General features: G+C 46.5%; 1 protein-coding gene across 4 annotated transcripts; it reads left to right on the forward strand.

Annotated features, from left to right (window-relative positions):
• Positions 1-630: 630 nt before the first annotated feature.
• On the forward strand, positions 631-73440 carry mrpl42 (mitochondrial ribosomal protein L42). 4 transcript variants are annotated; one of them, XM_070897639.1, is made up of 5 exons: positions 631-740; positions 66370-66433; positions 66519-66603; positions 71634-71797; positions 73144-73440. In XM_070897639.1, exons 1-5 carry the CDS (start codon positions 686-688, stop codon positions 73187-73189), a joined length of 414 nt encoding a protein of 137 aa, XP_070753740.1. In that variant the 5' UTR covers positions 631-685; the 3' UTR covers positions 73190-73440. The 4 variants fall into 4 exon arrangements, with proteins under 4 accessions (XP_070753740.1, XP_070753738.1, XP_070753739.1 ...); XM_070897637.1 differs by lacking the exon at positions 631-740 and adding an exon at positions 4488-4569; XM_070897638.1 differs by lacking the exon at positions 631-740 and adding an exon at positions 36843-36935.
• The last annotated feature ends 40667 nt before the right edge of the window (positions 73441-114107 follow it).

The raw sequence follows: 114107 nt of genomic DNA on the forward strand, positions 1-114107 counted from the left end.
CTCCTCCCCTACTCTGCCCTAATCTCCCCCTCCCCTCCGCTACTTACTCCTCCCCTCCCCTATTCTCGCCTCCCCTCCCCCTACTCCCCCTACTCTCCCCCCCTCCCATCCTCTCCTCCCCCCTCCCATCCTCTCCTCCCCCCCACTCACCCTCTCCTCCCCCCTTCCTCCTGCTCCTGCTCCTGCTCCCCTCCCTTCCTCTCCCTTCCTCTTCCATACACAAACACACACAGAGGTCGCTTTCCAAGAACTTTCCAAGATTTCAGTCACGTGTAGCCCCTGGCAGCCTGCCAGCCCTTAAAGTAAGGCGGTCCGAGCTCTGTGTCGCATGTCTCCCTGAACACAGCCCATGCCCCCCAGGGTAGGACCGAGACCTCCCGCGGGACACAGTAACACACTGGTGTTGTCTCCGGATCGCCCCGGGGGCTGACAGTGCCCAGGCCAGCACTCCCATTCGCGGCGGTAGGCAGTCTCGCTTTAAGGTGCGAGCGGTTATATAAAGCCCGCATTGCGATGTGTTTCCAAGAATCTCTCGATGGTGAAGATTGCGAAACAAATCTGTACTTCGCTTTCAATAAGTGCACAAAAGCAAAATGGAGCGAGTTTTAATGACGGGAGGTGACGGCGGAGGAAGTGTCGAATACTCCGGGGTTTGGCGAGAGTTCGGAGCAGGGAGGGGAAGTTCATGTCCAGGCTCAGGTCCCAACCCGTCCAACATCATGTTCCTCATAGAATTCGGGGCAAGTTGGTAGCCTCTGACCGGCTTTTATATGTATTCTCTATATATATATATATATATATGTGTGTGTGTGTGTGTAGATTATATATGTGTATGTTACACACATGAACACACACACACATATATATATATATATTCCTACGCATACACATATATATATATGAATATATCCATACACACACACACACACATATATATATATAAAGGCGATGATCACAATTCCTTGTTTGTTAGTGTGGGATATTGAAAGTCAGTACAGGCTGGGACCACCGAGTGTTGAATATGGAAGTTTTCGAAGTTGTCAAGGTATCAATAACCAGTCCCAAATCAAACACCTCAATCGACTTTTATCCGTCACAGAAACAGTGCGGGTATTGCACTATGTGTAAGGGAGTGCTCTGGACTGTATAACTGCGAGAGGACAGGATTGTGTTTAGAGAATTAAGCGCTAAGTGTTTGAGTCAGTACAATGGTCTTGGTTTGAGGAGATAAGCCGAGGGTATCCACCTGAGTGTCTGTGAGAAACGAGAGAGCGGCTTTATTTGAGCTGTGTGAAAGTTAGTTTCACAATTCGGACAAACCAACTGCCTCGCCCTTCTCAGCTTGAACTCTGGTTGCTGCGGCTCGGCTGGAGGAGTTTGAGGGCTCCGACCCTTTTACACATTCCCAACAGCTGGGCTCCGGGAACACGGCGCGACCTCGGCCCAAACCGAGAGACCGCCGCCCCTGTGACAGCAGCACTCCAGCTTGGGCAGAGGGCTTGTTTTAGTTGTTGATTTTAGAGGGAGCGGCTTGTCCCTAAGCTGTGTGTTTAACACGGGCCTGTTAGAGCCTCACTTGTCCCAGTCCAGTACTGATTCTATCCCAAGTTAGCAAGGTGAATGTAGCCCCGCAGCCCAATTATATTCTCACCCTTTACCCGCCGGGATTCGGAGCGAATCATTTATTGTGGAAAATTGGAACACAAGTGGAGAGTTTGAATACGGTCTTGGGCGTTGAAATCACTGGGCGTTCATAGTCGGGGGTTTGCAGACATACAGTGGGAATAAAGTATTGCTTACCTGACCAGGGCGCTGGGCTCGGGATTTCAGATTTAAGCAGTTATTGCCCAGCGGGTGGGTTGAGCGATCAGACAAAGTAAAAACCAGTGAGTTCAAAATCGGCGAGACTGGCGTGTGTGTCGGTCTGGGGGATGGCAACACCTTCGCGGCGGAGCACAGCTGGGTGTGCACAATGATTTCGAAAGTACTTTTGGTGAAGACTTTTAGCCGAATAAATGGATTACAAATATTGTTTCTAATCAGGGCAATACAGCTTGTGTGGGACACGATGTGTGGGGGAGTTTGGTCTCAGGCTCAGCATCGTTGCAGTTTTAAAACACTGGATGGGAACAAACGCAATACTTAAATAATGAGAAATATAGATCGCTGAACAGGTACTGGGGAAAGACCGTTCATCACACGTGGGTTATCTGCTGTAAGAGTTCAGTGGTTATCAGTGATTATTTTCAGTAATTATTATCTGATTATTTTCAGTGATTATTTTCAGTAATTATTATCTGATTATTTTCAGTGATTATTTTCAGTAATTATTATCTGATTACTTTCAGTAATTATTATCAGTAATTATTATCAGTAATTATTATCTAATTATTTTCAGTGATTATTTTCAGTAATTATTTTCAGTAATTATTATCTAATTATTTTCAGTTATTATTTTCAGTAATTATTTTCAGTAATTATTATCTAATTATTTTCAGTAATTATTTTCAGTAAGTATTATCTAATTATTTTCAGTAATTATTTTCAGTAATTATTTTCAACAATTATTATCTGTGATTATTTTCAGTGATTATTTTCAGTGCCATTTCCCAGAGTAAGCTCGTTTCTTTAAAAAAAAAACTAAAAGTCATTTTTCCCCTTTGGTATTTATAAATCGGTCTGAGGAATGGTTCTAAATTCGGATACTTTCCCCACGTTGGGTTCTCTCAGCCTTCACTCTGTAAAAACAGTCAGAGCCGTTTTGAGGCGTTGTTTTGTACGAGTTGTGCCCAGTAATAGTTTCAAAAAGCTTAGTTTCCTTTGAATAAAGAGAGTGATTTCAAGAAACGGGACAGAGGAGGTTTGATGATAGGACAGTGCCCCTTCCTGTACATTCATGGAGCTCCACGAGTTCTACTGAAGGCGGCTGAATCCCGTGTATATAAAGTTGATGTAAAGTGGGAGAGGGAGTGACTGCCTGTACTAGATTACAAAGGATATACAGGGATGTGACTACATCTGATCCTCTTGCACATCCAGGTCAATCTGAAGCCCAGAGAGCATTTCATTAGATTGTTGCTGGAATACGATCTGTTGTTAAATATTATACCGCGGGTTGGTTATTACTGAATTTTTACAGTCACTTCTTGAGCAAAGTGTAATGGCAGTGATGCTGATTTAAATCAGTTAATGTTATACTGCTGTCTAGCATTATACGATAAGAGCTATTTGAATACTCAGAGGCCCCTAAAAGCAAATATGGAGATTGCAGATTGCAGCTAAATTAAGCCAATACGGTCGTAATAATTAAATGAAAAACGTTCAGAAGTTCAGAATTATAAAGGAGCACTGTTTAGTGTTGCACTTAAAAAATATAACCCAACCTGGAAACTTAATGGTTTTACATAAACCATTATATACACCTATACTGCGTCCCCTCTATCATGTAACACCTTCTATCGTGTTTCGGTAATTGGAGTTGTTTTCTGCAGTAGTCCCATGACCAATTGGAATGGGTTGAGACATTCCATATTTCTAGCGGTCGGATCTTTCCAGGCTGTAACAGGCAGAGGAAATCTTTAGCCCAACAGTCTGGGCGGTATCTGACCACAAGCTCTTGAGATAAGAAGCTGGCATCTAATACACAGCACCACCACAGTCTGTTTTCAAAGTGACTGAAGCCTCCCTACTTGAGATGGCCAGAATTTAGATAACTAAATCAGAAATGTCACACTCGAAGGCATTGAACTTTCGGCTCACAGCTGCCGCGCACACCAAGCAGGTGTCAAAATGTGGTATTTTTGTGTACTAGCTTTAATCAAGTCATCGTAAACTTTTCCCAATCTCCTAAAATTGACTCTGAGGGTAAACGAGTGTGATACGTTGAGAGGGCGGAGGGAGGATCTGGTGAAAATAACATAAGTCTGAAGATAAACGATGAATTAAACTGCCTGTACAGCAATGTACAGAACATTCAAAATAAAACGGGGAACTCCAGGCAATAATCCTCAGCGAGGAACCAGATGTAGTAGGAATAACTGAAACATGGATACATAAAGACAGGACTGGCAACTAAATATTGCAGGTTATAGAAACATAGAAAATAGGTGCAGGAGCAGGCCATTCGGCCCTTCGACCCTGCTCCACCATTCAATAAGATCATGGCTGATCATGCAACTTCAGTACCCCATTCCTGCTTTCTCTCCATATCCCTTAATCTCTTTAGCCGTAAGGGCCACATCTAACTTCCTTTTGAATATATCCAACGAACTGGCCCCAACAACTTTCTGTGGTAGAGAATTCCACAGGTTCACAATTCTCTGAGTGAAGAAGTTTCTCCTCATCTCGTTTCTAAATGGCATACCCCTTATCCTTAGACTGTGACCCCTGGTTCTGGACTTCCCCAACATCGGGAACATTCTTCCTGCATCTAACCTGTCCAATCAAAAACCACGTTCCATCTAGTTCGCCTTCGACCATCCTGGGAGTCACCTGGTACAACAATGGAGTTGTTGACCAATCACAGTGATCAATCTCCATCAATGAGTCTACAACAGATCCAGACACGAGGTGAGGAAAACCCCCAGTGGGGGAAAGTTTTGGGAACCACAGGTTCACAGTCACCCGTTCCTCCCAAGCTCGCTACACTCACCACACGTCATGTCTCAAACTGCTCATATACTGTATCCCCAAAATATTATTTTTTTAAAGAAATCTATCTAATTTGCATTTGAATGAGTCAGTGCAAACAGTTTCCACCGTCTCCCTAGGGAATCTGTTCCCAGGCCGAATGGCCCTCCCGCTCCCAAACTTCAACTGGCAATGAGAACGGGGGGTGGGGTGCAGTCCTTTCGGCCTGGGATTGCAGCGGGTCCAGCAGGTGGGGAGCAGTCCTTTTGGCCCGGAAATCATCTTCCTTTGCTCCAAAAATAGTTCCCTGTGGGAAAAAAAGCAATAAGAATTTGTCGATGCAGACAGCAACGGCTGACTGCAGCGCAGGCAGGTACAGCAGGAGCAGCGAGGTCGGGGTGAAGGAGCGGCAAGAGTTCGTAGAGGGAGGTGATCGGGGCCCAGAAGAGGCGAGGGCCCAGGGGCAGCACGGGCCAGCCCACACTGCAATATGTGTGCACACTAGGTCCATGCAGCAGAGCTGGTCTCCGGTCATCTTGGTTAATCCTCGCCACTGGACTAAGACCTAGCTCTGTCAAGCTCGTGTGGCGGTTGGTGTGCAACGGTCACCACACGTTAAAAAAATCCACGCACAGGCATCTTCCACCCTTCAGGATGTAGTTCGGGACCTGGAATATTATTGAAACACCTGTGAACTCATCCCTTTTTGGCGTGGAAGCAAGTTATCCTCATTTCGAGGGATTGCCTATGATGATGATGATGAGGGAATTTGTTCCATAAGTTGACCACCCGCTCACTGAATATTGTTTCCGCAGATAGGTTTAGATGTCTTGCAGCACTTGTCAGTGTGTAAAAACTTTCTTCGTGTGTGCCAGGTGTCGTGAAATCATAAACCCATTCTTTATAAATGCAGTTATGATTCTGTTAGCCCCAAGGGTAGATTTTACCAGCCAAGGTTCCCTGCAAGGACCCCTGCTCACCAGCAATGCAGATCTGGCAATTGGGCACAGAGATCTCCCTGCCTGATTCACGGTGCACCCGATGAATCAAAAAATCTATTCTCATTTCAAAAACATAATTTACTCATTTATAACTTTTTAAAACAGGTGGCTTGATTGGTGTATTGATGAACGAATAAAATTCAGGTAAAAGGAATGTTTTTCTTTGTGTACAGTAGAAAATGTAAAAGCTCTTTTCACTTTCGGGCTTACAGTGGGGTCAATCCTCACTTGCTTGGCCTGGCGTTAATGGGATGGTAATGGCCTCAAAATGGGGTCGGTGGCCTGACTGGCCCGTTAACACTGGCTCTGCGGCCGGCTCCATTTTGAAAGGGGCCGCCTGTTTCAGGCGATAGACCCCCTTTTTAATAGAGAAATAGTGGGTGCTATAACACAAGCAGAACCCCGACCCCTGTTGTAGGTCAGAACTGGTCAGAGTTTGCGCCATGCCCACTCCGACCTGCTCCGCAGGCAATGGAACCGAAGAGGCCCGGCCAAAGGTAAGTGTCGAATTATATTTGTGTGCCCCAAGGGAAGCAGGATGCTCTGGGGCTCACAAAAATAATCAGGCTCGCTGCCACCCCTCCCGCCCTGCACGACCGCGACACTCTCCCCACCACCCCTGGCACCTGTCCTTGCTGTCAGTAGCCCCTGCCCATGAGGCCCCTAACCGGCTGCTGTAACAGGACGCCTGCCTCATTTAAATGAGGCTGGGGCCTCAAAATCGTGAGGGGCACCTTCGCACTGGAACAAGCGGCCGCCCAAAAATCAAAATGGACCCCTGAGAGTCAACCAGCTGCATACTTTTATGTTCGCTCCATGATCTACTGCTAACGGTGCCAGCATTTGAACTCCAGATGGTTGGTGGATTCCAATAGTTAAAACACCATTGCAACAATGACACTTTCATGAATATTTTTCATGTTCCAGGAAAATTATATTGCATCACATTCTAATTACAGGAACTATTTTTCTTTGAAAATGTATTTGGAGGCAGTGTTCAAAGTACGAATATTTTAAACCCACATCACACAACACCAGACTGGTTAATACTCATGCGGCATCCAGCTGGAAGGACTGAGGCACAAAGGAATATAGCGAGCATATTAAAGAGAAATGACTATCAAAATGATACATTGCTGTACTGAACAGTGTATGCATCCTTATCAGAGTGTCACTGATTTGAATAGGCAAATCCAGCTCATTGTAGCTGCTTGTAAATTCCTGGCTCTAGGTCAGAAAAACCCATTGTAAAAGTAGTACTGTCCAATTATATACATGTTTTCAAATCATTAGTTAAAGTGTGCCTTTGAGCAAACCTCCGTGTATAATAAATGTCTTAAGTCTTGTATCTACCATGCCTCCAAATCCAAATTTCACACTTCAAAGTGTCACATTTTGTCACAGATGCTAAATAAAAAACTTTTAAAAAAAAAGAACAATGGAAAACTTCTCATTTTACAATGGGTTTTTCTGACCTGGAGCCAGGAATTTACAAGCAACTACAATGAGCTGGATTTGCCTATTCAAATCAGTCTACAGCGAGTAGTTGAGAGAAGCCTTTTAGGGATAGGTCAGAATATAAGTGTCATATATGAATGCTTGGGTTTACTAGCCACCAGGTGGCGCCACTGTCGGAGATCATTGGGCTGTGCGCACATGTGTGCGGCCCAGGTATAAAAGGCCAGCCATCTTGTAATGTAATCACTTTTGGTCCTAATAAAGTAGAGCCAGGTTTGTACCTGTTCGGAGTTTACAGTATTCAGTCTATTAAGTTATTACATACACAACAATAAGAATATAATAAATAGGAGCTGGAGTAGGCCATTTGACCCCTCGAGCCTGCTCCACCATTCAATAAGATCATGGCTGATCTGATCTTGGCAACTCCACTTCTCCGCCCGCTCCCCATAACCCTTGACTCCCTTATCCTTCAAACATGAGGGTCAGCTAAACTTAACAATTGTCCTCAAGGCCTGAGATCACCCATGTGCAATGCTGTTATTTTCTATGCAGAATTCCAGCACTGGGCCTCAAGACTGGGGACAACTGCCCCAGTGGTTCACTAGAATGGAACTTTATGTCATAGATCAGAGATATCAAGCATGTAAGTGAAAGACAGCACAATACTATGTGAAGTAAACGTTTGGCTGGGAAGATACTCGTGTATGAACATAGAGGAGGGCCACAAGATTAATTCCCATTCTGAATTATCTTAGTTAATAGATTGTAGAAATAGAATCATAGAAAAATTATGACACAGGAGGCCATTCAGCCCATTGTATCCGTGTCGGTCGAAAAAGAGCTATCCAGCCTAATCTCACCTTGCAGCTCTTGATCCGTAGCCCTGTAGATTACAGCTCTTTAAGTACACATCCAAGTAGTTTTTAAATGTGATGAGAGTTTCTGCCTCTACCACCCTTTCAGGCAGTGAGTTCCAGACCCCCACCACCCTCTGGGTGAAGAAATGTTCCCTCATCTCCCCTCTAATCCTTCTGCCAATTACTTTAAATTTATGCCCCCTGGTTATTGACCCCTCTGCTAAGGGAAACAGGTCCTTCCTATCCATTCTATCTAGGCCCCTCATAATTTTATACACCTCAATTAAATCTCCCCTCAGCCTCCTCTGTTCCGAGGAAAACAATCCCAGTCAATCCAATCTTTCCTCATTGCTAAAGTTTTCCAGTCCTGGCAATATCCTCATAAATCTCCTCTGCACCCTTCTAGTGCAATCACATCCTTCCTGTAATGTGGTGACCAGAACTGCACAGGCTAGATAGGCTCGAAGGCTCTACACTTTGGAGAAGTATTGAATTGGAGCTGATTTGATCAAGGTTTATAAGATGATGCAGAGAATTGATTGTGTTTGGGTAGACAGTTTCTTTCCACTAACTAGGTTATGGAGGACTAGGGGACCACAATCTCAAGTTACGTAAGGCCAGAACTAGGTTAGATGTTAGGAGGTAGTTCTTTTCCCAGGGGATAGTGGGCCGGTGGTACAGGCTGTGGGCCTATGTCAAGAATGTTAATTTACTGAATTGTTGCAAGCGAGAGCCGGACTTGTTTAAGGCTGGGGCGGAGATCACCTTTACAAGAGGGAGGTATCTGGTAACATTAATCAGGGCCAGGGTGGTCTCCAGGAATAGTTTTGATCATCTAATGAGATCGACGAGGAATTTTCTAGATTTTTTTTCCCTAATTGGCCTGGGTTTTAATCACCTCTCCCAGGAAACCACATGTACGGATAGAGGAGTGTATGTATTGCGATGCATCGCAGTTGTGTGGGACAGGCTCAATGGACCAGTGGATCTTATCCTGTCCATCACCATTGGTGTGTTAGTAATGCTCAACAGGAGGTCATTTTCACCTTCACCGCTTGGCAGAGCGGATCACCCAGCCATTATTGAACCTGCTCAATGTTCATTCTTATAACAGTCAATGGTGTGTAAATAGGGTGGGTTCTACAACAGATGGCCAATACACTGCGCCAGGTTCATCATCATCATAGGCAGTCCCTCGAAATCGAGGAAGACTTGCTTCCACTCTAAAATGAGTCCTTAGGTGACTGTACAGTCCAATACGGGTCACAGGTGGGACAGACAGTCGTTGAGGGAAGGGGTGGGTGGGACTGGTTTGCTGCACGCTCTTTCCGCTGCCTGCGCTTGATTTCTGCATGCTCTCGGCGATGAGACTCGAGATGCTCACCGCCCTCCCAGATGCTCTTCCTCCACTTAGGGCGGTCTTTGGCCAGGGACTCCCAGGTGTCGGTGGGAATGTTGCACTTTATCAAGGGGGCTTTGAGGGTGTCTTTGAAATGTTTCCTCTGCCCACCTTGGGCTCGCTTGCTGTGTAGGAGTTCCGAGTGGAGCGCTTGCTTTGGGTGTCTTGTGTCAGGCATGCGAACAATGTGGCCTGCCCAACAAAGCTGGTCGAGTGTGGTCAGTGCTTCAATGCTGGGGATGTTGGCCTGGACGAGGAGGCTTACGTTGGCGCATCTATCCTCCCAGGGGATTTGCAGAATCTTGCATCAGGCAGCAATGCTGAAAATTACCCCCAATCTGTTCGTCAGACCCTCCTTCCTCCACTACTTAAGTTGGGCATTCAATTAAGAGAAATGGGTTAATGCCTCAGTAAACTATCACAGGAAGGAATTTCAGATGAATGGGTTAAGCCATGCTAGAATCCATGATGTAATTTCAGGGCCAAAGACTGATTCAAACTGATTGAAATTACTTGATACTGAGGGGACAAAATTGCCCCTTCCCTTAAGGCCTGTTACTGCCGGAAGTCGGCGGCCACGCTGCAGAGTGGAATGGCTGGCAATTTTTCGTGGAATGCCCACCATTTTTTAAAATTCCGCTCCTGCGGTATCCCGGCAGTGACCCACCCACCCCACCCACTGTCCCGTTGCTGCCGATCCGTTCTAATTGTGTCATCGGTGCGTGCACCACCGATGTTCCCCCCCGATCGCGAAAGTCCACCGAGAAAATCTTGCTCCCGGCATTCGGTGCCACCGGCAGCTTCTCCTGCCGGTGCACTGTGTTTGCAGTGCTTCTAAAATGGTGGTGCAGTTGTCATTAAAGGGGAGGGCGCACTGCCGCGGCCGCCATCTTATTTTTTTTGTCGGCCGACTGCCATGTCGGGCTGACAATTACGCCCCCCGGGATCGGCCAGGATCGGCACCCTCTCTTGGGTGCCAGGCCGCTGGCCCAGCCGAAACCCTCCCCGGTGGCCCAGTGGACCGAACTTAAAGCATCGCAGAGCTCACAGGGGCCCTCCCCTTTAAGTGAAGGGGAGAGATGTGGTGACGCGCCAGTGTGATGACATCATCAGCACTACGCTGATGAGTGACAACGGCGGACACTCCGCCCGCCCCCAACTTCCGCCCCTCTAGTGTGCGAACTTCCGCTTACCACCGCACTTCCGCCCCCGTTATGACCGACTTCCAGCCCGCTGGGAAAAAAAGGCCAAAGAGCGGAATTTCGCTCAAGAGGCCACTGCGGCGGTAAAAACAGCTCAAACAGGGCAGGTGCACCGTGTTTACTGCAGGGAACAATTTCGGCCCCTTAACCTCTGAAAATAGGTATTCATTAGCCAGTTAGGATCTAAGGGGAAGATAATATTTTGATGAATGATGCGAGAATAGTTGGTTTCCCTGAAATGAAATCGGTGAGCGGGCCTCTTTGTAATCTGATTTCTGAGAAAGCAATCTTGTTGGTGCTTTAGAAAATAGAAACATAGAAACATAGAAAATAGGTGCAGGAGTAGGCCATTCAGCCCTTCTAGCCTGCACCACCATTCAATGAGTTCATGGCTGAACATGCAACTTCAGTACCCCATTCCTGCTTTCTCGCCATACCCCTTGATCCCCCTAGTAGTAAGGACTTCATCTAACACCCTTTTGAATATATTTAGTGAATTGGCCTCAACAACTTTCTGTGGTAGAGAATTCCACAGGTTCACCACTCTCTGGGTGAAGAAGTTTCTCCTCATCTCAGTCCTAAATGGCTTACCCCTTATCCTTAGACTGTGACCCCTGGTTCTGGACTTCCCCAACATTGGGAACATTCTTCCTGCATCTAACCTGTCTAAACCCGTCAGAATTTTAAACGTTTCTATGAGGTCCCCTCTCATTCTTCTGAACTCCAGTGAATACAAGCCCAGTTGATCCAGTCTTTCTTGATAGGTCAGTCCCACCATCTTGGGAATCAGTCTGGTGAATCTTCGCTGCACTCCCTCAATAGCAAGAATGTCCTTCCTCAAGTTAGGAGACCAAAACTGTACACAATACTCCAGGTGTGGCCTCACCAAGGCCCTGTACAACTGTAGCAACACCTCCCTGCCCCTGTACTCAAATCCCCTCGCTATGAAGGCCAACATGCCATTTGCTTTCTTAACTGCCTGCTGTACCTGCATGCCAACCTTCAATGACTGATGTACTTTGTTAGGAAGAAAAACAGTAACGCTCCCTTTCCATTAAAGAAGACATTTCTCCAAAGGAATTTCATCAGTTTGATGAGGGCTGTAATCAGATAAAGTCAGAGGTGGGTTGGGGGGGATATAAAATTAGTCTTGAGCGCAAAATGGGTGACAGTGAATCAGCTTTTGCAGTCGACTCAGTTTCCTGTTCCCTCAACGGAGATGAAAATCGGGTGAAGTGTAAAGCGGGCTGTCGATTGGCGATCGACTGTTGTGTGCCACCGCCCAGGATGAGTTTATACCCCATGGGGTTTTACAATTCACCGCTCAACACTTCCTGCCCAGTAAGTACCATGACTGGAAAGAGAATCATGGGCTGGCAAGCACACATATAGGAAACCCCAACCATAGTTCTGCAGTTCACATTGGAGCTAAGGAGTGAAGGATGACTGCTGAATGTCTGGAAACTAGAGCAACCAAGCAGGAGGGAGAGACGTGGAATAATCAAGAGCAAAGGAAGTCATGTTATCGATCATATTGCTATAATTTAATTGACAGTTTATACCACAACCTGAGATATAAATCCTGATGCAGGCCGAGCCAATCCTGAGTACTAGCTGGAGATAATTAAGTAGTGTAAGGCGCATATTGTTAGCAGATGTAATGATGTGATATTGTACCTTTGACACAAGCTGATCAGAAGATCCACTGAATAATAAACATATAGCCTGATTAATCAAATAACAAAAAATTTTATCATATATGAAACCTAGTATCTTTCTGATTTCAGTTTGATTTCAAGAAAGAAGGAACTTGTATTTATATAGCACCTTTCACAACCCAAAGCCAGTTAAGTACTTTTGAAGTGTAGCCACTGTTGTAAGGTGGGAAAACACAGCAGCCAATTTGAGCAAAGCAAGGTCCCACAGGCAGCAATGAAATAAATGACCACAGCATCTGTTTTTAGGTGTTGGTTGAGGGATAAATATTAGCGAGGACACTAGGAAGAACTCCCCATCACTTTGAATAATGCTGTGGGATCTTTTACGACCATCTGAGAAAGCAGACAGGGCCTCGGATCAATGGCTCATCGTAAAGGTGGCACCTCCAACACTGAAGCACTCCCTCAGTAGTGTCAACTGTAGCTCAGTGGGTAGCACTCTCACCTCTGAGTCAGAGGTTGTAGGTTCAGGACCCACTCCAGGGACCTGGGCACAAAATCTAGGTTGATACTCCAGTGCAGTACTGAGGAAGTGCTGCATTGTCGGAGGTGCTGTCCTTCAGATGAAACATTAAACTAAGATCCTGTCTGCCTTCTCAGGTTGTCATGTATCTCACACTACTGTATATGACTGTATCTTACCATGCTATACATGATTGTAACTAGATATGACCTGTAACTTCAAGCATACTTTACCACCAGGGGTGCACTTGCAGGAGACACTGCATACCTGTCCCACACAGGTATATAAAGGAGGTCTCAGGCAAGTGCGGCATTCGAGAGCTGTGAAATAAAGATGCAGGTCCAGAGTGACCTTGACTTCAGCATGTGCCTTGTATAAGTCTGTACTGCAGGGTCAGGACTTTACAGTAGCGACGAGTTATGGGATCACAGAATCCACAGAATGGCTACCAACGGCTCAGATGAGAAATACAATGCTGGAGACAATTGGGAGGACTTTATAGAAAGGCTCCAGCAAAGCTTTGTAACCAAAGCTGGTTGGGTGACGATAAGGCAGACAAGAGAAGAGCCCATCTCTTGACCAGCTGTGGCTCGAAAACATACGCCTTAATGAAGGACCTGCTGGTACCCGAGAAACCAGCAAGCGAGTCGTTTGAGGAGTTGAGCACACTGGTGAGAGACCACCTGAAGCCAGCGAGCAGCCTACACATGGCCAGACACAGGTTCTACAACCACAGACGCTGTGTGGGGCAGAGCATACCCGACTTTGTGGTGGAACTTCGGAGGCTGGCTAGTTTATGTGAGTTCTCCGATTAACTAAGGAGAGAAGTACTGAGAGACTTTTTTATTGAAGGAATAGGCTACGCATATTCCGAAAGCTTATAGAGATCAAGAACTTGACCCTAGAGGCAGCAGCACTGGTCGCACAGACATTCTTGGCAGGAGAAGAAGAAACGAGGTTGATCGACACTGCGGGTACAACAACTAACGAAACATCGGAACAAGGGGTTCACAGCATGAAACAAGCCGCTACCCCTACACACAGACAAAGGCAGGATAGCAGGCTTTCAACAGCAGGCAGTGGCACCAGAAGCCATCAAGGGCCACATGAACGGCCGTTCACACCTCATCAACCCACAATGCGAGCAATCAACTACAAACTGAGAGAAGCTCAAGGGAGATCAGCCAGATGCAGCTCATCCCTTCGGAAACAATGGAAGCGGTCTGTGCTGGAGATGTGGGGGAAGGTACTCAACAAGGGGGTGTCGATTTCAGCATGCTGTTTGCAGAAACTGTAATTATACAGGGCATCTGGCTCGCATGTGCAGAAAAACAGCAGCTCGGCTGGTATACGAATCGGAAGGGTCAGAAAGCGGACCAGAAGACGGTGGGGTCAGTGCCCGGGACACCGAGGTACAGCGGGTCAACACGATCAATGTCCACTGTTCTTACAACAAGACGCCCCCAATAATGATGAAGGTCCTATTCAACGGGATACCCGTCAACATGGAACTGGACACGGGAGCTAGTCAATCTCTCATGAATGTCCAACAATTTGAACAGCTGTGGCTGCACAAAAGCAACAGACCAAAACTCACAAGGATCGACACCAAACTAAGGATCTATACCAAAGAAATCGTTACAGTCCTTGGCAGCGCCATGCTCTCAGTCACACACAAAGGGACAGTGAACCGACTTCCCCTGTGGATTGTCCCCGGAGATCTCCCAGCACTGTTGGGGAGAAGCTGGCTGGCAAAACTAAATTGGAAATGGGATGATGTTCACGCCATGTCGTCAGAGGAACGGACCTCCTGCTCAACAGTTCTAAGTCGTTTTGAACATCTCTTTCAGCCAGGTGTGGGCACCTTCAAAGGCGCTAAAGTTAAAATCTACACCACACAGGATGCCAGACTGGTCCATCACAAGGCTAGAGCTGTGCCTTATGTGATGAGGGAAAAGATTGAACACGAACTGGATCGGCTTCTGCGGGAAGGCATTATCTCACCCGTGGAATTTAGCGACTGGGCAAGTCCCATCGTCCCCGTCATGAAGCCTGATGGATCCGTACGAATCTGTGGGGATTACAAGTCTACCATAAACAGAGTCTCCCTACAGGACCAATACCCGCTTCCCAGAGTGGAGGACCTATTTGCCATGTTGGCTGGAGGAAAACTTTTCTCGAAACTAGATCTCACATCTGCGTATATGACGCAAGAACTGACCGAAGAGTCTCAGCTACTCACCACCATCAACACACATCGAGGCCTTTTTATGTACAATCGATGCCCATTCGGCATCAGGTCGGCAGCTGCTATATTCCAGCGCAACATGGAGAGTCTGCTCAAGTCCATCCCGGGGACGGTTGTGTTTCAAGATGACATACTCATCACGGGCAGGGACACCGACTCCCATCTCCGTAATTTGGAGTAAGTACTAAGTCAATTGGATCGGTTAGGCCTAAGAGTTTAGAAATCCAAGTTACTGTTTCTCGCGCTCGAGGTTGAATTTTTGGGCAGAAGGATTGCCACTGATGGAATCCACCCAACAGAATCCAAAACCGAAGCAATTTGTCTGGCACCCAGGCCCCGGAATGTCTCGGAACTGCGCGCCTTTCTCGGGCTACTCAATTACTTTGGGAACTTTATGCAGAACTTGAGCTTCTCCACGTGCTACTCAGAAAGGGGTGCGATTGGTTTTGGGGGGACGCCCAAGAACGCGCCTTCAATAAGGCACGCAACCTTCTATGTGCCAACAGTGTTTTAGCTTTTTTTGACCCAGGTAAAAAGCTAGTTCTTACATGTAATGCATCAGCGTACGGGGTCGGGTGCGTTTTACAGCATGTCAATGATGCGGGCAAATTGCAACTCATCGCTTATGCCTCCAGGTCACTTTCGCGGGCGGAGCGCGGGTACGGTATGGTAGAGAAGGAGGCGCTCGCGTGCTTGTATGGTGTCAAAAAGATGCACCAATACCTTTTCGGGGCCAAGTTCGCGTTAGAAACTGACCACAAGCCCCTCACGTCCCTGCTATTCGAGTGCAAGGCAATAAACGCCAACGCCTCACTGCGCATTCAGCGGTGGGCACTCATGCTGGCGTCTTACACAATAAGGCACAGACCAGGCACAGACAACTGTGCCGATGCGTTTAGCAGGCTGCCCCTGGCAACCACGGAAGGGTCCGACGAACAGGACTGTGAGATGGTCATGGCAATCAATGCCTTTGAATCCACAGGTTCGCCCATGATGGCTCGCCAAATCAGAGCCTGGATGACCAGCAACCCCACGTTATCCTTAGTCAAAAGATGTGTTTTAACTGGTGACTGGGCAGAGGCCTGCGATGCCTGCCCTGAGGAGATCAAACCTTTCCATAGGCGCATGCATGAACTATCACTACAGGCAGACTGCCTGATGTGGGGCAGCCGAGTAGTTATCCCCTTGCGAGGCAGAGAGGCGTTTGTCCGGGAGCTCCCGGGGATCATTCTCATGAAGGCCATAGCCAGATCCCACGTCTGGTGGCCTGGCATTGACGCGGACTTGGAGCTCTGCATCCGGCGGTGCACCATTTGTGCCCAAATCAGTAATGCCCCCAGGGAGGCCCCCCCTAAGCCCCTGGTCCTGGCCCACCAAACCGTGGTCGCGGGTGCATGTAGACTATGCGGGCCCATTCATGGGCAAAATGTTCCTCGTAGTCGTTGATGCATTTTCAAAGTGGATCGAGTGCACCATTTTAAACTCGAGCACCACCTCCACCACTGTGGAGAGCCTCAGAACCATGTTTGCACGGAATTTCTGACATATTGATCAGTGATAATGGTCCGTGCTTCACCAGCGCAGAATTTCAAGATTTCATAGTTGACCACGACATAAATCACGTTAAGACGGCACCGTTCAAGCCGGCCTCCAATGGCCAGGCGGAGTGAGCAGTGCAAATCGTTAAACAAGGCATGCTAAAAATCCAAGGTCCCACACTGCTAAGCCGCCTATCGTGACTGCTGCTGGCATCCAGATCTCGTCCGCATTCGTTGACTGGGGTTCCCCCCACGCAACTATTGATGAAATGGACCTTAAAGACTAGGCTCTCGTTAATCCTCCCAGACATGCATGAAATTGTAGAGGCAAAGCGCCGGAAGCTAACTGAGTACCATGACTGAAATTCGAGGGGGAGGTGGAATGAGATAGGGGACAAAGTGTTTGTGCTAAACTATGGCAGGGGTCCCAAATGGCTTGCAGGGACAGTAACAGGCAAGGAAGGAAACAGGCTACTGGTTGTACAAATGGACAATGGCCAAACCTGCCAGAGGCATGTAGACCAAGTAAAAAATAGATACACCAACAACACTGCAGAACTAGAGGCAGACTGCAATGTGGAACTCACACCACACCTGGTGGACAGACAGAGGGAACAACCTGAGGAAAGGGCAGTCTCAACAGACAGCCCAGGCGAGATACCAGCAATCATACCGAAAGAAAAACAGGCACCAAGGCAAACAACTGAACCACAACTAAGACGCTCCACGCGAGAGCATAGACCACCTGAGAGACTGATTCTATAAAGACAATGAGACCTTGGGGGAAGGTGATGTCATGTATCTCACACTACTGTATATAACTGTATCTTACCATGCTATACATGACTGTAACTAGATATGACCTGTAACTACAAGCATACTTTACCACCAGGGGTGCACTTGCAGGAGACACTGCATACCTGTCCCACACAGGCATATAAAGGTCTCAGGCAAGTGCGGCACTCGAGAGCTGTGAAATAAAGGTGCAGGTCCAGAGTGACCTTGACTTCAGCATGTGCCTCGTGTAAGTCTGTACTGCAAGGTCAGGACTTTACACAGATGGATGTAAAAGATCCCCTAGCTCTATTCGTAGAAGCGCAGCCCATATTTATCCCTCAATCAGTTTAATCGAAACAGATTATCTGGTCATTATCTCATTGCTGATTGTGGGACCTTGCTGTGCGTAAATTGGCTGCTGTGTTTCCTACATTACAGCAGTAACCACACTTCAAAAGTGCTTCATTTGTTGTAAAGCAATTTGGGGCGCCCTGAAGTCGAGAAAGGCGCTATATAAATGCAAGTTCTTTCTTTCTTTCAGTACCATACTGAGATGTCAGCCTGGATTATGAGTTCAGGTCTCTGGAGTGGGGCTTGAACCCATGACTTTCTGACTTAGAAGGACGTCTGCTACCACTGATCAATGGCTGACACTTTAAACATATCGATCTCTAAGGGGCCACTCGGATATGAACTGAGGACCTCTTGATGTGCAGTCAAATACTTTGCTTTGCTGTTGTTTGTAGAATGATGCATGATGCATTGTCTGTTAACTTGATCCTATGTCTAAACTGCTTTTATCTTATTCAACCATTCTCAGCATTCTATTCGCCATTAGAAATGAGGTGGGTCAGCCTGTCCTGAGAGGTTGATCCAATAGACAGTGAGACGGTTTTACATCACGTTTCTAAAAAAAGAAAGGGAATTCCATATTAAATTTTCCTTTTTATAAATCTTTTATCGTCATTTCCTCTTGTTAAACACATTCCCAATGTCTCAAGTTCCAGCTAAAAGCAAATAGATTGTCTCTATCAGAATGCTAGAGACATGGCTACAAATTGCATGGGCCTGCAGTCGATATTCTTTCAGGCTGAACGTAACCAGTTACTCCCATAAGCAAGCCTCGAGTGATCATTTACTCCTGAATATCTAGTTAAATAATCACATTTCTGTGAATTCATCAGTGTCCATGAGACCTATCTTCTGCTCCCTGGACTCCATTCCCACAAAACCACTGACAACTTCCCTTCCTGGCTCCAATGCTAGCTGATGTTGTAGATGGTTACCTCTCATCAGCTCTCGTGTTCAGAATTGCCTTCTTTATGGAAGCCAAACAAGAATATTTCCAGTGAGATACATCTACATCATACCACTCCTCAAACAATAAAAATGATAAAAAATACATTGCTACTATTCTAGGCAATCATCATCATCTTAGGCAATCCCTTGGAATCGAGGAAGACTTGCTTCCACTCTAAACGTGAGTCCTTAGGTGGCTGAACAGTTCAATACGAGAACCACAGTCCCTGTCACAGGTGGGACAGATATTCGTTGAGGGACTGGTTTGCCGCACGCTCTTTCCGCTGCCTGCGCTTGATTTCTGCATGCTCTCAGCGATGAGACTCGAGGTGCTCAGCGCCCTCCCAGATGCTCTTCCTCCACTTAGGGCGGTCTTTGGCCAGGGACTCCCACGTGTCAGTGGGGATGTTGCACTTTTTCAGGGAGGCATTGAGGGTGTCCTTGTAACGTTTCCTCTGCCCACCTTTGGCTCGTTTGCCGTGAAGGAATTCCGAGTAGAGCGTTTGCTTTGGGAGTCTCGTGTCTGGCATGCAGACAATGAGGCAATACTCACAAGCTGGCTATCCCTAAACTAACTGCTCCTTCTCCCTCTGTTACCAGCCCTATGCAATTATACCCAGTTGTGATTCTTCTCAGTCTCTCAGAGAGAGCGAGAGTGAAAACAAATGCAGTCCTCTTCCAACTCTGTGTATCGCGGATTGATGGGCTGAGCTGTTGTTCAAAGTTACCATCAAATTAAGTGCTGTGCCCCCTTGATGTGGGGGCCTTTAGCACCAATATCTCCTGTGCAGCTGAGGCATATTGAATGAAAACTATTCTATCATAATGGTAAGAAATACCTAGAATCAAACCTTAACAAAGAATGTTGTCTCAAAGCTATTGTAACATTCTAAAGTCAGCATAGAAATATAGAAAATAGGAGCAGTAGTAGGCCATTTGGCCCTTCGAGTCTGCACTGCCATTCAATATGATCATGGCTGATCCTCTATCTCAACACCATCTTCCCGCTTTTTCCCCATACCCCTTCATGCCTTTTGTTTCTAGAAATCTATCTATCTGCCTCTTAAATATATTCAGTGATTGGCCTCCAGAGCCTTCTGTGGTAGAGAATTCCACAGGTTCACCGTCCTCTGAGTGAAAACATTTCTCCTCATCTCGATCCTAAATTTCCTACCCCATATCCCCTGAGACTGTGACCCCCTTGTTCTGGATTTCCCAGCCAGGGGAAACGGTCTGCAATGGCTGACCTGTCTGGTGTACCACACTGGGAACCCGTCTAGCAGCAGGGGGTAAATCGCCTTGGAATGCACTCAATGGATTCCAATTGTTTCCCAAAGATTTACAAGAATTGTTCCAGGGATGAGGAACTTCAGTTACATGGATAGACTGGAGAAGCTGGGGTTCTCCTTAGAGCAGAGAAGGTTGAGAGGAGATTTGATAGAGGTGTTCAAGATCATGAGGGGTCTGGACAGAGTAGATAGAGGGAAACTGTTCCCATTGGCGGAAGGGTCGAGAACCAGAGGACACAGATTTAAGGTGATTGGCAGAAGAACCAAAGGCGACATGAGGAAAACCTTTTTATGCAGTGAGTGATTAGGATCTGGAATGCGCTGCCTGAAAGGGTGGAGGCAGACTCAATTGTGGCTTTCAAAAGGGAATTGGATAAGTACCTGAAGAAAAAAAAAATTGCAGGGCTACAGGGAAAGGGCGGGGGAGTGGGACTAGCTGAAGTGCTCTTGCAGCGAGCCAGCATGGGCTTGATGGGCCGAATGGCCTCCTTCTGTGCTGTAACCATTCTATGATTCTATGATTCTAATCAACACTCTAAACAGCTCTGAGTGGTAAGTTAAAGAATGTTGTACCTTTGGCAGTTAACCCTTTGTAATGGCTATTCCAATGCTCTCCTGATGAGCATTCCATCGTCCACTCACCATAAGTTTGAGCTCATTCAAAACTCTGCTACCCATATTTTAACTTGCACCATCACATTCATCCATCACTCTTGTGCTCACTGATCTACATTGGCTCCCACTGCACGAACACCTTGAATTTAAAATTCTCATCTTTGTGTCCAAAGCCCTCAATGGCCCCATCCCTCCCTATCTCTGTAACCTTCTCCAGCCCTACAGCCCTCCGAAAACTCAGCGTTCCTCCAACTCTGGGCTCTTGTGCATCCGCCATTTCCTTCACCTGATCATTGGCGGCCATGCTTTCAGCTGTCTAGGCTCTAATCTCTGGATTCCCTCCTTAAACTGCTCCATCTCTCTCTCCTCCTTTAAGACACACCTTAAAACCTACCTATTTGACCAAGTTTTAGGTCACCTGTCCTAACGTTTCCTTCTTTGGCTCAGTGTCAATGCTTGTCTGATAATGCTCCAGTGACGAGCCTTGGAATGTTTTCTACATTAAAGACACTACAGAAATGAATGTTGTTGTTGTTGTAAACTGAATCTAACTTTTATGTCATTGTCGTAAACTAAATGCAAACTAGATTCTGTCCAGGGTGTGTAGGGAAACGTCTCAAACTGTTATAATACACCTGGCAGCAGAAATTACACTTGGACCACTTCAAATCTGCCTTTGTAATCTTAATGAAGAGAAGGACTGTTAACTTTGTGGCCTTATGTGATCCTTGTTGTTGTAGCTTTAAGTGCTGCACAGCAGCTGTGAAATTCCAAGGGAATGGTTGAGAGCTGGTGGCTTGGTGTGGTGTCTGAGAGAACAGAGAAGTAAACTGGCACATCTGTATCCAACTTCTTCAAATCTTCCGCAGTGCAACAATGTTCCCAATGTCCCATGTAGCCGTTTTGCTTCTTAACTTGTTATTACATATGAATGTTCATCACAGATAATAATTGTTGAATTTCCTAACATCTTACAACAACAACAACTTGTATTTATATAGCACCTTTAACGTAGTAAAATGTCCTAAGGCGCTTCACAGGAGTGTTAGAAGACAAAAATTTGACATCGAGCCACATAAGAAGAAATTACAGCAGATGACCAAAAGCTTAGTCAAAGAGGTAGGTTTTAAGCAGTGTCTTAAAAGAGATAATCATAGAATCATAGAAAATTACGACACAGAAGGAGGCCATTCAGCCTATCGTGTCTGTGCCGATTGAAAAAGAGTTACTCAGCCTAATCCCACCTTCCAGCACTGTGTCCGTAGCCCTGTGGGTTACGGCTCTTTAAGTGCACATCCAAGTACCTTTTAAATGTGGTGAGGGTTTCTGCCTCTACCACCCTTTCAGGCAGTGAGTTCCAGACCCCCACCACTCTCTGGGTGAAGAAATGTTTCCTCATCGCCCCTCTAATCCTTCTACCAACTACTTTAAATCTATGCCCCCTGGTTATTTACCCCTCTACTAAGGGAAATAGGTCCTTCCTATCCATTCTATCTAGGTCCCTCATAATTTTATACACCTCAATTAAATCTTCCCTCAGCCTCCTCTGTTCCAAGGAAAACAACCTCAGCCAATCCAATCTTTCCTCATAGCTAAAGTTTTCCAGTCCTGGCAACATCCTCGTAAATCTCCTCTGCACCCTTTCTAGTGCAAGCACATCCTAAAATGTGGTGACCAGAACTGCACGCAGTACTCCAGCTGTGGCCTAACTAGTGTTCTATACAGTTCAAGCATAACCTCCCTGCTCTTGTATTCCATGCCTCGGCTAATAAAGGAAAGCATTCCGTATGCCTTTTTAACTATCTTATCGACCCATCCTGCTACCTTTTAAGGATCTGTGGACATACACTCCAAGGTCCCTCTCCTCCTCCACACCTCTCGGTATCCTCCCATTTATTGTTTATTCCTTTGCCATGTTGCTCCTCCCCAAATGCATTACCTCACACTTTTCTGGATTTAATTCTATTTTACACTTTTCTGCCCAACTGACCAGTTCATCGATATCTTCCTGCAGTCTAGAGCTGTCCTCCTCACTGTCAACCACACGGACAATTTTTGTATCATCTGCAAGTGTCTTTCTCATGCCCCCTACATTTAAGTCCAAATCATTAGTATATACTACAAAAAGGGACCGAGTACTGAGCCCTGTGGAACCCCACTGGAAACAGCCTTCCAGTCACAAAAACTCCCCTCAACCCTTACCCTTTGCTTCCTGCCACTGAGCCAATTTTGGATCCAATTTGCCACTCTCCCTTGGATCCTATGGGCTTTTACTTTTTTGATCAGCCTACCATGTGGGACCTTGTCAAAAGCCTTGCTAAAATCCATGTAAACTACATCAAACACACTGCCCTCATCGACCCTCCTTGTTCCCTCCTCAAAGAACTCAAATCCATGCTGACTGACCTTGATTAATCTGTGTCTTTCTAAATGAAGGTTTATACTGTCCCTCAGAATTGATTCCAGTAATTTGCCCACCACTGAGGTTAAACTAACTGACCTGAAATTGCTCAGTTTATCCCTTCCTTCCTTTTTAAATAATGGAACAATGTTAGCAGTCCTCCAATCCTCTGGCACCACTCCTGGAGCCAGGGAGGATTGAAAAATAATAGTCAGAGCCTCCGCAATTTCCTCCCTTGCTTCGTTTAGTAGCCTCGGATATATTTCATCCGGTCCTGGTAATTTATCTACTTTCAAGGATGCTAAACCCCTTAATTCTTCTCTTACTATGTTTATCCCATCCAATATTTCCCTTTCTTCATCTTGAACTTCAACGTTGGCATCGTTCCCCCTCTTTTGTGAAGACAGCCACAAAGTATTCATTTAGTATCTTACCCACATCCTCCACCTTCATACATAGATCACCAATTTGGTTCTTAATAGACCCTACTCTTTCATAGAAACATAGAAACATAGAAAATAGGTGCAGCAGTAGGCCATTCGGCCCTTCTAGCCTGCACCGCCATTCAATGAGTTCATGGCTGAACATGCAACTTCAGTACCCCCTTCCTGCTTTTTCACCATACCCCTTGATCCCCCTAGTAGTAAGGACTTCATCTAACTCCTTTTTGAATATATTTAGTGAATTGGCCTCAACAACTTTCTGTGGTAGAGAATTCCACAGGTTCACCACTCTCTGGGTGAAGAAATTCCTCCTCATCTCGGTCCTAAATGGCTTACCCCTTATCCTTCGTTATCCTCCTGCTCTTTATGTAATTGTAAAACATTTTGGGGTTTTGTTTGATTCGACTTGCCAGTATTTTTTCATGCCCTCTCTTTCCTTTCCTAATTTCCTTTTTAATTTCACCCTACACTTTCTATACACTTCTCGGCTTTCTGCAGTATTGAGCTCTCGATGTCTGATATAAGCTTCCCTTTTTTTCCTTATCTTACCCTGTATGCACCTTGTCATCCAGGGGGCTCTAAATGTGGCAGTTCTACCCGTTTTCTTGGTGGGAACATGTTTATCCTGAACTCCATGTACCTCCCTCTTGAATGCCTCCCACTGCTCTGGCACTGATTTACCTTCAAGTAACTGTTTCCAGTCCACTTTTGCTAAATCACTTCTCAGCCTAGTAAAATTGACATTCCTCCAATTTAGAACCCTTACTCCTGTTTTTTCTTTGTCCTTATCCATAATTATGCTAAAACTTATGCTGAAATGATCACTACCACAAAAATGCTCTCCCACTGCTTCTCCTTCCACCTGCCCAGCTTAATGCCCTAACACTAAATCCAGAACTGCCCCTACCCCCCCGCTCCCCTCTTGTTGGGCTTGCTACGTATTGGCTAAAAAAGTTCTCTAGAATGCGATTGAGGAATTCTATGCCCTCTGTACCTTTTACACTGATAGTATCCCAGTTAATATTAGGGTAATCACAATCCCCCACTTTTACTGCCCTATGATGCAGTATAATGTAGATAAATGTGAGGTTATCCATTTTGGTGGCAAAAACAGGAAGACAGATTATTATCTGAATGGTGACAGATTAGAAAAAGGGGAGGTGCAACGAGACCTGAGTGTCATGGTACATCAGTCATTGAAAGTAGGCATGCAGGTACAACAGGCGGTGAAGAAGGCAAATGGCATGTTGGCCTTCATAACGAGAGGATTTGAGTATAGGAGCAGGGAAGTCTTGCTGCAGTTGTACAGGGTCTTGGTGAGACCACACCTTGAGTATTGTGTACAGTTTTGGTCTCCTAATCTGAGGAAGGACATTCTTGCTATTGAGGGAGTGCAGCAACGGTTCACCAGACTGATACCCGGGATGGCAGGATTGACATATGAAGAAAGACTGGATCGACTAGGCTTATATTCACTGGAATTTAGAAAAATGAGAGGGGATCTCATTGAAGCATATAAAATTCTGACGGGATTGGACAGGTTCGATGCAGGAAGAATGTTCCCGATGTTGGGGAAGTCCAGAACAGGGGTCACAGTCTAAGGATAAGGGGTAAGCCATCTAGGACCGAGATGAGGAGAAACTTTTTCAACCAGAGAATTGTGAACCTGTGGAATTCTCTGCCACAGTTGTTGAGGCCAGTTCGTTAGATATATTCAAAAGGGAGTTAGATGTGGCCCTTATGGCTAAAGGGATCAAGGGGTATGGAGAGAAAGCAGAAATGGGGTACTGAAGTTGTATGATCAGCCATGATCTTATTGAATGGTAGTGCAGGCTCCTGCATCTATTTTCTATGTTTCTATTGTTTTTTGCACTTGTCAGCAATTTGCCTACAAATTTGCTCTTCTATCTCCCTTGGACTGTGTGAAGGTCTATAGTACACAGCAGTGTGATTGCCCCTTTTTTGTTCTTTATTTCCACCCATATAGCCTCATTTGATGATCTTTCGAACATATTATCCTTCCTCACAACTGTAATTGTTTCATTAATCAATACTGCAAACCTCCCTCCTTTTTTAAGGAGAGTTTTAGGCAGTGAGTTCCAGAGCTTGGGGTCTAGGCAGCTGAAGGCATGGCCACCAATGGTTGAGCAATTATAATCAGAGATGCTCAAGAAATCAGAATTTGAGCAACATAGATATCTCAGGGAGGTTGTGAGGTTGAAGGAGATTATAGAGATAGTGAGGGGTGAGGCCATGAGATTTCCTTGTAAACAAGGATGAGAATTTTGAAATTGAGGCATTGCTTAACCGGGAGAAAATGTAGGTCAGCGAGCACAGGGGTGAAGGGTGAATGGGACTTGGTGAGAGTTAGGACACGGGCAACCAAGTTTTGGATTACCTCAAGTTTATATAGGGTAGAATGTGGGAGGCCAGCCAGCAGTGCATTGGAATAGTCAAGTCTCGAGGTAACAAAGGCATGGATGAGGGTTTCATCAGCGGATGAGCTGAGGCAAGGGCGGAGACGGGCGATGTTACGGAGGTGGAAATAGGCGGTCTTAGTTATGCTGCGGAAATGTGGTCGAAAGCTCATTTTAGGGTCAAATATGACACCAAGGTTGTGAACAGTCTGGTTCAGCCTCAGTCAGAAGTTGGGGAGAGGGATAGAGTCAGTGGCTAGGGAATGCATTTTGTGGCAGGGACCAAAAACAATGGCTTCAGTTTTCCCAATATTCAATTGGAGAAAATTTCTGCTCATCCAGTACTGAATGTCGGACAATTTAGAGACCTTGAGGGGTCGAGAGAAATGATGGTGAGGTAAAGCTGTGTGTCTTCAGTGTGCATGTGGAAACTGACACTGTTTTCAGAAGATGTCACCAAGGGGCAACAGATAGATGAGAAATAGGAGGGGGCTAAGGACAGATCCTTGGGGGACCCAAGTGGGGAAGAGAAGCCGTTGCAGGTGATTCTCTGGCTACGATTAGATAGATGATAATGGAATCAGGTGAGTGAAGGAATTGAAGTGGCAGAGGTAGCTCATTGGATGGTCTCAATCTTAGAGACAAAGAAGTCCATGAGCTCCTCATACTTGTTGTTGGAGGTGAGTGTGGAGGAGACAGGGGACATAATCTTAAAATTAGAGCTAGATAATTCCTGAGTGAAATCAGGAAACATTATCTTCACACAATGGGTGGTGGAAATCTGGAACACTCTCCCCCAACAAGCTGTAGATACTGGGGGTCAGTTGGAGCTTTCAAGACTGAGATTGATAGACTTCTGTTGGGTAAGGGTATCAAGAGATATGGAACAAAGGAAGGTAAATGGAATGAAGGTACTCATCAGCCGTAAAATAATGGAATGGAGGGGCTGAATGGCCCACTCCTGTTCCTATGAGGCAGAAGCTGGGTCCCAGTTCCACCAGGGGTCAGGCCATTGAAAAGGCTGAGTATGCATTTCAGACAAAGAGCCAGAGGCAAGATGAGGAGAAATCTTTTTCTGTTGCGGGTTGTTATGATCTGGAACGCCCGGCCTGAAAGGGAGGTGGAAGCAGATTCAAATATAACTTTCAAATGGGAATTGGGTAAATACTTGAAGGGAGAAAATTTGCAGGTTATGGGGAAAGAGCAGGGGAGTGGAAATAGCTCTTTCAAAGAGCTGAGACAGGCTGAATGGGCCAAATGGCCTCATTCTGTGGTGTATCATTCTATAATTTTTAAAAAATTCATTCACGGGATGTATGCGTTGCTGGCAAGGCCAGCTTTTATTGCCCAGCCCTAATTTCCCTTGAGAAGCTGTGGTGAACCGCCTTCTTGAATTGCTGCAGTCCTTGTGATGAAGGCACTCCCACAGTGTTGTTAGGTGGGGTGCTCCAGGATTTTGACCCAAATTTTTGTGATTGGTCCAGTTAAGTTTCTGGTCAATGATGACCCCCAGAATGTTGATGGTGGGGGATTCAACGATGGTAATGCCATTAAATGCCATGGGGAGCTGGTTAGACTCTCTTTTGTTGGAGATGTTCATTGCTTGGCACTTGTATGGCTCCAGCCTGAATGTCGTCTGGGTCTTTCATGGGCATGGACTGCTCCATTATCTGAGGAGTTCCAAATGGAACTGAACACTGTGCAATCATCAGCGAACATCCCCACATCTGAACTTATGTTGGAGGGAAGGTCATTGATGGAGCAGCTGAAGATGGTTGGGCCTCAAACACTGCCCTTTGAACTCCTGCAGTGATGTCCTGAGGCTGAGATGATTGGCCTCCAACAACCACAACCACCTTCTTTTGTGTTAGGTATGATTCCACCTGATTCCCATTGACTTCAATTTTACAAGGGCTCTTTGATGCCACACTATGTTAAATGCTACCTTGATGTCAAGGGCAGTCACTCTCACCTCACCTCTGGAATTCAGCTCTTTTGACCATGGTTGGACCAAGGCTGTAATAAGGTCTGGAGATGAGAGGTCCTGGTGGAACCCAAGCTGAGCATCGATGAGCAGGTTATTGGTGAGTAAGTGCCATTTGATAGCATTGTCATCAGTTAAGGGAGGGTGGTAATCAGCAGGAGGTTTCATTGCCCAGGTTTGACCTGATGCCATGAGACTTCATGGGTTCCGGAGTCAATGTTGAGGACTCCCAGGGCCACTCCCTCCTGACTGTAAACTGCCGTGCCACAACCTCAGGTGGGTCTGTCCTGCCGTTGGGACAGGACATTCCCAGGAATGGTGATGGAGATGTCAGGGACATTGGCTGGAAGGTATGATTCTGTGAGTATGCCTATGTCAGGCTGTTGCTTGGCTGGTCTGTGGGCTAGCTCTCCCAATTTTTTCACAAGTCCCCAGTTGGTGAGGACTCTGCAGATTCGATTGGGCTGGGTGTGTCATGTCTGAATCCAGTGCCTAGGTTGATGCCAGGTGGTCCATCCAGTTTTATTCTTATTGTACTTTGTCGAAACGGTTTGATACAACTGAGAGGCTTGCTGGGCCATTTCAGAGGGCAGTTAAGAGTCAACCATGGTGCTGTGGGTCTAGAGTCACATACAGGCCAGACCGGGCAAGGGTGGCAGATTTCCTTCACTATTAAGAACATTAGTGAACCAGATGGGTTTTTATGATAATCCGGTAGTTACATGGTCACCATGACTGATTTTTAAAAATCCAGATTTATTACATCAACTGAATTTAAATTCCCCAGCTACCATGGTAGGATCTGTCTCCAGATCATAAATCCAGGCCTCTGGATTACTAGTCCAGTAACATTCTATGGGGTCGAAATTCATCAGCTCACCGCCGACTGCCACCGACATTGCTCTTCTTGATCCGCCCATTGCCAGTTTGGAGGCGGCCTGGAGCGGGCGGGAAGGGAGAGCCGCCGGGAATTGCCTGCTGACATCAGCAGACGGCCAAGTGGCCCTACTGATCTCCCGGCCGCCGAGCTCCCATATTACTGCGGGTGGGAGTCAACGGCAGAACGGGGGGTGGACCTCTGCGAGGAGGTTGGTCTGTCCCCTTCGGTGAGTATGAAGAACTGAAAAAAAGGTAAGTGAACATTTTTTTTAAAATTTCCACAGCGACTTACCTGGATGGGGTCCCCTGGAGGTCTTCCGATAGTTTTTTATTTTTATACTGCTGAATTTTTTATCAGCTCTTCGACCCTCCGTGGGCCCGACTCCATCCTCGGCGGCACTTGGGCGGCAAGCGCCTCTGCCGCCGAGAATGAGACCCCCCTGCCCGCTGCCACCCAGATTGGCGACGTACGTCTTCCATTTGCTGCCCGCCGATCTTCCAGGGACCTCGGCGATGAATATCCCGCCCAAAGTACCGTCCGGTAGCTCGGCGGCCATCGGCGGCACTTTGGGCGGCACTTGGGTGGGCGAGGAGCGAGATGAAAATCGGCCCCAAAGCGAATTCATTTTCTGTGTAATTAATTTGAAACATATTGTTGGACTAGGGTCGGAATGTAAAGAAGGCTGCCTGTTTTAGTGTGGTTAGTCTGCATCTCTCACATTTTAATTGAAGCCATAGTAGGGAGCTGCAAAGTGACACACTTCAATCATAAAAAACACTTGCAGCTCAGGAGATGACTAAAGTAAATGTTGGTCCCTTAGAAGATGAGAAGGGGGATTTAATAATGGGAAATGTGGAAATGTCTGAGACCTTAAACAATTATTTTGCTTCGGTCTTCACAGTGGAAGACACAAAAACCATGCCAAAAATTGCTGGTAACGGGAATGTGGGAAGGGAGGACCTTGAGACAATCACTATCACTAGGGAGGTTGTGCTGGACAGGCTAATGGGACTCAAGGTAGACAAGTCCCCTGGTCCTGATGAAATGCGTCCCAGGGTATTAAAAGAGATGGTGGAAGTTATAGCAGATGCATTCGTTCTAATCTACCAAAATTCTCTGGACTCTGGGGAGGTACCAGCAGATTGGAAAGCAGCTAATGTAACACCTCTGTTTAAAAAAGAGGGCAGACAAAAGGCAGGTAACTATAGGCCGGTTAGTTTAACATCTGTAGGGAAAATGCTTGAAGCTATCATTAAAGAAGAAATAGTGGGACATCTAGATAGGAATAGTGCAATCAAGCAGACGCAACATGGATTCATGAAGGGGAAATCATGTTTAACTAATTTACTGGAATTCTTTGAGGATATAACGAGCATGGTGGATAGAGGTGTACCGATGGACGTGGTGTATTTAGATTTCCAAAAGGCATTCGATAAGGTGCCACACAAAAGGTTACTGCAGAAGATAAAGGTACGCGGAGTCAGAGGAAATGTATTAGCATGGATCGAGAATTGGCTGGCTAACAGAAAGCAGAGAGTCGGGATAAATGGGTCCTTTTCGGGTTGGAAATCAGCGGTTAGTGGTGTGCCACAGGGATGGGTGCTGGGACCACAACTGTTTATAATATACATAGATGACCTGGAAGAGGGGACAGAGAGTGTAGTGTAACAAAATTTGCAGATGACACAAAGATTAGTGGGAAAGCGGGTTGTGTAGAAGACACAGAGAGGCTGCAAAGAGATTTGGATAGGTTAAGCGAATGAGCTAATGTTTGGCAGATGGAATACAATGTCGGAAAATGTAAGGTCATCCACCTTGGGAAAAAAAAACAGTAAAAGGGAATATTATTTGAATGGGGAAAAAATTACAACATGCTGCGGTGCAAAGAGTTCTGGGGGTCCTTGTGCATGAAACTCTTTTTGGAGTTTATCTGCAAAACAAAACACATTAAACCGTGCCACCCGACCTGGGTGACACACCAGACATTTACAAGGCCCTTTTTTTTTTTTTTTTGGGGCACTAAAATCACAATTTTCCCCAGTGCCCCCTATAAAAGGGAAGGGGACACTAAAAACACCGGCAATGAAAACAAATTAAACTTTAAAACGTATCCTTGTGCATGAATCCCAAAAAGTTAGTTTGCAGGTGCAGCAGGTAATCAGGAAGGCGAATGGAATGTTGGCCTTCATTGCGAGAGGGATGGAGTACAAAAGCAGGGAGGTCCTGCTGCAACTGTACAGGGTATTGGTGAGGCCGCACCTGGAGTACTGCGTGCAGTTTTGGTCACCTTACTTAAGGAAGGTTATACTAGCCTTGGAGGGGGTACAGAGACGATTCACTAGACTGATTCCGGAGATGAGGGGGTTACCTTATGATGATAGATTGAGTAGACTGGGTCTTTACTCGTTGGAGTTTCGAAGGATGAGGGGTGATCTTATAGAAACATTTAAAAATAATGAAAGGGATAGACAAGATAGAGGCAGAGAGGTTGTTTCCACTGGTCAGGGAGACTAGAACTAGGGGGCACAGCCTCAAAATACGGGGGAGCCAATTTAAAACCGAGTTGAGAAGGAATTTCTTCTCCCAGAGGATTGTGAATCTGTGGAATTCTCTGCCCAAGGAAGCAGTTGAGGCTAGCTCATTGAATGTATTCAAATCACCTATAGATCGATTTTTAACCAATAAGGGAATTAAGGGTTATGGGGAGCAGGCGGGTAAGTGGAGCTGAGTCCACGGCCAGATCAGCCATGATCTTTTAGAATGGCGGAGCAGGCTCGAGGGGCTAGATGGCCTACTCTTGTTCCTAATTCTTCTGTTCTTATTATGTTCTTATGTGCCTGCTCTATACCCTGGTACATTAATCTCCCATTCAATTTCCCGCTTTGACAAGGTCTCCATTATTAGAATATTGCCCCTTTGTTTCAACATAAATGGTTCCATTTCCACAGACTCAGATGCCCCTAGCATTGTGATGAAAGTCTCTCCCTGTTCTATTGAACAAGGAACAAAACCAACTGAACACAGAAACACTTCAGTTTAACGTGCAGTACTGTTATACGTGGGAAAAATACCTCCGCAATCGCAAAGACTATAACCTTTAGACATCCACACAGCATGAGCATGTGTCTCCCCCCACCCAGCAATTCCTCATTACAGTGCGCACTATTTAATTAATTTTATGCACCTGTAACAAAGCTGTGTCGGAAATTACTTTGACCCCATCTTGCATACTGTGTTCAGTTCTGAGCACCACACCGCAGGAAAGATATATTGTCCTTGGAGGGGGTGCAGCACAGTTTCATCAGAATGATGCCGGGGATTAGAGGGTTAAATTATGAGGGCATATTTCGTAAACTTGGTTTGTATTCCCTTGAGTTTAAAAGGTTGAGTGTTGATCTAACTGAGTGCTTAAAATGATAAAGGAATTCAATGGGGCAGATACGAAGAAGCTAGTTCCTCTGGTGGGGGAATTCAGAACCATTTTAAAATGAGAGCTCTGCTATCCAGGAATAAAATCAGGAAGCACTGTTTAATGCAAAGGGTTGTGGAAATCTGGAACTCTCTCCCCCAAAAAGCTGTAGATGCTGGAGGGCAATTGGAGCTTTCAGGACTGACAGCGATAGATTTTTGTTAATGAAAGGTATCGAGGTTAAAAAAAAAACATAGAAACATAGAAAATAGTTGCAGGAGCAGGCCATTCAGCCCTTCTAGCCTGCACCGCCATTCAATGAGTTCATGGCTGAACATGAAACTTCAGTACCCACTTCCTGCTTTCACGCCATACCCCTTGATCCCCCGAGTAGTAAGGACTTCATCTAACTCCCTTTTGAATATATTTAGTGAATTGGCCTCAACTACTTCCTGTGGTAGAGAATTCCACAGGTTCACCACTCTCTGGGTGAAGAAGTTTCTCCTTATCTCGGTCCTAAATGGCTTACCCCTTATCCTTAGACTGTGACCCCTGGTTCTGGACTTCCCCAACATTGGGAACATTCTTCCTGCATCCAACCTGTCCAAACCCGTCAGAATTTTAAACGTTTCTATGAGGTCCCCTCTCACTCTTCTGAACTCCAGTGAATACAAGCCCAGTTGATCCAGTCTTTCTTGATAGGTCAGTCCCACCATCCCGGGAATCAGCCTGGTGAATCTTCGCTGCACTCCCTCAATAGCAAGAATGTCCTTCCTCAAGTTAGGAGACCAAAACTGTACACAATACTCCAGGTGTGGCCTCACCAAGGCCCTGTACAACTGTAGCAACACCTCCCTGCCCCTGTACTCCAATCCCCTCGCTATGAAGGCCAACATGCCATTTGCTTTCTTAACCGCCTGCTGTACCTGCATGCCAACCTTCAATGACTGATGTACCATAACACCCAGGTCTCGTTGCACCTTCCCTTTTCCTAATCTGTCACCATTCAGATAATAGTCTGTCTCTCTGTTTTTACCACCAAAGTGGATAACCTCACATTTATCCACATTATACTTCATCTGCCACGCATTTGCCCACTCACCTAACCTATCCAAGTCACTCTGTAGCCTCATAGCATCCTCCTCGCAGCTCACACTGCCACCCAACTTAGTGTCATCCGCAAATTTGGAGATACTACATTTAATCCCCTCGTCTACATCATTAATGTACAATGTAAACAGCTGGGGCCCCAGCACAGAACCCTGCGGTACCCCACTAGTCACTGCCTGCCATTCCAAAAAGTCCCCATTTACTCCTACTCTTTGCTTCCTGTCTGACAACCAGTTCTCAATCCACGTCAGCACACTACCCCCAATCCCATGTGCTTTAACTTTGCACATTAATCTCCTGTGTGGGACCTTGTCGAAAGCCTTCTGAAAGTCCAAATATACCACATCAACTGGTACTCCTTTGTCCACTTTATTGGAAACATCCTCAAAAAATTCCAGAAGATTTGTCAAGCATGATCTCCCTTTCACAAATCCATGCTGACTTGGACCTATCATGTCACCATTTTCCAAATGCGCTGCTATGACATCCTTAATAATTGATTCCATCATTTTACCCACTACTGAGGTCAGGCTGACCGGTCTATAATTCCCTGCTTTCTCTCTCCCTCATGAGGTACACATACGAACAATGAGGGACACGGCAGTCTCTGTGATGCTCATTATTACTAAATGTCACAATTTAGTGGCTTCTAGGCCATTTCAGAGGGCATTAAGAGCCAACCATACAGTGTGGGACTGGAATTACATTTAGGCCAGACTAGTAGGGGTAAAAAGCACCCCTTCCTTGAAGGGCAATGGTGATTAGCAGATTTATTAATTTAAATTTCACAATTTGTGATTTGAACTCATTATCTGGGTTGCTAATTCAGTATTACAATCACATAAGAACATAAGAAATAGGAGCAGGAGTAGGCTATACGGCCCCTCGAGCCTGCTCCGCCATGTAATACTATCATGGCTGATCCGATCATGGACTCAGGTCCATCATCTTCACAGGCAGTCCCTCGGAATCGAGGAAGACTTGCTTCCACTCCTGAAGTGAGTTCTTAGGTGGCTGAACAGTCTAATACAAGAGCCATAGACTCTGTCACAGGTGGGACAGATAGTCGTTGAGGGAAGAGGTGAGTGGGACTGGTTTGCCGCACGCTCTTTCCGTTGCCTGCGCTTGATTTCTGCATGCTCTTGGCATTCCCGCCCACTCCTCATAACCCCTTAATTCATTATCGTTTAAGAAACTGTCTATCTCTATCTTAAATTTATTCAATGTCCCAGCTTCCACAGCTCTCGAATTCCACAGATTTACAACCCTCTGAGAGAAGAAATTTCTCCTCATCTCATTTATAAAGGGGCTGCTCCTTATTCTAAGATTATGCCTCCTAGGGTACTGTACCCAAATCTTGTAAAACTATTACCTTTTTAAAAAATTAATTCTTGGGATGTGAGAGCCATTGGCAAGGCCGGCATTTATTGCCCATCCCTACCAATGTTCCCCGCAATCTTTTTTGGGTGCGCGGCCCCATAAAGGAGCTGTGCAGCCCATTCACACTGTCGTACGTGAGCAAATTTTAACATCTCAAACTTGTTCCAGTTCTGATGAAAGGTCATTGACCTGAAACGTTAACTTTGTTTCTCGCTCCACAGATGCTGCCTGACCTGCTGAGTGTTTTCAGCATTTTCTGTTTTTATTTCAGATTTCCAGCCTCCACGGTGTTTTGCTTTTGTCTGTTAATCCAGTAGTGTGTCAAACCTATTTTTAAATTTTTAAACTTACTGATCTTAATTTAAATGTTCATAAGGCACAGAAACATCCTCCATAATCTCGATTGAAACAAGAAACAACAACAACTTGTATTTATATAGTGCCTTTAACATCTCAAGGCACTTCATAAGACAAAATATTTAACACTGAGCCACATAAGGAGAAATTGGGGCAGGTGACCAAAAGCTTGGTCACAGAGGTAGGTTTTAAGGAGCATCGAATGAGGAGAGAGCAGCAGAGAGACGGAGAGCTTTAGGGAGGGAGTTCCAGAGCTTGGGGCCCAGACAACAGAAGGCACGGCCACCAATGTTGAGCGATTATAATCAGGAAAGCTTAAGAGGGCAGAATTAGAGGATCGTAGACATCTCGGGGGGGTTGTGGTGCTGGAGGAAATTACAGAGATAAGGAGGGGTGAGGTCATGGAGGGATTCGAAAAAAAGGATGAGTATATTGAAATTGAGGTGTTGCTTAACCGGGAGCCAATGTAGGTCAGCGAGCACAGGGGGTGATGGGTGAGCGGGACTTAGTGCGAGTTAGGACACGGGGCAGCCGAGTTTTGGATCACCTCTAGTTTATGTAGGGTAGAATGTGGGAGGCCAGCCAGGGGTGCGTTGGAATGGTCAAGTCTAGAGATAACAAAGGCATGGATGAGGGCTTCAGCAGCAGATGAGCTGAGGCACGGACGGAAACAGGCGATGTTACGGAGGTGGAAATAAGCAATCTTAGTTATGCTGTGGATTTGTGGCCAGAAGCCCATTTCAGGGTGAAATGACACCAAGGTTGCGAACAGTCTGGTTCAACCTCAGACAGGAGACAGCTGAAGTCAGTTTCTCGGGGAAAATTTCTGCTCATCCAGAACGAGATGTCGGACAAGCAGACTAACAATTTAGAGAGCTTGGAGGGGTCGAGAGAAGTGGGAGTGAGATAGGGCTGGGTGTCATCAGCGTACTTGTGGAAACTGACGCTGTGTTTTCGAATGATGTCGCCAAGGGGCAACATGTAAATGAGAAATAGGAGAGAGTCAAGGATAGATCCCTGGGGGACACCAGAGGTAACGATGCGGGAGTGGGAAGAGAATCTGTTGTAGGAGATTTTCTGGCTATGATTAGATCGATAAGAATGGAACCAGGCGAGTGCAGTCCCACCCAGCTGGACAATGGTGGAGAGACGTTGGAGAACCGTGTCAAAGGCTGCAGAGAAGTCAAGCAGGACAAAGAGGGAGAGTGTGCCTTTGTGACATTCACATAGGATGTCATTTGTGACTTTGATGAGAGCCGTTTCGGTACTGTGGCAAGCGCGAAAACCTGATTGGAGGGATTCAAACATTGAATTGTAGGAAAGTTGGGCAAGGATTTGGGAAGCGACAACACATTCAAGGACTTTAGAGAGGAAAGGGAGGTTGGAGATGGGGCGGTAGTTTGCAAGAAATAAATAATTTGCCTTTAAATAGAACCATTCATATCCTCAAGGCATGTCCCATAGCGCTTTATGGCCAAATAATTAATTAGGAACTGTAGTCACTGTTTTTTCAGTAAATGCAGAACCCAACTTGCGCTTAGCAAAGTCCCACAAACATCAATTGAGGTAACTGACCAGATCATCTGTTCTTTTGTTATGTCAGGGACACCGGGGAGAATTCCTGCTTTCCTTGGAACAATACCATCGGATCGTTTACATGCACCCGAACAGACAGAAGAGGCCTCAGTTTAACGACTCAGTCAAAAATTGTAGCTCTGAGGTGCCGCATTCCATTAGTACTGCACTGGGGCGGGGGGAGTAACACTCCAGCCAGGCAGGAACCGAGCAATGGAGACATGGTTCTACCTAGCTACATTTTTTTTTTAACCAGGGCAAGTGGCCTTAGCAAATCCAGCATGCTCAGATCTGTAGTGCCCACACCTCCGAGGCCTATGGCATTAAAATGGCACAACTCCCATGTAAACGCAGCTCTTTAACACCACAGGAAAAGCATCTGGCAACCAACTAGTTAAAAGGTGCCAACATCTACAATAATGAGGAAGACACAGCTCAGAGGTGCTCACAAAGCCTCTTTTTGTTTTTACATCCAATTACATGGTGAGTAAGCAAGGGCCACGGAGAGAAAAAAGAAAGACTTACATTTATATAGCGCCTTTCACGACCACCGGACGTCTCAACGCGCTTTACAGCCAATGAAGTACTTTTGGAGTGTAGTCACTGTTGTAATGTGGGAATTATGATGTACAGGTTGCAACATATTGTACATTCCAAGCATTTCATGTCACATACACTTTGTGAAGAATCCTCACTTCCTCTTTTATCTACACTCAACTTGTTTTTCAGCATCTGTTGTTATTGAAGTGGTATTTCCTGTAGCAGGTTAACTGTTTGTTGCATATTTCATGTTTTCACATGGGTTGTTTTGTCAGTGCCCTAACCAAAATCACAAGCATGTCACCCAGTGAGAGAGGAGAGAGAAACAGGATCCGAAAACACAGAAAATCTTGAATCAATAAAAAGGTTTTCGCCTAAAAACATTTTCATCAGTGTTGATTTTCTGATGCATAGCTTAGTTTAACAGTAGGGCTAAAAATTCGGTTGCTTAGCACAACTGGTTAGCGCCCAAGACGGGAGCGACAGGCGCTAATGGGGCGCTAAGCGTTTACCGCCAGTGCGCCATGCTGTCAGCGCCTCCCGGGAACTCCAGCGGCGGTTTACTGGCAGCGCTAGCTGTGCACTCTCGCGCCACCCACGTGGCAACGCCCTGTTAGCGCCATGGTGGCGAACTTCAGTGAGCTCACCTGCCTCGGTGCCTGCCGTTAAGCATGACAGGGAAAACAGGTGTTCCCAAATCTCCCGAGGCAATAAGGAAACGGCTCAGCAAGTGGGTAGTTATAAGGTGAGATTTTTTTTCATTTACATTCAGTTATTTTGCATTTATTTAACTTTGTTTACTGTTTATGAGTGTTGAAATGGACACCCTTGCATTTATTATCACTCTTCAGTGGTTCAGCTGACCTCCCCTTTAGGCGCTGGGATACCGGTTTCCGAGCACCAGATCTTCAGTAGCGCTCCCGTGATAGCGCCCCAAGGATCAGGGTTAGTGCCCGACAAGGGGTGTAAATGCTTCCCTTAGTACTCCACTCCCCTCTTGGGGCGCTAAAAGTGAATATCCCGGTTGGAGGCTGTAAACATCGTCCGGCGCTAAAGTTAGCAACCAGGCGGTGTCACCGTCTGAAACTGGGGGCTACTGAATTTTTAACCCACAGACTCTTAACAGAATCAATTACTGTGCAACCTCTGAGCAATAAAGAATGGTGAATTATGATGTACAAACCATTTGGGAATTCCAGCCAGACAAATTCACAAGAACAATGAATTAAAGGGATATTCAGTCGAGATGTTATTCTGAGTTTTCTAAGACATACCGCTAATTTTCTTTTTGTTAGTTGTTAGAAATATAGAAACATAGAAAATAGGTGCAGGAGTAGGCCACTCGGCCCTTCTAGCCTGCACCGCCATTCAATGAGTTCATGGCTGAACATGCAACTTCAGTACCCCATTCCTGCTTTCTCGCCATACCCCTTGATCCCCCGAGTAGTAAGGACTACATCTGACTCCTTTTTGAATATATTTAGTGAATTGGCCTCAACAACTTTCTGTGGTAGAGAATTCCACAGGTTCACCACTCTCTGGGTGAAGAAGTTTCTCCTCATCTCGGTCCTAAATGGCTTACCTCTTATCCTTAGACTGTGACCCCTGGTTCTGGACTTCCCCAACATTGGGAACATTCTTCCTGCATCTAACCTGTCTAAACCCATCAGAATTTTAAACATTTCTATGAGATCCCCTCTCATTCTTCTGAACTCCAGTGAATACAAGCCCAGTTGATCCAATCTTTCTTGATATGTCAGTCCCGCCATCCCGGGAATCAGTCTGGTGAACCTTCGCTGCACTCCCTCAATAACAAGAATGTCCTTCTTCAACTTAGGAGACCAAAACTGTACCCAATACTCCAGGTGTGGCCTCACCAAGGCCCTGTACAACTGTAGCAACACCTCCCTGCCCCTCTACTCAAATCCCCTCGCTATGAAGGCCAACATGCGATTTGCTTTCTTAACCGCCTGCTGTACCTGCATGCCAACCTTCAATGACTGATGTACCATGACACCCAGGTCTCGTTGCACCTCCCCTTTTCCTAATCTGTCACCATTCAGATAATAGTCTGTCTCTCTGTTTTTACCACCAAAGTGGATAACCTCACATTTATCCACATTATACTTCATCTGCCATGCATTTGCCCACTCACCTAACCTATCCAAGTCACTCTGCAGCCTCATAGCATCCTCCTCGCAGCTCACACTGCCACCCAACTTAATGTCATCCACAAATTTGGAGATACTACATTTAATCCCCTCGTCTAAATCATTAATGTACAATGTAAACAGCTGGGGCCCCAGCACGGAACCCTGCGGCACCCCACTAGTCACTGCCTGCCATTCTGAAAAGTCCCCATTTACTCCTACTCTTTGCTTCCTGTCTGCCAACCAGTTCTCAATCCACGTCAGCACACTACCCCCAATCCCATGTGCTTTAACTTTGCACTTTAATCTCTTGTGTGGGACCTTGTCGAAAGCCTTCTGAAAGTCCAAATACACCACATCAACTGGTTCTCCCTTGTCCACGCTACTGGAAACATCCTCAAAAAATTCCAGAAGATTTGTCAAGCATTATTTCCCTTTCAGAAATTCATGCTGACTTGGACCTATCATGTCACCTCTTTCCAAATGCACTGCTATGACATCCTTAATAATTGATTCCATCATTTTACCCACTACCGATGTCAGGCTGACCGGTCTATAATTCCCTGTTTTCTCTCTCCCTCCTTTTTAAAAAGTGGGGTTACATTGGCTACCCTCCACTCGATAGGAACTGATCCAGAGTCTATGGAATGTTGGAAAATGACTGTCAATGCATCCGTTATTTCCAAGGCCACCTCCTTAAGAACTCTGGGACGCAGTCCATCAGGCCCTGGGAATTTATCGGCCTTCAATCCCATCAATTTCCCCAACACAATTTCCCGAATAATAAGGATTTCCCTCAGTTCCTCCTTCTTACTGGACCCTCTGACCCCTTTTATATCCGGAAGGTTGTTTGTGTCCTCCTTAGTGAATACCGAACCAAAGTACTTGTTCAATAGGTCTGCCATTTCTTTGTTCCCCGTAATGACTTCCCCTGATTCTGACTGCAGGGGACCTACGTTTGTCTTTACTAACCTTTTTCTCTTTACATATCTATAGAAACTTTTGCAGTCCATTTTAATGTTCCCTGCAAGCTTCCTCCCGTACTGTATTTTCCCTGCCCTAATCAAACCCTTTGTCCTCCTCTGCTGAGTTCTAAATTTCTCCCAGTCCCCGGGTTCGCTGCTATTTCTGGCCCAATTTGTATGCCACTTCCTTGGCTTTAATACTATCCCTGATTTCCCTTGATAGCCACGGTTGAGCCACCTTCCCTTTTTTATTTTTACGACAGACAGGAATGTACAATTGTTGTAGTTCATCCATGCGGTCTCTAAATGTCTGCCACTGCCCATCCACTGTCAACCCTTAAGTATCATTCGCCAATCTATCCTAGCCAATTCACGCCTCATACCTTCAAAGTTACCCTTCTTTAAGTTCTGGATCACGGTCTCTGAATTAACTGTTTCATTCTCCATCCTAATGTAGAATTCCACCATATTATGGTCACTCTTTCCCAAGGGGCCTCGCACAACGAGATTGCTAATTAATCCTCTCTCATTTCACAACACCCAGTCTAAGATGGCCTCCCCCGTAGTTGGTTCCTCGACATATTGGTCTAGAAAACCATCCCTTATGCACTCCAGGAAATCCTCCTCCACCGTATTGCTTCCAGTTTGGTTAGCCCAATCTATATGCATATTAAAGTCACCCATGATAACTGCTGCACCTTTATTGCATGCACCCCTAATTTCCTGTTTGATGCCCTCCCCAACATCACCACTACTGTTTGGAGGTCTGTACACAACTCCCACTAACGTTTTTTGCCCTTTGGTGTTCTGCAGCTCTACCCATATAGATTCCACATCATCCAAGCTAATATCCTTCTTAACTATTGCATTTATCTCCTCTTTAACCAGCAATGCAACCCCACCTCCTTTTCCTTTTATTCTATCCTTCCTTAATGTTGAATACCCTTGGATGTTGAGTTCCCAGCCCTGATCATCCTGGAGCCACATCTCTGTAATCCCAATCACATCATATCTGTTAACATCTATTTGCACAGTTAATTCATCCACCTTATTGCGGATACTCCTTGCATTAAGACACAAAGCCTTCAGGCTTGTTTTTTTAACACCCTTTGTCCTTTTAGAATTATGATGTAGTGTGGCCCTTTTTGTTTCTTGCCTTTGTTTACTCGGCCTACCACTATTGCTTTTTACCTTTCTACCATCTGTTTCTGACTCCATATTATTTTGCCCTGTGTCGCTGCATAGGTTCCCATCCCACTGCCATATTAGTTTAAACACTCCCGAACTGCATTAGCAATGTTACCCCCAGGACATCAGTTCCAGTCCTGCCCAAGTGCAGACTGTCCCTTTTGTACAGGTCCCACTTCCCCCAGAACTGGTTCCAATGTCCCAGGAATTTGAATCCCTCCCTCTTGCACCACTGCTCAAGCCACATATTTATTCTAACTATCCTGCTCCCTCTACTCTGATTAGCATGTAGCACTGGTAGCAATCCAGAGATTACTACCTTTGAGGTCCTACTTTTTAATTTAACTCCTAGCTCCCTAAATTCAGCTTGTAGGACCTCTTCCCACTTCTTACCTATATCGTTGGTCCCTACATGTATCACGACAACTGGCTGTTCACCCTCCCTCTCCAGAATGCTCTGCAGCTGCTCCGAGACATCCTTGACCCTTGCACCAGGGAGGCAACATACCATCCTGGAGTCTCGGTTGTGGCCACAGAAACTCCTTTCTGTTCCCCTTACAATAGAGTCCCCTATCACTATAGCTCTCCCAATCTTTTTCCCGCCCTTCTGTGCAGCAGAGCCACCCACGGTGCCATGAACCTGGCTGCTGGTGCCTTCCCCTGGTAAGTCATCTCCCCCAACAGTATCCAAAACGGTATATCTGTTTTGGAGGGAGATGACCTCAGGGGCCTCCTGCACTACCTTCCTGCTCTTGCCTTGTCTCTTGGTCACCCATTCTCTATCTGTCCTAACCCTTACCTGTGGTGTGACCAACTCACTAAATGTGCTATCCCCTACATTCTCAGCATCGCGCATGCTCCAGAGTGAGTCCATCCACAGCTCCAGTGCTGTCATGCGGTCTGTCAGGAGCTGCAGCTGGACACACTTCCCGCACACATAGTAGTCAGGGTCACAGGAGGAGCATGACATGGGTCCCAGCTCTCCTGCCATGACTTAACCCTTAAATTAATTTACTTACTAAAACTTACTTAAACACCAAACAGCTACTTAGTAGTTCGTTGCCAATTAAACCAATCTAAAAGTCAGTCTAAAAGAGAGTTATACTTACCAGTCGAACAGCCAACCTGTTCTCAGCATGTGGGAGACATTGAAGCTAGATAAACACATGAAGGAAAAAGGAAACAAAGGATATGTTGATATGGTTAAATGAAGTAAGGTGCAGAACCGACATGGACCAGTTGGGTCAAATGGCCTATTTCTGTGCTGTACATTTTATATAACTATGATATTAATTGGTTTTCGTAGAATGATGGAAATTAAGCATATTTAATCCGTGCTGATGCTTGCTTTTCAACTGGTGATAGAAATTCCAATCCAATTTTGTATTGAACAGGAGCTGAGCTTCCGACCCTATATCCTCTCCATCACAAAGACTACTTAATTCCACATCTGTAAAAGCCTTGCCTATTCCTATCTCTGTAACCACCTCCAGCCCTACAACTCTCCTAAAGGTGGATAAGTTCCGTGGACCTGATGGCCTGCATCCTAGGGTCTTCAAAGAAGTGGCTGCCGAGATAGTGGATGCATTGGTTGCAATCTACCAAAATTCCCTGGATTCTGGAGAGGTCCCAGCGGATTGGAAAACCGCAAATGTAACGCACCTATTTAAAAAAGATGGAAGACAGAAATGAGGAAACTCTAGACCAGTTACCAGTTAGCCTAACTTCAGTCATTGGGAGTCCATTATTAAGGAAGCAGTAGCAGGACATTTGGAAAAGCATAATTAAATCAAGCAGAGTCGGCATGGTTTTATGAAAGGGAAATCATCTTTGACAAATTTGCTTGAGCTCTTTGAGAATGTAATGAGCAGGGTGGATAAGGGGGAACCAGTGGATGTGATGTATTTGGATTTCTAGAAGGCATTCGATTAGGTGCAACATAAAAGGTTACTGCACAAGATAAAAGCTAACGGGGTTGGGAGTAATATATTAGCATGGATAGAGGATTGGCTAACTAACAGAAAACAGAGAGTTGGGATAAATGGGTCATTTTCCAGTTGGCAAACAGTGACTAGTGGGGTGCTGCAGGGATCGGTGCTGGGGTCTCAACTATTTACAATCTATATTAATGACTTGGATGAAGAGACCGAGTATAATGTAGCCAAGTTTGCTGATGATACAAAGATGGGTGGGAAAGCAAGTTGTGAGGAGGACACAAAGAATCTGCAAAGGGATATAGACAAGCTAAGTGAGTGGGAAAACATCTGGCAGATGGAGTATAATAGAAACATAGACATAGAAACATAGAAAATAGGTGCAGGAGTAGGCCATTCGGCCCTTCTAGCCTGCACCGCCATTCAATGAGTTCATGGCTGAACATTCAACTTCAGTACCCCATTCCTGCTTTCTCGCCATACCCCTTGATCCCCCTAGCATGTGGGAAAATGTGAGGTTATCCACTTTGGCAGGAAAAATAAAAAAGCAAATTATTATTTAAATGGAGAGAGATTACAAAATGCTGCAGTACAGAGGGAACTGGGGTCCTTGTGCATGAAACACAAAAAGTTAGTATGCAGGTACAGCAAGTAATCAGGAAGGCAAATGGAATGTTGGCCTTTATTGCAAGGAGGATGGAGTATAAAAGCAGAGAAGTCCTGTTACAACTGTACAGGGTATTGATGAGGCCACACCTGGAGTACTGCGTACAGTTTTGGTCTACTTATTTAAGGGGAGATATACTTGCATTGGAGGCTGTTCAGAGAAGGTTCACTCGGTTGATTCTGGAGATGAGGGGTTTGACTTATGAAGATAGGTTGAGTAGGTTGGACCTATACTTATTGGAGTTTAGAAGAATGAGAGGTGATCCTATTGAAACATAGAAGATAATGAGGGGGTTCGACAAGGTAGATGCAGAGAGGATGTTTCCACTTGTGTGGCATAGGGGGCATAGTTTAAGAATAAAGGATCACCCATTTAAAACTGAATGGAATTCTCTGCCACAGAAAGTTGTGGAGGCTGGGTCATTGAATATATTTAAGGCGGAGATAGACAGATTTTTGAACGATAAGGGAGTGAAAGGTTATAGGGAGCGGGCAGGGAAGTGGAGTTGAGCCCAAGATCAGATCAGCCATGATCTTACTAAATGGCAGAGCAGGTTCGAAGGCCCAAATGGCCGACTCCTGCTCCTATTTCTTATGTTCTTATGAGAACTCTCTGTTCCTCCAATTCTGGCCTCTTGCGCATCCCCCTCTTCCTTTGCTCCACCACGGCAGCCGTTCCTTCAGCTACCTGGGCCCCAAGCTCTGGAATTCCCTCCCTAAACCTCTCTGCCTGTCTCTGCTCCTTTAGGACACTGCTTAAAACCTACGCTTTTGTCCAAGTGTTTGTGGACACCTGTCTTAATATCTCCTTCTTTGGCTCGGTGTCAATATTTTTCCGATTACGCTCCTGTGAAGCACCTTGGAGCATTTTACTATGATTAAGGCACTATATATACATATATATACACAAGTTGTTGTTATTGACATATTTCATAGGTAGGAATCCATATCTTAATCTAAAGACACCTCCACTCAATGGCCTCGACATTCACGGTCCCAGGAAGGACCGCTACTGCCCGTTTGCGGTGGCCATTCCTCAAAATCGAATGGCCGCCGCTGTGGGCTCAACTGGGCGCCCCAACATAGATTCGGCCCGGGAGGTCTTGCAGCGGTATAGGCCACCGCCGACTCTCATGGCGGTGTGGGGCTTGCGGCAGTAGTGACGCGCTGAAAGTGCGCCCTGCTTCCGCTCCGCCCACGGACCCATTTTCAGCGTGAAACAGCCGGCCCTTTAGCTGACGGTGCCCCCGCCAGCTTCTAGGGTCGGTGCAGAGTGGCAGAGATCTCGGAGCCGTGAGAGCGGAGAGAGACAAGGTGGTAAGATCCAAACCTGGGGATGTTAAAACAGGATCCGCACTGAAGGGGAGAGGGTGGGAGGGAGAGGGTGGGAGAGAGAGAGAGAGGGAGAGGGAGAGAGAGAGAGAGAGAGAGAGGGAGAGAGGGTGGGAGAGAGAGAGGGTGGGAGAGAGTGTGAGAGAGAGGGAGGGAGAGAGAAGGTGGGAGAGGGTGAGCGAGAGAGGGAGAGGGTAAGAGAGAGAGGGAGAGAGAGAGAGAGAGGGTGGGAGAGGGAGAGGGTGAGTGAGAGAGGGAGAGGGTGAGAGAGAGGGTGGGAGAGAGAGAGGGTGGGAGAGGGAGAGGGTGAGCGATAGAGGGAGAGAGAGGGTGAGAGAGAGAGAGAATTAAGGGAGAAAGGGAGGGAGGGCGGGAGAGGGAAAGAGGGTGAGAAGGAGAGGGAGAGTGAGAGAGAGAGAGAGGGAGTGAGAGAGAGAGGGAGTGAGAGAGGGAGAGGGAAAGAGAAAGAGAGAGGGTGAGAGGGAGGGAGGATGAGAGAGAGAAGGAGCGAGAGTGAGAGAGAGGGAAGGGAGCAAAAGAGAAAGAAGAGATGGAAGTGAGGAAAGGGAATGAGAAACAGAATGAGAAAATTTGATTTGGAGAGAGAGAAATAGGAATAGAGAAAGAGAAAAGGGGGAAAAATAGAGAGAGAGAAATAGAGATCCCAAGATTCACAGAGAGAAAACTGAAATCTCAATCCAGGGGCTCAGACTGGAAACGTCACCCAGCTCAGCATTCCGAGCTGTAACAAATGGGAATCTGTTCCATCACTCCACCACTGGCAGCCGTGCCTTCAGCTGTCTGGACCCCAGGCAAGATCCAAGGTCATCCCATCCTCTGTCATCGAACTACAGTACGTGAACGACACTTACATCTGTGCACACTCGGAGGCCAAACTCCTAGCCATCACCAACAACTTCACTGAGGTGTACGAAAGCATGGACCTTCCACTAAATATCCGTAAGACAAAGGTCCTCCAGCAACCTGACCCCAACACACAGCACTGCTCCCCGGTTATCAAAAGTCACGGTGAGGCCTTGGACAACATGGACCACTTTCCATACCTCGGGAGCTTACTATCAGCAAGGGCAGACATCGAAGACAACATCCAATACCGCCTTCAGTGTGCCAGCATAGCCTTCGGTCACCTGAGGAAGAGAGTTTTTGAAGACCAGGACTCAAATCTGGCACAAAGCTTATGGTCTACAGGGCAGCAGTGATACCCGCCCTCCTATATGGCTCAGAGATTTGGACTATTTCCAGCAGACACCTCAAAGCACTGGAGAAGTACCACCAATGCTGCCTCCACAAGATCCTGCAAACCCCCTGGGAGGACAGATGCACCAACGTCAGTGTTCTCGCTCAGGCCAACATCTCCAGCATCGAAGCACTGGCCATGCTCGATTAGCTCCGCTGGGTGGGCCACATCGTCTGCATGCCTGACACAAGACTCCCAAAGCAAGCGCTCTTCTCAGAGCCTCGATATGGCAAGCAAGCCCCAGGTGGGCAGAGGAAACATTTCAAGGACATCCTCAAAGCCTCCCTGATAAAGTGCAGCATCCTCACTGACACCTGGGAGTCCCTGGCCCAAGACCGCCCTAAGTGGAGGAAGTGCATCCGGGAGGGCACTGAGCACCTCGAGTCTCATCACCGAGAGCATGCAGAAACCAAGCGCAGGCAGCGGAAAGAGCGTGCGGCAAACCAGGCTCCCCACCCGCCCTTTCCTTCAATGACTGCCTGTCCCACCTGTGACAGAGACTGTAATTCCCGTATTGGACTATTCAGTCACCTGAGAACTCACTTTTAGAGTGGAAGCAAGTCTTCCTCGATTTCAAGGGACTACCTACCATGATCTTACGCGTGCCTAACCTGCGATTTCGCCTCAGTGTTCTCCCCCCTGTGGCTGCCTCATGGGTCTGGGAAGGTTGCTGGGTTCCCTGTGTGGAAGCTGCAGATGTCCTTCTAGGATGCCCTCGAGCAGCTTTGGGCCTGGAAGGGCCGGCTGGAGACTGGTCACCACCCTCCTGGGGGGTTCAGTCTGGCTTGGCTCGGGCGAGGCCATGCGTGGAGGCACTGGCGGAGTGACAGGTCTGGGGCCGGGAATGCTGCGAGCCGGAGGAAGCGCATCATCCGTATCCTGGCCTGAGGAGCCTGAGTCACTCACCGGGGGCGGCACAATACCACCACCACCAAGCTGAGGGAGCTCGGGTCGATGCTGTGGTGTCACACCGGAAGGTCCCCCGTGGCCCGTGGTAGACCCAGCCGTGAAAGCAACACTGAGATCTCGTGGGGCATCCAGCTGAGACTGCATGCGAGCAGCCACAGTCTGAAAGCCACCAGATATGACAGCACTTAGACGCTCCGTCAACTCTTGCAGAGCCACGGCCATCCTCTCCAAAGCAGCATCGATACACTCGTTCCCTCGTGCCTGTGCTGCAATGGCAGCTGCCACATCGCCCTAAGGGTGAATTTCCCGTGGGAATAACGCCCCAATTAAGACTGCAAGCTTTCAGGTTTTAAGGACTAATAAGACTGGAACACTTTTTTGTGGTCAAAAAGCTGAATCTGGATCCAATGGCCGCCGCAAACATTGTGGCGCTAATCGGGGAAAAAGACCTTAACACCACCAGCTTTCTGGCTGCATTGAATTTCAGCCGCAATGAGTGAAAACTGAATCATCATATCATCATATCATGGGCAGTCCCTCGGGGTCGAGGATGACTTGCTTCCACACTACTCAGGTGACTGATTAACTCATTTTAAATGGTGGAAGTTGCCTGTGGGTGAATTCTTTTAATGTGGGATGGCCGTTGCACACCAGCCACCACACGGGCTTGATGGAGCGAGGTCTTGGTCCAGTGGCAAAGGGATTCAAGATGACTGGAGACCAACCTCCGCCGCATGTGCCAATACCACACAAACTCAAACATACTCCTACTGTCCTCCTTCCCTCAGGACCTCTCTCTACGTGGAGTTCATAGTAGGCAATGTGAGCCTCATGACCTCCACAGCCTCGCTATTGGCCCATGCTACGCCTTCCCTTGGTCTTGTCCATGCTGCTCTACCTCTGGGCTCCGACCTCTCCGCTCCTCCGGGGCTTGTCCGTCCTCTCCTCTTCTGATCTCCGAACCTCGCCCGTCCCGACCTCCGTTCCTCGCCCGTCCCGACCTCCGTTCCTCGCAGCTTCCGACCTCCGCTCCTCGCCGCTTCCGTCCTCTGCTTCTCCCACTCCTGCTCTTGGGTCCCGACCCCTCCACGAGGCTCCTCCATGCTCCAAAAGATGCCACCAATCATCTACCTGCATTCTGATGATGTCTAATTTTGTCACCCACTTTGGTTTTGTCGCCCTCTCGAGACCGTTGTTGATGCTGCTGCTGTGGTGGCTAGCTTTTCTTGATTTGCCCACAGCTCCAGCCTCACGCTACACTACCTTATTAGTTTGTGGTAACGACAATTTAGAGGACAAGTTAAATTATGACTAGCCATAGATGGACTCCATGAGAAGAGTTTCTTATTCCCTCTTGCATACTGGATTCCCAGGTGCAGAAATGGTGGCTTCATCGCCATCAGTTGTCAGGGAGTTAATATTTTAAAATCTATAAAAGAATTAATAAAATAGTGGGAAAATATAGAGAATTAAGAAAAAAGAAATACTCTTGGATGAGACCAACATACTATCACTGGTGAATCAAAATGAAGTGCTTTGTACAAACTATATATATATATAATTAAACATCTTCTGTGAAGTGACTGTTATACTTAAAAAGTGTTTGGCACAAAAATGGCCTTTATTTCAGATTACCAACATCCGCAGTATTTTGCTTTTGTACATGATCCACGCCAATAGACTGAAATAAGCAACTACTTAATTCAAAGTAGTGAAATTATGTTAAACTTGTACAGGATCCTGGTCAGGCTGCACGAGAGCACTGTATAAAAAGAAGCATTGGAGAAATTGCAAGAAAGATTTACAAGGATCGTACCAAAACGGAGAGATTACTGCTATCGGGAAAGATTGAACAAGTTGTGGCTTTTTCTTTAGTCAAGAGAAGACTTAGAGGTGACCCGATAGAAGTATTTAAAATTATGAATGGGTTGGACAGGGTAGGTGTGGAGAGAATGTTTCCACTTGTGGGAGAACCCAAAACCAGGGGCTATAAATATAAGATAGTGACTAATTAATCCAGTAGGGAAATAAGGAGACATTTCTAATATGTCCTTACTATACAGTACAAATGCACACGAGGCCCATGCTAGAGAGAAGGTCACTCTGTGACCAGTCTTTTATTAGCCAGCACTGAAGTGGAGAAGATGGGTGGAGCTTCCCCTTTTTTACCTGAAAGTCCAGGTTAGGAGTGTCTCCCACAAGTTCACCACCTAGTGGTCAGTGTTTTCACGGTGTACAACTTAGGTCAGTTTATACATGGATTACAATGACAGTTGAATACATGACATCACCTCCCCCCCAAAGTCTTATTGGGATCACAGGTTAAGTCTCTCTGGTGGTTTACGCTCCCTTGTAGAGCGCCTGAGTTGGGGCTCCGGTTGTTGGGCGCTGGCCCGAGTGTCTGCTGTTTGCGGTGCCTCAGGCCTGTCCGGACTGCCCACAGTGACTGGGCTCTCCTCCACTTGGTTCCGGTGTTCGGTCACCTGGGGTGGATGGAACGCTACATCGTGTTCTTCCTCTGTTTCTTCTATGGGGTTGCTGAACCTCCTATTTGTTTGATCCACGTGTTTGCGGCAGATTTGTCCATTGGTAAGTTTAACTACCAGAATCCTATTCCCCTCTTTGGCAATCATGGTGCCTGCGAGCCATTTGGGCCCTGCAGCATAGTTGAGGACAAAGACAGGGTCATTGATACCAATACATCGCGCCCTCGCATTCCCGTCATGGTAGTCACATTGTGACCGGCGCCTGCTCTCAACAATTTCTTTCATGGTGGAGTGTATAAGGGATAACCTGGTTTTGATCGTCCTTTTCATTAGCGGCTCTGCGGGTGGAACCCCTGTGAGCGAGTGTGGTCGGGATCTGTAGGCCAACAGGAGGCGTGATAAGCAGCTTTGTAGGGAACGCCCTTGGATTCTGAGCATCCCCTGTTTGATTATCTGCACTGCTTGTTCCGCCTGGCCGTTTGAGGCCGGCTTGAACAGTGCCGTTCTGACATGGTTGATACCATTTCCTGTCATGAAGTCCTGGAATTCAATGCTTGTAAAGCACGAGCCATTGTCGCTGACCAAGATATCTGGTAGATAATGGGCGGCGAACATTGCCCATAGACTTTCTACCGTGGCAGAGGACGTGCTTGAATTGAGAATGTCACACTCGATCCATTTGGAGTAGGCGTCTACTACAACCAAAAACATTTTTCCCATGAAAGGACCTGCATAGTCCACATGGATGCGTGACCATGGCTTGGCGGGCCAGGACCAGGGGCTAAGGGGAGCTTCTCTGGGCGCATTGCCCAGCTGGGCACACGTGTTGCACCTGCGAACAGAAAGTTCCAGGTCTGCATCTATCCCTGGCCACCAAACGTGTGACCTGGCAATTGCTTTCATCATGACAATGCCTGGGAGCTCATTGTAGAGTTCTCGAATGAACGCCTCTCTGCCCATCTGGGGCATGACTACTCAGTTTCACCATATTAGACAATCGGCCTGAATCAAGAGTTCATCCTTGTGCCTGTGAAATGGCCTAAATTCCTCAGGGCATGCCCCGTACGTGACTGCCCAGTCCCCATTCAGGACACATTTCTTGACTAAAAACAGTAGCGGGTCTCTATTTGTCTAGACTTTGATTTGACGGGCTGTCACGGGTGAGCCTTCGCATTCGAAAGCTTCAACAGCTCTGACCATCTCAGCAGCATGCTCGGTTGCCCCCTCGGTGGTGGCTAGTGGGAGCCTGCTGAGTGCATCGGCGCAGTTTTCAGTGCCCGGTCTGTGCCAAATTGTATAGGCGGCTAACGTGAGTGCCCACCTCTGTATGCGGGCCGACGCATTTGCATTTATGACCTTGTTGTCAGCCAAAAGGGATATTAGGGGTTTGTGATCTGTCTCCAGCTCAAATTTCCTGCCAAACAGGTACTGGTGCATTTTTTTTAACTGCATATACACATGCAAGCGCTTCCTTTTCTACCATCCCGTAGCCCCTTTCTGCCTGGGACAGACTTCTGGAGGCATAAGCTACCGGCTGTAACTGACTCTTAGCATTAACATGCTGCAACACACACCTGACCCCATAGGACGATGCATCGCACGCTAAAACAAGTTTCTTACATGGGTCATATAGCATTAACAGATTGTTGGAGCATAACAAATTGCGTGCTCTTTCAAAAGTCTTGTCCGCCGGCTTCTCTGGCGCTAGAAGGTCCTTCATCAGGGAGTATGTCCTGGATCCGCAAACCATCAGGAGATGAGCCCTGCGTTTGTCGGCCGAATCCTGTCCCAGCCATTCCTTAGTGACGAAACTCACCCCAATCATCATCAACACAGTACCTCTCGTCTGTGCTGCTAGTGGCCATGCTCGCGTGGTTTAAATCCCAGTTTCTCGTCGCCAATAATTATGTCCTTACTATACAGTACAAATGTCCTTACCATACAGTCCATGCTGGAGAGAAAGTCACTCTGTGACCAGTAACCTTTATTAGCCAGCATTGAAGTGGAGAAGATGCGTGGAGCTTCCCCTTTTATACCTGAAAGTCCAGGTTAGGAGTGTCTCCCACAAGTTCACCACCTAGTGGTCACTGTTCTCACGGTGTACAACTTAGGTCAGTTTATACATGGATTCCAATGACAGTTGAATACATGACAATTTCTTTACTCCGAGAGTGGTTAGAATGTGGCACTTGCTGCCACAGGGAGTCGTTGAGGCAAATAGCTTTGATGCTTTCAAAGGGGAACTAGATGAGTACATGAGAGAAAGGGGAACAGAGAAATATGGTGAAAGGCTGAGATGGGGGAGATGGAGTGGGAGGAAACTGGTGTGGAGTATAAACACCGGCACAAACTGGTTGGGCCGAATGGCCTGTTTCTGTGCTGTATATTCTATGTAATTCTATGTTATTCACTCCAATTGATTAAAATAAACACGTGGCTTCTTCCAATTGTCACAGGTAGGAAAAGCTGCCCTGCTAATAGTGCTTCCTCGCCTACCTTACCCTATGACTCAGTGGATAGCACTCTCGCCTCTGAGTTAGAAGGTTGTGGGTTCGAGTCCCACTTCAGAGACTTGGGGACGTAATCTAGGCTGACGCCCCCAGTGTAGTGCTGTGGGAGTGCTGCACTGTCGGAAGTGCCGTCTTTCAGATGAGACATTAAATCGAGGCCCTGTCTGCTCTCTCAGGTGGATGTAAGAGATCCCATGGCACTATTTTGAAGAAGAGCAAGGGAGTTATCCCCAGTATCCTGGCCAATATTTATCCCTGAATCAACATAACAAAAACAGATTATCTGGTCGTTATCACATTGATGGGCAAACAAAAAATAGGCACCTCTATGGAGAACAAGACAGGTCACTGTTTCAGACTATGAGCAATCTACTCTACAAGCATTGATTGGGTCAGCTCGGCTCAGTGGTAGAAATCTCGCCTCCGAGTCAGAAGTTGTGAGTTCAAGCCCCAGTCCCGAAACTTGGGCACGTAATCCAGGTTGACACTCCAGTGTAGTACTGAGGGAGCGCTGCACTGTCAGAGGTCCCATGTTTCAGATGAGAGGTTAAACCAAGGCCCTGCCTGCCCCCTCAGGCAGATGTAGAAAATCCTACGGCACTGCTTTGAAGAAGAGCAGGGAGTCCTCTGGGTGTCCTGGTCAATATTTGTTAAACCAAGCATCACTAAAATAGATTATCTGGTTATTATCACATTGCTGTTTGAGGGACCTTGCTGTGTGCAAATTGGCTGCTGTGTTTCCTACATTACAACAGTGACTGCACTTCAAAAAAGTACTTCATTGGCTGTAAAGTGCTTTAGGTTGTTCTGAGGTCGTGAAAGGCTCTATGTAAATACAAATCTTTCTTATTAGGGGACCGCTTTGCTGAACATATCCATTCCATCTGCCAGTGTGACCCGGAGCTCCTTTTGGCTCACTATTTAATTGCCACTCTGACCTTCCTGGCTTTCGCCTCTTACGCTATTCCAACCAAGCTCATTGCAAGCTTTAAGAAAAACATCTCATCTTTCTCCTGTGTCTGCAACCCTCTGGTCTGAGCGCTAATTTTAGTAATGTTAACCTATAGCTACATCTGCCAGCATTTCAAGTTTAATTCCAGACCAGTGTTTTCTGGCTCGCTGTGTTTTGTTCAATTTTCCAACCTTTTTTCACCTTTTGCCTTGAATGTGTCTCTTGCCATCTTAAGTTATTTCCACATTATATTGATTCTTTAACATATTTCTCCAACCTGTCTGAGATTATCTTTTATATCATCCAACAATCGCTTACTTTCTTTCAAGCAGGCTCCCCTATTAACTCTCTGTGTGTTCAAACAAGTGGAGTGACATTGGGTTCATCATCATCATCGGCAGTCCCTCGGAGTCCAGGATGACTTTATGACATTGGGTTCTCCAATGTCATAACAACACATTCCCAACATGACCCACCCCAGGAGAGGACCACTTAAATAACTAAGAATATAAAAATTAGGAGCAGGAATAGGCCATACGGCCCTTCGAGCCTGCTCCACCATTCAATAAGATCATGGCTGATCTTCTACCTCCACTCCACTTTCCCACCTGATCTCCCCTGGAGTCCAAAAAACTGGTGCAAACAAACTAAAACAAGTTAAAATATCACATTATTCTCATTATCCTGCAGTGTCCCAGCTGTGAACCCATCCCCTTCCCTCTCATCCATCTCCCTTTGTTAGTAAAGACAAACGTAGGTCCCCTGCAGTCAGAATCAGGGGAAGTCATAACGGGGAACAAAGAAATGGCAGACCAATTGAACAAGTACTTTGGTTCAGTATTCACTAAGGAGGACACAAACAACCTTCCGGATATAAAAGTGGTCAGAGGGTCTATTAAGGAGGAGGAACTGAGGGAAATCTTTATTAGTCGGGAAATTGTGTTGGGGAAATTGATGGGATTGAAGGCCGATAAATCCCCAGGGCCTGATGGACTGCATCCCAGAGTACTTAAGGAGGTGGCCTTGGAAATAGCGGATGCATTGACAGTCATTTTCCAACATTCCATTGACTCTGGATCAGTTCCTATCGAGTGGAGGGTAGCCAATGTAACCCCACTTTTTAAAAAAAGAGGGAGAGAGAAAGCAGGGAATTATAGACCGGTCAGCCTGACCTCAGTAGTGGGTAAAATGATGGAATCAATTATTAAGGATGTCATAGCAGCGCATTTGGAAAATGGTGACATGATAGGTCCAAGTCAGCATGGATTTGTAAAAGGGAGATCATGCTTGACAAATCTTCTGGAATTTTTTGAGGATGTTTCCAATAAAGTGGACAAAGGAGTACCAGTTGATGTGGTATATTTGGACTTTCAGAAGGCTTTCGACAAGGTCCCACACAGGAGATTAATGTGCAAAGTTAAAGCACATGGGATTGGGGGTAGTGTGCTGACGTGGATTGAGAACTGGTTGTCAGACAGGAAGCAAAGAGTAGGAGTAAATGGGTACTTTTCAGAATGGCAGGCAGTGACTAGTGGGGTACCGCAGGGTTCTGTGCTGGGGCCCCAGCTGTTTACATTGTACATTAATGATTTAGACGAGGGGATTAAATGTAGTATCTCCAAATTTGCGGATGACACTAAGTTGGGTGGCAGTGTGAGCTGCGAGGAAGATGCTATGAGGCTACAGAGTGACTTGGATAGGTTAGGTGAGTGGGCAAATGCGTGGCAGATGAAGTATAATGTGGATAAATGTGAGGTTATCCACTTTGGTGGTAAAAACAGAGAGACAGACTATTATCTGAATGGTGACAGATTAGGAAAAGGGAAGGTGCAACGAGACCTGGGTGTCATGGTACATCAGTCATTGAAGGTTGGCATGCAGGTACAGCAGGCGGTTAAGAAAGCAAATGGCATGTTGGCCTTCATAGCGAGGGGATTTGAGTACAGGGGCAGGGAGGTGTTGCTACAGTTGTACAGGGCCTTGGTGAGGCCACACCTGGAGTATTGTGTACAGTTTTGGTCTCCTAACTTGAGGAAGGACATACTTGCTGTTGAGGGAGTGCAGCGAAGATTCACCAGACTGATTCCCGGGATGGTGGGACTGACCTATCAAGAAAGACTGAATCAACTGGGCTTGTATTCACTGGAGTTCAGAAGAGTGAGAGGGGACCTCATAGAAACGTTTAAAATTCTGACGGGTTTGGACAGGTTGGATGCAGGAAGAATGTTCCCAATGTTGGGGAAGTCCAGAACCAGGGGTCACAGTCTAAGGATAAGGGGTAAGCCATTTAGGACCGAGATAAGGAGAAACTTCTTCACCCAGAGAGTGGTGAACCTGTGGAATTCTCTACCACAGGAAGTAGTTGAGGCCAATTCACTAAATATATTCAAAAGGGAGTTAGATGAAGTCCTTACTACTCGGGGGATCAAGGGGTATGGCGTGAAAGCAGGAAGTGGGTACTGAAGTTTCATGTTCAGCCATGAACTCGTTGAATGGCGGTGCAGGCTAGAAGGGCTGAATGGCCTGCTCCTGCACCTATTTTCTATGTTTCTATGTTTCTATGTTTCCCCTTCTCCCTATCCCCTTTTTAATAATTCTACTTAAAAACAAATTTATCTGCCAGTCTTCATTTCTAAAACGGTATGTTTAAAACATTAACCTGCGATTTCCCTTGATTGATATACTTTCTGCATTTTCTGTTCTTTTCCTTAAAAGGGAAAATGGTTTGTTTGATAAAATGACAGCAACTTCTTACCAAAGTTCTGAACTTGACGGGCGGGGTGAGGATATGTCATAAGGGACTTTGATGATCAAGAGTGAGACTGATTCTAGGTTTATTTTTAAGTGAGATTTGTCAATATTGATAAGCTAAAATGAATGATCTGGAAATGTGGCGTCTGATGCTTAAATTACAACCTTCAGCCACCCCCAGTCCAATTACACCCACTTCTTCCCTTAGACTAATAGAAGCACCAGTTTGGCAAGAAGCTATTGTATTGCTCACCCTCCAGCACCATGAACAGAGGACCCTGAGCTGCACTGAGCATTGTGACAGGGATGGACAGAGGACCCTGGGCTGCACTGGGCATTGTAACAGGGATGGACAGAGGACCCTGAGCTGCACTGGGCATTGTGACAGGGATGGACAGAGGACCCTGAGCTGCACTGGGCATTGTGACAGGGATGGACAGAGGACCCTGAGCTGCACTGGGCATTGTGACAGGGATGGACAGAGGACCCTGAGCTGCACTGAGCATTGTGACAGGGATGGACAGAGGACCCTGAGCTGCACTGAGCATTGTGACAGGGATGGACAGAGGACCCTGAGCTGCACTGGGCATTGTGACAGGGATGGACAGAGGACCCTGAGCTGCACTGGGCATTGTGACAGGGATGGACAGAGGACCCTGAGCTGCACTGGGCATTGTGACAGGGATGGACAGAGGACCCTGAGCTGCACTGGGCATTGTGACAGGGATGGACAGAGGACCCTGAGCTGCACTGAGCATTGTGACAGGGATGGACAGAGGACCCTGAGCTGCACTGAGCATTGTGACAGGGATGGACAGAGGACCCTGAGCTGCACTGGGCATTGTGACAGGGATGGACAGAGGACCCTGAGCTGCACTGAGCATTGTGACAGGGATGGACAGAGGACCCTGAGCTGCACTGAGCATTGTGACAGGGATGATTGTCACTGAGGCTGGAGCTGGGACCCGGAACTCGAGCTGCGGGTGGAGGTTGCAAACCCGAGCCGTTTGTGGAGGGACCGGCTGCACTTCCGGCAACATGGCGCTGGCAGTGGGCCGGGTGTTTGTGGATGGCGTCCTGGGCCGGGGGGCGGCGGCGGCGGCGGCCCTGAGAGGTACCGGGGGCGGCGCGGTCTGGGCGGCCGCTCACTGAGTGACAGGGCAGGAGCGCCTCGAGAGTCCGAGCAAAGGGTCCCTTGACCCCCCCCCCCCCCCCGGGCCAGACACTAGGCCCTGACGCCCCCCCCCCGGAGCCAGACACTGGGCCCTGACCCCCCCCCCGGGGCCAGACACTGGGCCCTGACCCCCCCCCCCCCGGGGGCCAGACACTGGGCCCTGACCCCCCCCCCCCCGGGGGCCAGACACTGGGCCCTGACCCCCCCCCCCCGGGGGCCAGACACTGGGCCCTGACGCCCCCCCCCCCCCGGAGCCAGACACTGGGCCCTGACCCCCCCCCCGGGGGCCAGACACTGGGCCCTGACGCCCCCCCCCCCGGAGCCAGACACTGGGCCCTGACCCCTCCCCCGGGGCCAGACACTGGGCCCTGACCCCCCCCCCCCCCCCCCCCCGGGCCAGACACTGGCCCCCCCAGGGCCAGAGACTGGGGCCGGACAACAACAGACCACGGGGGTAAATACTGGCCTGTACAGGAGTGAGGGGGATCCCAGGTGTCTTTGATCTTTGTGTGTCACTTTTTGCAGCCTTGATATTTCACCTATACTCATGGCTGTCAATAAAATGCAGCATTTGCATTAGGGAAGAGAGTACAAGAGTAAATTAGCTATAAATTGATACAAAACACCAGTTTAGGCTACAGTTGGATACTGTGTGCAGTTTTGGACACCCCATTATAGAAAGAAGTTTAAAGCCACAGAAAGTGGACAGCGTAGATTCACCAAGATTAAGTCAAGGATGAGAAAGTACAGCTTTGAGGCGAGACTTCAGAATCTGGGACTATTTTCACTAGGCAGAGGAGGTTGAGAGTGACTTAATAAAAGTTTTTACAATTATGCAAGGTTTTGGTAGCATTTCCTCTGGTTGGGGAATCAGTGACAATAGATCATCAATTTAAGTATATCACTAAGACAGGAGAAATTCCTTTACACACAGGGTTGTTAATCTTTGATTTGTTGGGTACCCCTAGCGGTTTTGAATCAACACTTTTGCAGCAGGTTGGGGTTCTCTGATCCTCTTCATTGTTAAAAGAACATTGCCATTCCTTAATTATCCTCAGCAGCAGGTTTGCATTAGGTTAGTCTGAATCGAGTGGTTTGTTAACTTAATAGATTTTGAAATAGAATATTCCTTCTAAGATAACTTTTTGAAATGTTTCTCTCAGTTTTAAATCAAGTTTATCCCTGTGGATGTGCTACATCCCACTACAGGGGGAAGCTCCTTCTGTGGCTAAGTCATAAACCCATTCTTTATCAATTATAGCTAGCATAGGGAGTGAATCTTCTCCGATGTTTGATTTGACATTCGAAAACATTTGGGTAGAGAATCAGATTTCTGACAGTAAGCAAACACTTGTGTAACTTCCCCAATAACAGTTAAATTCTGAGTAAAACCATCTGCCCCTTAAACTAAACATGATTCATTTCAGTTCAAACCTCACCGTGGCAAAATGTGAAATTCCGTTCCAATAAGTCTGGTAATTTGTGGGCTAGCAACAGAAAGAATGACCAGGAAAGCTGCCGGATTGTTGTAAAAACACAACTGGTTCCACTAATGTCCTTCAGGGAAGGGAACTTGCCATCCTTACCTGGTCTGGCCTGGGTGCCATCCTAGTCCCATGCTACATGGCTGACTCTTAATGCCCTGAGGGCAACTGAGGATGGACAATAAATGCCTTGCCAATGTTGTCTATATCCTGAGAACTGTTTTTCAAAAATTGGGTTAGAGGTGCTTGGAGAGTCCTTTGAGTATACCACAAAGGATCAATTCGGTTTCAGTCTCTCATCGCAAGTTGTCGCCTATCATGGAATCATACAGCGCTGGAGGTCTGTGCCTCTCCTAAATGGTCATTGGTAAAAAGCTGATTGCAGGTTTGAGCCCTCACTGGTGACACACGTGAGTGTCTCCATCCTCCTGCCCACAGCATGGGCACACACCGTAACCCGACCAATGCTGGTGCGGCACTCCAGTTACTCATTCAGGGTAGGCGCCAAGCTGTGGAAATAAGAGACAAAAAAGTTAGAAGCAGATCAGTCAACATCTATGGAAAGAACATTTAATCAGAAATGTTAATCAGAACACCAAGGCAGGTTGGGCCATAAAAGGAGCGGCATGGAGGCCTCGGGGAGCAGCGTGGAGACGCACTACTCCAGGGAGCAACGCGAGCTGGTGCAGGAGGGCAATGGCAGCGAAGAGTGACATCATCAAGATCCGGGTCAGTGATTGGAGCGTGGGCAGGTACAACAGGAGTGGTGAGGTCGGGTCGAAGGAGCGGTGAGAGACTGTGGAGGGACGTGATCGGGGCCCAGGGGCAGCACGGGCCAGCCCACACAGATATGTGTGCGCACTAGGTCCGTGCAGCAGAGCAGGTCTCCAGTCATCTCTGTCAAGCCCGCGTAGTGGCTGGTGTGCAACGGTCACCCCACGTTAAAAAAAAATCCACGCACAGGCATCTTCCACCCTTGAGGATGTAGTTCGGGTCCTTCATTGAAACACCTGTGAACTCATCCTTTTTTGGCGCGGAAGCAAGTCATCCTCGCTTCGAGGGACCGCCTATGATGATGATGATGATGATAATCAGATTGTGAAATGTAATGCTTCATCAGAATGCGGAAAAAAAAAATTTGCACAGTATTTAAAAAGTAAGAGGTAGGAGGATTCTCTCTCTCTCTCTCTCACACGCACGTGGCAGGTCTGAAGTAGAAACCGGAAGGACCAGGGAGCAGATCTGAGTCCAGCAGCCTGAGAAGGCGAAAAGAAAAAGGGGGTTGGCCTACTTTTTTTCTTCTCCTCAGACTGCTTTAACAGCTCGTTTTCGCTTTACAGCTACCTGGAGGGTGCTGCTTAGTAAATGAGGGCTAGCGGGCTCTGGCTTCTATTTATTTATGGCTTCAGCTGCAGAAGTGAGGAAATTATTAGTCACACCAACTGCCATCAAGCCCATCCAATCAGCGGTCACACCGACTAGGTTACACAGGCTTCATGATCAGTAATATCCTTTTCATGGTTACCGGAATGTGCACGTCGCATCAATCAGCCCAACTTAGCCGTCCTTAGCCAGCTTTCTGTCCAGGGTTGGGTCGGGGGGGGTACCGTTGTTCTGGGGAGGGGGCGGAGTTTTCACCGTTGTTCCAAGACTGGCCAACGGAGAAACAATTGACTGGGAAGAAATCATTCTGCAAGGCAATAAAGAGACGTACTTAGCATCGTGGGAGTCCTCTGGGGCTCAGCATCCTGTAATTTCTGAGGAATGTACATGGAACCCACAAGTCAAGCTCTACAATTTCAAAGAACATTTGTGCCCAGACAAGGTTGGATGAGCATGCTCCAACTTGCACTGCAGATAGATGCTGGTCGCAAAGCTCATTCTGTATCTTGTTCCATGGTGCTTCAACAAGTTGGGTGATGGATCATTGGCACATTTCCTGAAAGGCACGGAGAAAGGAAAGGTCCAATATCAGACTTCCTACTGGCCAAGGAGTTGGTATTCTCAGCGTAGTGCATCATAAGCATCGAATGTACTGTAATTAGATTGGGGGATGTACGTGTGGGGTTCTGGATGGTGTGGGGGGGGAAGGTGAATATGCAGGTATTGTGGTTGCTATGATTACCTGAATACGTGTCAGTGATAAGGCAGCCAGCAGTGATAGGAGAGAAAACATGGATTTGGGGAGGGAACAACCACTTTGGGAAGCAGAGGAAGAGACTTTTGGTGGTCAGACCACATTATAAGGGGTGGAAGATGATCTGACAGGAGCTAGTGGGATAGAAGGTGAGGACAAGAGAGACCCTATTATAAGAGGAAGAGCAGCAGTCAAGGAAAGTAAAGAGTTTGAGATGGACTGTGCAAACGTATGGGGCTGTTGGGAAAGATCGACAGTGAAATTCTCCAGTGGAGGAGAGCAGGAAGCGGCACTAGAACAATTTGGGAGAAGAGATGAAGGAGCAGGCTGAGTAGGATTGGAAGCAGAAGAGGTTGGTGATGGGTGGAAATTGGCTGGGCCGCTGCTCAGGGAAGCAGAGGGTCTGCAGATCATCCCACTGAGCGATCGAGGTGCAGTAGGATGGGTCATGCTTGGTGAAGAATTGACAATTGGGGCCAGACAGTCATAGTTGATAGTGTCTCTTCAGTGCCCTGGCACTGGGATGGAGTGACTAAGTTCTCGGAACAAAGATTGAAACCAAGTCACTCCCAAGTCTAAATGGGCCACCTGTGATTTATATTTGGCATGATTTATTGCAAGTTGTAGAGAGTTACTAGGTAATCATAGCTGTACAGGATAGTATAAATAGATGATTCATCAGCTGTTCAGTCACAGGCATGTATTACATAGAATTACATGGAATGTACAGCACAGAAACAGGCCATTCGGCCCAACCAGTCCATGCCGGCGTTTATGCTCCACTCGAGCCTCCTTTTGTCCTTCCTCATCTAACTCTATCAGCATAACCCCCTATTCTCTCCTCCCTCATGTGCTTAGAATTAATGTTCTGCTTTACTGCCCAGTCTGATTTCCCACTCCTCCTCTCCTTGGTCCCTGCTACTCATAGTCCCCTTCCTGCTCCATGTCCGGACCAATTACCTACCCCATCCTTCACTCCGCCCTGTTGGACTTCTGTTCTGCTGCCATTCCAGACTCCTGTCTTCTCTTAGGTTCACATCTTCTCTGTGCTCCAGCCTGGACATCTTCGACATGTCTAGTGCAGTGCATGGCACTAGCTGTCTCTGAGCAGTTAAATATGTGAGCAAGGGGAACACATCACAGACCCCATCTCTTTGAGCACCTTCAGATGAATGCATTAGGGCCAGCAGCCTGACCTATTTTAAGATCCTTTGTGCAAGCCAGGACTACAACTGCATCTACTCTGACAATTTCTATTACAGCATCAGCCCAAGTGAAGACCAGTGCAAAGTAGCCCATTTAAATCTGGTATTAGCATTGATTGGTGGGGTGGGTACTTGAACCAACTGCAGCCTTTGTGATAGTGGTGCTAGCTAGTGAATCTGATAATTATCATTAATGTGCTTCGTTGCAATTTTTTATAACAACTAACTACTTTAGCGGGCAGTAAGAGTTAGCCACGTAGTGTGAGACTGGAGTCATGTGTAAGTAAGACCGAGTGAGGCTTTCAAAATCCCTTCCCTGAAGGACACTGGTGAACCAGTTGGTCATTTTCCCCCTAGTACTAGCCCACAAATGACCAGGTTTATTGAGTTCAAGTTCACAATTGGTTGTAGTGGGATTTGAACATTACCTCTGGACTGCTATTTGCAGTTCCATAATCAGTACACTGCTGACCCCTTTCATTACCTTGTATGTATGATCAGTTTAGTATATGAACGACATGAATTTCAAAATACAGTTTTAGTTCTTTAAAAAAATTGTAGGAAAATGAATGTTTTGTTGGACTGCAAAGTACAGTGGGATAGAAATGTTGGAGTTATATTACCCCGACACTTTGTGTGTTCACATCCAAATCTTATTCAATAACTGGAATAGAAACATAGAAAATAGGTGCAGGAGTAGGCCATTCGGCCCTTCGAGCCTGCACCGCCATTCAATGAGTTCATGGCTGAACATGCAACCTCAGTACCCCATTCCTGCTTTCTCGCCATACCCCTTGATCCCCCGAGTAGTAAGGACGAAATCTAACTCCTTTTTGAATATATTTAGTGAATTGGCCTCAACAACTTTCTGTGGTAGAGAATTCCACAGGTTCACAACTCTCAGGGTGAAGAAGTTTCTCCTCATCTCAGTCCTAAATGGCTTACCCCTTATCCTTAGACTGTGACCCCTGGTTCTGGACTTCCCCAACATTGGGAACATTCTTCCTGCATCTAACGTGTCTAAACCCGTCAGAATTTTAAACGTTTCTATGAGATCCCCTCTCATTCTTCTGAACTCCAGTGAATACAAGCCCAGTTGATCCAGTCTTTCTTGATATGTCAGTCCCGCCATCCCAGGAATCAGTCTGGTGAACCTTCGCTGCACTCCCTCAATAGCAAGAATGTCCTTCCTCAAGTTAGGAGACCAAAACTGTACACAATACTCCAGGTGTGGCCTCACCAAGGCCCTGTACAACTGTAGCAACACCTCCCTGCCCCTCTACTCAAATCCCCTCGCTATGAAGGCCAACATGCCATTTGCTTTCTTAACCGCCTGCTGTACCTGCATGCCAACCTTCAATGACTGATGTACCATGACACCCAGGTCTCGTTGCACCTTCCCTTTTCCTAAACTGTCACCATTCAGATAATAGTCTGTCTCTCTGTTTTTACCACCAAAGTGGATAACCTCACATTTATCCACATTATACTTCATCTGCCATGCATTTGCCCACTCACCTAACCTATCCAAGTCACTCTGCAGCCTCATAGCATCCTCCTCGCAGCTCACACTGCCACCCAACTTAGTGTCATCCGCAAATTTGGAGATACTACATTTAATCCCCTCGTCCAAATCATTAATACACAGTGTAAACAGCTGGGGCCCCAGCACAGAACCTTGCGGTACCTCACTAGTCACTGCCTGCCATTCTGAGAAGTACCCATTGACTCCTACTCTTTGCTTCCTGTCTGCCAACCAGTTCTCAATCCATGTCAGCACACTACCCCCAATCCCATGTGCTTTAACTTTGCACATTAATCTCTTGTGTGGGACCTTGTCGAAAGCCTTCTGAAAGTCCAAATATACCACATCAACTGGTTCTCCCTTGTCCACTCTATTGGAAACATCCTCAAAAAAATTACAGAAGATTTGTCAAGCATGATTTCCCTTTCACAAATCCATGCTGACTTGGACCTATCATGTCACCTCTTTCCAAATGCGCTGCTATGACATCCTTAATAATTGATTCCATCATTTTACCCACTACTGATGTCAGGCTGACCGGTCTATAATTCCCTGTTTTCTCTCTCCCTTTTTTAAAAAGTGGGGTTACATTGGCTACCCTCCACTCGATAGGAATTGATCCAGAGTCTATGGAATGTTGGAAAATGACTGTCAATGCATCCGCTATTTCCAAGGCCACCTCCTTAAGTACTCTGGGATGCAGTCTATCAGGCCCTGGGGATTTATCGGCCTTCAATCCCATCAATTTCCCCAACACAATTTCCCGACTAATAAGGATTTCCCTCAGTTCCTCCTTCTTACTAGACCCTCTGACCCCTTTTATATCCGGAAGGTTGTTTGTGTCCTCCTTAGTGAATACCGAACCAAAGTACTTGTTCAATAGGACTGCCATTTCTTTGTTCCCCATTATGACTTCCCCTGATTCTGCCTGCAGGGGACCTACGTTTGTCTTTACTAACCTTTTTCTCTTTACATATCTATAGAAACTTTTGCAGTCCGTCTTAATGTTCCCTGCAAGCTTCCTCTCGTACTCTATTTTCCCTGCCCTAATCAAACCCTTTGTCCTCCTCTGCTGAGTTCTAAATTTCTCCCAGTCCCCAGGTTCACTGCTATTTCTGGCCAATTTGTATGCCACTTCCTTGGCTTTAATACTATCCCTGATTTCCCCTGATAGCCACGGTTGAGCCATCTTCCCTTTTTTATTTTTACGCCAGACAGGGATGTACAATTGTTGTAGTTCATCCATGCGGTCTCTAAATGTCTGCCATTGCCCATCCACTGTCAACCCCTTAAGTATCATTCGCCAAACTATCCTAGCCAATTCACGCCTCATACCTTCAAAGTTACCCTTCTTTAAGTTCTGGACCATGGTCTCTGAATTAACTGTTTCATTCTCCATCCTAATGTAGAATTCCACCATATTATGGTCACTCTTCCCCAAGGGGCCTCGCACAACAAGATTACTAATTAATCCCCTCTCATTACACAACACCCAGTCTAAGATGGCCTCCCCCCTAGTTGGTTCCTCGACATATTGGTCTAGAAAACCATCCCTTATGCACTCCAGGAAATCCTCCTCCACCCGTATTGCTTCCAGTTTGGTTAGCCCAATCTATATGCATATTAAAGTCACCCATGATAACTGCTGCACCTTTATTGCATGCACCCCTAATTTCTTGTTTGATGCCCTCCCCAACATCACTATTACTGTTTGGAGGTCTGTACACAACTCCCACTAACGTTTTTTGCCCTTTGGTGTTCTGCTGCTCTACCCATATAGATTCCACATCATCCAAGCTAATGTCTTTCCTAATTATTGCATTAATCTCCTCTTTAACCAGCAATGCTACCCCACCTCCTTTTCCTTTTATTCTATCCTTCCTGAATGTTGAATACCCATGGATGTTGAGTTCCCAGTCCTGATCATCCTGGAGCCACGTCTCCGTAATCCCAATCACATCATATCCGTTAACATCTATTTGCACAGTTAATTCATCCACCTTATTACGGATACTCCTTGCATTAAGATACAAAGCCTTCAGGCTTGTTTTTTTAAACACCCTTTGTCCTTTTAGAATTATGATGTAGTGTGGCCCTTTTTGTTTTTTGCCTTTGTTTACTCGGCCTTCTACTATTGCTTTTTACCTTTCTACCATCTGTTTCTGACTCCATATTACTTCGCCCTATCTCGCTGCATAGGTTCCCATCCCCCTGCCATATTAGTTTAAACACTCCCAAACTGCATTAGCAAATGTTACCCCGAGGACATCAGTTTGAGTCCTGTCCAAGTGCAGACCGTCCCTTTTGTTCAGGTCCCACTTCCCCCAGAACTGGTTCCAATGTCCCAGGAATTTGAATCCCTCCCTCTTGCACCACTGCTCAAGCCACGTATTTATTCTAACTATCCTGCTCCCTCTACTCTGATTAGCACGTGGCACTGGTAGCAATCCAGAGATTACTATCTTTGAGGTCCTACTTTTTAATTTAACTCCTAGCTCCCTAAATTCAGCTTGTAGGACCTCTTCCCGCTTCTTACCTATATCGTTGGTACCTACATGTATCACGACAACTGGCTGTTCACCCTCCCTCTCCAGAATGCTCTGCATATAGATACATATAAAGTTTTTTTTTAAATCTGGCCCGTAAAGGTCTTTGCAGTCATGTCTTTTTCCAATAGTAAGATAACCAAATGAAAATGTCTTTGTGATAATGGTGTGAGTGACTGAATCTGAGCTGTGTTGTCCTGTGCAGGTGGAGCTAGGGGTTGTGTTTGTCACAAGTCTACGTATGCTGCTCTTCCCAACAACTACAACTGGTGAGTAACTGCATTCCTGATTGTTCACATTCATGTATGTCAGCTCTTGAATTCTATTACTGAAACGGCTTTCATCTCTTGGCAGCAAAGTTGACCTTGCAATGACATCAGATGGGCGGACAATAGTCTGTTACCACCCGTCAGTGGACATCCCGTACGAACACACCAAGGTAGAATTGAACGTTGTGTGGATTCTTACTTTGAGCGGTTTTGTGGAAGTCTGGATTGCAGTATTCATGTTACAATGATTTATATTTCTGATGCAGTTTGTAGGCTTAGTATTACTTGGCTGCTCACTCCTGACAAGATGAGTTTGAATCACAATAACATACTGTTCACGTTTATCACTACGAGCCAAACTCATAATAATCCTCCATCTGTTTTTCTCCCATTGTTATAATCACAGTCCCCAGTAACGTTAACAAGAGATAGCTGACAGACACCCTTTTCACTTTTGGTACACTGGAGTATTAACACTTTGTGCTGAAGACTGGGAGAATGCAAGTTTTGACTCCCTGTGCTCGATACTGTGTGAGCAGGTCATTGGTGACAAGCTATCGTGTGTTTTCTGGGTGGAACAGCCAAAGAGGCCTTGGTGGATGTCTGAATACAGTCAGTTTGCCTGGTTGTCCTTTGTGGGGCACAACATGGGATATGAGCAACACAGGGGTGAAAACAGAGGGTTTATTGGCCATCGTTGGGTGGGGGGGGGAAATACCCTGATCATAAAGCATTACAAACTTCTTCCTTTGGAGAGTGAAGGTTCAGATTCATTTGTCTGGAGAAAGATCAATGACAATTTATAATATTTATAACTTTCCCTGCACTGAAGTGTGCAATGTTGCTATCGGTGTTTCTATCCAACCGAGACTCCAGGATGGTATATTGCCTCCCTGGTGCAAGGGTCAAGGATGTCTCGGAGCGGGTGCAGGACATTCTGAAAAGGGAGGGTGAACAGCCAGTTGTCGTGGTGCACATTGGTACCAACGATATAGGTAAAAAAAGGGATGAGGTCCTACGAGACGAATTTAAGGAGCTAGGAGCTAAATTAAAACGTAGGACCTCAAAAGTAGTAATCTCGGGATTGCTACCAGTGCCACGTGCTAGTCAGAGTTAGAATCGCAGGATAGCTCAGATGAATACATGGCTTGAGCAGTGGTGCAGCAGGGAGGGATTCAAATTCCTGGGGCATTGGAACCGGTTCTGGGGGAGGTGGGACCAATACAAACCGGACAGTCTGCACCTGGGCAGGACCGGAACCAATGTCCGAGGGGGAGTCTTTGCTAGTGCTGTTGGAGAGGAGTTAAACTAATATGGCAGGGGGATGGGAACCAATGCAGGGAGACAGAGGGAAACAAAATGGAGACAAAAGCAAAAGACAGAAAGGAGATAAGTAAAAGTGGAGGGCAGAGAAACCCAAGGCAAAAAACAAAAAGGGCCACTGTACAGCAAAATTCTAAAGGGTCAAAATGTAACAAAAAGGCAAGCATGAAAGCTCGGTGCCTCAATGCAAGGAGTATTCGGAACCCGGGAGAGGGCTCTGAGCTAGTTAGAGTGGATGAGAGCTCAGATGAACAGGACCCCAAGAAAGAATGCAAAAGGCAGGAGGCAACAGAGCAGAGTAGCACTGGGGAAAGTGTAAACCACAAGGTGATCGGAAGGGACAATATGTATGAATATAAAGGGGCTGCAGGAGGGGTCAAAACTAAAAATCATGGTTTAAAAACTAGTATTAAAACACTCTACCTAAACACAAGCAGCATTCGAAATAAAGTAAATGAGTTGACGGCACAAATCATTACAAATGGGTATGATTTGGTGGCCATTACAGAAACGTGGTTGCAGGGTGGCCAACACTGGGAATTAAACATACAGGGGTATCTGACAATTCGGAAAGATAGACAAGAAGGGAAAGGAGGTGGGGTAGCTCTGTTAATAAAGGATGATATCAAGGGCAGTTGTGAGAGACGATATTGGCGCTAATGAACAAAATGTTGAATCATTGTGGGTGGAGATTAGAGACAGTAAGAGGTAAAAGTCACTGGTGGGCATAGTTTATAGGCCCCCAAATAATAACTTCACGGTGGGGCAGGCAATAATCAAGGGAATAATGGAGGCATGTGAAAAAGGAACGGCAGCAATCATGGGGGATTTTAACCTACATATCGATTGGTCAAATCAAATCGCACTGGGTAGCCTTGAGGAGGAATTCATAGAATGCATACGGGATTGTTTCTTAGAACAGTATGTTACAGAACCTACAAGGGAGCAAGCTATCTTAGTTCTGGTCCTGTGCAATGAGACATGAATAATAAACGATCTCCTAGTAAAAGATCCTCTCGGAATGAGTGATCACAGTATGGTTGAATTTGTAATACAGATTGAGGGTGAGGAAGTAGTGTCTCAAACGAGCGTACTATGCTTAATCAAAGGGGACTACAGTGGGATGAGGGCAGAGTTGGCTAAAGTAGACTGGAAACACAGACTAAACGGTGGCACAATTGAGGAACAGTGGAGGACTTTTAAGGAGCTCTTTCATAGTGCTCAACAAAAATATATTCCATGAAAAAGAAGGGCGGTAAGAGAAGAGATAACCAGCCGTGGATAACCAAGGAAATAAAGGAGAGTATCAAATTAAAAACCAATGCGTATAAGGAGGCCAAGGTTAGTGGGAAAATAGAAGATTGGGAAAATTTTAAACGACAGCAAAGAATAACTAAGAAAGCAATAAAGAAAGGAAAGATAGATTACGAAAGTGAACTTGCGCAAAACATAAAAACAGATAGTAAAAGCTTTTACAGATATAAAAACGGAAAAGAGTGACTAAAGTAAATGTTGGTCCCTTAGAAGATGAGAAGGGGGATTTAATAATGGGAAATGTGGAAATGGCTGAGACCTTAAACAATTATTTTGCTTCGGTCTTCACAGTGGAAGACACAAAAACCATGCCAAAAATTGCTGGTCACGGGAATGTGGGGAGGGAGGACCTTGAGATAATCACTATCACTAGGGAGGTAGTGCTGGACAGGCTAATGGGACTCTAGGTAGACAAGTCCCCTGGTCCTGATGAAATGCATCCTAGGGTATTAAAAGAGATGGCAGAAGTTATAGCAGATGCATTCGTTATAATCTACCAAAATTCTCTGGATTCTGGGGAGGTACCAGCGGATTGGAAAGCAGCTAATGTAACGCCTCTGTTTAAAAAATGGGGCAGACAAAAGGCAGGTAACTACAGGCCGGTTAGTTTAACATCTGTAGTGGGGAAAATGCTTGAAGCTATCATTAAGGAAGAAATAGCGGGACATCTAGATAGGAATAGTGCAATCAAGCAGACGCAACATGGATTCATGAAGGGGAAATCATGTTTAACTAATTTACTGGAATTCTTTGAGGATATAACGAGCATGGTGGATAGAGGTGTACCAATGGATGTGGTGTATTTAGATTTCCAAAAGGCATTCGATAAGGTGCCACAGAAAAGGTTACTGCAGAAGATAAAGGTACGCGGAGTCAGAGGAAATGTATTAGCATGGATAAAGAATTGGCTAGCTAACAGAAAACAGAGAGTCGGGATAAATGGGTCCTTTTCGGGTTGGAAATCGGTGGTTAGTGGTGAGCCACAGGGATCGGTGCTGGGACCACAACTGTTTACAATATACATAGATGATGTGGAAGAGCGGACAGAGTGTAGTATAACAAAATTTGCAGATGACACAAAGATTAGTGGGAAAGCGGATTGTGTAGAGGACACAGAGATACTGTAAAGAGATTTAGATGGGTTAAGTGAATGGGCTAAGGTTTGGCAGATGGAATACAATGTCGGAAAATGTGAGGTCATCCACCTTGGAAAAAAAAACAGTAAAAGGGAATATTATTTGAATGGGGAGAAATTACAACATGCTGCAGTGCAGAGGGACCTGGGGGTCCTTGTGCATGAGTCCCAAAAAGTTTGTTTGCAGGTGCAGCAGGTAATCAGGAAGGCGAATGGCATGTTGGCCTTCATTGCGAGAGGGATGGAGTACAAAAGCAACTGTACAGGGTATTGGTGAGGCCGCACCTGGAGTACTGCGTCCATTTTTGGTCACCTTTCTTAAGGAAGGATATACTAGCTTTGGAGGGGGTACAGAGACGATTCACAAGGCTGATTCCGGAGATGAGGGGGTTACCTTATGATGATAGATTGAGTAGACTGGGTCTTTACTCGTTGGAGTTCAGAAGGATGAGGGGTGATCTTATAGAAACATTTAAAATAATGAAAGGGATAGACAAGATAGAGGCAGAGAGGTTGTTTCCACTGGTCGGGGAGACTAGAACTAGGGGGCACAGCCTCAAAATACGGGGGAGCCAATTGAAAACCGAGTTGAGAAGGAATTTCTTCTCCCAGAGGGTTGTGAATCTGTGGAATTCTCTGCCCAAGGAAGCAGTTGAGGCTAGCTCATTGAATCTATTCAAATCACAGATAGGTAGATTTTTAACCAATAAGGGAATTAAGGATTACGGGGAGCAGGCGAGTAAGTGGAGCTGAGTCCACGGCCAGATCAGCCATGATCTTGTTGAATGGCAGAGCAGGCTCGAGGGGCTAGATGGCCTACTCCTGTTCCTAATTCTTATGTTCTTATGTAATTCCAAATTGCTTAATATGGCTTCAAATTTCAAAGTGCTCCCCAATCTCAATGCCATTGTCCCCCATGTGGTAAATTCTGTTGACCGCTGTTCTGCTGGGACGAGGCAGAGAGGGGAGGCTTTCTCTCATAGGGACGGTGGGGGGGGCGGTATAGGCAACCCGCCCAAGCCTTTATTGTGCATATCCTGATAACTTCACAGAGCTGCAATGACAACTTTCATTAAATCGCACCTTCAGTGTGGAGAAATGCCCCAAAGCACTTTACAGAAGCATAGGCAGTCAAGAATGGATGCTGAGCCAAAGGGATGACCAAAACCTTCATCAAAAAGGTAAGTTTGAAGGAAGAATGGGAGGGGGCAAGGTGGAGTTTAGGGAGGGAATTCAAGAATGGGGCTAGGCAGCTGAAGGCATGCCATCAATAGAGACCAGAGTGTAGTTTGTGTGATGGTCTTTGCTATTTTCTTTTGTGTTCTCTTTATATATAAAAAAGGTCCTTGAAAGCAATTTGTAACTTACCCTGTTATCGAATGATAAACTAAATCAATTCCCAGATTTGATGTACACTGTGATTCGCAGCCCATCTCACGACCTTTCCCTGTGGAGAACAAAGAGGAGACTCACGACCAGGTACTAAAGGCCAGGTTAGAAAAAGAAGTGCTGCGTAATAAACAGGCCCCTACAATTGAAGAACTCAGCAAAATGTTCTACACAACAAAGCACCGCTGGTATCCAGTTGGGCAGTAAGTACTACTTGAGCAGCTCAATGGAATATTCACATAACAAAACCACATTGGGTTTCAGTATTTACAAGGGCTGTTCAATGAAGCCGTGTTTACTGCAATCTTAAAAACTGTATTCGCCTGTAGAAAATTAAATCCTCAATCCCAATCCTTGCAGGCTGTATCGTGGTAAGAGTGTTTTGTAACACCAATACTAGAGAGGCAGGACTAAGTTCATGTAATTGTGACTGCTTCCTCTCCTATCCCAGCTCCTAACGTTGGCTGTGTTGTATGGGGAAGCTCTGGCTTGCTGTTCGTTGTTGTCAGCTTATCCACTCCACGCATTTGAACTACTTTGTGTTACGCTTTTGATCTTTTAGTGACCATAGCCCCAAGTTAAATAATTCATAGGAACATACGAACAGGGATCCATTCAGCCTCTCGAGCCTGTTCAATTAGATCATTGCTGATCTGCATCTTAACTCCATCTACCCACCTTAGCTCTGGAACCCTTAATACCCTTCACTCACAAAAATTTGATCAATCTCAGTTTTGACATTTCCAATCTCTCCCCGCAGCCTCAACAGCTATTTGGGGGGAGAGTTCCAGATTCCCACTGCCCTTTGTGTGAAGGACTGTTTCCTGACATCACTCCTGAACAGCCTAGCTCGAATTTTAAGGTTCTGTCCTCTTGTTCTGGACACTAGAGGAAATAGTTTCTCTTATCGCCCCTATCACATCTTTTAATCATCTTAAATACCTCAATTAGATCACCGCTTAATCTTCTATATTCAAGGGAATACAAGCCTAGTCTATGCAACTTGTCCTCATTCTGGTGAATCTGTGCTGCACCCCCTCAAAGCCCAATATATCCTTCCTAGGGTGCGGTGCCCAGACTGAATGAAGTGCTCCAAATAGGATCTACCCGAGCTCTATACAGCTATAACATAGCCTTCACCACATTATATTCCATCTCTCGAGATAAAGGCCAGAATTCCATTCGTCTGTTTAATAATGTTTTGTACCTGTCCACTAACCTTTAGCGATTTCTGTACTTGGACCCTAACACACACACTGCTCATCCACAGTTCCTATCTTCTCATTATTTAGAAAATACTCTGATCTATCTTTCTTGGGTCCAAAGTGTATGACCTCATATTTTCCTACCAAACTCCATCTGCCACAGTTTTACCTACTCACTTAATCCACATATTGTTTTCAGTTAATGGAAGTTATTTAGTGTTTATTTATATACAAGAATCATTCATGAGAAGGTTTAATTATGGAAGCACCAGAGCATGGTATGTGCATGTGCATATTTTGTCGATCCATGGTGGAGAAATGAATTGGTCTCCTTTTGTTTAAAGGTACCACAGGCGGAGGATTAACCCCAGTCCCCCAAAAGACAGATGATGGACTTTAATCTCCAGAATTGGCCTCTGTATTTTGGTGCATTCCACTGGACAGGAAAGAGCTTCGGCGCTTGCGGATTTAATTTTATGTGGTACTTTCATGTTTGAACTCTGTTTAAGAAGAAGTCTTCGTTGCAGACATTAAGTGCTTTACAAGCCATGGAATGTAACAAGCTTGTTTGGCATATGAGAGTTAATTGTCTTCAGTTTGCTATGTCGTGGTTAGCTCAATAAAATGTTCAAATTGGATTTTCCCATCTCTGTTATTGTCCACTTTCAGACAGACTTTTAAACAATATGAACTGCTCTCACTCAGTCTGAGGGATGTGTCCTTCTGAAGGCAAATCAAGGTGAGCTGGACTCCGATTTGCTCCTCACAACTTCAGACCTAAACGAGACTGTCATCACTCCCGGGGCTTCAGTCTGTGTATTTGTTTGGATTGCATAACGATAGAGTGCAGCCGAAGACAAGTGTATCAAAGGCAGATATTTCACAAAATTAACTCATTATCTGAAATACAAACTACTTGACAGCATTTCAACAGACAAGGACCCATTTCCCACATCTAGTATAAATATCACATTGTGACTGAGGTGTTATAGCAGTTACTCACTTGTGATGATTGCCATGTTTTGAAATAGTTGGCAATAGGCATGATGCTTCATATGTCCTGCTTCAAACGTCCTGTGATTTGACTCGGGTACCTTGTATGGTTTATAGATCAGTCATGGTCTAACTGAATGGCGGAACAGGCTCGAGGGGCTGAATGTCCTACTCCTGCTCCTGTTCCTATGTTCTTGTAGATACCTAAGATGGATCCTTCTTTCTAGTTGGACGTGACAATAAAGGGCTGACTGTCAGTTATGTAAATAATAGGGTAGTAGGTCCTTAGTCCTTTTTGGTTTATTTTCACACCTTTCTGCTTTCTCACCATACTTCACCATTCAGACATATAAGATGGGTGACCAGGCAGCTCTTAGTAATGAAATGAAAGGTTCCTCACCCTGTGGGCAAGATTTCCAATCAAGCTTTGGATGTCCAGCGAAAATTGGAGGGTGAAAGGACTCACTCAGCATCCTGGAGGGGCTTGCCACAGCCATGTGTCTCAAAGATGCTCCCTTGAGGGCCTGGCTTTAGCAACTGGTGCTGAGTAAGCCTAGCACATGAACTTGGATGTCTATAACATCAGGGTGACTGCCGCATTGCAAACTGTCTCGTGTAGAATGTGGAAGGCAGATGTACATTGTATAACTCGTGAGAAAATTCCCGAGGCTGGGAATGGCAGTTGTTGCCTTTACAGAGACTGGAATGCAGGCTGATGAAGTTCTGTACCTCCCAACTGGTGGACAGAAATGTAGCCACACATACTTACCTTATGCAAATCTGTACACTTCTCATCCCCGGGCAGCAAATTGGCAGGTTCACGCTCCATCTGTTGACTTGCTGCCCTGAGAAATCTGCTCCTTGGTGATCTCACTGGTGGTCACAGTACCGGTTGTACCAGATATCGATGCTTCACTTTTGCTGAAGGTTCCATGCTGCAGGCTGCAGATAGCAATTCCAGGACTCGGGATAGATCACAAATTCCCATTTGCAGCATAGAGTCCACTCTTGGAAAAAAGAAGCAGCGTTAGGTCGGAATTCCAGCCAATATCAGCAATGAAAAAGGAGATTGCTTATGAATTAAAGGCGGGTGTGGAGGGGTAAGGTGCATCTGAACTGAGGATGGCGGAGGAGAAGCATGTCTCTGAACTGGGGGCGGAACACCATTCAATAGGACACCGGCTGTGCTCACAAGCTCTGCTGCTTTTTAAAACAAATTCTCTGAGGGCGTTGCTGGCAATGCCACTATTTATTGTCCATCCCGAGTTGCTCTTGAGTATGTTGTGGCAGGCCACCTTTTTGAACCACTACTACCACCATCATTTATAAGCTATGCCCCTAGTTCCTGAACCATTTTGTCACAGTCAACATTGTCAATCCCATCTGCAATTTTGAAACTCCTATTCAGTCACCTCAAAGTTTCTCTCGGTGAGAACATAGAAAACATAGAAACATAGAAAATAGGTGCAGGAGTAGGCCATTCGGCCCTTCTAGCCTGCACCGCCATTCAATGAGTTCATGGCTGAACATTCAACTTCAGTACACCATTCCTGCTTTCTCGCCATACCCCTTGATCCCCCTAGTAGTAAGGACCTCATCTAACTCCTTTTTTAATATATTTAGTGAATTGGCCTCAGCAACTTTCTGTGGTAGAGAATTCCACAGGTTCACCACTCTCTGGGTGAAGAAGTTCCTCCGCATCTCGGTCCTAAATGGCTTACCCCTTATCCTTAGACTGTGACCTCTGGTTCTGGACTTCCCCAACATTGGGAACATTCTTCCTGCATCTAACCTGTCTAACCCCGTCAGAATTTTAAATGTTTCTATGAGGTCCCCTCTCATTCTTCTGAACTCCAGTGAATACAAGCCCAGTTGATCCAGTCTTTCTTGATAGGTCAGTCCCGCCATCCCGGGAATCAGTCTGGTGAACCTTCGCTGCACTCCCTCAATAGCAAGAATGTCCTTCCTCAGGTTAGGAGACCAAAACTGTACACAATACTCCAGGTGTGGCCTCACCAATGCCCTGTACAACTGTAGCAACACCTCCCTGCCCCTGTACTCAAATCCCCTTGCTATGAAGGCCAACATGCCATTTGCTTTCTTAACCGCCTGCTGCACCTGCATGCCAACCTTCAATGACTGATGTACCATGACACCCAGGTCTCTTTGCACCTCCCCTTTTCTTAATCTGTCACCATTCAGATAATAGTCTGTCTCTCTGTTTTTACCACCAAAGTGGATAACCTCACATTTATCCACATTATACTTCATCTGCCATGCATTTGCCCACTCACCTAACCTATCCAAGTCGCTCTGCAGCCTCACAGCATCCTCCTCGCAGCTCACACTGCCACCCAACTTAGTGTCATCCGCAAATTTGGAGATACTACATTTAATCCCCTCATCTAAATCATTAATGTACAGTGTAAACAGCTGGGGCCCCAGCACAGAACAAACCCAATCTCCTGAGCCTTTCTTTAATTTAGATTCCCTCATTCTGGCATTGGTTTTGTCGCTCCACACTGCACCGTCTCGAGGCCACATTACCCTTTCTCTGGAATGCTCGTCAGCAATACCTACAAGATTCTAGTTAATGAATGGTAACAATGCCACGCCTTTTAATCTGTATTTTATTGCTCTGCTCACGTCACATGATTCTCTTTTTACTGCAGCCATTCACGGGACATAATGGGGTAGAATATCCGCAGTGGGTTCCCGATCTCTCGCCGTAACTTCGGAAGATCAGTGTAAATGGCAGTTTCTCCAGGATTTCCACTAAAGTTATGATGGGACAGCGGGAAACTCTGCAAACATTCTATCCCTATGTTTCTTTGAACATATTACAGTATTGTGCATTGTCCTTTTACTACATATTATTGGAAAATGCTAGCCATACAAATTTTCACATTTTGTTTTAAAACCCAAGGTAAATTCCATAGATTTTATATTCTCTGCTGGACCATGTTCAAAGTTGGTGATGTTTCTTCAGCCTGGCTCTGTAATTCTTTCTTGGAAATTGCTGGATGGGAACAGGGTTAATGCTAGTAGTTTTGGTAAATATTAAGGTATAAATTCAAGTGAGCTGAATCTGGTCTGCAAAAGAGGTGATATTGGAAAAATGAGGTTATTTTTGCTATGGGGCTCAATAATTTCAGCCTTGCTTGGGTCTCCATGATGCACTTGATGTCACAAATAGCAATCGGAAGCCAAGTGTGAAGTTGAAAGATCGAGGCAGTGGAGTAGTTTCGAACTTGGTGCCCTGGCGGAGTGAATTGACTGTCCATTGCAGAACCTGCCCAATTTTCATTGAATCAGTTTCGGTGAAACAAAAATCGGATGGGTTCAACAGTGGGCAATCTGCTCTGTCAGGTGGTAACGTTGGAAATTACCCCTAGTGTTCCAAAACTAGTTTTGTTATTTTTGATTCTTAAATGTATTTTTTCCCCCATAAAGGCAAAAACATTGGTCCGGATTTTGTGGTCAGTGGCAAACCTGAAGAAAGCTGCCCACAAAGATCTAATGATCTCTGATGTTGATTTCACCTCTTCCAATGTTAATTTAATTCTGGCGTCATCTACAGGGGATCTCCAATTTCCAGCAACAGTGGCATCGTCAAGCTGGCTAAGCAGCCAATCACATTGAAGAATTCTCACAGACAGCAAACCAGGAAGTAAAATGAACAGATTATCCTTCACGTTTTAAATCATTTTACAGAGAGCAAAATAAAGATTGGGATGTACGGATGGGATTAAGGTAGAAGCTGCAATATCATAAACTTAAAAAAAAATTATATTGAAAACCATGGAATTTTTATCATCATGGAAAAACTTGACATTCCACAAATATAAAATTAATTTTTCAGGGCCAGAACGGTTGTTCAGCAGTCAGTATGACTCAGTACGTTGTTGAAAACCCAGTCACACTGCATTGAACAAGGCTTGACTTTCTCAGGGGGCTTTAACAACAATATTAGAGTGTAAAAGCTTACGGTTCTCATCAGTTCAGTGATTTCAATTGATTGCCAGCTGCGGAGACTTCAACAGCACACCATGTGGAGGAGCAGGGAATAACTGACAGCAACTTCTGGATTTCTGTGTTTAACTGCGCATGTGCAGATGCCAGAATTTGCTGCCCGTTTCACAGTTGTAATGACGGCAAATGCTGACCACTAATCACTAAGGTCCTTTCGGGAAGGAAATTTGCCATCTTCACCTGGTCTGGCCTATATGTGACTCCAGACCCACAGCAATGTGGTTGACTCCTAACTGTGCTCTGAAATGGCCCAGCAAGACACTCAGTTGCCACCACCATCTTCTCGAGGGCAATTGGGGATAGCCAATAAATGCTGGCCTTACTGAATAAAAGAAAAATGTCAACGTCGCTACAACCACAAGTTCCGGGCCATTGCATTTCATAAATCTATAAAGTAGAGATCAAACTCCACAGCTGTGCATTGTGTTGACTGATGGGGCAAACTCGTCTGACTCCAGTTCCCAAGTGCGTGGCTTGCAGGAGCTACAAAATGTTAGCAATATTAGAACACGGTTGTGAACTTTGAACGCTGCTGGAAATGTTCGAAAAGAATTCCCTGAAGCACACTTTAATAGAAAGGCAACTTTTGGTAAGCCGACCACTGTAATAAACTTTAAACACATGCAATGAACTCTTGGATGACCCCATCTGAGCATTCAAAGATAGAGTTAACGGCTTGAAACGCATTATTCTGGACAATAATCTCTTTGGATACAGGGATACAATACATAAACTGCTTAACTCTTCCTATGCCACAGAAGAATTTCCTAATTAAAATGGGAAATTAGAGTTTTCAGTGCAGGTTAAACCTCACAAGATCACAACACAGAAGCAGGCCCACCCAGTCTGTGTAGTTGGTGTTTATCGTCAGCACGAGCGGTATCCTTATCACATGTGCCCACCCTGTTCCCATATCCCTTTGTCTCCCTTGGGAGAGCTATACTGATAGGGGATTCGATTGTAAGAGGAATAGATGGGCGTTTCTGCGGCCGCAACCGAGACTCCAGGATGGTATGTTGCCTCCCTGGTGCAAGGGTCAAGGATGTCTCGGAGCGGGTGCAGGACATTCTGAAAAGGGAGGGTGAACAGCGAGTTGTCGTGGTGCACATAGGTACCAACGATATAGGTAAAAAAACGGGATGAGATCCTACGAGACGAATTTAGGGAGCTAGGAGCTAAATTAAAAAGTAGGACCTCAAAAGTAGTAACCTCAGGATTGCTACCAGTGCCACGTGCTAGTCAGAGTAGGAATCGCAGGATAGCTCAGATGAATACATGGCTTGAGAAGAGGTGCAAAAGGGAGGGATTCAAATTCCTGGGATATTGGAACCGGTTCTGTGGGAGGTGGGACCAGTACAAACCAGATGGTCTGCACCTGGGCAGCACCGGAACCAATGTCTTGGGGGGAGTGTTTGCTAGTGCTGTTGGGGAGGAGTTAAACTAACATGGCAGGGGGATGGGAACCAATGCAGGGAGACAGAGGGAAATAAAATGGAGGCAGAAGCAAAAGATAGAAAGGAGAATAGTAAAAGTGGAGGGCAGAGAAACCCAAGGCAAAAAACAAAAAGGGCCACATTACAGCAAAATTTTAAAGGGGCAAAGTGTGTTAAAAAGACAAGCCTGAAGGCTCTGTGCCTCAATGCGAGGAGTATTTGGAATAAGGTGGACGAATTAACTGCGCAGACAGCAGTTAACAGACATGATGTAATTGGCATCACGGAGACATGGCTCCAGGGTGACCAAGGCTGAGAATTCAACATTTAGGAAAGATAGGCAGAGAGGAAAAGGAGGCGGGGTGGCGTTGCTGGTTAAAGAGGAAATTAATGCAATAGTAAGGAGGGACATGAGCCTGGATGATGTGGAATCGGTATGGGTGGAGCTGCGGAATACCAAAGGACAGAAAACGCTAGTGGGAGTTGTGTACAGACCACCAAACAGTAGTAGTGAGGTTGGGGACAGCATCAAACAAGAAATAAGGGATGTGTGCAATAAAGGTACAACAGTTATCATGGGCGACTTTAATTTACATATTGATTGGGCTAACCAAACTGGTAGTAATGCGGTGGAGGAGGATTTCCTGGAGTGTATTAGGGATGGTTTTCTCGACCAATATGTCGAGGAACCAACTAGAGAGCTGGCCATCCTAGACTGGATGATGTGTAATGAGAAGGGACTAATTAGCAATCTTATTTTGCGAGGCCCCTTGGGGAAGAGTGACTATAATATGGTAGAATTCTTTATTAAGATGGAGAGTGACACAGTTAATTCGGAAACTAGGGTCCTGAACTTAAGGAAAGGTAACTTCGACGGTATCAGGCATTAATTGGCTAGAATAGACTGGCGAATGATACTTAAAGGGTTGACGGTGGATAAGCAATGGCTAACATTTAAAGATCACATGGATGAACTTCAACAATTGTACATCCCTGTCTGGAGTAAAAATAAAACGGGGAAGGTGGCTCAACCATGGCTAACAAGGGAAATTAAGGATAGTGTTAAAACCAAGGAAGAGGCATATAAATTGGCGAGAAAAAGTAACAAACCTGAGGATTGGGAAAAATTTAGAATTCAACAGAGGAAGACTAAGGGTTTAATTAAGAGGGGGAAAATAGAGTACGAGAGGAAGCTTGCAGGGAACATAAAAACTGACTGCAAAAGCTTCTATAAATATGTGAAGAGAAAAAGATTAGTGAAGACAAATGTTGGTCCCTTGCAGTCAGATTCAGGTGCATTTATAATGGGGAACAAAGAAATGGCAGACCAATTGAACAAATACTTCGGTTCTGTCTTCACGAAGGAAGACATGAATAACCTTCCAAATGTACTAGGGGACAGTGGGTCTAATGAGAAGGAGGGACTGAAGGATATCCTTATTAGGGAGGAAATTGTGTTAGGGAAATTGATGAGATTGAAGGCTGATAAATCCCCGGGGCCTGATAGTCTGCATCCCAGAGTACTTAAGGAAGTGGCCCTAGAAATAGTGGATGCATTGGTGATCATTTTCCAACAGTCTATAGACTCTGGATCAGTTCCTATGGACTGGAGGGTAGCTAATGTAACACCACTTTTTAAAAAGGGAGGGAGAGAGAAAACAGGTAACTATAGACCGGTTAGCCTGACATCAGTAGTGGGGAAAATGTTGGAATCAATCATTAAGGATGAAATAGCAGTGCATTTGGAAAGCAGTGACAGGATCGGTCCAAGGGAAATCATGCTTGACGAATCATCTGGAATTTTTTGAGGTTGTAACTGGCAGAGTGGACAAGGGAGAACCAGTGGATGTGGTGTATTTGGACTTTCAAAAGGCTTTTGACAAAGTCCCGCCCAGGAGACTGGTGTGCAAAGTCAAAGCGCATGGTATTGGGGGTAATGTACTGACGTGGATAGGGAAATTGATGGCAGACAGGAAGCAGAGAGTCGGGATAAACGGGTCCTTTTCAAAATGGCAGGCAGTGACTAGTGGGGTGCCGCAGGGCTCAGTGCTGGGACCCCAGCTCTTTACAATATTCATCAATGATTTAGATGAAGGAATTGAGTGTAATATCTCCAAGTTTATAGATGACACTAAACTGGGTGGCGGTGTGAGCTGTGAGGGGGACGCTAAGAGGCTGCAGGGTGACTTGGACAGGTTAGGTGAGCGGGCAAATGCATGGCAGATGCAGTATAATGTGGATAAATGTGAGGTTATCCATTTTGGGGGCAAAAACACGAAGGCAGAATATTATCTGAATGGCGGCAGATTAGGAAAAGGGGAGGTGCAATGAGACCTGGGTGTCATGGTTCATTAGTCATTGAAAGTTGGCATGCAGGTACAACAGGCGGTGAAGAAGGCAAATGGTATGTTGGTCTTCATTGCTAGGGGATTTGAGTATAGGAGCAGGGAGGTCTTAATTCAGTTGTACAGGGCCTTAGTGAGGCCTCACCTGGAATATTGTGTTCAGTTTTGGTCTCCTAATCTGAGGAAGGACGTTCTTGCTATTGAGGGAGTGCAGCGAAGGTTCACCAGACTAATTCCAGGGATGGCTGGACTGTCATATGAGGAGAGACTGGATCAACTGGGCCTGTATTCACTGGCATTTAGAAGGATGAGAGGGGATCTCATAGAAACATATAAAATTCTGACGGGACTGGGCAGGTTAGATGCGGGAAGAATGTTCCCGATGTTGGGGAAGTCCATAACCAGGGGACATAGTCTTAGGATAAGGGGTAGGCCATTTAGGACTGAGATGAGGCGAAACCTCTTCACTCAGAGAGTTGTTAACCTGTGGAATTCCCTGCCGCAGAGAGTTGTTGATGCCAGTTGATTGGATATTTTCAAAAGGGAGTTAGATATGACCCTTACGGCTAAGGGGATCAAGGGGTATGGAGAGAAAGCAGGAAAGGGGTACTGAGGGAATGATCAGCCATAATCTTATTGAATGGTGGTGCAGGCTCGAAGGGCTGAATGGCCTACTCCTGCACTTATTTTCCATGTTTCAATGTTTCTTTCAACTACCTATCTAACCTATTCTTAAATGCCGACAAGATCTCTGCTTCAATCGCTAACTCTGGTCATGCATTCCACAGACTCAACCCTTTGTGCAAAAAGAATTTCTCCTGCTATCTGTCCTAAATCTCTTACGTTAATTCTTATCGCTACATCCCTTTGTTTTAACCCCCCAATCCCTGGAACCAAGTCTATATCTGTATTATACAAGCTCACTCATTCAAATCTACAGCCTCCCCCAACACTGTACCCACTAGCAAATTATTCAAAAGTTTTTGATTGACACCCGTGCCTTCAGCTGCCTTGGCTCTAAACTCTGGAATTCCCTCCCTAAACTTCTTCGTCTCTCTACCGCTCCTTTAAGTTGCTCCTTAAAGCCTACCTCTTTGACCAAGCTTTGGCACTAATCTCTCTTTAGTTCTGATGAAAGATTCATCGACCTGAAAAGCCAACTCTGTTTCTCTCTCCACAGATGCTGCCTGACTTGCTGAGTATTTCCAGCATTTTCTGTTTTTATTTCTAGTATCTCCTTAGCTAATGTAACACCACTTTTTAAAAAAGGAGGGAGCGAGAACGCGGGTAATTATAAACCGGTTAGCCTAACATCAGTAGTGGGGAAAATGTTGGAATCAATTATTAAGGATGAAATAGCAGCGCATTTGGAAAGCAGTGACAGGATCGGTCCAAGTCAGCATGGATTTGTGAAAGGGAAATCATGCTTGACAAATCTTCTGGAATTTTTTGAGGATGTAACTAGTAGAGTGGACAAGGGAGAACCAGTGGATGTGGTGTATTTGGTCTTTCAAAAAGCTTTTGACAAGTTCCCACACAAGAGATTGTTGTGCAAAATCAAAGCACATGGTATTGGGGGTAATATACTGACGTGGATAGAGAACTGGTTGGCAGACAGGAAGCAGAGAGTTGGGATAAATGGGTCCTTTTCAGAATGGCAGGCAGTGACTAGTGGAGTGCCGCAGGGTTCAGTGCTGGGACCCCAGCTCTTTACAATATACATCAATGATTTGGATGAAAGAATTGAGTGTAATATCTCCAAGTTTGCAGATGACACTAAACTGGGTGGCGGTGTGAGCTGTGAGGGGTACGCTAAGAGGCTGCAGAAGGAGTTAGATATGGCCCTTACAGTTAAGGGGATCAAGGGGTATGGAGAGAAAGCAGGAAAGGGGTACTGAGGTGAATGATCAGCCATGATCTTATTGAATGATGGTGCAAGCTCGAAGGGCCGAATGGCCTACTCCTGCACCTATTTTCTATATTTCTATGTTTCTATGTTATGTGGCTTAGTGTCAAATTTTGATAACACTCCTGTGAAGCACCTTGGGACATTTTACTACCTTAAAGATGTATATAAATTCAAGTTGCTTTTGGTGTGCAATCAAGATGCATTGTAATGTGGAGCCCATTTCTAGTGCGTGGCTTAATTTGGTTTTGTATTTTATTTATAGCTAGTTTAATTGCAGTGTGTGTGTGTGTGGGTTAAGATTGTGATTTCTTTTTGCACCACATAATTGCACATATGTGATGGGGCATTCATTTTGTTTCCAGATAGTTTTTTGGTGTTATTTTAAGTTTGTGCTAGGTTTTCAGTTTTGGTTCATTTAGAATTTTTTTTGCGTCACTTTTTTATAAGTATTAACTGGGGCGAGTGATCTCTGCAGGGACCTAAATATTTCAGCCCAAAGATTTCTGGTTTTATAGAACAATACATTGATTCATCTGGAATACAAGCACTGCTTTCCAACTCTGCACAAACAGTACAATAGTGTGTGTGCTCTGCTACAAATAATATGTAGACAATATGAAATTAGTTTTAAAACAGTTGAGAGACTTGGCAAATAATGGTTGTAAGTTTCATGTTAAAATGAGTACATTTTTTTTTAAATTCAATATAAATCTACAATTTCCAGGAGACTTGCTTCATTGTAATGATAAATCTATGTCGTGGGGCACAGTTTACAGCATTAAAGAATCAGGAAAATATGACTTATGCCACACCATAATTTCCTGAGACTTTTGCGCTGCCATTACGCCCACTGAAACAGTTTCCAAAAGTTAATGGGCTGGATTTTGTGGTCAGCAGCAAAGGGACAGTGCCCGCCATTGACCTCGAAGAAAGCTACCCACAAAGATTTAGTTGGCTCTGCGGCATCAATTTGCCTTATTCCGATGTGACTTTCTATCTGGTGCCATCTATAGAGGATCTGTAGAGTCCAGGAACAGTGACATCATCAAGCAAGTTGAGCAACCAATCGAATTAAAGAATTCTCACAGACAGCAAACCAGGAAGTAAAAAGCACTGATTAGCATTACTTTTTACAGCAAATGAAATAAAGATTGAGATATAGTCATGGGATTAACGTAGAAACTGAAATATCAAAAAATAATTTTTAAATTGTTTATTATTTTAAAACTCTATGAAATTTTTATCATGGAATGACACTCCACACTTATAAAATTAGTTTTTCAGGGTCAGAAAGGTTGTTCAACAGTAATTATGTCTTAGTACACCGTTAAAAACTCAGTTACACCTCATTTAACAAGGTTTAAACTTTTCAATGGTTTTTACAGCGAGAATAGTGTGTACAAAGTTGAAGTTCACGTCAAATCACTGATTCTGTGTTGATTGCATCTGTGAAGACTGCAACAGCGCACCCTATGGAGAAGCAGGGTATCACTGACAGCAACTTCCGGATTTCCGCGTTTAACTGCGATGTGCGGATGCCAGAAGTTGCTGTCAGTTTTACACAGTAATGACGGCGAGCGCTGACGGTTTCGCCATCATTACAACCGCAAATTCCGGGCCAATATCTAAAAGTTAATGATCATAACTCCGCTCCCATTAAAACCAATGGCAATCACAAATTTCCTGCATTGATGCCAGTTTTCACATCTCTACCACATAATCTGAAAGATACTGGCACTGGTGACCTGGTAGGGGCAGGATTTATTGCTCCAAGATCGGTTTCCTTTAAACCAGTTTTAGTTTTCAAGTTTGCAGTGGGTAGCACACTCACCTCTGAGTCAGAAGGCTGTGGGTTCAAGTCCCACTCCAGTGACTTGAGCACATAAAACTAAGCTGACACTCCGGTGCAGTACTGAGGGAGTGCTGCACTGTTAGAGGTGCCGTCTTTCGGATGAGACATTAAACCGAGGCCCCGTCTTCCCCCTCAAGTGGACGTAAAAGATCTCACGGCACTATTTCTTAGAAGAGCATGGGAGTTATCCCTGGTGTCCTGGCTAATATTTATTCCTCAATCAACATAACAAAAATAGATTATTTGGTCATTATCACATTGCTGTTTGTGGGAGCTTGCTGTGCACAGATTGTCTGCCATGTTTCCTACATTACAACAGTGACTACACTCCAAAAGTACTTCATTGGCTGTAAAGAACTTTGAGATGTCCGGTGGCCATGAAAGGCGCTATATAGTGCAAGTCTTTCTTTATCTGAGTTTATTTGCTTAGCTTCTGGTAATGCACAGAGTCTGATTTATTTCAAATAATCCCTTTGATATTAACAGTGACAAATTGTCATCATTTACTTATTAAATCAAACAAGAGATTTATTTATCAATTCAAATATAATGACCCCAATTAGATTAACAGCGAGGTGAAAATCTTTATAGCAACAACATAGCTCGAACTGGGCCAGACAGGAATTCGGCAAGGTTAATGAAATCAGATTGAATCTTACATTCATTCAAATGTTATAACATTTTTAGTTGTGTAGCAAGAAATGGTTAAGTTCAATCCAGGACTGTCTTTGGGTGTAACAGAGACTCAGTTACTTTATACTACAGGTGGACTAAATACCAATTGTACATTTTTTGACCAGAGTGTGCAGCATATCAGGAGACACAAGCAGGTACAAACCAACGATTGCAGGCGTCTAATCCAACTTTGACCTAAAATAGGTTTATTTCCATGGGTCAATGTGAGGAACCTGCAGTTCCTTTCATTATTTCTGAACCAGCGGGTGATCTATCGGTCACCCTGACACCATTATAGTCAGCAAAGAAGGAGCTCAGATGGGATTTGACAAGCGTCAATTTCAGTTCCAATACTGCCGATAGAATTGCTCTGCACCAGGGTAAAGAAAAACTTGTATTTTCACAACCTCGGGACTTCCCAAAGCACTTCACAGCCAATGAAATACTTTTGAAGTGTATTCACTGTTGTAATGTCCCACAAACAGCAATGAGATAAATGACCAGATAATCTATTTTAGTGATGTCGGATGAAGGGTAAATATTGACTAGGGCGCCGTGGAGAACTCCCCTGTTCTTCGAAATATTGCCATGGTGTCTTTTAGGTCCACCTGAGAGACCAGACAGGGCCTCGGTTTAATGTCTCATCTGAAAGACAGCATCTCCGACAGTACAGTACTCCCTCAGTACTGCACTGAAGTGTCAGCCTCGATTTTGTGCTCAACTCTTTGGATTGGGACTTGAACCCAAAGCCTTCTGCCTCAGAGGCGAGTGTCACAATGCTAAATACAAGATCACCGCATAGCAGAGTACTTTGTGCCAACTATACAGCCAGGAATCCTCAACTAAAGCTATACTATTCAAGTTCTGGTGTTTGGTCAATTTCTGACCAATTTCACATTTCAGTGCAGCTGGGTGCATGATCAGGTCCTGATTCTTATCCCCGCTGGTTTACCACTTGTCTTTAGGCGAGAGTTCAGAGATTTTGAGAGATTTGGCTGTTAACCAGAAGGCGTTTCTGAACTTAAGGCAACATCTCTGGAGTTTTTGGAGATCTTCATTAATAGGCAGATCGGAGTTTGCTCGGGCCTGGCCATACTCTTGTGATGATTGCGGCTTCTCTTCTGAGAGGTGAAGGCAAGATATGTGTGAGGACAGGGAAACAGACTGTCGGTGCTGGTTTCAGGGCTCCTATGATGATTCTCAGTGATGTTCCATTGCATGTCAAGAAGATTTCTAGGGCACTTCCTGCCCATGCTTGTGTGCAATATTCAGCTGCTGAGAAAACAAGGGCCAAGGTCACTATTTGCAGGGTGCGAGCGCATCTGCTCCCCAGATGGTCGCAGCTAATTTGAGGATTAAGTTGATCTTAATCTTTATCTTGGCTGCAGTTTTCATCAAATATTGACAGTATGTGAGACTAAGACCCAGAACGGCTCCGAGATAATTTGGGAAGTCTTGGTGTCCGAGTTCAGTATCACAGAAGGGAGCACTCAAGTGCTCCTCTGCAAGCCAGTTGCTCAAATGAAATGCAGAGATGAGCGTTGTCTGAGCATTCAGACGAAGTCACCACAGCTTATTAGAATCCTCATAGAGGACCCCACAGTATAACCTGCAGGATCAAACTTTCCTCGTAAACATTGGACAACCATTAACCGCCTCCGAACTGGCCATGGTAGATGCTGCCACCTTCTCCAAAGGTGGAAGATTAAAGCATCCCCATCATATGACTGTGGAGCTCCTAATCAGACCCTGGAGCACATCACTGAGCACTGCCCTCCGAGGGAATTTGCAGGCAGCCTGCAAGATATCCACGTTGTTACACCGGAAGCTTTGGCCTGAATATCCGACTTGGATATTGACATTTGATTTGCTTTGCTACTACCATACGAAAGAAGAAGATAGTCCTCAAGTGTTTTTACAGACATACCCCGAAGAGCAAAAGTTCCACTAGTACAGTCAAGCAACTATGGTCAACACATGAAGTAAGACACAGTATAAAGCGAAAGGAAGCGATATACACAAATACCAAGAAAAGTGGAAATCCAGCGGACTAGGAGAAATATAGAAAGCAAAAAAGGGACACAATTAAAATAGTAAGATCTGCAAAAAAGGAACATGAAAAAAACTTGCACGTACTATAAAGGCCAATAGTAATATTTTTAATAAATATATTAAGTAGAAGGATGTGGCTGAGGGAGATGTGAGCCCAAAGACAGACACAGGCCATATTGTAATAGACACCTAATAATGGCAGATTTATTATAGGAGTACTTTGTATCCTTTCCACAGTCGAGGAAAAGGATCAATCCCAGCAATAGATGGGAAACTAAAAACAAATCAAGGGGGGGAACTTAATTGGATTTGATTTAAGTTTTTAAAATGGTAATGCAGCAAATAATGGGACTTGAGTAGATAGATCGCTGGGACCTGATGGTTTCCACCTTGGTATTAAAAGAAATAGGCAAGGAAATTGCAGAAGCATTAGTTATAATCTTTCAACGGAATATCAAAGGGCAGAAAACGTTAGTGGGAGTTGTGTACAGACCACCAAACAGTAGTAGTGAGGTTGGGGACAGCATCAAACAAGAAATTAGGGATGTGTGCAATAAAGGTACAGCAGTTATCATGGGCGACTTCAATCTACATATTGATTGGGCGAACCTAACTGGTAGCAATGCGGTGAAAGAGGTTTTCCTGGAGTGTATTAGGGATGGTTTTCTAGACCAATATGTCGAGGAACAAACTAGGGAGCTGGCCATCCTAGACTGGGTGATGTGTAATGAGAAGAGACTAATTAGCAATCTTGTTGTGCGAGGCACCTTGGGGAAGAGTGACCATAACATGGTAGAATTCTTTATTAAGATGGAGAGTGACACAGTTAATTCGGAAACTAGGGTCCTGAACTTAAGAAAAGGTAACTTCGATGGTTTGAGGCATGAATTGACTAGGATAGACTGGCAAATGATACTTAAAGGGTTGATGGTGGATAGGCAATGGCAAACATTTAAAGATCACATGGATGAACTTCAGCAATTGCACATCCCTGTCTGGAGTAAAAATAAAACGGGGAAGGTGGCTCAACCATGGCTAACAAGGGAAATTAAGGATAATGTTAAATCCAAGGAAGAGGCATATAAATTGGCCAGAAAAAGCAGCAAACCTGAGGACTGGGGGAAATTTAGAATTCAGCAAAGGGTTTAATTAAGAGGAGGAAATAGAGTATGAGAAGAAGCTTGCCGGGAACATAAAAACTGACTGCAAAAGCTTCTATAAATATGTGAAGAGAAAAAGATTAGTGAAGACAAACGTAGGTCCCTTGCAGTCGGATTCAGGTGAATTTATAATGGGGAACAAAGAAATGGCAGACCAAATGAACAAATACTTTGGTTCAGTCTTCACGAAGGAAGACACAAATAACCTTCCGGAAATACTAGGGGACCGAGGGTGAAGTGAAAAGGAGGAACTGAAGGATATCCTTATTAGGTGGGAAATTGTGTTAGGGAAACTGATGGTATTGAAGGCCGATAAATCCCAGGGGCCTAATAGTCTGCATCCCAGAGTACTTAAGGAAGTGGCCCTAGAAATAGTGGATGCATTGGTAATCATTTTCCAACAGTCAATCGACTCTGGATCAGTTCCTATGGACTGGAGGGTAGCTAATGTAACACCACTTTTTAAAAAGGGAGGGAGAGAGAAAGCGAGTAATTATACACTGGTTAGCCTGACATCAGTAGTGGGGAAAATGTTGGAATCAATTATTAAGGATGAAATAGCAGCGCATTTGGAAAGCAGTGACAGGATCAGTCCAAGTCAGCATGGATTTATGAAGGGGAAATCATGCTTGACAAATCTTCTGGAATTTTTTGAGGATGTAACTAGTAGAGTGGACAAGGGAGAACCAGTGGATGTGGTGTATTTGGACTTTCAAAAGGCACTTGACAAGGTCCCACACTAGAGATTGGTGTGCAAAATCAAAGCACATGGTATTGGGGTAATATACTGATGTGCTTGAGAACTGGTTGGCAGACAGGAAGCAGAGAGTCGGGATAAACGGGTTCTTTTCAGAATGGCAGGCAGTGACTAGTGGGGTGCCACAGAGCTCAGTGCTGGGATCCCAGCTCTTTACAATATACATCAATGATTTAGATGAAGGAATTGAGTGTAATATCTCCAAGTTTGCAGATGACACTAAACTGGGTGGCGGTGTGAGCTGTGAGGGGGGCATTAAGAGGCTGCAGGGTGACTTGGACAGGTTAGGTGAGTGGGCAACTGCATGGCAGATGCAGTATAATGTGGATAAATGTAAGGTTATCCACTTTGGGGGCAAAAATGCAAAGACAAAATATTATCTGAATGGCGGCAGATTAGGAAAAGGGGAGGTGCAACGAGACCTGGCTGTCATGGTTCATCAGTCATTGAAAGTTGGCATGCAGGTACAGCAGGCGATGAAGAAGGCAAAGGGTATGTTGGCCTTCATAGCTAGGGGATTTGAGTATAGGAGCAGCGAGGTCTTACTGCAGTTGTACAGGGCCTTGGTGAGGCCTCATCTGGAATATTGTGTTCAGTATTGGTCTCCTAATCTGAGGAAGGACGTTCTTGCTAATGAGGGAGTGCAGCGAAGGTTCACCAGACTGATTCCCGGGATGGCTGGACTGACAGATGAGGAGAGACTGGATCAACTGGGCCTTTATACATTGGAGTTTCGAAGGATGAGAGGGGATCTCATAGAAATATATAAGATTCTGACGGGACGGGACAGGTTAGATGCGGGTAGAATGTTCCCGATGTTGGTGAAGTCCAGAACCAGGAGACACAGTCTTAGGATAAGGGGTAGGCCATTTAGGACTGAGTTGAGGAGAAACTTCTTCAATCAGAAAGTTGTTAACCTGTGGAATTCCCTGCCACAGAGAGTTGTTGATGCCAGTTCATTGGATATATTCAAGAGCGAGTTAGATATGGCCCTTGCGGCTAAGGGAATCAAGGGTTATGGAGAGAAAGCAGAAAAGGGGTACTGAGGGAATGATCAGCCATGATCTTATTAAATAGTAGTGCAGGCTCGAAGGGCCGAATGGCCTACTCCTGCACCTATTTTCTATGTTTCTATGTTTTCTATGTTTCAACATTCTCTTAGAATTTAAGAAATAGGAACAGGAGTCGGCCATACGGCCCCTCGAGCCTGTTCCGCCATTCATTAAGATCATGGCTGATCTCATCATGGACTCAGCTCCACTTTCCTGCCTGTTCCCCATAACCCTTGATTCCCTTATCACTCAAAAATCTGTCTATCTCCGCCTTTAATATATTATCTTGATTCAGCAATTGTGCCAGTAGAATGGAAAATTGTTAATTGCACTTCATTATTTAAGAAGGGTGGGAGAGAGACCAGGTAATTACAGGCCTCAGTTTAACATCAGTTGTGGGAAAGCCATTAGAATCTGTCATTCAAGATAGTGTGACTGAGCACTTCAACAAATATAAGCTAATCAGAGAGCCAGCGCAGTTTTCTAATACACGTCATGTTTGATTAATTTAGTTTACTTTTTTGATGAGATCACTAATAAGGTATCTAGCAACCACAATAACTTGTATTTATATAGTGCCTTTAATGTAATACAGTAAAACATCCCAAGGCGCTTCACAGGAGTATTATGAGACAAAAAAAAATTGACACCGAGCCACATAAGGAGAAATGAGGTGACCAAAAGCTTGCTCAAAGAGGTAGATTTTAAGGAGCGTCTTGAAGAAGGAAAGTGAGCTAGAGAGGCGGAGAGGTTTAGGCAGGGAATGTCAGAGCTTAGGGCCTAGGCAACAGAAGGCACGGCCACCAATGGTTGAACGATTATAATCAGGGATGCTCAGAGGGGCAGAATTAGAGGAGCGCAGACATCTCGGGAGGTTGTGGGGTTGGAGTAGATTACAGAGATAGGGAGGGGCGAGGCCATTGAGAGATTTGAAACCAAGGATGAGAATTTTGAAATCGAGGCTTTTCTTAACAGTCAATGTATGTCAGAGAGTACAGGGGTGATGGGTGAACGGGGCTTGGTGCAAGTTAGGACATGGGCAGCCGAGTTTTGGATGACCTCAAGTTTACGTTGGGCAGAATGTGGGAGGCCAGCCAGGAGTGCCTGGGAATAGTCAAGCCTAGAGGTAACAAAAGGCATAGATGAGGACTTCAGCAGCGGATGAGCTGAGGCAAGGGCGGAGACAAGCGATGTTACGGAGGTGGAAATAGGCGGTCTTAGTTATGCTGCGGATATGTGGTTGAAAGCTCATTTCAGGGTCAAAGTTGCGAACAGTGGTTCAGCCTCAGACAGGAGTTGGGGAGAGGGATGGAGTCAGTGGCTAGGGAACGGAGTTTGTGGCGGGGACCGAAAACAATGGCTTTGGCCTTCCCAATATTCAATTGGAAAACATTTCTGCTCATCCAGAACTGGATATTGGACAAGCAGTCTGACAATTTAGAGACCGAGGAGGAGTCGAGAGAAGTGGTGGTGAGGTAGAGCTGGGTGTCATCAGCGTACATGTGGAAACTGACGCCGTGTTTCCGGATAATGTCACAAAGGGGCAACATGTTGATGAGAAATAGGAGGGGGCCAAGGATAGATCCTTGGGGGACACCAGAGGTAACGGTGCAGGAGCGGGAAGAGAAGCCGTTGCAGGTGATTCTCTGGCTACGATTAGATGGATAAGAATGGAACCAGGCGAGTGCAGTCCCACCCAGCTGGACGATGGTGGAGAGGCGTTGGAGAAGGATGGAGTGGTCAACCGTGTCATAGACTGCAGACAAGTCAAGAAGAACGAGGAGGGAGAGTTTGCCCTTGTGACAGTCACAAAGGATGTGAGGGAGTGCCTGATAAGGGAGTGTCTATGGATGTTTGATAGGGTAGAAATGGAAAAACAATTTCCTCTGGTGGGGAAATCAAGAACTAGTGGAGATTATCTTTAAATTATAACTAGGCCATTCAGGAGAGTCATGAGAAAGCACCTTTTCACACAATGGGTAGTAGAAATCTGGAACTCTTTCCTGTAAAGGACTGGATTCTGAGGCAATTGGAACTTTCAAGATTGAGATAGATAGAATGTTGTTTGTGTAGAGGAAAGGCAGGTTAATGGAGTTGAGGTACAGATCAGCCTTGAACTAATTGAATAGCAGAGCAGACACGAAGGGCTGACTGGCCTACTCCTGTTCCTATTTTCCAGTTTTCTGTAAGAGGGCGTTCTGTTTGGGCAGGAGTGCTCGCCTGGATGGTTATGGCAAGGTCATCTGCATATCCAAATTTCCTAGACTGGGTCAGCAGGGTATCACTGATGTAAATATTAAAATGTGATGCCGCCAAGACCGAGCCCTGTGAGGAGTTATTTAGTAGTCAAGGTCTTCTAATCTGTTCCATGAGATATTCACGCAACCTGCGGTTAGTGGGCATGGCTGTTAATAGGTGTTAGTTGCAGCATCCTATTCTAGACACTTTCAGCAGTAGATCATCCCTCCATTTGCTACAGAAAAGGCCACAAAAGCTACTGCTGTCTTGAGCCCAAGCTGATGGCCAGCTTCAGTATAGTCACAAGTCTAAACCCACATTGTTCCTGCGAGATGTAATTCTACAAAAGTGGCATGAGCCTTTGGAGTAGCATTCTTTGTCAGAGCTTGTACGTAACATACAGCAATGATATTGTTCATTTTTTTTTGACCATTGGCTGCGTTTCCCTGGTTTTATGAATAGTGATGACCTTTGCATGTTGGCCTGACTTGGGCATCTGAACAGAGGCGTGCACGTTGGTAAAGAGGCACGCAAGCCAGTTGCGGGCACGCTGACTATCATGTATCTAGACATGTTACTGCTTGTACTATTACATATGATGTGCCACCAGAGGGCACTACTATGGGAAACTTGTACACCAGCTGTATGGTCACTAAGGTATGCCACCAGAGAGCACTGCAGTGGGAGACTTGTAGGTTACCTGTACAGGTGTGCCAGGTCTAATATAAAAGGCAGGCCACCATGTGTGATCCTCACTCTGGAGTTATATTAAATGGACTAAAGTCACTACAGTTCAAGTGCAAAACATTGCCTCGTGGAGTCATTATCAGAGCATCCAAAGACATAACAGTTGGCGACGAGATTACAGACTTTCACTCGAAAATGGCTAACCTTGGTACGTTGACAGCAGTTCGACGATGGTGATGATTGGGATGCCTTTATGGAGAGGCTTCACAGCAAATGACCTGGCAGGCAATAGTCCGGCCACACTGGCTGATAAGCGCAGAGCTATCCTGCTAACCAGTTGTGGGCCCACCGTCTATGGCCTCGTCAGGGACTTGCTGGCATCAGCGAAGACAATGACCAAGACGTACAAGGAGCTTGTAACACTGATCCAAGAACAACTCAAGCCCAAAGAGAGCATCCTCAAGCCAGACACCGGTTTTATACCCACCGACTGCCCGAAGGTCAGGAAATCGCGAAATATGCTGCAGACTTCAGGAGGCTCTCAGCACCGTGTGATTCCGGCGAACACCTCACCGAAGCACTGAGGGATATCTTTGTCATCGGAATCGGCCACGAGGGCCTTCTTCAAAGGCTACTATCTGCAGATACCACAGTCACACTGCAGAAGGCCATCACCATGAGCCAGGCATTCATGACCTCGACCTGCGGCTCTAGGCAGATGACTCATCCTCAGGACTCAAACCCGGCAAGTACTATGCACAGAGTGGCACCTTTTAGAGGCTGGACTGTAGAACGTGAATCTCCTCAGGGGAGAGAGAACAGGCCCCCCGAGTCCCTTAACTCAGAGTCCGCCGAGGGAGGCTAATCGAGTAGCACCATGCTGGTATTGCAGAGGGAATCACAGGGCTCACCAGTGCCATTTTAAGAACTATGTGTGTAAAGGCTGCAGCACAAAGGGCCACCTCCAGCGAATATGTAAAAGAAATATGACTCACTGTGTTGAAGAAGAGTCTGCAGATGCCACGAATCCAGCGCGGATTATGAAGCGATAGTCAGAGAGGCAGCTCAGCCCCACGATGAAGTGTATGGTATGTTTACCTGCATTACAGAATGTTCCCCGTTGAGGATAGAAGTCGAGATAAATGGCGTTCCAGCCTTCATGGAAGTGGACACGGGGGCGAGCCAGTCAGTAATGAATGAAGAAGCATTTGAGAGGCTATGGGACAATAAAGCTGAATGACCCAAGTTGGTTCCGGTTCAGGCAAAGCTGCACACCTACACCAATGAACTTATCCCAGTCGTTGGTAATGCGGATGTAAAGGTACTCCATGATGACACAGTGCACAAGTTACCACTGTGGATTGTTGCAGGTGATGGACCAACGCTACTCGGAAGAAAGTGGATGGAGAAGATCCATTGGAGCTGGGAAGATTTCATCCCTCCAGCGATCGACGTCCCCTGTGCTCAGAGGCAAAGCAAGCCCCCACCTGAGGTTGGATCCAGCACCAGAGAGCAGACCAGCACGGCACCCAAGGCACAAACCGCTCAGCATGACTGTGTGGAGATGATCCAGCTGAGACTACACGCAAGTACCTTCCAGGCTCCAGTGGCAGGACTCCAGAGGAAGAAAATCGGATCCAAAGGCGACTTCCCAGCCTCAGTGGTAGAACCCGGGGAGAAGAGGATCACAGCAGTCGACACTGTGGATGGAAGAAAGATGGTGCCCAGAACATGAGGTGAAGTGCTGAAGAAAAAGTTGGCGCTGGCCAGACCACGAGGTGCAGCGCTGATGGAGCAACATGTAGTACCAAGCGAAGAAGAGGATTGGGGTAAAGATAGCAAGGCTCTCTTAAAGGAGGCCTGCAACCCACCACAATTAAAGGGACAGGTCCACATTCTCAATCAATGTAATAGCAACTGTGAGTTAAATGTAAAGCTTGTAATTGATGATCAGAGTTTTAAACATGTAATAAGCAAAGAAAAGTCGTGCGATTGCGATCGGAGCTACAGTTTATCTACAATGAGTAATGAAACGTTGTGCGATGTAGGATTTCAACTGCATTCAGTTAATGTAGTGGGAAAACACTCATCGGGAGCACACAGGTCCAGCGAGCTGCCCAATGCTGTAGCCTGTGTCCCTGGGACCAGAGTGATGCACCATGGAGTGTGGCCACAGGTAGCTAATATAGACAAGCTGCAGAGCAAGTGATCTCAGAAGGGCAACGGCACCGGTATCGATACCCTGCCCCTGATCGGCTCCACCTCTCAGGCACCCGATGGCACTAGCCTCCATGAGCCTGAAATAGCAAACCGCGCTAAGGTGCAGCCCCAGACCCTATCACCCAGGAACAAAGGGTCACCCGCAACAGTTTTCCCAAATGGGACCGGGACCAGCCAGGATCCCAACCCAAATAACGCCCAGGCAAGCGAATCAGCAGTTCCCTGTGCACTGCTAGACAACTGCTCCTCAGGGAGCATCAGTGACCTGGGACGCAAGGAGAGGACAAGGAGGTCACAGGCATCTGTGAACCTGCCCAACGCTAGGAGCAACGGCAAAGGTCCTGAGAGCAGGCAACTTGAGCCAACCAGGTTCCCACTGCCAGCACTGGGTACCGCGCGCCACCAGACTACCTGGACACCATGCAGCAGTTCTGGAACTAGTTTGTCTTCACGCACCGGTGCTGCCACCAGTACTGATTCCAAGTACGTATCAAGTCTGTACCTCACCAGTCAAATGTACTTGCCTCACAACTGTACCACAAATGTAATGTAAATGCAAATATTTTTTTTTCTGGACTTGAATGTATATGAATGTAATGAGCCACTGTCATAATCTATATGTGTGTGTGGGGGAGGGGGGGGGGGAGAGAATGGAGTGGTCATGGACTCACAAACAGAAACCACCTGCACCTCTACTGCCAACGAAACACCACCTACTCACCCAAGATGGAAACGACCCTCCAAGGGTCAACCAGATAGAGCTAAGCCAAGAGCACAGTCAATGCATGAAGGCGATTTGCACTAAGGACTTGGGGTAGAGTGATGTCATGTATCCAGGCATGTTTACTGCTTGTACTATCAGATATGATGTGCCACTAGAGGGCACTACTATGGGAAACTTGTACACCAGCTGTATGATCACTAAGGTGTGCCACCAGGGGGCACTGCAGTGGGAGACTTGTAGGTTACCAGGCCTAGTATAAAGGCAGGCCATCATGTGTGATCCTCACTCTGGAGTTATATTAAATGGACTTAGGTCACTACAGTTCAAGTGCAATACATTGCCTCGTGGAGTCATTACCAGAGCATCCAAAGACATAACACTGACCTTGGTTCTTCTAGAATTCTGGGAAGACGCCATCTGAGCCTACAGTTTTGCCTGGTTTGGTAAGTGCCAGAGCTTGCCCACTTCTTCTCTGGTGAATGGCCTTGATAACTACGCTGTGGGTGGGTAGTTAGAAAGGGAACGGAGCAGCTCTTCATAAAAAAGCTTTTCTTTTTTGATGGTGATCTGCGTGAATCTTAGAATTGACAAATATTTGGATGTCAATTGTGTCAGTTGGGAGCGGGGGGTGGGCTCCACTTGGGACAATGTGGCAAGATTACAAAAGTAACCACGCTTCAAAAAGTGATTCATTAGCTGTGAAGTGCTTTGGGATATCCTGAAGCCATGAAAGGTGTGTTATAAAATGTGAGTTCTTTCTTTACATTAAAGTGTTGGATTTTTATGTTTTAGTTGATATAACTTGCAATTGTACAGTGGGAAATTAAATCCTAAAATTAAACAAGCAGAAAATGCTGGAAATACACAGCAGGTTAGTCAACACATGAAGAGAAAGCACAGTTTATGAAGTTTTGATGCATATACTGTATCAGAACCCTGATAGAGGGGACACACCGTAAACATTCACTGACCGGTTGTGTCTTTTAGCACTTCTATACTTCAAATTATACTGCATGAAGTAATATTCAAAAAATGATCCTTTATATGTGAAATACAGTGTTTTTAATGTTGTGTTTGACATCATTGGTGCAAACCTTGAGACCAGTTTGACTTAAGGAATTGGCCATCTGTTGTTGCTCCATTGCCTTGGTGTTAAAGGTCAGTTTCAGTCATTATTTCTGGATCTGTTGAAATGTGGCAATGGAACTCCAACAGTAAGGTGAGCTACATTACAATGCAAATGTGAAACACCTCCATTTAATGTATACAGGGTACGACTACATTTACAGAAAAACCACAATTAAAGGTTTGGTATTAATGTTACACTTTGAAATGTTTATATTAAGTGCGTAAACATCAATTAATGGACCACTTTGACACAGGGAACCTTAAAAACAATGCTGCACTGTTTATTAAGTTCTCGGGCAAGATGATCTCGTAGCATGATGTAGAGCATATGCTGAACACCAATCAATGAAACGATATTTTTCTTTTTCAAAATGATCTGGCCTAAATTAGATTGTTTGAGGGAACCATCTTTTAGGGCTATCGGCCAGGAAAATAAAGGTGCTTTCTGCTTGATTACAACATGTGAAAGTGGCACTACGACAAAATGCTTTTGGGGTGCTTTTTATTGCAAAGTGGACTGCAGCCAGACTAGGTTTGCCAACACAGGCTGGATGTATTCCTAGAGGTTTCATCACCCTCGTCTCCAACCTCCTTGCCCAGTCAAACGGCCTTCCCCCGCCCCCACCCCCCCAACTTCTCCAATATTTTAATAACTAATAAATAAAAGTGTTCAAAAACAATGAAATAAACACAATTTTTCATAATGCCTCTATGATTTTTCTCCCAGGTTTGCTCGAAGCAGTGTCCAGGAGACTTTTAAATAAGTGGTCCCTTCGTCTTGCTATGTGCATGTTTACAACTTGTTTTGGTTCCCCAATGTATTACTTTGCAAAGTTGCTTTTATTATCAAGCCAATTTATTTAAGGCGAACACTGTAAAATAAAAACTAAATTAAATATTTAAACTCAAGTGCCATCAGCTATTGATACAAACCATCCCTTTCAAGCAAGGGACAAATACTTGAGTTAACATTTAAACTGCTTGTTGGGGGACTGCAGCAGCTTCTCAAGTCATGTGCTGAATCCCGCCAGCTTTCAATAAATCCCTTTGGCTGCGAGCATTGCCAGTAATCCTGACTTCTTTGCTTCACATGTATCGCTGCTTTCTTCTCCAGCAAATCTCAACCACACCAGCTGCAAGTTCAGAGTGATTGCAGATTTAACATGTATTCCAGTCTAAAACACTCCAAATAAACACGCATTAACGCACTCAGTGTCTGCAAAATATAAACTGCTAACTTTTCACACGGCCATATTTGAGATCAGCTCCTGTTTACCCCTGTCCTGTGGTACATACTGCCACAGGTGTCCGATGTGCAAATTGATATCCTCGGACAACTAGCCTGGTTGAAGGCCAAAATGTAAATAATAACTCAACTGAGACCAACAGTGCAAATTAACTCTGAACAATAATGGATCAGGAGGTTTTAAAATAAACTTTTTTTTAAAAAAGGATGCATATCTAATGACTAGCACTAGTTTTTAAAGCAGCATTTTTCGTAGAATCAGGGGGGCTCCTAGATATTAAAGTCACTATACATTTTGAGGATAATTTGTTACTGCATTAAATCAGCTGCTTCATTACTTTAAAAAAAGGATGCAACTGTTGCCAACAAAGTAGAATCATAGAAATTTACAGCACGGAAGGAGGCCATTTCGGCTCATTGAGTCCGCGCCAGCCGGTTATGGATCCCTCTGGCCTATCCACTCTATCTAGGCCCCTCATAATTTTGTACACCTCAATAAGGTCTCCCCTCAGCCTCCTCTGTTCCAAAGAAACCAACCCCAGCCTATCCAATCTTTCCTCACAGCTAAAATTCTCCAGTCCAGGCAACATCCTCGTAAATCTTCTCTGGACCCTCTCCAGTGCAATCACATCTTTCCTGTAATGTAGTGACTAGAACTGCATGCAGTACTCTAGTTGTGGCCTAACTAGTGTTTTATACAGTTCAAGCATAACCTCCCTGCTCTTGTATTCTATGCCTCGGCTAATAAAGGCAAGTATTCCGTATGCCTCTTAACCACCTTATCTATCTGGCCTGCTACCTTCAGGGATCTGTGGACATGCACTCCAAGGTCCCTTTGTTCCTCTACACTTTTCAGTGTCCTACCATTTAATGTGTATTCCCTTGCCTTGTTAGCCCTCCCCAAATGCATCACCTCACACTTCTCTGGATTGAATTCCATTTGCCACTGTTCTGCCCACCTGACCAGTCCATTGATATCTTCCTGCAGTCTACAGCGTTCTTCTTCATTATCAACTACACAGCCAATTTTAGTATCATCTGCAAACTTCTTAGTCATACCGCCTATATTCAAGTTTAGATCATTGATATATATCAGAAAAAGCAAGGGACTAAGCACTGAGCCCTGTGGAACCCCAATGGATACAGCCTTCCAGTCACAAAAACACCTATCGACCATTACCCTTTGCTTCCTGCCTCTGAGCCAATTTTGGATCCAACTTGCCACTTTGCCTTGGATCCCATGGGCTTTTACTTTCATGACCAGTCTGCCATGTGGGACCTTATCAAAAACCTCGCTAAAATCCATATAGACTATATCAAATGCACTACCCACATCGACCCTCCTTGTTATCTCCTGAAAAAATTCAATCAAGTTAACCAGACCTTCCCTTAACAAATCCATGCTGACTGTCCTTGATTAATCCATGTCTTTCTAAATGAAGATTTATGTTGTCCATCAGAATTTTCTCCAATAATTTTCTCATCACCGAGGTTAGGCTGACTGGCCTGTAATTACTCGGTCTACCCTTTCTCCCTTTTTAAACAAAGGTACTAAGTTAGCAGTCTCCAGTTCCCCAGCACCACACCTGTAGCCAAAGAGGACTGGAAAATGATAGTCAGAGCCTCTGCTATTTCCTCTTTTGCTTCTCTCAAAGCCTGGGATATATTTCATCCAGGCCTGGGGATTTATCCACTTTCAAAGCTGCTAAACACCCCTTAATACTTTCCCTCTCACTATGTTTATTTCATATAATATTTCACACTCCTCCTCCCTGATTGCAATGTCTGCAACGCCCCCTCCCCTTTCTGAAAACAGACGCAAAGTATTCATGCGCAGTCTAAGTATTTTTTTGGGGTTAATTTGCCGGGAAGGGAGCAGGCTTGTCGAAAAAAAGCCAGGAAGAGCGCGGGTTCATTCAGAGAAGCTGGGAACGGAGCGGGTTCATTAAGAGAAGCCGGGAACGGAGCGGGTTCATTAAGAGAAGCCAGGAACGGAGCGGGTTCATTCAGAGAAGCCGGGAACGGAGCAGGCTCCTTGATAAAAAGCAGAAACATGATGCTTCTGGTCACTGGAGCTTCCAGATTAATGCACAGTACGCTTCTGCGCAGCTTCCGATCATTGGCAGCAGTTATTCCATTTTATATGACAGAACTGCGTCCTAAAGCCATGTTGCAGCGCCACCTGCAGCTCCAGTTGGAAGTGATGGGATGAATTATTTGCAACATCATCCATATAATGTAACCCTGATAGCTGACCTGCAGCCCTAGGAGGAGGCTTAAAGTTCAGCAATGATAAGGTCATCAATGGGTTCTCACATTGGCTAATAGCATGATTAAATCCTTTAGTGTCTTTCAAGCTGAATTCCAGCTCCACCAGAACAATGCCTAATTGTACTTGCAAATAAAATATTCCCAAACTGATTAGATCAGAATCACATGTCCACTTCAGAGCCCAAAAAACCTTCTTCCCATCCAACAAAGACGCAAGAAATTAATTTTGAGGGGATAGAGAATTATTGATTCCATGTGCCCAGAAAATACAAGAACAGCAAAAATGGCAGAGCTCTGGAGTCAACCCTAGTCAACGACTGGGACTCCATTACAATACAACAATTAAACGGCCAAATTAATAATCACCTTAGGACATACCCTTTCATTTATACTTTAATTCACCCCTTTTGTGGGTTTTTTTTCCTGCAGAAATGCCTTAATACTGTTGCAATGCTGGAGGTAGATTTAACTGTAGAGAAACTGATCTTGTACACAGTAGTTTGGAAATGAATAGTTATCAGTTATTGAAATAATGGATTATGTTATGATAAAACTGATTTACTTATCTATTTAGCTAAACGTGTTCCTGGAGTGATTAATGTCATCACTCACTGCATACTGGAATTATCTTATTTCTCCACACTGTTTCCTACCTTAATGACACAAACGCATACAGCAGAAAATATTAAAATTCATGTTATAATGAACATCATTAACTTTCTATAGATGGTCTGTTGCAGAAGAACATCACCTGATGTCTCACTAATTTTGTGCAGCTTTGCTATGCAATGCAGAGAAAAAATTAAAACAAGTATCTCATCTCTTCGTACATTCCACGAGCGATGGCAATATGAAATGAGGGTGATGTTCATGCCTCTGTTAACTTCAATAGAGAAGGAGACGACTTGCATCAACCTCTTCTTCCCCTGTGGATCCCAATAGTGGATAATCAAGGGGCAATAGGGAGGGAGGAACTTAATACAATCACTGTCACTAAAGAAGTAGTACTCGGTAAAATAATGGGACTAAAGGCGGACAAGTCCCCTGGACCTGATGGCTTACATCCTAGGGTCTTAACTGAAGTAGCTGCAGAGATAGTGAACGCATTGGTTGTAATCTACCAAAATACCCTGGATTCTGGGGTGGTCTCAGCAGATTGAAAAACCGCAAATGTAACACCCTTATTTAAAAAAGGAGGTAGACAGAAAGCAGGAAACTATAGACCAGTTAGCCTAACATCTGTCTTTGGGAAAATGCTGGAGTCCATTATTAGGGAAGCAGTAGCAGGCCATTTGGAAAAGCATGATTCAATCAAGCAGAGTCAGCATGGTTTTATGAAAGGGAAATCATGTTTGACAAATTTGCTGGAGTTCTTTGAGGATGTAACGAGCAGGGTAGATAAGGGGGAAGCAGTGGATGTGGTGTATTTTGATTTTCAGAAGGCATTCGATAAGTGCCACATAAAAGGATACTGCACAAGATAAAAGTTCACGGGGTTGGGGTAATATATTAGCATGGATAGAGGATTGGCTAACTAACAGAAAACAGAGAGTCGGGATAAATGAGTCATTTTCAGGTTGGCAAACAGTAACTAGTGGGGTGCCACAGGGATCGGTGCTGGGGCCTCAACTATTTACAATCTATATTAATGACTTGGATGAAGGGACCGAGTGTAATGTAGTCAAGTTTGCTGATGATACAAATATGGGTGGGAAAGCAAATTGTGAGGAGGACACAAGAAATCTGCAAAGGGCTATAAACAGGCTCAGTGAGTGGGCAAAAATTTGGCAGATGGAGTATAATGTGGGAAAATGTGAGGTTATCCACTTTGGCAGGAAAAATAGGAAAGCAAATTATAATTTAAATGGAGAACAATTGCAAAGTGCTGCAGTACAGAGGGACCTGGGGGTCCTTGTGCATGAAACACAAAATGTTAGCATGCAGGTACAGCAAGTAATCAGGAAGGCAAATGCAAGGGGGATAGAGTATAAAAGCAGAGAAGTCCTGCTACAACTGTACAGGTTATTGGTGAGGCCACACCTAGAGTACTGTGTACAGTGTTGGTCTACGTATTTAAGGAAGAATATACTTGCAATGGAGGCTGCTCAGAGAAGGTTCACTAGGTTGATTCTGGAAATGAGGGGGCCAAATGGTGTACTCCTGCTCCTATTTCTTATGTTGACAATGGAATCGGCCAACAAACTAATGTAATGTGGACTTAAAGTAAATCTAAACCTTAGCATACAAACAGATATTCTGAAACCGTCACTGGCAAATCAATTTTCAGTAGCTCAGGGTAATCACAGAAGGAGATCCTGCAACAATACACTTACAATGCCCAGCTCAGCCAGTAACGTGTTTTTTTGTACTAGGACATACTCGACAGCTGGAGCAGTCAGTGAGGCTCTTTGTTATTCCCGTTAAAATACAGTATTTAAATAAATGATATTCAATTTTGCAATATTTGAATAAAACTGCATTCATTCCATATGGAAATTCATTTCAATTCATTCTTTGCAGGGTACTTACAAATTCTTTATATGTTCATCATCATCATCATCATCATCATAGGCAGTCCCTCGGAATCGAGGAAGACTTGCTTCCACTCCTGAAGTAAGTTCTTTGGTGGCTAAACAGTCCAATACGAGAGCCACAGACTCTGTCACAGGTGGGACAGAGGGGAGGGGTGGGCAGGGAGCCTGGTTTGCCGCACGCTCTTTCCGCTGTCTGTGCTTGATTTCTGCATGCTCTCAGCGATGACACTCGAGGTGCTCAGCGCCCTCTCGGATGCACTTCCTTCACTTAGGGCGGTCTTGGGCCAGGGACTCCCAGGTGTCAGTGGGGATGTTGCACTCTATCAGGGAGGCTTTGAGGGTGTCCTTGTAACGTTTCCGCTGCCCACCTTTGGCTCGTTTGCCGTGAAGGAGCTCCGAGTAGAGCGCTTGCTTTGGGAGTCTCGTGCTACGGCTGTGAAGTTCATGACCTGACTACTATGTGATTGACAGTGGTGTGACACTTTTATTCTATTCTATTTTCTTAGCTCGATATTCCACTTTCTTCTGTTTTTAAATTGAGAGTGAGACACCCCGTTTCAAAAAGTATTTTATCTTCTTGAATTTTGGGATCTCATGTTTGTTGAGAAGGTGGCAACTGGTTTGCCTTTGCCCTCCCCCCCTCCCGCCAAAAAAATTCTGTTCTGAAACCAAGCAGTGGAAGTATACAAGACAAGCCTGGGAATTCACTTCTGCCCCTCGTTTCCCCTTCCGATGGCTCAGCCGAGATGTGTGGGAATTGCCGTGTCCCGCCACACTTTATTTTTTTTGAATGGTTTTCTCTGCTCGTCTCCTGACGGTGCTGACACGCTGGGCTGTGGTCTCACTGCGTGGCCGAAAGTACCTTGCCCAAGTGACCATTCTTCACGTGTGAGCCGAGACAGTGAAGATCAGGCTATTTGACCATGGGAAGCAACACAAACAAGCTTGATCCTCTCCAGTCATGATACATTTTCATCAGTGGTCACTGAATAACAATCGGCTGGAACCATTTTTCATTTTCGCCCCATACCTAGCTCACAGTGACTCGTTGCATCCCTATTGACGAGATCAGCTCCGATCGCCAATCGTTAAAACATTCATGATAACATTTTTGAGACCTCTGTTAGAAATGATTAAGCTGGCAAAGGTAATGTTGAGTGTTTCACTTACTCATACAGAGCACAAAGGTTAAACCTTTTATGCGGGGCAGTGGTTGGGATTGACAGTCGGTACCTGTGCCCCTGGGCTAGACAAAGAGGGTGAGGGGGAAACTTGCAGGATTTTCTCACTATCCGGAGACCCTTACAGGAAAGTGCATGCAAATGGCTGTCAGGTGATGATAGGTTTGCACTGGGCATGATGCTCCCTGCAGGCAAATAGTTTGTTGATACAGGCTGTCTAAGATCATAAATAAAAAAGAGCCACTTGAGTGAGATTCTGAAAGGTGGCCGGTGCACAGAGGACTACCAGTATGAGTCAGTGCCTTCAGGTGGGGGTGATGGGGATGGGAGGATTTTTTGGGGGTGGAGGGGTGGTTGGAGTTTGGGATTGCAACTAACGCCATATGAAAATATAAAAACTATGCGTAGAGATCGAGACATTATGTATTCATTGAGTCATTGTTGTGCCAAGAGAAGTGACTTGTTTATCCCAAGGCATTAAAGTAAAGGTAGCATATTCTCCTGTAACTACAGTACTGTAACTTTACCCTGTCGCCCCATCCAAACAGCTTGGAAAGTTACATTGCTGCTCCGCAGCAGGAAGAAGTCAGCTTCTGTTGCATTAATGTAAATCTTTGTATCAAAAAAAAATCAGCTAAATCCAGATTAGGGCTTCATGCAATAATTTCTTGATACAAAGGGTCATTGGAAGATGGGACACTTTGCTACAGGCAGTGGTTGAGACAGCGACTAGTGCATTTTTTGAGGGAAAATTGGATAAATATTTGAAGCAGAGGAGAATGCAGGTCTATGGGTAGAGATCAGGACATTAGACTGAGTTTGGGATTGATACTGGGCTATGGGAGAGTGGGGCAGGAGATTAGCTTGGGATTGATACAGGGCTATGGGAGAGTGGGGCAGGAGATTAGTTTGGGATTGATACAGGGCTATGGGAGAGAGTGGGGCAGGAGATTAGCTTGGGATTGATACAGGGCTATGGGAGAGAGTGGGGCAGGAGATTAGCTTGGGATTGATACAGGGCTATGGGAGAGAGTGGGGCAGGAGATTAGCTTGGGATTGATACAGGGCTATGGGAGAGAGTGGGGCAGTGGTAGTGAGGTTGGGGGCAGCATCAAAGAACAAATTATGGATGTGTGCAATAAAGGTACAGCAGTTATCATGGGCGACTTTAATCTACATATTGATTGGGCGAACCTAACTAGTAGCAATGCGGTGGAGGAGGATTTCCTGGAGTGTATTAGGGATGGTTTTCTAGACCAATATGTCGAGGAACCAACTAGAGGGCTGGCCATCCTAGACTGGGTGATGTGTAATGAGAAGGACTAATTAGCAATCTTGTTGTGCGAGGCACCTTGGGAAAGAATGACAATAATATGGTAGAATTCTTTATTAAGATGGAGAGTGACACAGTTAATTCAGAGACTATGGTCCTGAACTTAAAGAAAGGTAACTTCGATGGTATGAGATGTGAATTGGCTAGAATAGACTGACAAATGATAGTTAAAAGGTTGACGGTGGATAGGCAATGGCAAACATTTAAAGATCACATGGATGAACTTCAACAATTGTACATCCTTGTCTGGAGTAAAAATAAAACGGGGAAGGTGGCTCAACTGTGGCTAACAAGGGAAATTAAGGATAATGTTAAATCCAAGGAAGATGCATATAAATTGGCCAGAAAAATCAGCAAACCTGAGGACTGGGAGAAATTTAGAATTCAGCAGAGGAGGACAAAGGGTTTAATTAGGATAAGGAAAATAGAGTATGAGAGTAAGATTGCCAGGAACATAAAAACTGACTGCAAAAGCTTCTACAGATATGTGAAGAGAAAAAGATTGGTGTAGGTCCCTTGCAGTCAGATTCAGATGAATTTATAATGGGGAACAAAGAAATGGCAGACCAGTTGAACAAATACTTTGGTTCTGGCTTCACGAAGGAAGACACAAATAACCTTCCAGAAATATTAGGTGACCGAGGGTCTAGTGAGAAGGAGGAACTGAAGGAAATCCTTATTAGGCGTGAAATTGTGTTAGGGAAATTGATGGGATTGAAGGCCGATAAATCCCCGGGGCCTGATAGTCTGCATCCCAGAGCCCTAGAAATAGTGGATGCATTGGTGATCATTTTCCAACAGTCTATCGACTCTGGATTGGTTCCTATGGACTGGAGGGTAGCTAATGTAACACCACTTTTTAAAAAAGGAGGGAGAGAGAAAACGGGTAATTACAGACCGGTTAGCTTGACATCAGTAGTGGGGAAAATGTTGGAATCAATTATTAAAAATGAAATAGCAGCGCATTTGGAAAGCAGTGACAGGATCGATCCAAGTCAGCATGGATTTATGATGCTTGACAAATCTTCTGGAATTTTGTGAGGATGTAACTAGTAGAGTGGACAAGGGAGAACCAGTGGATGTGGTGTATTTGGAATTTCAAAAGGCTTTTGACAAAGTCCCACACAAGAGATTAGTGTGCAAAATTAAAGCACATGGTATTGGGGGTAATGTACTGTCATGGATAGAGAACTGGTTGGCAGACAGGAAGCAGAGAGTCGGGATAAACAGGTCCTTTTCAGAATGGCGGGCAGTGACTAGTGGGGTACCGCAGGGCTCAGTGCTGAGACCCCAGCTATTTACAATATACATTAATGATTTGGATGAAGGAATTGAGTGTAATATCTCCAAGTTTGCAGATGACACTAAGCTGGGTGGCGGTGTGAGCTGTGAGGAGGACGCTAAGAGGCTGCAGGGTGACTTGGACAGGTTAGGTGAGTGGGCAAATGTATGGCAGATGCAGTATAATGTGAGGTTATCCACTTTGGGAGCAAAAACACAAAGGCAGAATATTATCTGAATGGCGGCAGATTAGGAAAAGGGGAGGTGCAACGAGACCTGGGTGTCATGGTATATCAGTCATTGAAAGTTGGCATGCATGTACAGCAGGCGGTGAAGAAGGCAAATGGTATGTTGGCCTTCAGAACGAGGGTATTGAGTATAGGAGCAGGGAGGTCTTACTGCAGTTGTACAGGACCTTGGTGAGGCCTCACCTGGAAAATTGTGTTCAGTTTTGGTCTCCTAATCTGAGGAAGGACGTTCTTGCTATTGAGGGAGTGCAGACTGATTCCCGGGATGGCAGGAGTGACATATGAGGAGAGACTGGATCGACTGGGCCTGTATTCACTGGAGTTTAGAAGGGTGAGAGGGGATCTCATAGAAACATATAAAATTCTGACGGGACTGAACAGGTTAGATGCAGGAAGAATGTTCCCAATGTTGGGGAAGTCCAGAACCAGGAGACACAGTCTAAGGATGTGGTAAGCTATTTAGGACTGAGATAAGGAGAAACTGCTTCACTCAAAGAGTTGTTAACCTGTGGAATTCCCTACCACAGAGAGTTGTTGATGCCAGTTCATTGGATATATTCAAGAGGGAGTTAGATATGGCCCTTACGGCTAAAGGGATCAAGGGGTATGGAGAGGAAGCAGGAAAGGGATACTGAGGTGAATGATCACCCATGATCTTGTTGAATGGTGGTGCAGGCTCAAAGGGCCGAATGGCCTACTCCTGCACCTATTTTCTATGTTTCTATTAGTTTGGATTGATACAGGGCAATGGGAGAGTTAGTAGGAGGATTAGTTTTGGATTGATACAGGGCTATGGGGAGAGAATGGGGCAATGGGATTAGTTTGGGATTGATACAGGGCTGGGGGAGAGAGTGGGGCAGTGGAATTAGTTGGGATTGATACAGGGCTGGGGGAGAGAGTGGGGCAGTGGGATTAGTTGGGTTGATACAGGGCTGGGGGAGAGAGTGGGGCAATGGGATTAGTTGGGTTGATACAGGGCTGGGGGAGAGAGTGGGGCAGTGGGATTAGTTGGGTTGATACAGGACTGGGGGAGAGAGTGGGGCAGTGGAATTAGTTGGGTTGATACAGGGCTGGGGGAGAGAGTGGGGCAGTGGAATTAGTTGGGATTGATACAGGGCTGCGGGAGAGAGTGGGGCAGTGGAATTAGTTGGGATTGATACAGGGCTGGGGGAGAGAGTGGGGCAGTGGAATTAGTTGGGTTGATACAGGGCTATGGGGAGAGAGTGGGGCAGTGGGATTAGTTTGGGTTGATACAGGACCATGGGGAGAGAGTGGGGCAGTTGGACTGTTTTGGATTATGCCAGCAGACAGTTGGCATGGCTACGCTGGGCTGAATGGCCTGCTTCTGTGCAGCACACCTCTCTAGTTCTTTGGTTCTAAGGGCAGATGTTATTGCACTACATGACCTCCTCCACAATTAGAGTTGCTGTCTCAATCCCTGCTATCCATATCCTTTTTGGATTGTAGGATGGAAAATTGCAGTTCGGATAGTCTGAATGCTTCCTTATCATCCACGGGACATAATTTGGTAAAATTGAAATGGATGCCTCAATCTCAGCTGCTCTCCTTCCTCTACAATATGCAGACAAAGTCGGGAAACTCGTGGCAATATCAGAATGTGAATGAAATTCAAGGCTGGAATTTAAATTTAGGTTGCCTAACAAAGTCCAAATCTGGTTTCATTACATTATTCCAATCACCATCATTCAGAGAGACGGGGTGGGGTGGGAAAGAGACTGGGGGGGGGGGGGGGGGAAAGAGAGAGACGGGGGAGGGGGGGAGGGGAGGAAGGAGACAAGGGGGGGGGGAAAGAGAGAGACGGGGGGGGCAGAAGAGAGAGATGGGGGGGTTGAAAGAGAGAGACTGGGGGGGGGGGGGGAAAGAGAGAGACCGGGGGGGTGGGGGAAGAGAGACGGGGGGGGGGGGGGAGAGAGACTGGGGGGGAAGAGAGAGACGGGGTGAGGGGGGGGGGAGAGGCGGGGGAGGAGGAGAGAGAGACGGGGGGTGGAAGAGAGAGGCGGGGGGGGAGAGAGAGACAGGGTGGGGAAGAGAGAGGCAGGGTGGGGAAGAGAGAGACGGGGAGGGGAGAGAGAGACTGGGGGGGGAGAGAGATGGGGGGAGAGAGACGGCGGGGGGGGGGAGACTGGGGGGTGGGAGATAGACTGGGGGGGGAGAGACTGGGGGGGGAGAGACGGGGGTGGGAGAGAGACGGGGGGGGGGAGAGAGACCGGGGGGAGAGAGAGACGGGGGGGGGGAGAGAGAGACGGGGGGGGGGGAGAGAGACGGGGGGGGGGGAGAGAGACGGGGGGGGGGGAGAGAGACGGGGGGGGGGAGAGAGACGGGGGGGGGGAGAGAGATAGGGGGGGAGAGAGAGACGGGGGGGGAGAGAGACGGCGGGGGGGAGAGAGTCGGGAGGGGGAGAGAGACGGGGGGGGAAGAGAGACGGGGGGGGAAGAGACGGGGGGGGGAAGAGAGAGACGGGATGGGAGAGAGAGACGGGATGGGAGAGAGAGACGGGGTGGGAGAGAGAGACGGGGGGAGAAGAGAGACGGGGGGGGAAGAGAGACGGGGGGGAAGAGAGACGGGGGGTGGAAGAGAGACGGGGGGGGGGAAGAGAGACGGGGGGGGGAAGAGAGACAGGGGGGGGAAGAGAGACGGGGGGGCGAAGAGAGACGGGGAGGGGGAGAAGAGAGACGGGGAGGGGGAGAGAGAGAAGGTGGGGAGAGAGAGACGGGGGGGGGGAGAGAGACGGGGGGGGGAGAGACGGGGGGGGGGAGAGAGAGAAGGTGGGGAGAGAGAGACGGGGGGGCGGGAGAGAGAGAAGGTGGGGGGAGAGAGACGGGGGGGGGGAGAGAGACGGGGGGGGGGGGAGAGAGAGAAGGTGGGGAGAGAGAGACGGGGGGCGGGAGAGAGACGGGGGGGGAGAGACGGGGGGGGGGAGAGACGGGGCGGGAGAGAGAGACGGGGGAGTGGGAGACGGGGTGGGAGAGAGAGACGGGGGGGAAGAGAGACGGGGGGGAAGAGAGACGGTGGGGGGGGAGAGAGACGGGGGGGGGAGAGAGACGGGGGGGGAGAGAGACGGGGGGGGGGAGAGAGACGGGGGGGAGAGAGAGACGGGGGGGGGGAGAGAGAGACGGGGGGGAAGAGAGAGACGGGGTGGGGGGGGGAGAGGCGGGGGAGGAGGAGAGAGAGACTGGGGGTGGAAGAGAGAGGCGGGGGGTGAGAGAGAGACAGGGTGGGGAGAGAGAGACGGGGGGGGGAGAGAGAGACAGGGGGGGGGAGAGAGACGGGGGGGGGAGAGAGACGGGGGGGGGAGAGACGGGGAGGGGCGAGAGAGACGGGGGGGGGAGAGAGACGGGGGGGGGGAGAGACTGGGGGGGGGGAGAGAGACGGGGGGGGGGAGAGAGACGGGGGGGGAGAGAGACGGGGGGGGGGAGAGACGGGGAGGGGGGAGAGAGACGGGGGGTGGGGGAGAGACGGGGGGTGGGGGAGAGACGGGGGGGAGAGAGAGACGGGGGGGAGAGGGAGACGGGGGGGAGAGAGAGACGGGGGGGGAGAGAGACGGGGTGGAAGAGAGACGGAGGGGGAGAGAGACGGGGGGGGGGGAAGAGAGAGACGGGATGGGAGAGAGAGACGGGGTGGGAGAGAGAGACGGGGGGGGGGGGAAGAGAGACGGGGGGGGGAAGAGAGACGGGGGGTGGGGAAGAGAGACGGGGAGGGGGAGAAGAGAGACGGGGAGGGGGAGAAGAGAGACGGGGAGGGGGAGAGAGACAGGGGGGGAGAGAGAGAGATGGGGGGGGAGAGAGAGAGATGGGGGGGGAGAGGGACGGGGGGGGGGGAGAGATGGGGGAGGGGGAGACGGGGTGGGAGAGAGAGACGGGGGGGGGGAAGAGAGATGGGGGGGGGAAGAGAGACGGGGGGGGAAGAGAGACGGGGAGGAAGAGAGACGGTGGGGGGGGGAGAGAGACGGGGGGGGGGAAGAGAGACGGGGTGGGGGGGGGGAGAGGCGAGAGGCGGGGGAGGAGGAGAGAGAGACTGGGGGTGGAAGAGAGAGGCGGGGGGTGAGAGAGAGACAGGGTGGGGAAGAGAGAGGCAGGGTGGGGAAGAGAGAGACGGGGAGGGGAGAGAGAGACTGGGGGTGGGGAGAGAGACGGCGGGGGAGAGAGAGACGGGGGGGGAGAGAGAGACGGGGGGGAGAGAGAGACGGGGGGGGGGAGAGAGAGACGGGGGGGGAGAGAGAGATGGGGGGGGGAGAGAGACGGGGAGGAAGAGAGACGGGGTGGGGGGGGGGAGAGGCGAGAGGCGGGGGAGGAGGAGAGAGAGACTGGGGGTGGAAGAGAGAGGCGGGGGGTGAGAGAGAGACAGGGTGGGGAAGAGAGAGGCAGGGTGGGGAAGAGAGAGACGGGGAGGGGAGAGAGAGACTGGGGGTGGGGAGAGAGACGGCGGGGGAGAGAGAGACGGGGGGGGGAGAGAGAGATGGGGGGGGGGAGAGAGAGAAGGGGGGGGGAGAGAGAGACCGGGGGGGGGAGAGAGACGGGGGGGGGGGGAGAGACGGGGGGGAAGAGACGGGGGGGGGAAGAGAGAGACGGGATGGGAGAGAGAGACGGGGTGGGAGAGAGAGAGACGGGGGGGGGGGAAGAGAGACGGGGGGGGAAGAGACGGGGGGGGGGAAGAGAGAGACGGGGGGGGGGGGGAAGAGAGACGGGGGGGGGAAGAGTGACGGGGGGGGGAAGAGAGACGGGGAGGGGGAGAAGAGAGACGGGGAGGGGGAGAAGAGAGACGGGGAGGGGGAGAGAGACAGGGGGGGAGAGAGAGAGACGGGGGGGGAGAGAGACGGGGGGGAGAGAGACGGGGGGGGAAGAGATACGGGGGGGGAAGAGAGACGGGGGGGGGAAGAGAGACGGTGGGGGGGGGGAGAGACGGGGGGGGGAGAGAGACTGGGGGGAAGAGAGAGACGGGGTGGGGGGGGGAGAGGCGGGGGAGGAGGAGAGAGAGACTGGGGGTGGAAGAGAGAGACGGGGGGGGAGAGAGAGACAGGGTGGGGAATAGAGAGGCAGGGTGGGGAAGAGAGAGACTGGGGGGGGGGAGAGAGACGGGGGGGAGAGAGACGGCGGGGGGGGGGAGACTGGGGGGTGGGAGAGAGACTGGGGGGAGAGAGACGGGGTGAGAGAGACGGGGGGGGAAGAGAGACGGGGGGGGAAGAGAGACGGTGGGGGGGAGAGAGACGGTGGGGGAAGAGAGACGGGGGGGGAGAGAGACGACGGGGGGGGAGACTGGGGGGTGGGAGAGAGACTGGGGGGGGAGAGAGACGGGGGGGAGAGAGAGACGGGGGGGGAGAGAGAGAGACGGGGGGGGGGAGAGAGAGACAGAGAGAGAGACGGGGGGGGGGAGAGAGAGACGGGGGGAGGGGAGAGAGAGACGGGGGGGGGGGAGAGAGAGACGGGGGGGGAGAGAGACGGGGGAGAGAGAGACGGGGGGGGGGGGGAGAGAGACGGGGGGGGAGAGAGACGGGGGGGTGGGAGAGAGACGGGGGGGGAGAGAGAGACGGGGGGGGAGAGAGACGGCGGGGGGAAGAGAGACGGGGGGGAAGAGAGACGGGGGGGAAGAGAGACGGGGGGGGGAAAGAGAGATGGGGGGGGGAAAGAGAGACGGGGGGGGGAAGAGAGACGGGGGGGGGGGAGAGAGACGGGGGGGGGAGAGAGACGGGGGGAGAGAGAGACGGTGGGGGGGGGGGAAGAGAGACGGGGGGGAGAGACGGGGGGGGAGAGACGGGGGGGGAGAGAGAGACGGGGGAGTGGGAGACGGGGTGGGAGAGAGAGACGGGGGGGGGGAAGAGAGACGGGGGGGAAGAGAGATGGTGGGGGGGGAGAGAGATGGGGGGGGGGAGAGAGACGGGGGGGGGAAGAGAGACGGGGGGGGGAAGAGAGACGGGGGGGGGGGAAGAGAGACGGGGGGGG

Source organism: Pristiophorus japonicus, chromosome 13 (genome assembly GCF_044704955.1).
Source record: "Pristiophorus japonicus isolate sPriJap1 chromosome 13, sPriJap1.hap1, whole genome shotgun sequence".
In the NCBI taxonomy this organism is placed as follows: Eukaryota; Metazoa; Chordata; class Chondrichthyes; family Pristiophoridae; genus Pristiophorus; species Pristiophorus japonicus.

Excerpts from the sequence above, each read along its gene's own strand:
- mrpl42 (XM_070897636.1), top strand. The coding sequence starts at position 57,132 with ATGGCGCTGGCAGTGGGCCGGGTGTTTGTGGATGGCGTCCTGGGCCGG. Across the intron at positions 66,434-66,518 it reads CTTCCCAACAACTACAACTG|CAAAGTTGACCTTGCAATGA; the intron begins GTGAGTAACTGC and ends ATCTCTTGGCAG. Across the intron at positions 71,798-73,143 it reads CGCTGGTATCCAGTTGGGCA|GTACCACAGGCGGAGGATTA; the intron begins GTAAGTACTACT and ends TTTTGTTTAAAG.